General features: G+C 34.5%; 1 protein-coding gene across 1 annotated transcript; it reads left to right on the forward strand.

Annotated features, from left to right (window-relative positions):
* Positions 1-70,998: 70,998 nt before the first annotated feature.
* ERCC4 (ERCC excision repair 4, endonuclease catalytic subunit) lies at positions 70,999-104,911 on the forward strand. The gene is made up of 11 exons (XM_003761690.4): positions 70,999-71,677; positions 73,842-74,022; positions 75,831-76,026; positions 76,773-76,980; positions 84,660-84,840; positions 85,938-86,063; positions 90,100-90,210; positions 92,225-92,798; positions 95,104-95,196; positions 101,418-101,530; positions 101,921-104,911. The coding sequence occupies exons 1-11, from the start codon at positions 71,435-71,437 to the stop codon at positions 102,652-102,654; spliced, it is 2,760 nt and encodes a 919-aa protein (XP_003761738.2). The 5' UTR covers positions 70,999-71,434; the 3' UTR covers positions 102,655-104,911.
* Positions 104,912-144,179: the final 39,268 nt, after the last annotated feature.

Consider the following 144,179-nt stretch of genomic DNA (forward strand, 5'->3'; position numbering starts at 1 on the left):
TTCATCAAAAGAACTGATGAATATGGTTGCTAAGCCACCATCAGTGATATTTGAAAGAAGGTGGAGAAGAGAACAAGTACTGCAGAGCTAGAGGAAGGAAATTGTGTCCAAATGTTCCCCATAAATGAGGAAGAGATTTGAAATAGCAAGCAGTTGGCTATTGATCTTGGTTTCAGCTCTGAGCACCATTTAAGAGCCTAAAACCCCAATCCCACCAAAGAGCAGTTCCCTAAAGAACAGCCCTGTGACAAAGTATATTGTGCTATTTGTACAAAAGGAGTAATGGAACTTTTGTTTGAATAAAAGTCCTCTGAATCCTCAATACTGTAGTTAATTCAAATCAGTTTAATTCAATAAACATTTATTAAGTGCCAGACACTATGCTAAGTGCTGGAGATACAAATAAGAAAAAGAAAGACAGTTCTTGTCATTGAGGAGCTTGCAATCTAAGACAACTCACAAAAAGAAGCTGAAAAGAGAAAAGAGGGGCAAGTTCCAGAGGGTATGATGTTCTATTGAATCCATACCAATCAAAACTATTGATAGAAAGAGGAGAGAAAATATATGCGAGACATGACTTCACATTGTGGGAGAGATTTTGCAAGAAAAATCTCAGAGAGATGGTACAAGAAAGTCAAGTGAAAAACTTTTAAATGGCAAACTCTAAATCTCCTCAAGGTCACAGACATGGGAAATTCAATCTCTAATATGTTCCCTGATTCTCAGAACCTGCAACCTTAGAGGATACTATAAGTAGGATCCCCTTGAGGAAACTATCTTCTCTTTACTTGGTTGAAGTGAGATATTATCTTGCTTCCAAAAGGCTCATTCCAAAAGGCTTACCTATCCTAATCTCCACTCTAATCTGTGTAACTTCTCCAGTTTTCCTTTATTGCTTACTTTGATAAAGAGATCTATTAACTATTTAAGATATTCTTTTGTGTGACCAATGTTTGCTAGAAAGAAACAACTGGTGAGAGTAAACTTAAGTGTTACCTTCCCTGGGGAAATGGCTTTTATCCTGAGCCCCAAGACTAGCAATATTTGAGGAATGCTATATAAATGGAACTCTAATCCAACAAACCTGTAGGAGATAAGCAAATAAAGGAAATACTAGCTAGAGCTCGGAGAAATCACTCTCCCTTCAGATAGCATGGGCCAGTTATCTGATGATAACTCTCCAGACCACATACAGGCTGAGTGAATTTATATTATACAGCATAACTACATGCACTCTACAAACATATTATTAAGTAGATTATTAACTTTTAAAAGTCTAGGAAAGGAAGTAGTAATGACAAAAAAAATCTGGTTTTATTAAGAATAGGTCAAAGCACTGATTTAAGAAAAGCCTGGAAAGACTTACATGAACTGATGCTGAATTAAATGAGCAGGACCAAGAAAACATGGTACACAATAACAAGATTATGTGATGATCAGCTGTGATGGACTTGGCTCATTTCAACAATGAGGTGATTCAAGGCAATTCCAAAAGATTTGTGATAGAAAATACCAAAGTGCCAACTGCATCCAGAGAGAGAGCTACGGAGACTGAATGTAGATTGAAATACAGTTTTTTCACCTTTTTATTTGGTTCTTTCCTTCCTTTTTCTTTCTCATGTTTCCCCCCCCCCTTTTGGTATGTGTAGAGAGCCACAAATAATGGGGAACCCTAAGCAAGGCATAAGATTCTTTAGTCCGGCAAGGAACCCTGCTGACAGTGTCTGGTTTAACTCCCCATCCCATCTAGGGGCATCTTGGCCTTCCTGAGATATCAGGGGATGTGACAACCTGTGTTGTAATTAAAGCAAAGTTATACTAAAGTGGCAAGGAAACATCTGCACACAATAGCAAGTTGTTTATGTGATACTGCATGTGCAGTATCCTATAATTAGCACATGTGCAGTGTGCTATAGTTATGAAAGTGTATTAGGGTATATAAGCTAAGAAATTTTTGAATAAATAGACTCCTGTTTAACCATTTTTGTGAGTTCCACTTCTTCACTCCTCAACCATGATTAGGATTCGAGATGGTACTGGAATCCTCTAGTGAGCAGGCCCAGACAGGTATAGTTTTTCTTGTACAACATGACAAATATGAAAATATATTTAAAAGGATTGTGCATGTTTAACTTAAATTAGATTGCTTGCTGTCTTGGAGTAGAGAGGTAAAAGAGGGAGAGAGAAAATATTTGGTACAAAAAAATCTTAGAAAAATGAATGTTGAAAACTAAATTTACAAAACTATTTTTTAAAAAAAGAAAGAGAAAATAGCCCATACCAGACTAACCTCATTGCCTTTTTTGTTAAACTTGGAGTTCAGGAGAATGCTATAGATATTATTTACCTGAATTTTAACAAAAAAAAATTTAATTATTTTTTTCTATTCCTGTGGAGAAAATAGAATGATATGATATAGACAACAGATAGACTCAAATAACTAAATGAATAATTTTCATCTAGTTGAATAACTAGATGTATTCAAAGAGAATATGCTAGTGGTTCCCAGCTTTTGGGATAAGAACTTACTGTTTGATAAAAATTGCTGGGAAAATTGGAAACTAATATGGCAGAAACTAGGCATTGATCCATACTTAACGCCGTACACCAAGATAAGGTCAAAATGGGTTCATGACCTAGGCATAAAGAATGAAATTATTAATAAATTAGAGGAACATAGGATAGTTTACCTCTCAGACCTGTGGAAGGGGAAGGTTTTTATGACCAAAGCAGAACTAGAGATCATTACTGATCACAAAATAGAAAATTCGATTATACTCAAACTGAAAAGTTTTTGTACAAACAAAACTAATGCAGACAAGATTAGAAGGGAAGCAATAAACTGGGAAAATATTTTTACAGTCAAAGGTTCTGATAAAGGCCTCCATTTCCAAAATATATAGAGAATTAACTCTAATTTATAAAAATCAAGCCATTCTCCAATTGAAAATGGTCAAAGGATATGAACAGACAATTCTCAGATGAAGAAATTGAAACTATTTCTAGTCATATGAAAAGATGCTCCAAGTCATTATTAATCAGAGAAATGCAAATTAAGACAACTCTAAGATACCACTACACACCTGTCAGATTGGCTAAGATGACAGGAAAAATAATGATGATTGTTGAGGGGATGTGGAAAACTGGGACATTGATTCATTGTTGGTGGAGTTGTGAACGAATCCAACCATTTTGGAGAGTAGTTTGGAACTATGCTCAAAAAGTTATCAAACTGTGCATACCCTTTGATCCAGCAGTGTTACTACTGGGATTATATCCCAAAGAGATTATAAAGAAGGGAAAGGGACCTGTATGTGCACGAATGTTTGTGGCAGCCCTTTTGTAGTGGCTAGAAACTGGAAACTGAATGGATGTCCATCAGTTGGAGAATGGCTGAATAAATTGTGGTATATGAAAATTATGGAATATTACTGTTCTGTAAGAAATGACCAACAGGATGATTTCAGAAAGGCCTGGAGAGACTTATACAGAACTGATGCTAAGTGAAATGAGCAGGACCAGGAGATCATTATATACTTCAACAACAATACTAGATGATGACTAGTCCTGATGGATCAGGCCATCCTCAGCAACAAGATCAACCAAATCATTTCTAATGGAGCAGTAATGAACTGAACTAACTATACCCAGAAAAGAACTCTGGGAGATGACTAAAACCATTACATTGAATTCCCAGTCCCTATATTTATGCACACCTGCATCTTTGATTTCCTTCACAAGCTAATTGTACAATAATTCAGAGTCTGATTCTTTTTGTACAGCAAAATAATGTTTTGGTCATGTATACTTATTGTGTATCTAAGTTATATTTTAATATATTTAACATCTACTGGTCATCCTGCCATTTAGGGAGGGGGGGTAAGAGGTGAAAAATTGGAACAAGAGGTTTGGCAATTGTTAATGCTGTAAAGTTACCCATGTATATATCCTGTAAATTAAAGGCTATTAAATTTAAAAAAAAAAAAAAAAAAAAGAGAGAGAATATGCTAGTGGTGATAGAAGCAGAGGGAAAAGGATTCCTTCCTCCCCCAATCACTTAAATTTCCAATCTGATAGAAGAAGGAAGGAAGGAGGAAAGGAAGAAGGGAGGGAAGAAAATTCTAATTTATCTCCCAATTAGAAGTTTTCTCTTAAGGATATCTATACCTACTCTAAAGTTGAGGAACCGGGAGTGTGGCAGGGGAGGGGAAGATATTGTTTATCATGCATCTCCAAGGGGGTGCTACATTCACACAGGCAAGATGAAAGTAAAGATTAAAAGATTAAAAAAAAAAACATAGATGTAAAAGCCACAGAAAACAACAGATTTCTTATTGGATTATCTAAAGTGGGTTCTTACCTGGACTAAATATATTAGATTATTGCACATTGCCATTTAACTGACTAGTGTTGACAAGATGGAGAAATAAATGAAATCATCAATGAATTCAGACCCTTTGTATTCTACAAAATGAAAGACTAGATTCCCTCATTTAGAATTTGCACAAAAATTAGGACACTCAAGATTTGTGCACTTTTACTACTGGGCTTATATCCCAAAGAGATACTAAAGAAGGGAAAGGGACCTGTATGTGCCAGAATGTTTGTGGAGCCCTGTTTGTAGTGACTAGAAGCTGGAAAATGAATGGATGCCCATCAATTGGAGAATAGTTGGGTAAATTGTGGTATATGAATGTTATGGAATATTATTGTTCTGTAAGAAATGATCAGCAGGATGAATACAGAGAGGTTTGGAGAGACTTACATGAACTAATGCTAAGTGAAATGAGCAGAACCAGGAGACCATTATATGCTTCAACAAAGATACTGTATGACGATGTATCCTGATGGAAGTGGATTTCTTTGACAAAGAGACCTAACTTAGTTTCAAATGATCAAGAATGGACAGAAGCAGCTATACCCAAAGAAAGAACACTGGGAAATTAATGTAAACTGTTTGCATTTTTGTTTTTCTTCTTGGGTTATTTCTACCTTCTGAATCCAATTCTCCCTGTGCAACAAGAGAACTGTTTGGATCTGCACACATATATTGTATCTAGGATATACTGTGACATATTTAACATATATAGGACTGCTTGCCATTTGGGGGAGAGGGTGGAGGGAGAGAGGGGGAAAATTGGAACAGAAGTGAGTGCAAGGGATAATGTTGTAAAAAATTACCCTGGCATGGGTTCTGTCAATAAAAAGTTATTATAATCAAAAAAAAAAAAGATTTGTACACTTAATATTTGCACGGAGAGCTAGAGAGACTTCTCTAATTGGATGAAACTCTTTTTCTTTCTTTTTACAAAGCTCAGAATTTAAGAGGAAGAGAACTTCCTTAATTCAAGTCACCCTTCATTTCCAAATCTGATCCATTTCAGTCTGATCTCTCTTGAGTAGGAGTGGAGACCTTTTTTCTTTTTTAATAAAGTGGCTTTCAAAGTACTGACACACCAAGGGAAGAAAGAATTAAGAACTAAAGAAGAAAAAAAGCAATTTAATTTAGTCAAGGTTTTGTGTTTTTTCTCCAAAGAATCATAAATCATTCTATTCATTTGCTTTTTAAATTAAGGAGAGGGAACAAAATTATATTTAATAAATATAATATAATTAAATCCGTACATAAGTGGAATATTATGAACAATTAAGGTGGATAAACAGAAGGGAAAATGAAGATAAGAAGATATATAGATAGACAATGAAATAAACAAAGATAAATACAAAGTAAAACACTGAGAAAGGAAAAATATTAAAGGAGTATAGAGGCACCAGTAGTACACAGATGGACAGGAACACGGACATAGAAGATAGAGGCATAGGCCCCCTTCCCCTTTCTCTTACTTTCACCACTATCACCACTTATAATATATGCAGAAAAAAAGATAAAGAGATGCAGAAATAAACTCAAAACAGAGGGGGAAAAAAAGAACTTTATGGAGTAACCATTATTTTGTAACTATTTAGGATTTAGATACTAAAGACTTTTTTTTAAATAAAATTTATTCATATCTTTTGGTTTTATATCCTCTAAGTTTTCCCCTACATATATCCTCTTTTCTTTATCCAGTGAGCAATCCGTTGTGCAAAGAATATTTTTAAGAAACAATAAAAGAAAAAGAAGAGAAAACAGTATCAGCAAAACTAATCAACACTTCAAAAAACTCTGCAGTGTCCTACACCCGTGCATATCCCATCTCTGCAAAGATGTGAGCAAGGTGTCTTCTCATCTCTTTTTGAGGTATTCTTGGTTCCATATAAATTTGCAAAATTCATTTTCAATTATTTGTGGTTGTTGGTCTTTCAGTTCACACTGATGTAGTCATTGTTTACTTTGCTCACTTCCCTCCACTCCCAGGCATCTTGACTTTTGTCTTGCCAGTGGATTCTGACTCTGAAGGTGAGACCAACACTCATGGCTTTGCACAGCCCTACTTCACTTAAATCTGTCTCACTCACACATCAAGACATCATACTTATGACATCACTGGTCCTCTTTGAAAATAAAAGAATCACAGAATCAATTCATCTTAGCTTTTCCATGCTTCTCTGTATTGAACATAGTCAAAGTTTCTTAAAAAAAAAAAAAAAAAGACTAAAATTTGGTTTCTTTCATGTACTAATTTTGCTTAGTCATTCCCCAACTGATGGGCATCTACTTTGTTTCCAATTCTATACTACCATGAAAAATGATTGTGTAAATAATTTGATGACTATGAAGACTTGTTATCAATTACTCCCTTGGGGTATATGCTTAGTGACACTAAAGATTTTCAATGGCATATTATTTTCTTAACTACAAATATAAAGGAGTAATGAGGAATAATAAACAGGGCACCAGCCCTGAAGTCAGGAAACCTAAGTTCAAGTCTTGCCTCTGACTTTCAGCTGCAATCACTTTACTTTTCAATTTCTACATCACAAAATGAGGATAATGATATTTATGTTGTTTACTAAATGGGATTAATATATTAAATAGTATACTATTAGCATGATATAGATTATAATACTATGGAGATTTGCAACAACAAAGTATAGGAGAAAAATCTGTGGTGGTGTAGACAGACTATTGGACTTGTCAAAATATTTAACCTCTCTGGGCCTCAGTTTCCTCATCTATAAAATGAAGGAGATGGACTCAGAGATCTCCAAGGTTATTTCCAAAATTCTATGGAAATAAAATTCTATTTCCAAAATCTATGATCCTATAATCTCATGTCTACTTTCCTATTTCTACAAAAACATTATGAGAATAATCTACACATCCACTGAGGTCCAGTGTATAAAGGCATGAGAAGACAGCTTTTGCAAACGAGTAAAGGCAATAGCCACACCAGACCTAAAACTATATTATAGAGTTGTTATAATCAAAACCAATAGGTACTGACTGAGAAATAGAGTGATGAATCAGAGGAGTAAGTTAGGTACACAAGACATAATAATCAATGACTTTAGTAATCTAGTGTTTGATAAACCCAAAGATTCCAGCTTCTGGGATAAGAACTCACTATTTGACAAAAATTTGTAGGAAACTAGATATACAAGTACATAAACTAGGCATAGATCAACATCTTATACCCTCTATCAAGATAAAGTTGAAATGGGTTCATGATTTAGCATAATGGATGATAATATGACTAATTTCAGAGAGCAAGGGATAATCTGTCAGATCTGTGGAGAAAGGAGGAATTTATGACTAAAGAAAACATTATAAAATGGAAATTTTGATTACATTAAATTAAAAGGGGATTGCACAAACAATACTAATGCAGCCAAGATTAAAAGGGCAGCAGAAAAGTGATAAACAATTTTTACAGCCAGTGTTTCTGATAAAGGCCTCATTTCTAAAATATATAGAGAACTGAATTAAATTTGTAAGAATACAAGTCATTTCCCCAATTGATGAATGGTCAAAGGATATGAAAAGAGAGTTTTCAAATGAAGAAATTAAAGCCATTTATATAGTCATATGAAAAATCCTATAAATCACTATTTATTAGAGAAATACAAATTAAAATAAATCTGAAGTACTACCTCACATCTATCAGTTAGGCTAATTAAAGATAATTGTAAATGTTTGAGGAGATGTGGGGAAACTGAGATACTAATGCATTATTGGTGTAATTGTAAATTCATCCAGTCATTCTGGAGAGCAATTTGAAACTATGACCAAAGGGCTATAAAACTGAGTATGCCCTTTGATCCAGCAGTGCCACTACTAGATCTGTATCTTAAAAAGATTATAAAAGAGGGGAAAGGACCCACATATGCAAAAATGTTTTAGGACCTTTTTTATGATGGCAAGGAATTGGAAATTGAATGGATGCCCATCAATCAGGGAATGGATGAATAAGCTATGGCATATGAATGTAGAGGAATATTATTATTCTATAAAAAATGATGAGCAGGCTGGTTTCAGAAAAGCCTGGAAAGTTTTACATGAATTGATGCTGAGTGAAATGAGCAGAAACAAGGGAACATTGTACATAGTAAAAAGCAAGATTATGTAATGATCAACTATGATGGATTGAGCTCTTCTAAGCAATACAGTGATCCAACAGAATTCCAGTAGACTTAGGATGGAAAATCCCATCCACATCCAGAAAGAGAACTATGGAGACTGAATGTGGATTGAAGCATACTATTTTCACCTTTTTTTTTTTTTTTTTTTTTTTTTTTTGCTTCTTTTCCCTCCATTTTTCCTTTTTGTTCTGATTTTTCTTTCAAACACAACTAATATGGAAATGTGCTTAAAATGATTGTGCATGTATAACCTATAACAGATTGTTTATTCTCTTAGGGTAGGGGTAAGAGTGGGAGGATGAAAAAATTCAAAACTCAAAATCATACAAAAATGAATATTGAAAATTATCTTTCCATGTAACTGGGAAAAATATTATTGAGAAATAAAACAAAATAACTAAACAGTACTTAAAAATAAAAATAAAATAAACAAGTAAAGGCAGGCATTTGCAAAGTATATCCCATAGCAGGCTACATTTCCATAGATGTACAATTGGCCAGCAGGTGAGTAAAACATAGGATTCCATTCTGTTTATTATTTGTTGGCTATAAAAATAAAACTACTTGATTCCATGGAGAAAAATGCTACCTTAAAGCCTCTTCTCCACCAAGGTATCTTCTATGCATATGTCAACAAGATTCCTTGAATATGTAATTGAGATGACTTTGATGAATTTCCAATTATTAATATCAAATAGAGCATAAAACAAAAAGACATGACCACCAAAAGCAGCTCAGCGATGTTGAAAATTTCCAAATGTTCTTTTTTGAGCATGACCTCATGCTGATTGTATCAATTCCTGGAATGAGATTCAGAATCACTCTACAATATCTTCTCACTATCCACCCAAGAAAAACCAGATGGATAAAGAATGTCCCAAATATGATATAGAGTTGAGTAAATAACCCATAGAACTGGTCCATCCTTGCAAATATCTTTGGCAGACAATATAAACAGGCCAAAAAAAAAAACAAAAACCTAGATACAAGATTGAAAAGGAGAATTACCTTTAAGAAATTGTACATTGCTTCTGCCCTAATAAAACAAAGTCCATTTCTATAACATCAATATATTCATTTGATGATGTTTTATGGATGAGATTCATAGATTACCACAGACTTAAAATTGTTCTTCACCCAAAGGATAATAAAAGAGTTTTTGTCAAATATGAGAAGATCATATCATATTACCTTTAAGAAAATATACAGAAAAAGTAGCATAAGGAAATAATCAATGAGGTAAATTCCTGCGAAATAATGTAGATCAGTCAGAACAAAGATCTACCAACAGATAGTCCATGTGCTACCCTGGTTACTACACAGTAGTTACCTATATACTGTATCAACACAGTCAGTGAACATTTATTATGTCCCTGATATATAACAAGCATTATGCTACATGCCGGGGATGCAGAAAGAAAGAAAGAAAGAAAGAAAGAAAGAAAGAAAGAAAGAAAGAAAGAAAGAAAGAAAGAAAGAAAGAAAGAAAGAAAGAAAGAAAGAAAGAAAGAAAGAAAAAACAATACCTCCCCTAAAAGGATTTATTATCCATTGGAAGAACATATATTTAAAATATAAACAAACCAAATGCAAGGTAATTCGGGAGGGAAAATATTAGCATTAGAAGATGGGAAATCAGAAGAAGACTTAGATAGGAAAAAAGTATGACAAATACTGCCTCCTATCTCAACTGACTTTATTCCAGTTGTGAGTCAACATTATACTTCTCTTAAACTTTTCTAAATTATCCATCCAGATTATTTTAATAGTATTTTATTTTTTCCCCAAGATTTCAGGTTTCAGATTTTTCTCCCTCCCTCCATCCCCTCTTCTCTTCCTAAAATGGTAAGCAATTTTATATAGATTATACATGTGCAATTATGTAAAACATTTCCATATTAGTCCCAAGTGAAAAAGAAGAAACAAATCAAAAGGAAAAAACCCACCACAAAAAAAAGTGAAGAAAATATGCATCAATCTGCATTCAGAGACCATCAGTTCTTTATCTGGATGTGGACAGCATTTCACTTCATAAGTCCTTTATATTTGTCTTAGATCAGTGTGCTGCTGAGAAGAGCTGAGTCATTCATAACTGATCATCACACAATGTTGTTGATGCTGTGTACAGTGTTTTACTGGTTGTGCTCATTTCACTTTGAATCAGTTCATATAAGTCTTTCCAAGTTTTTCTGAAATCTTCCTGCTCATCATTTCTTATTAAACACTAGTATTCCATTATATTCATATGCCACAGTTTCTTCAGCCATTCCCTAGTTGATGGGCATTCCCTTAATTTCCAATATTTTGCCACCACAAAAAAAAAGAGCTACTACAAATATTTTTATACCTGTATGTCCTTTTCCTTGTTTTATGATCTCTTTTGGATATAAATCTAATAGTGGCATTGCTGGATCAAAGGCACAGCTTGGTTGTTTTAAATTGTTGAGCTATACTTTGACAAATGTTTAGAAAAGAGCCCATTCCAAACATGGGCCCATGCAAAGATACAGAAACAAGAGAGAATATATCACATGAGAGGAGCAATAAGAGGGCCAGCTGATTTGGCTAGAGGTAGTACCCCCATCACACTGGGGTTTCTAAAAGGACACAAATAAGAATCACACATGTTGAAAAGGCACAGATAGCATGTTTCTACAATACACCAAAGGTGCATCATCACAAAGCCATCAAAACATGGAAATAATATTATTAGAAGCAGCTGCCCTTTGATTATAAGTTGACTAATTCCATCCTGGAGGTCAAAAGCTCCCTGCCCTAGCTATAGAAGTCTAGATTACTATCAACTGCTTTAGTGAATTTTTTCTAATCCCCTTCTGAAAACAAGGTTGTTACATTTTCACTTTTTGGAAAAGCATAGCAGTCTTTCTATAAGAAAATACACATATAGAATGTTATGGAATATTATTGTTCTGTAAGAAATATCCAGCAGGATGAATACAGAGAGGTTTGGAGAGACTTACATGAATTGATGCTAAATGAAATGAGCAGAATTGAGAGATCATTATATACTTCAACAATAATACTATATGAGGATCAATTCTTATGGAAGTGGCTATCTTCGGCAATGAGAGGATCCAAATCAGTTTCAATTGATCAGTGATGAACAGAACTAGCTATACCCAGTGAAAGAACACTGGGAAATGGGTGGGGACCACAACATAGCATTTGCACTCTTTCTGTTGTTTGCTTGCATTTTTGTTTTTCTTCCCAGGTTATTTTTACCTTCTTTCTAAATCTGATTTTTCTTGTGCAATAAGAGAACTATACATATTATGTATACATATATTGTATTTAACATACACTTTAACATCTTTAACATGTATGAGACTGACTGCCATCTAGAGGAGGGGGTAGAAGGAAGGAGGGGGAAACGTTGGAACAGAAGTGTTTGCAGTGTTGAAAAATTACCCATTAATATGTTTTGTCAATAAAAAGCTATAATAATAAAAAGAACAATTGGATCATCAAAATAAAAAGAAAATTCACACATAGAAGTAGAAAGTTTCCATCTAATAAAACCAACTCAAACATTCATAATGCATAAAAGCAGAACTGTAGAATTTGATATAAAAACTAGAAGTGATACCTTGTTGTGAAGAAAATAGTAGTTAAGTTGATCTTTGAAGCAAAAAGAATAGTGAAAGCAATAATCATAGCAAGAGAATTAAAATAGATAATATGCCCTGAAATGGAATGATTAAATATGCTAACAGACAGGATTCTGTTTTTCCCCTCTAGTCCTGCAAGCATAATGATTTGTCCCTTATTTCTGGGAAATTGTGATTGTTTGGCAGTGTTTTATATGATTAAGAAATGGAGATTTGAAGGATAATAAATGAAGCTGCTAAAGCTTCATACTTTATTGTGAGTTATTCCTAACTTGAAGAGTCCAATCTTTAACATGTATGAGACTGACTGCCATCTAGAGGAGGGGGTAGAAGGAAGGAGGGGGAAACGTTGGAACAGAAGTGTTTGCAGTGTTGAAAAATTACCCATTAATATGTTTTGTCAATAAAAAGCTATAATAATAAAAAGAACAATTGGATCATCAAAATAAAAAGAAAATTCACACATAGAAGTAGAAAGTTTCCATCTAATAAAACCAACTCAAACATTCATAATGCATAAAAGCAGAACTGTAGAATTTGATATAAAAACTAGAAGTGATACCTTGTTGTGAAGAAAATAGTAGTTAAGTTGATCTTTGAAGCAAAAAGAATAGTGAAAGCAATAATCATAGCAAGAGAATTAAAATAGATAATATGCCCTGAAATGGAATGATTAAATATGCTAACAGACAGGATTCTGTTTTTCCCCTCTAGTCCTGCAAGCATAATGATTTGTCCCTTATTTCTGGGAAATTGTGATTGTTTGGCAGTGTTTTATATGATTAAGAAATGGAGATTTGAAGGATAATAAATGAAGCTGCTAAAGCTTCATACTTTATTGTGAGTTATTCCTAACTTGAAGAGTCCAATTGAGCTTCAAGTCAAAAGATGAAATAGAACTGTATCTAAATTTTAGTAGTATCTTGAACATAATATAATCATTAATCTGAGAGCTCTTATGGGTTATGAATTCTTCCAGAGTTTTAGAAAATATATGACTTTTCCCCAAAATAATATAGTAAAACAGCATATTTTTATTTTCATATACCTCAAGGTCTTTCTGGAAATATAAACAGACTGAGGGTCAGAATTTTATGAAGAAAAGGGCATAGTTGTGAGTCATTACTTTATAAATCACTCAGGAAAGCAACAAAATAATTTAGGTAATTCATTTCTCTGCAAGTAACAATGGTACAGTTATTTCTCATGTATGGTTTCATTAAGATGCAAAGGCACTAGAAAATGACATGCTGAAATAAAAGTTTGCTCTTCCACTTGCTACTTCAGTTCACTTACAATGTCAGCTCCTTTGGAAAAGCTTATTTCCCATTTGTAGTTAGAAAGTTCTTTTTCAAATTAGTAATTAATAAACTTCTGGTTTTGCTCTTATGAAATTAATTTATATTCAGTTTTCTTGGGGGTTCCAGAGAACTGTGAATATGATACAAAATAGAAACAATAAAAGAACTGCCTGAAAATTTTAAAAAGGGGGCTCAGATTGTCAAAAGACATATTTTCCTTTGCTTACCTATCATTATCTTTTAAAATGTTCCCACTAATCAGGAAAGGAACTTTCTTTTGTGTCCCTTGAGATTAATAGGTGCATAGAAGTAACTCAATATAACTTGTTCAAAGAATAAATGAATGAATAAATTAATGATAAATATAAAACCAAAATAGAAAGCTAACAGTGACCCAGTTAATTTAATTTTCTGTAAAAAAAAAAAAAAAAAAAAAAAAAACAAGAAAATTGCCTACTGATATATTTTATTTGGGTTACCATCGTCAAGTCACTTAAATTATTGGTGCTCTTGAGGAATTCTCTAAGATTGTCAATCTGCTTTATTAGAGGAAGTTTCTATATCTAGAGTTCCTTTTTCCAAAAGAATCACCATTCCAGACCAAAAAAAACCCCAAACTGAATAATTTTGGAATTAATGAAGCTTCATTTTATTGAAGGCAATAGAATTATGTCTTTACCAAGTAATCAATTTATTTTGAACTGTATAGATATGGACTTTTAATTATCCCTTCTTCTCTTCTTCTTTCCCTCGCCTTCTAATCTCTTCTCCTTCCTTTCTACACCTCCTTTTCCTTGCTACAGTAAGTGTGACTTTTTAGTGGCCTTGAAATAAGATTTATTGTCAATAACTCAGCAAATACCAGATGTTTGCATTCTTTATCCTTTCTCTCCTCTTGAAAGTCAAGTTTCTTAGCTAAAGAAAAATCTCATTTTTTTCAGTGTTTATTTAAAAAATTTTTTCACAATATAGCCTCTTTACCTGCATGTATATTCACTTATGTTATTCCTCTGTAGAAGATAAACATTATAGAAATGCTTAACTAAACACTCCATAACAACTAATTAGATCTAATTAATTTTGTTTATATCTTACTGAACTTAATTTATATTCAGCAGTGGCTCATCAATTCTCATCTACAATTGACTTTGTCCCTTTTTTGTAAATAGTTAATAATCAGAATATTATTTGTACAATCTAACCTCCTTTTTTTATTGAAGAACACTGGACAAAAAATCAGGACATCTGACTGATAATCACAGTTCTGCTAACTAACAAATTATGTGACTTTGGGCAAGTAACTTATTTATCTTTTCTGAACTTCAGTTTGTTCATCTGTAAAATTCAAGAAATGCACTAGATGACTTCTAAGGTTTCTTTCAGCTGAGATTTTGTGGTTAATGTCACTTGCAGATTATAACCAGCAGTATTCCAGGTCCATCTCTTCTTAAAAGTGTATGTCATAGATTTTTTAACATCTTTCCTTATTTGTAATTCTTCCTATGTAGAGAGCAGCTGAAAAGATTCAGCTTCCAAGATGTGCATATTTGTTACCAAGAGGTAACAGCCAAGCACCATCACCATGAAAAAGTGAAGAAAGAAAAAGGAGGCTGAAGGTTATTCCTTCCATACCATATTAGGAACTATAGAACAAAAAGAATGTCTCATTGTTCAAGTCAATTCTAGAGACAAACTTCCACTCAAACATTAACCACTTGCTCTGCTTTCCTTTATTACTATTTTTAAGCATATCTGTTTTTATTGCACCATCTTAAAGCAAAAATTAATGCTCAAAGTATGATTTATTACCGCACCAAATTAAAAATTCTTTTAACTATTTCAGCTAAAAGACATTTGTCCAAGTCTCTTTTAGAAGAAGACGAGAAAATATAATGTGACTGACAATTAATTTACAGTAGAATAATTCAGGCACCATTTTGTGATGCATCAAATTCCAAACAAAAGTCAGAAAATAACACTTATTTTCCTGAAGGGCAAAATTAAGACCCATGAATTCTATTGTTCTTATCCAAGCTGGAAAAGTAGGGAAAGAAAAAATAGAGAAAATTTCCTCCTCTTCCACTATCCTGATCTCTTCTTATGGGCCCACCCCTGCAAACCTGGCCTAAAACCTGAAATTTCAATATAGACTCCTTGGCTGTGATAAGTTGGAAGAAGAAGAGGAGAAAAGCAGGAGGTGAAGAGGAGTGTGTATTCACTCTCATGGAGGAAAGGACTTGGCTAAATTATTTTTATACCTAGTATAGGCAACAGACCAGTAATGCCTGTGAGAAAAAGAAGATGAGCTGTTCATTTTTGTTTGACCAATATATTAAGAGGAAAATTAAAGTTACAGCAACAACACAGACTGATTACTGTGATTACAGGAAACAGATTTTTTTTTGGTACCAAACAAATTAATAGATTCACATTCAGCCTCCTACTTTAAGAAAAGCAAATTATACATATGCCACTGCAGAAGAAGAATGATATTCTGAGTCAGGATTTTAGAAATGTGTTTAAGAGGAGAAAAAAGCCCAATGGGAATTAAAACACATAGACACACACACATATATGCACTTGTGTATCCACACATATGTACACATACATGTACACACACAGGTTAAAAACTAGAGTTAGAGTTGCAGTGGAAGCAAGATTGAGAAATTTAGGAAAACTCTAAAGTGACATTTTCTGGCACCCAGAAATGGAACAAAGTTGAAAATGGCCCCCCTCTTCATGCTCTCTGTGTTATTCCACACCTCTTTTCTCATTTCATCCTGCTTTTCAACTCATTCATAAACACCTCCTGCCAATTAACCAGGAAGAAAGTCAGGTTCAGAGCTGTGATTAACACCTGGCCCTGCTCCCTTTTGAGGCTGCCCAGCTATCCCTGTGCCAACGTGCCTAGCTTTTTTATAAGAGAAAGAGTCAAAATGATGGCACCAAACTCCTGTTCTATTTCATGGGGCTAAATGGTCTCAAAGAGACAAGAGAGCAAGGAGGAATAAAGGAACTCAAAGAGTAGCAAAAGCTATTGAAATCAAGAGTCCTTGAGAGATTATGCCATGATTAAAGTTTTTTCCCTGTGGTAGGGATGAGGGAGAACAACCAGTCATTTCTTTTCTGAAGTGATTCTGAGATGTATTACAAGGTGAAAGCAGAGAATAAATGCTTTTTTTAGCAGCTGGTAATTTGCTCCAGATTTATAGCTACTACCCATTTTCCTATTTTTCTTTGGTTGTTCTAACTTTTGCCATTTCCTTCTTCAGATCATATTATAAATGAGGAAACTGAGATAAACAAAGCTAAGGGACTTGTCCAGAGACACAGAATTAATAAGTTTTGATGCCAGATTTGAGCTCAAGAAGGGAAGTCTTCCAGACTCCAGACCGATTGCTCTAGCCACTGTGCCACCTAGTTCTGTCATTTACAGCATTTTGTAATAATAATAATAATGATAAATAGCAGCCAACATCCATGCAATGAATTAAGATTTGCCAAGCACTTCACATATGTTATCTTGTTTGATCTTCACAACAACCCTGTGAAGTAAATACTGTTATTGTCCCCATTTTACAAATAAGGAAACTGAGGCTGAAAGGTTAAGTGACTTGTTTTGGTTCACATGGTTAATAAGTATCTGAGGTAACATTCAAATTCAGATCTTTCTGATTCTAAGACTAGAATGCTTGTCACTATATCATCTAGCAAAGCCTAGTTAATTTTGATCTGTTCCATAGCCACAGCCTAGGTATTCCTATCCTTGGTCAACTCCCTGAATTTTAATGATTACAGAGAGGATCAGATAAGGCAGTGTAGATAGTTCCATATAATCCATGACTGCTACTGGAAAATAATCTCCTATTTTTCCTAACATAAAGGCTAAATGTTTAACTTAACCATTGTCATCCATTGTTCTTCCCTTTGGCACCAAATAGAACAAATCTAATTATTCTTCCACATAACAGGCTTTCAAGTGCTTGAAAAGAGCTCTTATGTTTTTCTTTTTTCCAGATGATATATCCCCAATTTCTTAAATCAGTCTTCACATGATATGAAATTAAGGTCTTTCATTATTCAAGTTGCCTAATTCTGGATACTCTCCAACTTAACAACTCCCTTCCTAAAATCTGATGCTCAGAATTGAGCACTATACACTAAACTTGGCATGGCAGGACAAAATAGAACAGGACTATTACTTTCTTATTCCAGGTCAATATGTCTCCTTTAAGAAAGCATCATATTAGCTTTTTTGGGGGGCACAACAGGGATTCAGATTAAATTATGCTTCAGTAGAAAACCTTCAGATCATTTTCAGAGACATTGCTCTAACCACACTTTCTCCATCTAATACTTAAAAAGTCTATTTCTTGAATTCAAGTGTAAGACTTTACACTTTTTATGTTTATATATCTGTTCAATTTTGTCTACTTAGATTCAAGTCCATTTTCTGACCTGGTGAAGTCTTTTGAGATGCTGATGATTATATTGTGCCTAGTTTCCAGTTTCTAGCTAGAGAGAGACCAGATAGTTATCTATTCTATCTTAGTGTTGGCAGAAAGTGGGGGGGAAGTAAACTATTTCCCAGCAAATTGACAAGGAAGATAAAAGATGGGAATAATCAAATGTTAGAGGGATTGAGAAAAGACTGGCACAGTTAGTGCACTCTGTTGGTGGAATTGTGAATTGGTCCCACCATTCTGGAAAGGAATTGGTGTTATACTAAGAAGTTGAAACCTCATTTAGTGACCTTGAATAGATAAGGTGCAGCTGCTGATCATTATATTCCTATAGCTCCATACATAATACTACCCTCTCCACATAATCATTTAGTTGAAAACATGTTAATGTTTTTAATAACATCCCATATATAATAAATATCATATTGCTTGTTTTCTCTATGGTTAAGGGAGAAGCTGGAGGTACTTAGAACTCAAAATTTTTAAAAACTGAACTTGAAAGCACAAGCTATTTCATTTTCCCATTATTTGCAGCCATTTCTTTGTTTTTCTTTGTTTTCCATAAGAAAGTGCCACCCAAAAGGCACCCACATGTACAATAATGTTTGTGGCAGCCCTTTTTGTAGTGGCTAGAAACTGGAAACTGAATGGATGCCCAGTTGGAGAATGGTTGAATAAGTTGTAGTATATGAATGTTATGAAATATGATTGTTCTGTAAGAAATGACCAGAAGGATGACTTCAGAGAGGCCTGGGGAGACTTACGTGAATTGATGCTAAGGGAAATGAGCAGAACCAGGAGATCATTATACATTATACAAGAAGACTATACAACGATTAATTCTGATGGATGTGGCTTTGAGATGATTCAAACCAGTTCCATTTGTTCAGTACTGAAGAGAGCCTTCTATACCCAGAGAGAGGACTGTGGGATCTGAGTATGGACCACAACATAGCATTCTCACTCTCTCTGTTGTTGTTTGCTTGCATTTTGTTTTCTTTCGCAGCCTTTTTTCTTCTTTCTTGATCTGATTTTTCTTGTGCAGCAAGATAACTATATAAATATGTATAATAGATTGGATTTAATATATGCATTTAACAGATTTAATATGTATTGTACTACCTGTCATCTAGGGGAGGGAGTAGGGGGAAGGAAGGGAAAATTTGGAGCAGAAGGTTTTGCAAGGGTCAATGCTGAAAAATTACCTATCCATATGTTTTATAAATAAAAAGCTTTAATAAAAAAAATACCACTCATTATATGGTGAGTTTGGGGTAAACAAATGAGTCTATTGTAAAGGATAAATGAGCATAAAATGTTAGAGTGGGAGGGTTGAAGAGTAAGCATGGTGCTTATGGAGAAACAATATTTCAAGGTTTAATTTATACTAAAATACCCAGTTGAATTTTTATGAAGTATATCACTGGAGGAAAAAGAAAGACCAATCTTTCAATTGGTATTGTATGGTATGTATAGCCATAACTGCAGAGATTAATGATTCCCTGCAGTCATAAATACTTTCCTCTCCTTTTTATGAGTCCTAAGAGGTAATATTCTGGTTATAATTGGATATGTTGCTATATTGCTTTTCATTTACAATTACAGCACTGAGCAAATTTTTAAAAATAGCATCTTGTTTCTATGTAGAGGAGGTTAGGAAAAAAATATCTGTCAATTCATCAATATTTCACCCTAGGCCTACCTTCAATATCTCTTTATTGAAAGCTAAATATTCTTCATGGTTTAAATGTGTTACTAGGATTACAGAACTTCAGTTTTTACCATGACCACTGAGTGATACTGAAACTAATTAATTTACTTCGAAGTTTTTAAATCCACATTCAAATCCAAACTCTGCTGCTTATAAATTGTGTGATCAAGGGTAAGTCAGCTAGTCTCTCTATGCCCATTTTCTCATCTACAAAATGAGAGTTGGAAGTTGGATCTTTAAGGCCACTTTCAGCTTGAAGTTCTTGTGATACAACAGAACAAAATCGATAAAGTCCTATAAATGATCGTGTCAGGGTGTCTGATCCTTGAACTATTAGGGTCCCAGCATTGTGGCACAGACAAACCTTTGAAGAGGTGCCAAAGTGAGTCAGAGAGAATCTTTTTTACCAACTCAATATATGCAGACTGGTCTTATCATCAAGACCAAACTTCCCAGCTCTTTGTTTGTTGAGTTCATATATCCCCTCAGTAAAATGTAAGTGGAAATTCATCTTAAGTCTGCATTAAGAGTCCATTCACTTCTCAGTCCGAATGTGGATAGCATTTTCCTTCATTAGTCCTTTGTATTTTGTATTTTATTTTTTCTTAATACATTTCAAGAAAATTTTTAATATTCATTTTTATAAGCTTTTGAGTTCCAAATTTTTCTCCATTCCTCCATTCCATCCCCTCTTCTGAAAATGGTGGACAATTTTATATAGGTTATATATGTGCTATCATGTAAAACCTATTTTCACATTAGTCACAGTTGTGAGAAAAGAAACAGATTAAAAGGAAAAAAACCACCCAAAAAGTGGGGGGGAGGAAAGTATGCTTTTTTCTGCATTCAGAGTCCATCAGTTCTTAATCTGGATATGCATAGAATTTTTCTTCATTAATCCTTTGTGCTTATCTTGGATCATTGTATTGCTGAGAAAAGTTCAGTTATTCATAACTGATCATCACACAACATTGCTGATAGATTATATAATGTTTTCCTGGTTCTGCTCATTTCACTTTGCATCAATTTGTAAAGTTTTTTTTTCCCCAATCTGCCTGTTCATCATTTCTTATTATACAATAATATTCCATTACATTCATATACTGCAGCTTATTCAACTATTCCCCAGCAACCCCCAACTTCCAATATTTTGACACCACAAAAAGGGATGCTAAATATTTTTACATATGTAAGTTCTTTTCCCTTTTTATAATCTCTTTGAATACAAGACTAGTAGTAGTATCCTGGATAAAAGGGTATACATAATCTGGTTTTCCTTTGGATTGTATATAGTTGGATCAGTAATTCCCCAATCAATAAATGATCAAGGATTCAGATGAATGGGGTTTAAGTAATGGTAAGTTAAGGAGCAGAATTAAAGTAAAGAGTCAGCAAGCATAAGAAAGATATATGTATGTGGGGGGGGGGGTGTATGTATATATCTATATAGATATTTATATCTATATAGATATATACATAAATATACTCTTCCTGAACTATAGCCCTCTTTGGAGTGGGAGAGATGAAAGGAAATAATTTACTCCATTGTACTTCTCCCCTCCACACCCAATGCATTCCACTTTCTCATCCTCTAATTATTTTTTAGTGTCTTTTCCTCAGATTCACCTTATACCTCATACCTTCTAGTTGTACTTGTTAAGATATTAGGAAGATAACCTATTTTTCCAGAACTAAAGCCCACCAAACAGTTTCTGTCCTGAGCTTGGCATAACAGTAATCCTTTGTGTTTATCCCCTGGGTGATTTCACCCTCTGGCCAAATTTATTGTTTTAACCAGCAACAGGTATTTTCCCTATTTCCCTGAGAAATAGGGAAAGTGATTGATCACATCTCCTTACACCTATGCTTGTATAACCAGTAAATGAACTGAACTAGATGCTGCATTCCTATTCCTGCCACACTAATTTGGGTTCTATACAATGCTGAATAATCAAATCAAAAGACCTTTGAGACTTGAGACAATCAACTTTGAGACTGTTCCCACAGGACCCAAGAAAGCCTGTATTGTTCCAAGAAATGCCAGCTGTGGAAAGTGTTTACTCAAGACCTAAAAATGACTGTTTTGGCTTCTGTCTTTTTGTGGTTTTAAGGCTCATATGCTTTACCCCAACCCCTTCTACTTGGGGAAGACTTGGATTTCTAAGTCAATTTTTCTCACTTTGAAAGTAAACTTCTGTTTGATTCAAGAGGTTTCTGTCTATAACCTGCTTTATTTAGCTCAGGTCACCTACAGGTTAGAAGTTGGTTCTAGTCCAGTTTTACTATTAATAGTACAATTTTTAAGAATTACAAATATCATTTTCCTATTGGAATTGAATCCCTTGTTTTCTTTTCCCTGTTTAGGTTTTAGGCTTCTTTTGAGTCTTGATATTGGAGATCAAATTTTTTGTTCAATTATGGTCTTCTCCTTATGAAAGCTTGAAATTCTTCTTTTTCATTGAATGAGCATTTTTTCCCTTGAAATATTATGTTTAATTTCCCTGGGTAGGTGATTCTTGGTTGTAGTCCTAGTTTCTTTGTATTCCAGAGGTTCCCTGAGCTCTATTGCAACTGCTAAATCCTATGTGTCTCCTGATTGTGACTCCTCAATGTTTCTTCTTGACCATTTCCCTGACCTGGTAGTTCTGTAATTTGGTTATAATGTTTTTTGAGTTTTTATTTCAAAATCTCTTTCCTGATAATGATTGGTGAATTCAGTGGATTCAAGTTCTATTTTGCCCTCTGGTTCCAGGATATCAAGGTAGTTTTCCTTGATGATTCCTTGTAAGATGCTGTCCAGGTCCTACTTTTGATGATGGTTTTCAGGTAGTCCAATGATTCTGACACTGTCTCTCCTGGATTTATTTTCCAAGTCATTTTTCCAATGAGGTATTTCACATTTTCTTTTATTTTTTTCATTCTTTTCAATTTGTTTGATTCTTGATGTCTCATAGAATTATTAATTTTCACTTGTCCATTTCTAACTTTTAAAAAGTTGTTTCCTCAGTTAGCTTTTCCTCATTTAGCTTTTGTACTTCCTTTTCCACTTAGCCAGTTGTACTTTTTAAGGAGATATTTTCTTCAGTGGATCTTTGTATCACCTTTTCCATGTAATCAATTCTACTTTTTAAGCAGTTTTCTTTTTCCAAACTGTTGATTTTTTTCATGGTTCTCTTTTATCACTCTCATTCCTTTTCCCAACATGATTTTTAAGTTCCTTTTTGATCTCTTCCATAAGTTCTGTCTAGACTTGAGATCACTTCCCATTTTTCTTTGGAGTTTTGCCCACAGTTGTTTTAATACTGTTCTCCTATAATGAAGAAGGGACCCCAAAACTCTAAAAATCCTTGAAGGAGAAAATTTCTTTCAAGTTTCATTCTGTTATCTAGGTGGGGTTGGTTCAGTCCTGAGCAAAAGAATTTCAACCCTATTCAATTAAAGATCTATTCTATTCAAATTCTAGATCAAGCTGAAACCCAGCTAATAGATTAGCCAACTAATAGGAACTCCACCCACTAGCCCCCTTCAGCTTGTAGCCAAAGCTCCTATTATAAAAGAGCCAATCTAAAATCCTCTCTTTGCATAGGTTCTAGACATGCCATGCTATGCCATGCTATGTCAAGGAAACCTCTGCCTGCTGGAATAATATTCTCTTCCAGTGTTATCTCTCTTTACCCTCACCTATTTCCCTAATGAGACTTTATGGTTCTCTGTCAGGATTTCTAACTTTACTTCCCAATCCCTATAATTTTTACCAATTAGGTTTTCGGGTTTGTAAATTCCTTTACAGAGAATCCCTGTGAGGCCAGAAGGGGATTCCTCAAACTCCCCATCCTTGTGCCAAATTCCAAGGGAGTGCAGGGGAGCCAAAGTTCTCCATTTGGTTCCCTGAATCCCAAACCTGCCACTAGACCTTATAATTTAACTCCATGACCACCAGAAACCCTAATCTCATTTTGGTTCCCTAAATCTAGACCTTATCATTTGGTTCCCTACTAAAGGGAACCCCAAAACCTAAATAAACCTCATCATATTTTTGGTTCCCATACCGGGAACCCCAAAAACTACTTTACCTCAACAATAGTACCTTCCTTCCTTTCTTTATACTCTCCCTCTGTACATAGAGAGAATCATACTCTTATCTATGAGTGCTCTGATTAAAAGAATTTGAATGCTGAAACCTTGCAAAATATCTTGGAGTTTATGGGCTAGATTTCTTTCCCCTTGAATCAACATGACTCTCATTGATTGGCCAACAATTGATTCCAGACCAAATTTCACTTAGTCATTGTTTGGGCTCTGTTGAATTAGAATGAGTGTAAATAGCAATTGTTTCTGTTTCTACAAGAAATCCTGAGAAATCCTTCCCCTCCCAATTTTTTTTTTTTTTTTTTTTTTGGACTAAGTAAAAGAGACCATCTGCCTCTTTTCTCACCTAGCCTTTATCACTGATTGGGCATAACCTCAATCAAACTGAGACTTATTAAAGACCTTAACTTAAAAATCCAAGGTTTCCCACTGCATTTGGGACCATTTCTAGTCCTCCAGATCTCTATCTGGCCACTGGACATAGATAGCTCTGGAGGAGAAAGTAAGCCTAGGGACTTTGCACAACCCTCTCTCACTTATTTGCATGTTGTGTCACTATCTCCCTGATATTACTTCTAGAATGAAGGACAAATAAGAAGAAGATTTAAGAAAATAATGGAGAAAGTGTTAATAAATGTAAATTAAACTTAAAAGTATGTAGTGCCTTTTTGAAGAGTCACTTACCAAATATTTGCCATCATAACCCCTGCTTTTACAGTTCCTCATAAGAAAGGAGATTGGTTATTAAGAATACTAAATTCAATAATATAAAAACTACAGAAATATTTTTGCTGTTTAGCTGTACCTTTAAATTTATATCCTTTATTGAATCTTTGGTTTATGTTTCTAAAATTATCATTTGTTTTCCTCCTTATTCTGTCCTTTTATTGCCATGACACAATTGATTTACAAATTATAGAGCTATTATAATTTTAAATTTAATTTGGAATTTTCATTTTTTTTTAATTTTATAACCATGCTTGGAAGGAGGCATATTATACATGCATTATACTGTTATGTTTTATTGGTTGTAGCTTAAATACATTCATTCATTTGGCTGCTCACTGATTGCACTATTAAATACTGCATACTTTAATGATATTTTGTGTACCACATGCAACATTTTAAAAGGTTGTAAAACATTATTATAAATAATACTTCATCTATTTTTTATGCTTACTCAATCACTTATTTATAAAATAAGGTATTAATAATCCCCTTGATATATTTCTTGAAAACAACTGTTCAGAAGGTATTGTATTAAAAAAAAAAAATTGAAACACCAGAACTCAGATTACTGAATTGACCAATCTTGACCCTTGTCAAGAGCTTATAATAAGATTGCCTCCTCTATCTCCCTATTAAAGAGTTGGTAATGATGCACTCTGGGTATGGAATGAGGCAAATGTTGTCAGATATGATTGCTGTGTTCATTTGGTTTGCCCAACTCTACGTTAGGACAGGAAAATGGCTCTATTGGAAGAGTTTTACTTGGAAACTATGGCAATCTTTTAAGTCAATAAAACTTGTTTTAAAAGATTACTTCAGTGGTATTACTACATGTAATTCTGACTGTTCATATCCTAACAAAATATCTTCAGGAAAAGTTTTTTAAACTCCAATTTTTATCTAGATGCTTTATCTATACTATGCCAAACCAAATATACAGACAATTGACATCATGTAGAAAAGAATCATCCACATGACTAAGTAAATTTTTCATTTGCTCAGAGTATAAAAGAATGAAGGTACATCAAATTTTTCTTATATAATAAAAATAAGAATTCTTTGAGTTATAAACATTATTGACTGACTCACAAAAGCTAAAAGGCCTGCCATTCCCACGTTAGCCAAAGGAACATCTACTTTGAGGGACCTTAGAGTGAAAATTTAACTAAAACATTACTTTAGAGGAGTGCCAGGGCAAAGTGGAAGTTAGAACAACCAAAGAAAAATAGGAAAATGGGCAAAACAAGGTAGTATCTATAAATCTGGAGCAAATTACCAGCTGCTAAAAATCCAATTTAGAGCAGTAAACAAACAGAATTAAGCCTATAGCTTGATGGAAATCTTAGAAGAAAGATGATACTTTTGAAAAAGCAGCTTAGCTGGTGGAGTTGTGAATGAATCCAACCATTCTGGAGAGCAATCTGGAATTATGCCCAAAAAGTTATCAAACTGTGCATACTCTTTGATCCAGCAGTGCTACTACTGGGCTTATACCCCAAAGAGATACTAAAGAAGGGAAAGGGACCTGTATGTGCCAAAATGTTTGTGGCAGCCCTGTTTGTAGTGGCTAGAAAGTGGAAAATGAATGAATGCCCATCAATTGGAGAATGGTTGAGTAAATTGTGGTATATGAATGTTATGTAATATTATTGTTCTGTAAGAAATGACCAGCAGGATGAATACAGAGAGGCTTGGAGAGACTTACATGAACTGATGCTAAGTGAAATGAGCAGAACCAGGAGATCATTATGTACCTCAACAACAATACTGTATGAGGATGTATTCTGATGGAAGTGGATTTCTTCGACAAAGAGAGCTAACTCAGTTTCAACTGACCAATTCAACTGCAGAAGCAGCTATACCCAAAGAAAGAACACTGGGAAATGAATGTAAACTGTTTGCATTTTTGTTTTTCTTCCCAGGTTATTTTTATCTTCTGAATCCAATTCTTCCTGTGCAACAAGAGAACTGTTTGGTTCTGCACACATATATTGTACCTAGGATATACTGTGACATATTTAACATGTATAGGACTGATTGCCTATACATAGGGAGGGGGTGGAGGGAGGGAGGGGAAAAGTAAGAACAGAAGTGAGTACAAAGGATAATGTTGTAAAAAAAATTACCCAAGCATGGGTTCTGTCAATAAAAAGTTATAATTATTTAAAAATAAAAAAGAAGAAAAAGAAAAAGCAGCTTAGCAGTTATAAAGTTGGATGTGACTAATCTTATTGAAAGTTGCACAAAAGTGAAAAGTAAAATTTATTACTACAATAGTCAAGATTTCATTGAAAAATCCTATATATTCTTGACTGATCTAAAAATGAACCAGGCAAGAAAGATTCAAAAGACAATTTGCCTTCTTGTCCTTCAGTGGATAAGGTAATTCTTTGTTGGTTTCCTTCAGTCTAAAGGTGATTTTTTTTTTAACCATTAGCATTCTGATCAGGCTGATCTACTTAATCTCAAATAACTTCTCTCTCTACTCCATCCCCCACTTAAGTCAGGTCTTCCTAAAGCACAGACCTAACTATGTAACCCTTCCACTCAATATACTCCAGTAGCTCCCTATTGCCTCTAGAAAATAAAATCCTCTGTCTTTTAAAGTTCTTACAACCCTTCTAATCTTTGGTTTGTTTTTTGTTTACTTTACTGAATACTTATGCTACTCCTTACTCTTCTCCCACATGACATTCCATGTCCCATGTTACTGCACCTTTCTCCTGGCTATATCCCCCATCTCTGAAAGAATGTTCTCTTTCCTTTTCGCTATCTCTTGACTTTTTACCTCACATCCCACCTTCTGCAAAAGATCTTGCCTTTTCATGTTCAATGACAATGCCAATCTTTTGAGATAATTTCCAATTTACCCATATATATCTTTTTTGGACCTAGTTGTTTACATGTCTCCCTCATTAGTATGGTGATCTTTTTCAATAGATGCAGAAAAAGTATTTGATGAAGTCCAACACTCATTCCTATTTAAAAAAAAACATTAGAGAATATAGGATTAAAATGATCAGTAGCATCTATTTAAAAACATCAGCAAGCATCATATGTAATGGGGACAAACTAGTACCGTTCCCAATAAGATCAGGGATGAAACAAGGTTGTCCACTATCACTATTACTATTCAATATTGTATTAGAAATGTTAACTTTGGCAATAAGAAAAGAAAAAGAGATTAAAGGAATTAGAGTAGACAATGAGGAAACCAAAGTATCACTCTTTGCAGATGATATGATGCTGTACTTAGAGAATCCTAGAGAATCAATTAAAAAACTACTAGAAATAATTCACAACTTTAGCAATGTTGCAGGACACAAAATAAATCCACTAACAAAGTCCAATAACAAGAGATACAAAGATAAATTCCATTTAAAATAATTGTCAATAATATAAAATATTTGGGAATCTTCCTGCCACCGCAAAATCAGGAACTATATGAACACAACTACAAAACACTTTACACACAAATAAAGTCAGATCTAATCAACTGGAAAAATATCAAGTGCTCATGGGTAGGCCAAGCAAATATAATAAAAATGAGAATGCCATCTAAAGTAATCTACTTATTCAGTGCCATACCAATCATACTCCCCAAGAAATTGTTTTACAGAGCCAGAAAAAAATTAATAACAAAATTCATCTGGAAGAACAAAAGGTCAAGAATTTCAAAGGAATCAATGAAAATGCAAATGAAGATGGCCTAGTTATACCAGACTTAAAATTAAATAAATTAAACAAATAAATAAATAAATAAAGCAGCAGTCAGTAGAAGCGTTTGGTACTGGTTAAGAAATAGAGAATTCGATCAGTGGAATAGAGTAGATTCACACTACAAAGTAGTCAACGACTACAGTAATGTAATGTTTGACAAACCAAAGATCCCAGCTTTGGAGATAAGAATTCACTATTTGACATAAATTGCTGGGGAAATTGGAAATTAGTATGTTAGGAACTAGGCATTGACCTAACACCATATACCAAGATAAAGTTGAAATGGGTTGATGATTTAGACATAAAGAGTGATATTATAAGCAAATCAGAAGAACATGGGATAGTTTACTTCTCAGATCTATGGAGAAGAAAAGAATTCGGGGCCAAAGAAGAACTGGAGTACATTACTGAATACAAAATAAATAATTTTGAATATATTAAGTTAAAAAGTCTTTGTACAAACAGAACCAATGCAGACAAGATTAGAAGGGAAGCAATAAACTAGAGGAAAAAACTTACTTTCAAAAAGGCCTCATTTCTAAAATACAGAGAGAATTGACGTAAATTTATAAGAAGTCAAGCCATTCTCCAATTGATAAATGGTCAAGGGATATGAATAGACAATTTTCAGATGAAGAAATTGAAACCATTTCTAGTCATATGAAAAGGTGCTCTAAATCACTATTGATAAGAGAAATGTAAATTGAGACAGTTCTGAGGCAGCACTACATACATACCCCTCAGATTAGCTGAAATGACAGGAAAAGATAATGACAAATGTTGAAGGGGATGTGGAAAAACTGGGACACTATTATGTCATGGGAGCCACCTGCTAGTGATTGCTGGGGGTCTAATTCTGACCAGCAGAACAGATCATTATCATCCTCTCACATGACATGACTGCACCAAAGGGGCAGTTACTTTTGATCTTTTTACAGGCTTTTTACAGGCTTTCCATTCTAGAGAGCAATTTGGAACTATGCCCAAAAGCTACCAAATTTGTGCATACTTTTTGATCCAGCAGCGTTTCTACTGGGCTTATATCCCAAAAAGATCATAAAGGAGGGAAAGGGACCCACATGTGCAAAAATGTTTGTGGCAGCCCTTTTTGTAGTGGCAAGAAACTGGAAACTGAGTGGATGCCCATCAGCTGGAGAATGGCTGAATAAGTTATGGCATATGAATATTATAGAATATTATTGTTCTGTAAGAAATGACCAGCAGGATGATTTCAGAGAGGCCTGGAGAGACTTACATGAACTAGTGCTAAGTGAAATGAGCAGAACCAGAAGATCATTATACACAGCAACAAGATTATTATGATGATCAATTCTAATAGATGTGGTTCTTTTCGGGCCAGTTCCAATGATCTTGTGATAAAGACAGTCTCAGAGACAGGACTGTGGGAACTGAGTGTGGATCACTACATAGCATTTTCACTCTTTTTGTTGTTGTTTGCTTGCGTTTTGCCTTCTTTCTCATTTATTTTCGTTTTCATCTGATTTTTCTTGTACAACATAATAATTAGACAAATAAGCATAGATATATTGGATTTAACATATATTTTAACATGTTTAACATATATTGGATTACTTGCCATCTAGGAGAGGGGGTAGGAGGAAGAGGAGGGGAAATTTGGAACACAAGGCTTTGCAAGGGTCAATGTAGAAAAATTATTCTTGCATATGTTTTAAAAATAAAAAGCTTTAATAAAAATAAATTTTTATTTTATAATAAATAAATATATAAAGATATTATATATATATATATATTTAAATAAATAAATATAATAAAAAAGAATGTGACCTTTGAAAGCAGGGTTTGATTTTTCTTTGTAACCCAAGTGTTTAGCATAATATCTAGCACACAATGTCTAGCACACAGTAAGCCCTTTAAAAATGATTGTTAATTTTTTTTTTAAAAAAGCTTATTAATTTGTTGATTATTTAGATGCTAATCATAGGACCCCAAGACTATAAAATTTCAAGTTAAGTCAAAGGATAATGGGAGAAAATACATATTGCCATGATTAACACATAGGAGAAAAAGCATAGGAATGTGTACGGCAAACAAAAGGAGGTGGGACCGCCATGAAGACTAATAGATACATTACTGAAGTAATCCCATCCACAAAATAGAAGAAGGCTTCAATACCTTGGACAGATACTCTGAGCATTTACAGAAAGACATGAATAAGAATAATATAGTTTGAGAAGTTATAAATAGATTTTGTAGAGTAAGAAATCAGAAAAGAAAGGTTTTCAGACACATGGGAAGATTTGTATGCACTGATATAGTGAAATGAAAAAAAAAGCAGGAGAATAATTCATGCAATGACAACAAAATTGTAAAAAAAAAAAAAAAGGGGGGGGGGGGGGGGGAAGGGGAGGAGGGGAGGAGAGAGGGGAGGAGGGTGGGCCAGCAGCACAGTGGATAGAGCACCAGCCCTGAAGTCAGGAGGACCTGAGTTCAAATTTGATCTCCTTCAGAGGGGAAGGGGGAGGCGGGGGTGGGGGTGAGCTGGGGCTGGGGAGGAAGCATACTTGTAACCAAGTTACAAAATTTAGGAATTCTAAAGAATAACCAAAATTCTACAGCACTATGACCCTGGGATATATGGAATCACTACCCCATACACTAAATTGTTTTAGGCAACAGCAGCAAGAACCACAGCAAGAGCCATGGGCAATATAAATCTCAATCAGCTACATCTTCTTCATATATTGCATATTTTCCTACCAACCCCAACTCTATTACCTTGTCTCATTTTCATCATGCATTCAGATGACTTCTGTTTTAAAAGAATATTTTTTGTTTTGTGTTTTAAAGGCAAGCTATAATGCAAGATTAGAAAATCAGAATGTCTGCATGATCATGACTGATTTCAGTCAAAAAATTGTGAAAAACAAATACAAAACCAACCAACTGCATATATCATGCCAATCTGCCATGAATTGTTCATGCTTTGTACCAGATTTTATATTGAGTTTATATTTATATTATATTCTACTACAGAATTGCAAATAATGTCATTCCGACATACAAAATCAGGGCTGCTATATAGATATGAAACAAGAAAACTGGCTTCAAGCCATGCATCAAAGTAAAAATGATATATAAATAATAACTACTTTTATATGGCCTCTCTGTGAACTAATACATCAATAAGGTCCTATCTAGAAAATGAACTTTGGAAAATTTCTGATTTCTTCAAGTTGAGAAGATATATTTTTTCTTTCTTTTAATAAAAATAAATTTCTTTATGGAGATTAATTTTTTTAAAAAAAGACTAAACATAATTCTAAAGAACCAGTGATGAAGAACATTACTTATCCCCTGAAAGAGAGGTGATAGACTCAAGATGCAATATAAGACCTTCAAAACTTTTTGAATACAGCCAATATTGGAATTTGTTTTTCTTGATAATGAATATTTATTGGAAGGATTTTATTTTTATTTTTCCCCATAATTGGGGTAAAGAGAAAGTGGGAAGGAGAAAAAAGTAAATGCTTGTTAATTTTTAAAACTTAAAAGGAAAAGGCTTTTTTAAAAAGGCCAAAAGGGTTATAGTTCCTATTGGTAGAAGTAACATGCATCCTGAGGTCAGGAAAAAAATAATAATATTCACTGGAGTACTAACATTAAAACTATCTTTATTTTCTATAAATTTTAGGGTGTTGGAGTTAATCAGGGGATCTGTGATAAATTGAATACTCAAGCTACTTGATGAAATTACAGGTAAAAGAGACAATGAGCTGTGTCGGTTTGATCCTTTCTGATTTTGAGTGGCTGCATTAACAAGATATTAGTGAGTAAAAAAGACAATGATATGTTAAAGTATACCCCTTTCAAACTTTTAGTGATTGATTTGTACCTTGTAAATAGTATGTGCCTTGCATCTTGTGGATGCTGTTTCTATTAACCTGGCCCAGATATCCTGAAAATGCGATTACTCAAAATTTAAAGACAAAATCTTACATTTCATTGTTGCTTGTCCTTTATATCCTGTAATTTCTAGTAGATTGGGGGATAGCTTCCTACTACACAAAAACTTCCTAAAGGTAATTATAACACTACAAAATATCTGTTTTCAATACTAAGAGTCAGCAGGGGGTTTCAAATGCTGCATGACATACCATGATAGGGTTTGAAACCCCTTGGATTGAGAAATGACTGGAAAAAATGTGGCACATGAATGGAACAGAAAACTATTGCTCTATAAGAAACAATGAATATGAGAAATAGGGTAAGAATTGTATGAACCGATGCAGACTAAAGTAAATGGAAACAAGGGGAAAATATTACCAATGTGTTAGTTTGTTTTATCTAAAACCACATAAATTAGCAGCATTTTTGCATATTACCAAAAAAAATCCAACAAGAGATAGCAAGATAAATACCATTTAAAATAAATAGAGAAAATATAAAATATTTGTGTGTCTCACTGCCAAGATAGACAGGAACCATATGAACCCAATTATAAAATACTCTTTATGCAAATAATTGGAGGAATATAAATTGCTCGGTGATAGGCCAATATAATATGATGATACTATCTAAGCTGATTTGGCATACTTTATGCCAAATACATACCAAAGGATTATTTTGTAGAGTTAGAAAAAAGAGCAAGTTATTTTTAGATGAATATGATATACAATTATTCTATAAGAAATAATGGGGGGAGGGATTTCTGAGAAATCTGGGAAGATTTGTATGAACTAACACAATGAAATGAGCAGAATCAGTAGAACAATTCATACAATAACAACACTAATGTAAAAATAATCAACTCTGAAAGTCTTAGGAATTCTATTCAACACAATAACCAACTACAATTCCAGAGGACACCTATTTCTTAATAGAGAGATAATAGACTTTAAAAAAAAGGATAAAACATTCTTGGACATAACCAATGGAGGAATTTGTATGAGGGAATTTTGTTTTTCTTTCTTTCTCAATGTAGGGGGTAGAGGACAGAGGGAAGTAAAAGGAGAGATGGATCTTCCTTTGAGAAAAAAATTTTTTTGAAAAGAGAAGAGCTATGTGACAAGTTGAATTAACTATCAAAACATTTAAAATAATCCGCTCACTCTTCTAAGGATTAGAAATTTTGGTGAAATAGAGAGGTGAAGCTTTGGCCACTCTGTCAAATGACACATTTGCAAAGCACTTAACATAGTGCTTGGATCATAGTAGATACTATGTAAATTGCTTATTACCTTACTTCCTTTTTCTTTCTGTTAAAAAATATTTTGTGCTGTGAGTTTATGATAATTTGTTAGTTTGAATTTCAAGAAGCAAATAAACTCTCAAATGCATATATTGAAGGAAAAATCTCCCAAAGTAAATGTGAAGTTAACAGCAGAGCTAGTGCATATTATGCAATTGAAGAATGCATACAATATTTTAAATGCAAAAAAAGTATTTTAATACAAATAGGAGTTATGATCTGTGATGATATGCACAAAACAGCTGGGAGAAATCAAATTACAATATAGAAAGGTGATCATGATTTGCAAGTTTATATTAATTATATGGAGTTTTGCCAGGACCACAAGTCTATGTTATCTAGCAGCTCAGCAAGAGTTCTTATAAAGGCAGACATGGATTTCTGCCAAAGAAAAGGAAGGAAGAAATATAGTTCAATATATCTAGGAAAGAGAATTCTTATCCAAAGAAGGCAAAAATTAGAATGATACCATTTCCTCTATGTCTAAAAAAGCACAAAATAAAGCAAGATAGTAATTATTTGGAGAATTCATTCCATTTAAATACATCATTAAGGCTTCATAGCTTTTCAAACTAAAAAACCTTAACTCTGGAAAAAAGACAAGGTCTTTGTGGACAAGAACCCTATTTTATCTATCTGCCATAACCTGCCTTGCGTCTAGATTGATACTTTCAATGTCGTATTGCTCAGTAAATGTTTATAATGAATAAATAATCTGAAGATTTGACAATTATCTGATTATTCATGACACACATAACCATCATTCAAGCACTGAAATAGATTTTCTAGTACAAATGATTGAATTAGGCTGCCCACCTGGATTCAATTTAATTAGAAGCAACTGAATACAATATGTAACAGGGAAATTATTTGACACCTTATGCAGCAATGACTTTTAAAAGGATAACAAGCTCTATGGAAAGAAAAAAAAAGTCATTTGTCCTAATGTTCTAAAAATATCCTAAAATTTTAAAACATTTAAAAAATGAATCTGGTAAGTTAGAGAATTTCAGGCTGTCCATTTTTTTTCCCTCCTAAATCATGTTTTGAGGTTCAGGAAATCAAAAATGCTTGATTAATTGCTCCAATAATATTCTAGGGTTAAAAAGAATTGATTCAAATTTCTCCATTCTCCATCTAATACATGATCAAAGTAATGTATCAGATGGTCAATATCAATGTTTATTTGTTTCTTAAAGCCCAAACTAACATAAAATATCATAAAATTAGAACATTATTGATATCACAAAGTAGAAGTCATTACTGTAAGAAATGCCAAAAAATTGGGTTTCTACAGTGTTGCAAGCTTTGAGATAATGTGGAATAATGAAGTAGTGGGGTAGTACCACTGACAAAGAAGTTTTCAGAATGTGAGAGGTTAAAGAAAATTAAGATTCCACCAAACAATTAAGTGATCAATAGAATCCTTGAGCAAAAGAGGACCTGGGGGAGGGGGGTAGGAAGGAATAGGGGGATTCAGACAATCAGAAAGAATCTTCTGGTTTTGAGAAAACCACCAATTTTAATAGCCAATCCAGCCCAAACTAGTTGGGGTCAATGACACTTGACCAAATCACTATTGCACCTGCTTAATAGGCTAATTGAATATTAAACAGCACACCCTGTAGGAGGAGTTTTCCACCATTTTTGAACATGAGATGTATAATGAGAGGGAGGCACATGTTTTATATATATTAACCGGAAACATATAGTGGGAGTATCAGAAAGACTGTAACCCAGTATCCAATCCACTGGCTGAAGGGAGAAGCTGCATCATACAAGCAAGTATGAAGGTTCCTCCACTTCTATGCTCAGTGCTTCCTCTTCCCAAAGAGAAGTGGGGCCCGTTTCTGGCCAGAAATGTTAAGATGATTCCTTAAGATTCTTCTTTAATAAATTTCCCTCAATATCTGATTTTCAGTGTCAAAAGTGTATTTCTAACATTACTGTAGTAATTCCCTCCAATATTTCAAATCACAAATCATTTATATTTGTCAAACATGTGATATTCTTATCTATGTCTTATAGGTTTGTCACAGTGGGGCAAAGGAGGAGAAGGGATGATTTCTGAGCAAAATAATTACTATTCACTAAAAAAATACTTCAGGAGATATTTTTATCTAAGCTGAGTTTTTCCTACAAAGAAATAATTGATTAAAGTAGTTTGAAAGATGAGTGTGTTCTAGTGAAGGTGACTTGGATAAATGAAGAAAAACATGAGAACTATGTGAGGATTGTTAAAGATAAAAAGTTTATCACAAATGAAACGAGAACATTGCAAGAGTAGTAGATGAGTGTTTGCCTACAAAACAGTTTTGAGGATAACCCCAGCTGAAAAAGAAATTGAAGTGAGATTTCAATGATACTTTCCCAATTTCTTTATTCTTCCTTTTTTGGATTTCCTTAAAGCAATAGAAACCTATACTGTGGGAGTATACATGACACCTTGTCACTGGGCAGCTTTCACAAGTCTATTTTTATACCAATCTTAAAATTATCAATGCTTGTTCATGTTCAAATGGGCCAGATTACACATGGAAAAATATTTGAAGCACAGGTAGATAAAGGAACCATAGAACTGTCAGTCATAAATGCAGTGAATATGAAAAGCTGTTCATCTCCAAAATTCATTGAGATTAGCACCCAGTAAAACATTTTGCCAGCAGAAAAGAACCAGACTAAGAAAGTTCCATGCCAAAAGGTTTTTTTCCATGTATCAGGCAGGAGGTAGAGCAAAAACTTGTTCCTTTGAGCAAGGATGTTTGGGTTTACTTAATCTTAATGCTTCTACAAAGTAACATGTTTTAGAGGTACAATGTTTATTTAGTTGTTTCCTCTTTCTCCATTGTAAACCGGTCTTAAAACCAATATAATGTTATTGGACATGAAGATCTAGCAACCTGACAATGATGTATCTATCAGCATGAGTCCAGCATATAAAAATTTTGGTTAGTGGAAAAGAATTAGGGTTTTGGATTTCCAATGGCAGTCAGTAAATGGAGCTTACTATATGTTATTGCTTAAAAAATAGCAAAAGCCATTGATCTGAAGTGCATCCAGGGATTTTTGTGGGGGACAGTCGTCTGGTGATGAGAAGAAAGAAATCTAAATATTAGGAGACTACTTTCAATTGATTTCTGGTTCTGAAACTAACTTTAGTCTCATGGTACAATCCTAAACTGAATGGACCCAGAAGGCAGTTACTGTTTTCCTATCTCCTAGCTTTGTTCCTACCTTGCATTAAATACCTGTCAACATAAGCTAAGCTACATAAATATATATACATTGATTGATTTAAACTTATCCATCACACTCTTGGAGTCTATGAACAAAAGCATTCATATTTTAAGATAGGTGCCAGGATTAAATGTATGGTCGTATAATAATACAAAGTTAAATTGGGAAAGCAGGAAGAATTCTGACTCACAATATTGATCTCATTAGCATCATATAAAGATGTAAACTGATGTAACTAGCCATGAAATCCATCTGATCAAATTGCTGTGATCTGTTCTAGTCAGTCCTCTTGAGCCCTCAAATTCAGGTAATACACAATTACTCCTTAAGAATAGAAAATATGCAATTATAACATGTAGCTTTGTCAGTGGATGAAGAAATTATAACCATAACCCATTACTTATTGAAAGACTGGCATAGAAACTGAGCTTATGATTTTTATTGTTATAAGATACTCCCAGATGAAAAATCTCCCCCTATCGATTTAAGTAAGATCTTCTCTTCAACTTACAGTCTTAGAGAACTTCTCAGTGCACAGTCTCACATATCCAGTATATCTCAGAAGAGCGATTTGAACGCAGGTCTTTTTGGTTCCAAGATCAACTCTCTAGCCACTATGACAAGGCTGCCTTCTAGTCTCTAGTACAAGAGTGCAATGTTCACTTTCTTATTGGGCATTCAGAATTAACCATATGTTTTATCATTAAGTGAAAGGCATACAAAAGGAGAGTCCAAGAGCAAAAACTTCCCAAAGGATAGAGTTTAACATTGACATCCTGTGTCAACAGGAACTATTTTAAATCAGACATTTATCACAACTTAGTCATACTGGGGAGTATGGCTTAAGCCTTTTTATTCAAGAATGCCTTCACCCTGAATATTTGGCTACATTTGGCTATACTTAGTCTGTAAGTGAAATAACACATGGGGGTAACCTCTTTTTTCCAGCTCACATGAGTAGAAATTCTTTATATGATGTATAAAGATAACATTCAGGACTTAACTTCAGTAAACAGAACACCCACAGAGTAAGTGCATGCTGCGGGCAAAGACTAGAGCAAGTTGGGCACATTTTTTATTATGCTAGACCACTAAGCAGAACTGCTAGAGATAGACACACTAATTATCAGCCTGTCCTAATAGAGAATATTGATGGCCACCTGGAATTTGAAGCATGGTATTTTAGTTTTCAAATAAGTGCTTTCTCATCTTTGTCACACGTAACATATATGCTCTCAAGAACTATAAATTAGGCACTTCCATATACAACTTTGTAGGAATTATTGTAAACAAGCTACATTTGGAGAGCTGAATACATCTTATATGATGTTGCTAGAGATTTATAGTGTCTAGTGTACAAGTAGAGATATTTGTAAACTCATAAATTCCTAGGGAGACTTCTCTTAAAACTGGCTATACTCCTATGCTTAAGAAAAGTAAAATAACTACTTGTAGTTATTTTTTTCAGTGTTCTTCAACAATCTAAATGTAAATTTGACTATCAAATTGCTATGTAATTTTTAAAAGTCCAACAATTTCAAAATAACTGAAAAACATCTACCAAGACTACCAACTACCAAGAATCACCAAACTAATTGAATTGAACCCATTTTCTTAACACCATATATGTCACTGTAGCTATTATAATAGTTTGTCTTTCTGCTATGGATAAATCTTTATATGCTACATCTTAAAATTGTTAAATGTCTCAGGAAGAATTCCTTTCTAATGTGCTGAAGTTTGGGAACCCAAAATCTACCATCATAAAATGTCATGAAATTCATTATTATATATAAACAATATTTTCATTTAAGCATTTAATTAGGAGCTGTAAAAATAAACCTCCTTGATATTGTAATTCATATGTAAGAAGGCCATCAATTGAATCAATCAATCATTCCACCCTCTATTAAAGTAACTAATAGGTTCTATAACTTGATAGTTTTATCAGATGAGAATAACTCTTTTGAAACAATCAGTGACATATTTTATTGCAATCGAAGGTATTAAAATGGGGTAGGGGGAACACCGAGGACAGGGAAAATTCTTAGTCATTTTGGAAGGGATGAAAGCTATTGGATAAAATGAGATGACAGTATACACAAAATATATTAGCACTGGTTGAAGAATCTATCTTACTTTGAAAGGGTTGGATAAAAACAAGAAATAAATTCAGAATGTGGTTTTTTAATAGCAGGAATAGAGAAGTTCCATATAAGTATCTGAGAGAAAATCATTTGCTAAGGAGAAAGATGAAGAGGGAGGAAGTGGGAGAAATCTTGTTTCCTACCCTATGTTTATCAAAGGATGACCTTGTGAACTTCAAAAGATTGGAAAATTTAGATTTTGTATTGGCATTCCAGCAATATTCCTGGAACAGCAGTGGCTACAGCAGGAGCTGAGACAAAATGGATACACTAAAGAAAGGTAGCTTCAGGACACAATAAAGAATCCCACAGAAAGATACACAGCACCCATGAGGAATTTGAGCATCATGATAGGGGAATTTGGTTTTTTTTTTCCCACAGAAGGGAAAAAAGGATTTCTGACAAGCAAGAGCTATTAGTGACACTGTGAGAAATACTGAAAAGTCTTGTTTCCATAGAGTGTTGCAAGCTTCAAGGTAGCATAGGATAGTGGGTACCACTGACCATGAGGTTTTCAAAATGTGAGAGGTTAGGAAGGTTAAGATTCCACAGAACAATTAAGTGATCTATAGAAGTCTTGAGCAAAGAAAGAATTAGAGAGCTAGGAAGACACAAGTGGATTCAGCCAATCAGAAAGAGTTTTGTGGTTTTTAAGAGAACCACAAATTTAAGATAATAGTCAATTCATCCCAGACTAATTGGGGTCAATGACCTGACTTGACAAGTCACCATTGGACCTGCTTAATAGGCTAATTGAATATTAAACAACACACCCCATATGAGGAGTTTTCACCATTTTTGAACAATGGATATATGATGAAGGAGAGGTAACATGTTTATACATATTTAGTAGTATATACATATAGTAGGCATATCAGAAAGTAGGTATATCCCCACCTGGAAGGGAATGGACCAATCCACTCTCTGAAGGAAGGAACTGAACCAAACTAAAAAGTATAAAGCTTCTCCTGCTTCTATACTCAGGGCCCTCTCTTCCAGAAGAGGAGTAGAGCCCTCTTCTGGCCAAAAGAGTTAAGACAATTCCTTAAGGTTCTTTAATAAGTTTTTCTTGTTATCTGATTTTCAGTGTCAAGAGTGTATTTCTAATAATTTTGGCACCCAATATGGGATTAACTCATAGACCTCGGATGGAGCACGGTAAAACCCCTTAGAAAGAACGCTCAGATTGATTTCAATGATCCTAAAGGTTGAACCTGTTTATTTGGAACTCATGTCTTTGAACCACAAGCCTTGAGGAAGCCTGAAGAGTCTTAATGATCAGGTAGCTCACAAGTCAATTGATATGTACGTGTATGATATAAACACCCTTTGCTAGTCAGGAAGTTTTCTAGCAGAAGGATGAATTGGGCAGTTTGGGGCTCTGCTGGCCTTACAGAAACGTCTAACAGAAATCCATGTTGAAATCTGAGTGAGCAGCTTTGGGCTGTGCCAGCTTCCTGAGTTTGCAGATGGGGCAAATGGGTTCTAGGCCTAGGGAAAGGGAAGGAATCCCCAGGAAAAGGAATTGGAAGGATGCTCCCAGAAATAGGGAAAGGAAGGAGTAAAGAAATGGAGCCCCAGAAGAGAAGAGACAACTCATACTAGAAAGAAGGAAAAGGAATTTAAAAGCAGTCTGTTTCTCTCTCTCTCTCTCTCTCTCTCTCTCTCTCTCTCTCTGTGTGTGTGTGTGTGTGTGTGTGTGTGTGTGTTTGTGTGTGTGTGTATACCTGTATTTTTGAAAGATCTGGCTATTTGAGATTTAAAAGCACTTGTTTTATACATAATTAGACATGCAAATAGCTTTAGCTAGAGATAAAGAATTATGTCTGAGAAAGTTTTTAACTGTCACATCAAAAAGAAAAAAAAGAAAAAGAATTGACATTTCTGTAGACCTAGAACTGGCCAATTTGGGTCTGTTGAAATAAAGTTATGGAACTGTTAGATGTTAGCAGATTCTGGGGATTTTGAGACTAATTTTTAGGTTGCTTGACACTGTCTCAACTAACTTGAGTTAGTCTATTATATTTTTAAGTAGGCCTAATTTACATGACTAAAAACTTTCTGAGGGCCTGAACCTTAGGCTTACAGAAGAAAAAAACAAACAAACCTGTTCTCTCTGGGATTTTCCCAGGCTTCTCTCCCTTGGAGAGGCTTGTGGAATCTGCCCTAGCTATATTGGCATCCGTGGCTGGCCTGGATTCCTCTGGGGTTTGTATTGGTACCCCAACATCTTTGACATGGCTCCCCCAGCTTTTCTGGCATAGAAAATAGGCCAGTCATTGGACCACAGACCCCCACCCAGACACTCCATCCAGAAATCCAAATTTCTACAACTCTTTCCCCCAGGGTCCTAAAGTCTGACAATTTCTAAAAGTCCTATAGACAAACTTGAGAGGACAGTATTCTGCCACCTTAAATTTGGGGCCTATGTGTGTTAAATTGGAATTCTGATTCTGAAATTGTATGAGATGACTACTATTAACTAGTACATGCAAAAAATGTGATCTTGTTTATTCTAGTATAAAATTTTAGAAATGTGTGTGCATTAATATTGAAATATTGCTATTAGAAGTTTAAATCTGTATTTGATTTTATTTTAAATAAGAAAAAATTCGGGTATTAAAACAAAGTTCTCTGGTAACTTACCTAAAGAAGAAACATGTTTTTATCTCCTAATTAGATGAAATATATTTAAGGTACCAAGTTGCTTTCTAAATTGCACATTGGGAAATTTGTAAAAATTGTATGAGTTGTGCATTATTACCATTTTGTCAGCCCTGTTTGACAAGTGATATAATATAGAGAGCCATAGATAGTGAGGAACTGTAGGCAAGGTATAAGACCCTTTAGACAGTAAGGAACCCTGTTGACCATGTCTGGTTTGGCTCCCCACCCCCTACTAAGAGCATTTGATCCTTCCTGAGAAGTCAGAGGGTGGGACAACCTGTGTTATACTTGAAGTAGAGTTGTGCTAACATGGCAAGGAAACATCTGCACACAATAGCAAGTTGTTTATGTGGCCCCACATGCACAGTATTCTATAGTTATGTAAGTGTATTACTTAAGCATAGGGTATATAAGGCTGAGGATTTTGCAAATAAACGGACTCCTGTTTGACCATCCTCCCAAGTTCCACCTCATCACTGCTCACCCATAATTAGGACTCAGGCTGGTATTGAAGTCCCCCAGTGACAAATCCAAGTTCCAAGTTCCAAGTGAAGCTCCCAAGAGCAGGGCACCCAGCAGTGTGGCTGGCACAAACAGTGCGAGTTCTGGTGAGGAATCCCTGGTACTCAGGAACAGGGTAAATTTATTTTTTTTTCCAATCTGTATTTGTTTTTGTTTTTTGTTTTTATTTATTTAATAGCCTTTTATTTACAGGTTATATGTATGGGTAACTTTACAGCATTAACAATTGCCAAACCTCCTGGAACAGGGTAAATTTAAACAGGCAATGGGAAGATTCAGCAAGAACTAATCTAATCACTTTCATTTGCCAGCCAAAATGGGGCAAACGCTAACAAAAAAAGCATCCCTCTCAAAGGAAGTATGAAAAATGCTTAGTTAGGTTAATAAAAGAGTGAGATTTGTTAGTAACTCTGAAGCAGATGACTGAGTTCTTAGATATTGTGGAATACATGTTTCCATGGCTCCCAAAGAAGGAGATGTTGGAGCCGGAGAAGTGGCAAATAGTGGGAGAACAACTAACTGAATACTACCACACTATGGATCCTGGCTCAATCCCTGAGCACACACTCCTTATTTATAGTGTAATAAAATTGGCTTTGAGAGATCCCACATATTACCAAAAGTGGGGAGGAGGGAGGCTTTTAATGTAGGATGCCAAACAAAGGAGAATGAGAAAAATAAAAAGAAGGTGCTGACAACTCTAAAGGGTGTAGCATGTTAAACAAAGACAAAGATGGCACTGGGAGGTTTGAGATATGTGGCACTTCCGCATTTCTCAATCCACCTCCTTCCTCCTGTGCCTGTGTCACTGGTGTATCCCCCACTTCCCGACCCACTACTTTTTCATCCTCCTCCCTCAACTCCACCTTCATGGGCAGGAAATGGAAGAATGGGAGGGCCAATGGCACCATCAGCACCACCATCACAGCCTTGTCCTCCTCCTATATCCCAATTTTAGGAAGTACTGGTTAAGGCAAAAAAGGAGGAACAGAATATGTTTGGATTAAGAATGGAAGCATACCCTGTAATTGAAAAACTAGACCCCAATGGGCCTCCAGGTCAAATTAGGAGAAGACACACTCCTTTTAATCTGTAAGTTATCAACGATCTGAAAAAGGCTTGTACCCATTGTAGGTCTACATCATCTTATGTTAAGATGATGTTAGAGAATTTGGCTTATGAAATCCTAACCTCTAATGGTTGGAAATCCACAGCAAAGACATGCTTAGAACCTGAGAAACACTATTGTGGCTTTCTGTGTATGCTGAACTCTGTTGAGTTCCAAGCCCAATGAAATAGGCAGCCTGGAGTTAATATACCAGTCACCTTTGACCAACTAGCAGGTATAGGTCCTTATGCAGACACTTTAGCATACATTATTTACCCTTTGGCAGCATATGAACAAATTGCTTCGGCCACTACCAAAGCATGGTGTGCCCTCCCAGGAAAACAAGATAAAGAGGAAACTTTCATAAAAATAATACAAGATCCCAATCAATCCTTTGCCAATTTTGTGGGGTATCTGCAAACAGCCATCACACAAATCATTGGAGAAAATGAAGCAACAGAAATTATGACAAAACAAATTGTTAGAGAAAATGCTAATGAGGATTGTAGAAGAATTATACTAGGACTAAAAAAGGATGCCCCTTTAGAAGAGATCATAAGGTGCTGCACCACAGTGGGCACAAATACCTATTATGCCCAGACTATGATGCAAGCCTTTTTAAGACCTGAACATGGGAAAATAGGAACCCTCTCAGGGACTTCCAAAGAGACTTGTCAGTGCTTTCAATGTGGTAAAGCAGGCATTTCAAAGTTCAATGCTGGCAAAAATAAATAAATAGATAGATAGACAGACAGACAGACAGACAGAGTGAAAAAAATAGAGTGGAAGAACAAGACCTAAAGCTCCATGTTCAAAATAATAGAGTGGCTCAGGGAAACGGGACGTGGGGCTGGGCTCCAGAGTCCTAGGTAAAAAATACTTGGAGCATGATGGCAGCTGCTCTTCCACCCAGAGAGTCTTTAAAAGTACAGTATTCCAACATGATCAGTCAGAAGAGAAGCCTGCTAATGGGGGAAGGAGATTGCAATTGGGACAAATAGAATTGCATGCCATCAGGACTACTGAGATATCCCCCAGAGAGTTGAAACCTGTGTCCCCATCCAGCCTATAGATCCCTTGCCTAGACTTGACTCCTGAGTCAAGTTCTCCTGAGAGTCTTTACAAACCAGTGTTCATCCACACACTGATGTGGGAAACTGGGGAATGTGTAGCTAATATCCCAATCACTAATGCAGGCAGACAATATGTAATCTATCACCCAGGAGAAGTAGTAGCATCAGGCCTCCTGAAACACACTCCTTATAGGCAATCTGGTGATATTTACTCAGATTTTTACTCTCAGCAACAGAATCCAGGAATATTCTGGACTGCAGATGTTACAGCTGACCGTCCTATGCTCACTATCTATGTAAATAGTGTACCACTGAAGCAGTAGGTAGAATGGGTGCAGATCACACAATCATTAGAAGCACCAGTTGGCTCAATCACTAGCCAAAGACCATGGCAAACACCCATATATCTGGCATAGGATGATCTCTATCAGCTAAACTTAGTACTACCCATTTGAGATGGAAATCTGAAGATAAAATGGGAGTGTTTATTCCTTTTATAGTTAAAAAAAAAAATCCCCATCAATCTATGGCAAAGAGACATTTACAGCAATTGGGATTACAATTGAGCACATTAGCTTCTGGGGTAGGGCTGCTGTGGAAGGCCTGCCAGCCCTTACACCTATCCCCATCCAATGGAAAGTTAATACACCATTGTGGGTGGAACAGTGACCCTTAACCAGTTAAAAAATCCAGGCCTTATTAAATATACTACAGGAGCAACTTGACCAATGCCACCTACAACCTTCTCTAAATCCTTGGGACTCCCCTGTATTTGCTACAAAAAAAGAAATCTGGGAAATGGAGGATATCGACTGATTAGAGAAAAGTGAATGAACAAATGGAAACTGGGAACTCTTCAGCCTGGGCTTCCATTTCCTACTCAATTGCCTAGAGAATGGCTTTTTTAGCTTATAGACATTAAGGATTGCTTCTACTCTATCCCTCTGGATAAGGAGGATATGAAAAGATTTGCCTTTTCAGTGTACAGTGTTAATTTAGCTGAGCCTTATAAAAGATTTGAATGGACAGTTTTGGCATGGGAATGAAAAATAGCCCCAACATGTGCCAAATATATGTGGCTACTGCTCCTGCTCCAGTAAGAAAAGCATTTCCAAAAGTTGTTATTACATTACCTGTATGATATCTTGGGGTGTGCCTCTGAGGAACAATGTTAGAAACATGTTTATAAAAAAACCATAGAAGAAACACTAAGGAACTATTGATTGTATATATCCCCTGAAAAAATTAAAAGCATGCTCCTTTTCAATATTTAGGATATGAAGTATACCCCCAAGATACTTACAGTTAAAAGCAACAACAACAACAACAAATGAAAAAAAAAAACTTTCTTTAAGAACAAAGAAGTTGAACACTTTAAATGACTTTCAGAAATTAATAGGAGATATCCAATGGATACATCCAGTGTTAGGCTTAAACTACTTATCAATTACAACTATTGTATGACATCTTAAGGAGAAACACTGCTTTGGACTCCCCCACCAGCTTACAAAGGAAGCTCAAAAGGTTGTGAGAGAGGTTGAACTGAGTTTATTTAATCTAATTGAAACCCTTGGAAATATTGGGTTTTGCCTCAAAAGAGACACCTACAGCAGTCTTTCATCAAAGAGATAGTGTGATCAAGTGGGTGACCCTCCCAGCACAACCAGACCAAAGCCTTATTCCTTAACTAGTGCTTTGTGGCTAGAATCTTGTTAAAAGTCATTAAACTAGGAATACAATCATCTGGGTCTTCCAGGATCTATTTTTTATGGAAACTCGAAGGCAGATTGCCTTCTCATCATGTTAGCCAACACTCCCCTATTTCAGGCCACCCAAGAATCTCATTCTAAATATCATCAGGTTGCACGAGCTTTATATCTACAGTTTGGGATAACAAAAGAGGAAGCTAGGACCATAGTAAAAGCTTGTACAGTTTGCCTCCCTTTCCATGCTTTTATGCTCCTTCCAGGGAAGAATTCTCATGGTTTGAGGCCTAATGAAATTTGGAAGATGTATGTGACCCATTATATTATTATAAATCTTTTGGCCATCCATCTTTAATTCATGTTGCCATGGATACCTTCCCAGGATTTACTTTTGCAGTACCAGCAGCAAAAGAGGCGGCCTAAGTGGTCACTGAGTTCCTTACATAGACCTTTGCAGTTATGGGTGTGCCACAAGTAATAAAAACAGACAATATACCTGCATATACTTCCAAACATTTCACATACTTCTGTGCACAGTATCAGATTTCACACACCACTGGCATATCTTTCAATCCTTAAGGGAAGGCAGTAGCAGAAAGAAGGAACAGAACTATCAAGAAGCTCCTCCAAAAACAACAAAGAAAGGGGGAGTCAGAGGTAACCCTAGAGAAGGATTGATTTTTTTTTTTTGTTTTTTGATGAGGACGCACTTATTTCTGCAGACAGGTTTCATAACCCACCAGAAGGGTTATGTCTAGTGTAAGTAGCTGCAGTCCCTTTAGATAATCATCAGATGATCTGAAGAGTTCTGAAGAATAGTGAAAGGAAGGGACCAGATAGGTTAACCACTCAGGGCAGAGGGTTTGCTTGTGTCTTTATAGAGGAGAAGTAATTCAATGGATGCCAACACGCCTTGTTCATCAGAGAGAGATGGAAAAAGAGAAGACCCTCAAAACAAAGGGGAGGACCCGGAAATGCCACTGAAAGAGCATGACTGTTAGCCCTATGTGTTTGGCAATTGACTAACAAATATTACCATGACTATAAAGTAATTGCTAATGAGACTGATACAGGACTTCAAAACCTGCAGGAATCATTGCATTCCCTGGCACACAAAGTAATAGATAATCGGTTTAGCTACCTCTTGGCTGCTGAAGGAGGTACATGTGTGGTTGTAAATTCCTTTTGTTGTAGATATATCAATAACTCACAGTAGATGACCACAAATGTACACTACCTACATGAGGTGGCTCAATAGATGAGAGATGCAAGACAAAAGTTATTTTTATACCTTCCTTCTGGGGATCATTGAAGTTCTTTATAGTATCTTGTTTATTCATATTGTTTGTTAAATTACTACTTGTCTGTGTGATCCACTGTTTTGTAGATTTAAGCACTAGTGTATATACCTGCTTCAATTAAAACAAAAAGAAAGGGAGAGATACAGAGGGCCACAGATAGTGGGGAACTCTAGGTGAGGTATAAAGCCCATTAGTTCAGTAAGGAACCCTGCTGACAGTGTCCAATTTGGCTCCCCATCCCCTCCCCCAAGGGTATCTTAGTCTTCCTGAGAAGTTGGGGGCATTATAACTTGTGTTATAAGGTGAAGCAGAGTTATGCTAATGTGGCAAAGAAGCATCTGCACACAATAGCAAGTTATTTATGTGGTCACATGTGCAGTATCCTGTAGTTAGCACATGAGCAGTATACTATAGTTATGTAGGTGTATTACATAAGCATAGGGTATATAAGGCTGAAGATTTTTTTGAGTAAATGGACTCCTGTTTGACCATCTTCATGAGTTCTGTCTCATCATTCCTCAACCATGATCAGGTCTTGGGCTAGTACTGAAGTCCTCCTGTGAGCAGGTCTGGACAATATAACTTTGTTTTGCTTTTTCTTTTTAACAAAGAAATAAAAGCAAGAAAATGTGATGTATAGGAATATATGTAACTGTAAAACAAATTATATCTGAAAGTTGTGTAATATATTTAAAGATTAAAAAGAAGGTATTGAGGAAATGTCCTTCCAGAGGGAGGGAGCCTGGATCCAGAATATTCAAGTTAGATTTTACTGAAATGACACCAGTGGGAAAACTCAGATATTTACTGATTATAGTGGACCCATTGATAGGATGTGTGGAAGCTTTCCCCTTACCTCTGCTGCCTTAAAAGGGGTTAGTGGAATAACATTGGAACAAATTGTACCTAAATATGAATTGGTAGAGACTAATGATTCTGATAATGGGACATACTTTATCTCTAAGGTTCTATAAGAAAAAATGGGGAAGGATTGCAAATTGAGTGACAATTCCATAAACCTGGGCATCTGCCCTCAACAGGGAAAGTGGAAAGAATGAATCAGATTCTTAAGAAATGGGTTACTAAAGTTGATGTTAGATACTAAATTACCTTACACTAAATGTTTGCTTTTTGCTTTGTTAAGGAATTAGAATTGTCCCCAGAAGTAATCTGAGACTCCCCCCAAATGAGATGCTGTTTCCTTTACTTTATTTGGGAGGAGAACAGGAAAGACCCTCTTTTGGAACAAAAGGATGTTTTTAAGGAATTATATACTAGCCATGTCCTCATCCCTTTCAGCACTTAGGAAACAAGTATTGCTGGCCCGGATGACACCTCTAGAGTTTGCAATTCCAGAAGACTAGATGCCTACTAAATTCTGGAAGAAGCAGAGTGGGAAGAACCTTATCAGATGTTATAGATGTTACAGATGATTGGGACTGCAATCCATAGAACTGAGTGTTAAAGAACTGAGAACACTAGTGTTAAAAGACCCTGTAGAGGAACCTTAAGAATGGACTGTTAAGGACAATTTATAATCTCTAAAATTGACTTTGTACCAGGTAAATTAGAGAACAGTGGTCTATATTTTTGTCCCTTTGAACATGTTTAATAATTGAACATGTTTTTCTATAGATTGGTTATTGAGCATCTTAAAGCAAAATGAATTGTGTAACATTGAACTTAAAACCATGTACTTAGATATGAAAATAAGCTGCAAACTTTCTAGGATGAATCTTTTAATGTTATTAACATAAAATTAGTCAGTACTTATTTGGGATATGTGATCCTTGAGAGTTAAATTCACCCAAAGCTTTGATTGATGAGACTTGATATTTGAGATAAAATCTCTTGGAACTGTAGCGATATTATTTGGAATTTTGAATTCAGGTATTATTATCTAATGAAATCATCAAGTCAGTAATCCATCATCTGAGAGGAATATACTACAAGTTACTCATCGGAATGTAATCTTGAACAGGTGGAGGTTAGAATCTGGACAAGAGTTGGGAGGACAACCTTGGCCTCCACTTAATAAGCAATCCTTCTGACTCAGTCCTTTGAATAAGAACCCACCTGATTATTCCTGAGTGAATAAGAACCTGGCTGATTTATTCCTGAGTGGCTATAAAGTGGAATTGTTACTGCATAATTAGTTGTCAAGTGTAAAACAGAACTAACGAAGCTTTCTCCTATCAGGTAAGTACTCTTAGGCTGAGGTCTAAAGATCCTGTTTTGATGCTATTATAATCATGTCCCTGATTTTTCCTCTTATGCCAAGTTCCTATAATCAGGGCAAAAAAAAATGCTTATGATCAAATTATTATGAGAATCTCTGAAAACAGTTGCACAAAATCTCTGAAGCTTGGGATAATGCACTCTCCACCCTGGAAACAGAGCCATAATTTTAATAAAGAGTTAAAAGCTTGAGTAATAGGTTGGGGAAATGAGCAAACAACAGAAACGGTTTCTGATCATTGAAAGTTATTATGATGGCAAGAAAGATTTAAAAAAAAACACATCTGGAAGATGATAACAAAGTAAAAGCTCCTTACATCCAAAGCCTCCAAGAAAAATAAGAATTGGGCTCAGGCTATAGAAGACTTCAAAATGGATTCTGAAAATCAAGTAAGAGAAATAGAGGAAAAACTAGGGAAAGAATTGAGAGTGGTGCAAGAGGAAATGCAAAAAGATAATGAAGAGAAGAATGCCTTAAAAAGCAAAATTGGCCAATTGGGAAAGGAGGTTCAAAAGCTCATTGAGGAAAATAATTCCTTAAAAATGAAAACTGAGTAAATGGAAGCTTAAAACTGTATGAGAAACCAAGATACAATAATGCAAAACCAAAAAACAGAAAAGTTGTTTTTCACTGGAAAAACAACTGACCTGGAAAATAGATCCAGGAGAGATAATTTTAAAATTATTGGACTACCTAAAAGTCATGCTCAAAAAAAAAAAAAGAAAAGAAAAGAGCCTGGATATCATCGTCTAAGAAATTATCATGGAAAAATGTCCTGATATTCTAGAACCAGAAGGTAAAACAGAAATTGAAAGAATCCACCAATCACCTCCTGAAAGAGAAGCCAAAAAAAAATGAAAACTCCCACAAATATTATAGCCAAATTCCAGAACTCCCAGGTCAAGACGCAAGTTCTCACACTAGATAAATGGTAAGGATAAACAATTTATCTTCAGGGAGCTATGTTCTATAGTTGAATAAGAAAGAATGAAAAACTAAATAGCATCCTAATAACCAACCTACATAGGAAGATGATACTTGTAACTCATTAGAACTTTTTCATTATTATGGAAGTATGGAATTATGGAAGTTCCATAATTTTTTTTTATCTCAGTACAGGACACAGGTGTGAGTAGAATATAAAGGGATAGTATCTTTTTTTTTTTTTTTTTAATGATGAAATTAAGGGGTAAGAGAGGAATATAATAGGAGAAAGGAAAAGGGAGAAATGGAATGGTGCAAATTAACTATTAAAAAAGAGGTAAAGAAAAGCTTTTATAGTGCAAGGGAAGAGGGGAAGAAGAGGCTGAAAGAGTGAACTTTACTCTCATCAGAATCAGCTCAAAGAGGAAATAACATACATACTCAATAGGGATGTAGAAATCTATCTTACCTTGCAAGAAAATAGGAGTGGGATATGGGAAGGGGAAAGGAGGATAAAAAAAAGGACATATTGGGGGAGGGAATGATCACTACTAAACACTTTTGAGGAGATACAGGGTAAAAGGAGAGAGAGAATTGAATAAATGGGGGGAAGTAATTGTAAAAAGAATTTTGAAGCAAGTTTCTCTGATAAGGCCTCATTTCTCAAACATAGGTGGAACTGAGTTAAATTTATAAAAATAAAGTAAAATAAAAGCCATGCCTCAATTGATAAATGATCAAAAGATATGATCTGTGCCCAAAGAGCTATAAATTCATGCATATTCTTTGACCTAACAATAGCACTACTTGGCATGAATATCAAAAGAGATTCAGGAAAAAAAGGAAAATAAACTATATGTACAAAAAAATATTCGTAGCAACTCTTCTCAGGGCAAAAAAAAAAAAAAAAATTGGAAATTGCAGGGATAGAGGATAAATTGAGGAATGGCTCAATAAACTGTGCTGTGTGGTTATGATGGAATATTATTGTTCTATGGGAAGTGGTGAGCAAGATGCTTTAAGGATAAAAAAAAACCTGAAAAATCCTCCATGAACTCAAGCAAAGTACAATAGCAATGTTCTGGAATGATCCACTGTAAACTACTCTGAAGGACTTATGATGAAAAATCTTATCCATGCCCAGAAAAGGAACTGATTATGTCTAAATACAGAATGAAATATTATCTCTTTCTCTCTCTCTTTTTGTAACTTAATTTTTCTTGAGGGTTTTTATTTTCATTAGGGAGGGAAACCTATGGGTTTTTTTTTTTCCCACAACTTGACTTTCATAGATATGATTTGCATAACTTCACAAGTGTTTTCTTAAGTGAGTGGGGATAAGGGAGAGAATCTAGAACTCAAAAATTTAAAAAAAACATATAAAAAATTTGTTTTGGATGTAACTGGGGGAAAAATATTAAATAAATAAATAAACTTTAAAAACAAACAAAAAAATAATAAAAGAAATAAATAAAATACCCCATCTTTTCAGTGAGATTCAGCTTAAAGCAAGCCAATTGCACTCTGAGAATCCTTCCTAACATGGATAGAAAATGGAAAAATGAGACAGTCTTTATTATATATATAAAATGGGTAATAAAAGAAATAATTACTGTATTAGCCATCTTTGCACACTAAAATTTAGGCTTATCATCTATTCAGAGTTTAGTTTCTGAAATTATTAGAAAAGGGACTTTCCTTTTTAATTTTGATCCTGGGATTTTATTGGTATAGGAAACTTCCTTTAAGGGAATTCCCTCTACTGAAAATCAATATTTGCTTTACAACCTAGTTTATAGTCTTGCTTAAGGCATTTAGAAATTAAGTGATTTACCTAGAGTCATCACCTCTTACTAGATGACTGAGATAACTTCCTCATTGATCAGTTGGTCATTCTCTCCAATCCATCCTCCAGACAACTCCCCACATAATTTTTCTAAAGTTCAGGTTTCATCAGGTCACTCTCTATTCAATAAACTCTAGTGACTCATCCATGCCTTTGGGATCAAAGATAAGTTTCTCTGTTTAGCTTTTAAAATGTTTGGACCCATCCTACCATTTCAACCTTATTATATACATTATTTCCTTTCATAAACTATATAGTAAAATCAAATTGATCTTACTCAGTTCATTTTCCTTCTCCACATATTTTCACTAACTGGTTGTCTCCCAAGCCTGAAATGTATTCCCATCACATTTTTGCCTCTTAAAATTTTGTGATCTTCCAAACTTGGCTCAACCTACATTTTCTATAGAAAGCCTTTTGTGATTCCCAGCTGCTACTACATAGCATTTCCTTTCATGTAGTGTATAACCCTGTCACTCTGACCTTTCTAATATTATTTGTTGCACAGAACAATATTTCTCATCTTCATACCTTTCCACTAGTTGTGCCTCATTCTTTGTTTCAAGTTTCCACTCAGGAAATACCTCAAGAAATATACTATCCCTTTTATCTTCATTCTCCCCAATTGCTAATACCCTCCTGTGGAAGAAGCGATATCCTAACTATTCTCCCCCATGCAATTTAGATTTATTTTTCCTTAAAAGATTTTGAGACTGTCTTCTATTCGATGTTGGTGGGCTCAAGAAACTAAAAGCTTAGATTGTTCATATCCCCAGTACAAAGCAGGCACAGGTGTCCAAAGGGGTCTCTGATGCTTATTTGGCAGTTCACAGGGTGTACCTCCAACAAGGAGCTTTGCTCAGCTGAATTAACTTGAGGTGTCTTCAGTAGCTACCTTTGTTGAATATCATCCTGCAATGGGCTATGTAGAGGCCCATTCTGTTTATTGGTCCATCCCAGTAAACCTCCCCCACCAAAAATTACCTTGTATCTGTACTGAAACTGAAATGGATTTTCAGTTGGGAGCTGAAGAGACGTGAGGAAGGGAGAAAGAGAAGGAGGACAGGAAAAGAGAGATAGGGAGAGAGAAAGGTAAGTGGGGAGAAGGACAAGGGGGTGGCTGAAGAGATGAGACAGAGGAGGCTAGAAACAGAGACAAAAACAGAAAGAATTCTGGAATTCCTGGCCACTTAGAAGGCACTTATATTGTTGATTGGTCTTTTATATATATATATATGATTTTATCAGTATAGATAACTCTTTAATATGGAAACTTTCTCTGACAAAGCAGATCAGTAATTAATTTAAAGACTTAAAGATTTGCCTGAAAGTACTGAAAGGTTATGATTTTCCCATAATCACCCAACTCAAAACCTTTTATCTGCCATGAAAAATAATTTTTCCTCTCTCTTTCTGTCTCTCACTCTTCTTCCTTATTTCCTATCCTTGATTTTTCTTCTTTTGACTTTATTTCCTTTCAATCAGCTTTAAGGTAAGTCAATAGGAAGCCTTCTTCCAAATCTTTACAGAAAGTAAAGACTGTCAGCATTAAAAGACTTCCCAGAATGATCAAAGAATACCAATAATTACCTTTAGAAATTTGTAGAGAGACCAGTTGAACAATGTAGTTCTAACCTTTAATCAGTGATCTTTCTCTTATCCCATAATTATTTGTCATATAAATAAATAGTGATTCCCTGGGCTCCAACTGGTCATCATTTCTTCTGAGATAAAGTGCTTTCCAGAGGGATATTCAGCTTTCACTAATAATGATATGAGATAATTAAGATGCTATTAACCAGTCACTTTGAGTTCCTTTAAATTCTTTGCCTAATGAAATTAGATGTTAATGTGAAGATTATGGAAAGGTAATTTATTTTCTTCATCCAAATAAATAAGCAAGTTCTCACACTAGATAAATGGTAAGGATAAACAATTTATCTTCAGGGAGCTATGTTCTGTAGTTGAATAAGAAAGAATGAAAAACTAAATAGCATCCTAGATCTGTCTATAGCAAGTTAGAGATTTGTATTTATACATCTAAAATGAATAGTTTCCTCCCTCCAAGAAAGGAGGAGAGGCTGGATCTGTAATATCATTTGTATGAGAAACATTAACATGAAAACTCCCTTTACTATAATAATTCTCTCCATTGATGCAGATCAGTCATTTGTAGTCTTAAAGAGTGGCCTGAGGCACTACAGAATTAATTGACTTGCCTCTGGTCATAGTATCAATGTGAGGTAGAATTTAAACTCATTTCCTCCTGACAATAAGGCCAATTCTCTTTCCACTATGCTATTTCTCCACCAAAACTGATAATGCACATAAACGATTGTTTATGAGATAGGGATTTATGAATCATGGAATTTCATTAGTATAGAGAATTCCTACATTAGCAAACTCTCTCCCCCATGCATATTATCACCTTCTCTGAAATGTACAGTCTTAAAAATTTACCAAGGGTATTCAGAAGTTAAGTAATTTGCAGGTAGTCATACAGGCATAGTCACAGGTAGCAGAGGGAAACTCTGAACTCAGGTCTTTATTTACTGAGCCATGCATTCATTGTATTATACTTAGATGCGTACAACTCCAGGGAACTTTATTTTCTCTATGTAGTGACATGAAACTTATATTGCTTTGTAAAAAAGGGAGAAAGTTATTTACATGTGATGTTTATGTCTTTTTTTACATACATTTATATCTAACAGCTATGTTGAAAATGTATTTGCATAATCTTTAATTCTTTTCTTTGAATTTATCAACATCTCCATAAAGCAAATTGTCTTAAGAAATTTCCATTTATTTCACTGCATTTTCTTTATTTTCTTTGGACTCTTTTTTATTGTTCTAAAGAAAGAAAAGAAAAAGGAGGTCTTTCCACGTGTATTTTCTTTGCCCTTAATAATGTGCTATCACCTTAATTTAGTAGAAGGAAAACAATATGTGACAGATAAAAAGATAAAGAAAGGAAATGTTTCCTTAGAACAATGACAACTTAGTATGAAATATGAACCTGAAAGACTGTGTTTTACAATAACAAAATTACCCAACTACTATTCTTTGGTGACTCTTAAGTTTCCAGATTTTTCTGCTCGTCATCTGGATCGGCAATTTTCACAAGGAAATCAGTTTAGTCTACAGCTCTCACAGCTGCTTGCCTTCATTTAAGAAGCTCCTTGGGGAAATAATTAAAAAGGGGGTGGAGAACTTCTTGTACAAAGCTGTCAATAACTGCATTATATATAATAACAAAAAAAAAAACTAGAAGCAATCTAAATTCCCAACAGCTGGAGAATGGCTAAACAGGCTGTGGTGCATCCATGAAACAGAGATCGTAGCCCCGTGAAAATGACAAATATGCAGAAATATGGAAAGATCTACATGAGAAAATACAACATAAAAAATGAACATCTAAAACTACTCATTTATGCCCTTGACCTCAAAATTACATGGGGTCATCAGGAAATTCCTTCCTTCAGTTGAAATCACAAACCAGCCATACCTTTATATCCTGTTGATTCTTGTCCAGACCTTTTCAAAATTCTTCCACAGCATCTGTGAGTCTTAACTATAACTATGTAAATATAGATACTTCAATATCATAAGGGGCTATGATTTTTTTGGATGTGGGCATTCCTTCTATCTATGTAGCTCTTGAACCTTCTTTGATTCAGTAGATGATTCTCAAAAGGTGTGGTGGCTAAAAAATTCATTTCCCTAAAGTCAATTTGGTAATAAGCCTCTGTGATCTGAAATGTGTATATATGTGCATGAATTGTTATTTGTCAAATACAGAATATTTTTTAAATGTTTTACATCTTTAAGCCACCAGATCATCTTTTTTTCTTCTTTTCTACTAACTGTGACTCTATCCCAAATTGTTCTCCTTAGTCTTCTGTTCACCTCTTTTCTATAATATCTCATCCATTCCCATGACATCATTTACCATCTCTTAGTTACAGCTCATCTTTCAAACTGCCTGCCTAATATCACCACTAGGATGATCCATTGCAATAAAAAGAGACAGACTACAGGTAGGCCAATCACTAACAAAAGGTTAATGACAACTTATATAAGACAGGTACATAGTTGGCACTTAATAAATATTTGTTGATTGACTGATTACATAACTCCTTTTGGGGACTCTAATTCATAACTTAGTAGGTCCTAGAAAAATTGTCTGAGTGAAATAGAAGTTGTGACCTGTCCAGTAACACAGGTAGTATCAGTGTAAGCAACAAGACTTAAAACTAGATCTTCCTGAGAACAAGTCCAAATATTCACTGCCTGTGCCTTAACTGCCTTTACTAATTGTATCGACTCCTAACCTTCTCCTCCTCCTAATTTCTTTGTCTCTGTTAATGGCACCATTTTCCCAATCAACAAGATTTACAATTTTGGAGTTATCTTTGGTTCTTTCTTTTCCCTCACCCTAATATCCAAACAATTGCTCAAGAGAGTGATTCTATTTTCTGATATATCTACATCTGATATTCTATCCTCTAATATATCTCATATTAATCTCTCTTTCCTTCAACTTCTACATCCATCATTCTTCAAAAACTGATTAAACAACTTCCAAAATTTTCTAACAATATATAATACGTCCACCATTTCCTTAGAGTAGCTTCTTCCTTCCACCCACAGCTTGGGGAAGCTTTACCTAAAAGAAGATAAGCCCTTCTCCAAACCCTTATTGACTGATATGATGGGGCCCCGCTTCTTGTCCTAATGAGCACCCCCTTATTCCTCACCCCCAATCTCAAGCCAACATGGGCCTAGGACAAAACTATAACCCGTATTTGTTTGTTCCTGATTTCCCTGACAGCCTCCTGGTCATCAAAGGGAACAAAAAACATGGAATCTAAGTCCTTGGACTTGGGAATTTCTGAAGCCCATACAGTATTACACTGTACTATGTTTCCATATGGCGAAGGGTGCTGGGAAGTAGCAGGATAGGTTGGTACAGACTAGAGAAGCAAAGAAGTTCTCACCGTATGTTTTCATTTTTTTCGCGTTAAGTGTTCAGCGACTTGAAATGCCTTATTTCTTTCCAGCATCAGAAACAAAAGTACTGCATCCATTCTACACAAGAATTCCTACCTCTAGTCTTTCTCTCATCATTCACATATTGTCAAAGTAATCCTTTTAATAATAGAAGAAAGCGGTTCTCTTAATGGGAAAGATCTAATTGTGCTACTCTTCTCAAAAACTTTTAGGATCTTCCCATAGCCTACTGAAAAAAGTACAAACTCTTTATTCTGACATTCCATACCCATAATATCTTATTTTCTCCTCTTTTAAAATCCATCAAAAGACTAAAAAAGTTGTGGTATATGATTATGATGGTATTCTATTGTGCTATAAGAAATGATAAGTAGGATGATTTCAGAAAAGCCTAAGAAGACTTACATGAAATGATGCAAAATGAAGTAAGCAGAACCAGGAGAACACTGTCAGAATACTGTATTGTGATCAACTGGGTATGATTTAACTATCTGATCCAAGATAATTCAGGACTTTTGATGAAAAATGCTATTCACCTTCAGAGAAAAAAAAAAAAAAAAGCTGATGGAATCTAAATGTGGATCAAAGCATAAGTTTTAAATTTTTTTCCTTGGGTTGTTTTGTTTTGGGGTGGGGGGTTTTTTGGAGGGGGAGTTGCTGGGTTTTTTGAAATATACTTAATATGGATTGTGTTTTTTCATGACTTTGCACATATAATATATATCAAATTGTTTGACTTCTTAAGGGGGTAAGAGGAAGGAGAAAGAAAGGCAGAGAGAGACAGAGAACAATTCTGAAAACAAAAAAAAAAAATTAAGAATGTTAAAAAAATAACTTTACGTGTAATTGAAAAAAATAAAATAATTTAAATAATAAATACATTTCTACTCATCCTTTGAAGCCCACAACTAATGCCACTGTCTCCATGACATCTTCCCTACTCCCAACCAATCTTGCCCTTGCCCATACATCTCCCTACATGAAACAGGTGAAGAGAAATAACCCCTCCACATCTCAGTTTAGGTTTTACTTCCATGAAATCTTCACTGACCTCCTTAGCTAAAAGTGATCTTTCTCAAACCTCTAATGCCTCTCCTATGAATACATCATATTGTAACATATTGTATTTTTAAATTGTTGTACTGGAGAAGAACTTTGAGAATCCCTTAGACAGCAAAGAGATCAAATCCAGTTGATACTTTAAAAAATTAATTCAGGTTATTTACTAGAAGGTCAAATACTGAAGCTTAAGCCACATAGTGAGGAGAATGGGCTGATATTAGGAAAAATTGAAGGAAAAAGAGATGGCAGAAGATGAAGTGGATAGAGAACAACTTGGAAATGACAAACATGAGCCTGGTCAAACTTTGAAAGATAGTGGAATATAAAAGAGCCAGGAAAGTCATGGTCCATGAGGTCATCAAGAGTTAGACACAATTGAACAACTACATATAATCTGATCCAATTGCCTCAGAAAAAGATTAGAGATCTTAGGAGAACTAAGGAAAGAGTGAGGGGACTTACCATACACTCTAAGACTTAGTAGATAGGCAAATGTTTTTATGAGCAAGTAACATACCACATGAATACTGGGAATGGGATAAGAAGGAAGTAAATATTACTAATTTACTATATATCCTATATAAGGTTGAAAATAGAAATTCATTTGAACACTGAAAAAAAAAGAGCACAAAAGACTTTAGTTCCAGGCATAAAAAAGAAGATTCATTCTGACTCTACAGTGTTTTCATACTGGAACAAAGAAAGGTTGGGTAAGGCAGGAACATAAAAGTGATCACTCCATAAGGACCAGTAACTAGAAAGTTTATCCCCTGGGGAAGATGTTAAGAACCATCATCCAGTGAGTCTCTGAACAGCAAACGAAGAAAATTGTAGAAGGTAGAGCTAAACCAGTATAGGGAGCTGATCCATAGGAAATAGAATTATAAATAACAGCAAACAAGTCCTGTGGGGAGTTAAAAGGAGATAACAGAAGTAGAAAGCAGACAGCAATGGGGAACTGCAAACTTCAACTTTTTCCTTGATAATGTTCTACCTAGGGATGTTTTATAAATTAAAGACACTTAAACAGGCCTCTGGTAGGAAGTGTTAAGGGCAGAGTGTCACATGATTCTATTTTTGCTTGGAATCACATACTTGATGTGTCCTTTGAATTGTCTGTTTTAAGAATGTTTTAATCCTTGTAAACCTCAGTGTTTTTAAGAAGAGCAGATGACAACCCATGTAGAAGAGCATAAATTCTGTCACTCAAATTCATCATGTCATTTTTAAAGCTGCAGGGAAATTGTTTAATTGGGAAATGTTTAGCAAAATAAATAGAAATACAACAATTTTTTTTAAAAAGAAGATTTTATCATTTCCCAGTTCCAACTGGGTATGAGGCAATAAGCCAAATAAGTAAAAAGTTCCCAGAGTATACATATGAATGAAGAGAATTGTAAAAGCTGTGTCACAAGATTCTAAAAATTGTTCTAAAAATTGAGTGAAAATCAGCTGTGCACCAGGCCCAAGTTTCTTTCTCCAGAAATTATGTGATTTACAAAGAAGGGGCGCATATAGCTCTTTTCTTTGTGAGACTTTATTCTCACTTTGGCATTAAAATTCCCATAAGAGGTAATTTAGTAATTTTAAAGATGTGGTTGGTTTAGAAGTTTTTCTTCATTTATGACTTAGAATGTGAGGTCATTTGTCCTGACTAATTAGGGCAAAGATCCAGTCTATATATAGGGAGTGTTACCCAGACCTGCATATAATCATTCTTTGCTTACTATACCTTGCTTCTCCTTATATGATTGCTTGTTGAGAGGGAGATGTCCTTTCTTGCAAGATTGTAATGAAATTCCTTTCTGCTTTTACCTTGAGAATCTTCTTGATTTATTTGAGCTGGTGGTCTTTATCCCACACACATAGGTCTTACATACAAGGAGAGAGTCTCTGATAGAAAGGTTACATGGTGTATATATTTTACTCTCCCTACTGAATTATAAACTACTTGAGAATAAAGAATATCCAGTCTCATTTTTATATCCCCTGCACCTAAGATGGTGCATTGTCTATATGGTAAAAACAAATAAAATTAGAATTAACCATACTGCTAAATTAGACAAGATAACACATATAAAGTTGTATTTAATCTTACAAAAAAGAGCTACTCAAATCCTCCTCCCTATTGGCAGTACTGTGCTCAGTTTATTTTCCCTAGGTACAAAACTGAAAAGAACACAGCTAGAATGAGAAAAAGTCCTGTAAAGCTTGTCTAACTAAAGTCTTATTTCTCCCATGGGAAGACCCATTGCTTTCTGCAAATCAATAACAAAAGGTTAATTGCAACACATACAAGAATCATTACCAGTTTTCAAGAAAGACTTTTGTCATGATGCAAATGAGTAGGTAATTGACTTTCATTTTCAGTTTCTTTCTTGTATCTTTTTTCTTTCCTAGTACTGATTAATAGCTTGTCAAAAAGTAGAAATTTTAAAAAATCATCATCAAACTCACATTTTTCCAAGAGAAAGTTTGGTTTTAAAGATGAAAATTTTCTTTATAGCTATGATTGATAATTATTTAGCCAGATAAGTATACTCTCAATTAACTCAATTAATTAATTATATATTACTATGCAGGTGATTTCATTTTCAAAAGATTTATGTGAGTTTTCCACTATCTGGGCAATTTTTTAAATGCAATTAATTCTACTATTTTTAATTGTATATGTAAAAATTATATATATGTATGTGTATGTGTGTGTGTATGTATGAATATATATATATATATATATATCACCAAACAATGGATCCTAGAATTGCATAAAAGCATAATATTTTCATATCCTCTGTTCCTAAAGTAATTTTTTTTCACCATTCTTCTAATTTCATTGTTATAGGAACTTTTGGCAGGAACTTCCTCTACCAAAATGCAGGTCAATATATTCTTGGCAATTTAGAATAAAATCCAAACCTATAATTTATATTTGAGGCAAGTATCAGAACTACCTGAGTTCAAATCTAGTGTCAGACACTTACTAATTGCATGACCCTGTGAAAATCATATAATTTCTGTCTGACTCAGTTTCCCCAAATCTTAAGTGGGGATAATAGTAGCACCTACTTCCCAGGGTTGTTATGAGGATCAACTGATATAATTTTTCAAAGTGCTTTGGAAACTTTTAGAGTGCTATACAAAGATTAAATATTATTATAGTTTCATAGTTGTCTGGCATAGAGAAGTTAAATGACTTACCCATAATGACACATCTAGCAGCTTTAATAGGAAGGACCTTCTTGACTCCAAGTCTGGTTCTCAATCCATTATACCATGTTTCCTATACTTGAAAACTATTTTTCAAAAATTTAAAATAATTGACTATTATCTTCTCTTTTTTTCATCAGAATGCCAGTAATTGCATTTTTAAGGGAAAAAATGAACAAGAAAATATTTATGTTAATGATTGAAAGACAGTGAAATATGGAAATGTACAACTGAATTCTGTGTCCTCCAGTTGGGCTGACTTAAACAATTAGGAGGGGAAAGGTGTTATAAAGAAATTTAAATCTTTAAAAATCATTCTGACTTCACCAGATAGGAGGATAAGATAGGAACAAAGAAAGTAGAGCAAAGGAAGTTTAGGCTAGCTAAACAAGAGTCTAGATGCCCAACAATCCATGCAATTCTATGTGTAAAACTCAGAGAAACCAGAAAGTTCACATGCCTTCAAAAAAAAAAAATAATCTGACCTAGGAGCAAAGAGTAAATCTGAAGCCTGAAAAAAAAAAAATCTTTGTTGTCTAATAAAGGAGAAAGATGAAATAAACAACAATAACTTAGAAGTAGAAATGGAAATCAAGATGAACTGGCTTTCTTCCAACTTCATATGATTTGTGTGTGTTTCTGTCTATGTGTCTATGTTGTGTATGTAGGAAAGTTGAAGGTATAAAAGAGAAAAGAATGGAAGCTAAGCAGCTTTGGAGATGGAGAAGTTATTGCATACTCTTTTTTCTAGGATGATTTAAGCTAATCGCAATGTAATCCAGCAAGTATTGTTAAACATTCACTCTTGTATGCTTGATGATAGGCATACAAAGACACATTTTTAAAAATATACACAAACTCAAGAGGTTTAGATTCTCCTGGAGGGAACACAACATGTAAACAGATAATTTTAGAGATAATAATTTTAGGAGTGTGAAAACACTGATCATGAAGCAGATCAAAATAAGTAATTATTAATCATTTTACTCCAGGAATGGAAAATAATTTGGGCAGAAGTATAGAGATGGAGAACCAGGTTCAAGATATAGCCAAGTTCAGTTTTGCTAATTCACAAAGAGGAACAAGGTACAAAAAGCAGAAAAAGGTAGGGTGGATTCCCTTTAACTCAGAATTCATATAACTGAGTCATAGCAACACTTTTTGTGAAAACAAAATTCTGGAAACAATGAAGGTGCCGATCGATTAAGAAATGTCTGAAAAAAATTGAGGTTTGTGAATAATAGGATATTTTTGTATCATAAAAACAAGTGAATATGAGTAGTTCAGATAAATAGGAAGAGGTGTATATAAATAAATGGATGCAGAGTGAAATAATGCAAAGCCATGGAAAAACACACATACACAATCTATAACAACATAAAAGTAAAAACATCAAAAGCAAACGAAATACTGTATAATGGCAATGATCAATCTTGGTCCCCAGAGAAAATATGAGAAAATGTTCTTCTTGTTAGAGAGCTAGAGAACTTTGGGAGCAGAATACAAAACAATGCAATATAATTATAATATCACAAGTGGCCATTATGTCTTTGCTTCTTCAGCTTCTGTTTTGTTACAAAGAAAGATTCATTATAAGGCAGGAAGAAAGATGGCAATGGAGAATATCCAAAAATGGCTTGTGATCTAAAAACAAAAAGTATCAATAAAGCATAGAATAAAAAAAAAGAAAAGAAACATAAAGTTAAAGCTAGATTGTGAAGATTTCACTGCTAAACCAAAGAATTTGTATTTATTCCTATAAGCATTAGAGAGTCAACATGATTCTTAAACAGGGAAATAGACTAGTCAACGGAGTTTTAATAGGACTATTTTCACAGTTGTATGAAAGGATGGATTGGAAAGTAGAGACTTAAAGGAGGTAATCCAATTAGGAAAGCATTATAATTATAGAAGTGACAGATTATGAAAACCTGATCTAAGTAGATATAGTACTTTAGGGGAGAATCAAGAATGATTCCAAGATTGTGATCCTGGGTAAGCAAAAAGATAACAAAACCTTAACAGAAATAAGAAAATTTAGAGGAGTAGGTTGTTTGGAAAAAATAATATTTCATCTTGACACATTGAATTTGAGAGGAAGAGAATAAGCATTTACTAAGCATTTAAAATGTGCTAGGTACATTGCTAAACACTTTTAAAATATTCTCTCATTTGATCTTCACAACATTCTTCTTAGGTGTTTTTTTATGATGCTTATTTAAAATACATATAACTGGAGATATCCAAAAAGTAGTTGGTAATGACAGCCTAAACAAATAGACACTGAAGTCATCTGCATAGAGATATAACTGAGGCCCATGAGGGCTTATGAGTTAGTCAAGAAAAAGGATATGTATAGAAAGAAACGAAAAAGTCTTATATGATAGGGCCTTCAATAATATCTATTGGGATGGGACATAGATTATGATATAGCTGGAAAAGAAATGGTCTGAGAGGTTGGAAGAGAACCAAGAGAGTAGAAAACAACTTCACCAAAACACTGAGAGAAGAAAGTATCCAGGAGATGGTCAGTTATAAAACATTACAGAACTATAAAGATTATCTAGATAACCCATACCTCATATCCCATTCACCAAAGCACCAAGAAACTGTGGTACAACTCTCAACTATATAGGAAGGGATATTAAAAAAAAAAATCAGTTTTCTTATGGCTCCATTTACAAACCTTCTCACTTTTCAATGGATTCAATAGTCATTTCTATGAAGACAGTTTCTACATCTATATACCTAGCCCCTATCTCTCTCTTAACTACAATGCTTCACAAACAACTTAGACATCCTTGTTCCAAATTCCTCTTTTTACTGTCCAGAATGCTATGATCCTCTCAGTCATATCAGTAACCTTGATGCCATCCTCAACTCCTCTCTCATAATGATTCCATCATCCAGTCCACTGCCAAATTTTGTCATTTCTACCTTCTCTTTTTTTACATTTCCTTTTCTCCTAAAACACCTATTACCCTTGCCAGAATCACCTTATGCCTGGATTATTGTAACTCACTTCTGATTGGTCTCCCTGCTTCAAGATTCTCTTCACTCCAGTCCATCTTTTATCCAACTGTTAAACTGATATCCTTAAACTTACTAAGTCTAGCAATGACACCTTCTCCTCTCTCCCCAACACCCCTTAGTGAGGAATGGGAATACCCATTTTCTCCTTACTGCCTCCAAGATCAAATAGAAAAATCCTTTTTTGGCATTTAAAACCTTTTGTCACCTGGTCCTTTCCATGGGGGAAAAATAGGAACCACAATTGTTTGGTGCAGCTTGGTGAACTAACAGTATAGAAATTCCCCCAAGGCCATAGTGGCCAAATATAAGAATGTTCTCAACTTCATACAAGGACAGGGTAAAGAGAAAGGTTTCAATCACTGCTAAAACAACTGCTTGTGATCCTTGGATAAATAACCCTAAGATTTTGTCTTAAAGGACTTCTTTTACAATTGTAGAAGGCATTTGGTCTCTTTCCCTTGTCTCCTGACCTTGAACAGGAAATGTTTTCTTACTCTGGTAATAAATCCTGCCAGCTGTGTTCTAAATACTCCTCTTTTTATCTCTTGGCTGATCCTTTCTTTCTCTGCCTCTTTCTCCTGGGAAAAGCTTTACTTAATCTATCCTCAGTTGCTTCAGAATGCTGATGATTGACTGTATACAAGACTGAAAGGTTATAAAAACTAAATCTATGCCCCCAAGAATTTCAATTTGCTATTAGCAAGAGAAGATTCCTTAGCAGTCAAATAAATCTTTTTAATTTCAGTCTGAACTCCTTATCTTTGAATACAGTCTCTGGTCCCTCACTGATAGGTATGCCTCTTCTAAGAAAAAGATCAAGAGAATTCCCCACTATCTTTCCATTCTTCTTACATTTTAACATACTCTAGAAACCAAAAGCACTAGCCTTTTTTGTTTCACATCACATTACCTCTTCCCACCGTTCTATGCTTGTTCATTGACTGTTCCCCAGGTCTACAAAACTTAAATTTTACTGTCTATGAACACAAACACTTATGCCTTCCAATTTACTTTGCATAAATATATATAATATATATATATATTAAATTAAATTAAAATTAAATATATATTAAAATATATATAATACACAGACACATGCACATACACACATGTGTATACACACATACATAATGTTTGTATATGTCCATATATGTGTGCATAGAGTATGGAGTGTTCAGGGAGGACTAACACATCTGGTGTGAAGGCTTGGCTAAACCAGGTTGAGAGTAACCAATGAGCCAGTGAAGTAGAAAGGTTTCTACCCATTCCCAGCAAAATGGGAATATGAGAACAATTTGTTCTAACAGTCATGAAGGCAGCTGAAGGCAGGTGCTATAGAGTGCTTAGAGTTTGGTCAGACACCGAAGATACAAATATTATCCACTGCATTACAGGGCCAGTTGTCCTGATCTTTGGTCTTGCCATTGGATTTCAATGATTCTGGAAAAGGGAGGTTGACAATGGACAACTCTGCCTCACTCCCTCACTTAAATCCAATTCATACCAAGTCAAAACATCACCTAAGATGTCACTGGTCTTCTTTAAAAAAGAAGAATGAACAACAATAATATATGTGTAAGTGTATTGTGTGTACATATACATATATATAACATATATGTATATGTGTACATATATGTAGTATAGTTGTTTTCCTCAATTACAACAAGGATTGTGTTTTTATCTTTATTAGTATCCCCAGTGCCTAGCACAATGCTTAGCCCATACAGAGTAAAATGTTTATTGATTGACTGAATCTCTAGAACAAATATACATTCCCTAGTCAACACTTCCATATATGTATTATATCCACAAATATAAACTTCTTGGCAATATGACTGTCTCTCTTTTGTATTTAATTCCCCCTTTCCTAGGAGATTGAAAACATTTTAGAAAAGATAATCCAACCATAGATCTGCTTCCTTGAAGATGTCTTTTTTTTTAATACCATTTTATTTTTCCAAATACATGCAAAAATAGTTTTCAACATTCACCTTTGAAAAATTTTGTGTTCCAAATTTTTCTCCCTTTCTCCCTTCCCCAAGACAGCAAGCAATCTGATATAGGTTTAACAAGTGCAAGTCTTCTAACATACTTCCATGTTTCATGCTGTGCATGAAATATCAAATCAAAAGGGGAAAAAAGCATGAGAAAGAAAAACAAGCAAGCCAGCAAACAACAAACAAGAACCAAAAGAAGTGGCACTTTCCATCACATCAAGGCACTTGCCTTGAATCACCTCATCCTTGAAAAGAACCAAGTTCATCACAGTGGATCATCATATAATGTTGTACTGCATACAATGTTCTGTTTCTGCTCACTTCACTTAACATCAGGTTAAGTCTTTCCAGGCTTTTCTGAAATTAGCTTGCTCATCATTTCTTATAGAACAATAATATTCCATTATATTAATCTATCATAACTTATACAGCCACTCTCCAACTAATGGGCATCCTCTCAGTTTCCAATTCCTTGTCACTACAAAAAGAGCTGCTACAAACATTTTTTGCACATGGGGGTCCTTTTTCCCTTATGATTTCTTTGAAATACAGACCCAGTAGAGAAACTGCTAGATCAAATTATGTGTACGGTTTTATTGCCCTTTGGCCTTAGTACCTAATTGCTTTCCAGAATAATTGGATTACTTCGCAACTCCATTAACAATGCATTAGTGTCCCAGTATTTTCACATGCCTTCCAACATTTATCATTCTCTTTTCCTGTCATCTTAGGCAGTTTGAGAGCTCTAAAATGGTATCTAACAGTTATCTTAATTTGCATTTTTCTAATCCATAGTGATTTCAAGCATTTTTTCATGACTAGAAATGGCTTTAATTTCTTCTGCTGAAAATTGTCTATTTATAGCCTTTGACCATCTTCAGGTTGTTGACATGAAGTGACTGTCTCTAGCTTTGTTAACCTAAAGAATATATATCTCTTTTCTCACCTGTGCCCTAAACTCTTTTAAAGAGGCAAACTTTTGAAATACTAGATGAAGTCTAGCTCCCATGCAAAACTCCAAGGTAGAACTAGAAAAGAAATTCTCTTTCCCCCACTCTGGAATGATCTGGTCTGGATCTCCTGAGATATAGCCAGTCATTGCTGCACACATTTCCCCCTGATGACCAAATTGCCTTTCTAATTCAGTGAAGGAAACTGTCCACTTGTTTAAACTTAATAAAGATTTCAAGCATATTTTTTACATTTAAAATGATGGGTAGCCAGAAGGGCAGTAGCAGAGAAAGTCTGAAGCCTAAGCCTGATAGGATTGTAATACTCTCTGAGGCCAGCAAACAAGGACACAGATGAGATTATCTGAGCCTTAGTGGGTCTCTTGTTCTTAGATAGGCATTTTATTCAAGGGAACTCTTGAGGTGGACAGCTTTTAAAATTCCACTTTTACTGTATTCAATCAGAAAGCCAAGCTATGATGTCAATCCCTTTAAGTGATATTTCCCCTGTAAAAAATCTGCTCCTACTGTAGATCCTTGCTAACTCTTTTATAGATGCTAATTTCCTTTTAGAGTGGTAGGTTAGCCCACCACTCAATGATGTAATTCTCTTCCTTTGCTAACACCTTTTTGGTGTTAGTCTGCTAAACTTCTTTAGGAATTTCACCCTATATAATTCAGAGTCTGATTCTTTTTGTACAGCAAAATAATGTTTTGGTCATGTATACTTATTGTGTATCTAAGTTATATTTTAATATATTTAACATCTACTGGTCATCCTGCTTTAGGGGAGGGGGTGGGGGGGTAAGAGGTGAAAAATTGGAACAAGAGGTTTGGCAATTGTTAATGCTGTAAAGTTACCCATGTATATATCCTGTAAATAAAAGGCCATTAAATAAAAAAAATAAATAAATTAAAAAAAAAAAAAAAAAAAGGAATTTCACCCTATGGTGGTTACTTCTAGAGTACATAGCTTTCCCCTTCTTAATTGATAAAACCTTTTTCCTTACTAAAAACCCTTATGTATTTAGCCCTCTATTAACAGCATTATACATCTCTGCCCCTTGATTGGGAAGATGTCTAAGCCTATAAATTCTTTTGAGATGACTCACAGCACCAGCCCCTAACCCTAATATCTTTTGGGAGTATCACCACATACCCCATAATTTCCATTGTTGAACCCCATCATTTTGGTGGCTTGGTACTAGAAGAGTCTGCACTCCATACTCTACAAAACCATTTGGTTAGTATATTTAAACTTCATTAACTTATCTGCCTTTTGCTTTCCATAACTGTATCATAAACCTGGTGAAGAGGAATACATTGATTAATGTTGGAATCTTTACAAAATGTTAAGACATTGGAGTTGATAGAGACAATAATTATCTAATTTACCATGGTTTAATATGATTGATTTGATCTTAGAAGGAGATATTTTGGGCCAGAGCTTGAAACAAGGTACTAAGTACAACTGATAGAAAAGATGCTTGTGTTCACACCTTTAAAGAGCTCATAAGTATCTAAGTACTCAATGGAGTTCACACGTTTGGGAGATTTCAGGGCTTAGTATGGCTTAGTATGAGATATCCAAATTCACACCTCCCTTAGGACCAGAGAGCACTCTGGGAGATAACCCAGAATCCCTCTCTCTCCAGAATGAGGAGTTAACCTTTGGAAGATCATATATATACAGGAAGCTCTTAGAGCTCGAGAGAGTTCTTGGGAACATTGACTGGGGTTGGAGAGGAGCACTCTGGGAGGAAGCCCACAAGCCCTATCTTCAAGGCAAGAGAGATTCATTGCATTTTCCAACTTGGTGCTGGCTGGAGGCTGAAGAAAGCAGAGGCAGAAGCCAAGGACAAAGCTGCAAGAGCTCTTGGAGCCAGGCAGAGAGATAGGCCTGAGCTAACCGGGCTATATTGAAGGACAATAAAAGTTCAGATCTTTTATCACCTGGCTGTTTTGGAAAAAGAAACACCAACAGATTAAAGACCAAATTATCCCACACAAAATCCCTCCCCCCATTTTCTCCTCCTTTAGTCTATCTTAGATAAGATGAGCCTGATCTTCACCAACCTACAGACTCCCTTTAATATCCTCTCTTGCTTTCTCCAGCATATTGCCACCATAATCATTTTCTCTCTTCCTCTGCACCTCAATGGCTATATGTCTCTCTGCCTCTGGTTATATGTGTCTGTCTGTCTGTCTCTCTTAAATCTTTGATCTCTCTATCTACTGGTTCCTTTCCAAATAAACATACCCAAGGTCTCCCCCCTCCAAAAATCATTAGACCCTACTTCAAAGCTCCAGTTAAATATTAAATTCTTTTCACAACCAACAGGACGAATACAGAGAATTGGTGAGACTTACATGAACTGATGCTGAGCGAAATGAGCAGAACCAGGAAATCATTATATACCTCAACAGCGATACTGTATGAGGATGTATTCTGATGGAAGTGGATTTCTTCAAACAAAGACAAGATCCAACTGAGTTTCAATTGATCAAGGATGGACAGAAGCAGCTACACCCAAAGAAAGAACACTAGGAAATGAATGTAAACTGCTTGCATTTTTGTTCTTCCCAGGTTATTTATACCTTCTAAATCCAATTCTCCTTGAACAACAAGAAAACTGTTCGGTTCTGCACACATATATTATATCCAAGATCCACTGCAATCTATTTAACATGTATAGGACTGCTTGCCATCTTTGGGGAGAGGGCGGAGGGAGGGAGGGGAAAAATCAGAACAGAAGTGAGTGCAAGGGATGATGTTGTAAAAAACTATCCTGGCATGGGTTCTGTCAATAAAAAGTTATTAAAAAAAAAAAAAACAAATATATAAAAAAAAAAAAATCCACTCACTTGAAAGAAATAAAAATTACTCTTGACAAAAAAAAAAAAGTTCTTTTCACAAACTCCAAAGAAAGTATCCATTGCCTTTACTTCCTTACTTTACTTTTTAACTCTTTGCAAATATATACATATATACACACACACACATATCCATTTACGTATTTTAGGGTCACTGTAGGCTCTTGAAGTTGGGAAGCCCTTGGTTTAAATCTTGTATGTGACTCACCTCAAAAAGTTACCTATATGGGCAGCTGGGGGGCACAGTAGACAGAGAACCAGTCCTGAAGTCAAGAGGACCTGAGTTTAAATCTGACCTCAGACACTTAACACTTCCTAGCTGTGTGATCCTGGGCAAGTCTTTAACCCCAATTACCTCAGCAAAAAAAAAAAAAAAAAAAAAAAAAAAAAAACACGCCTATGATAGTAAATATCAGATAACTTATTTCAAACTTCCAATGCAGGCTGGGTGAAGAAAAAAAAAAAGTATTGCAGATTTGGAACTTAAATTTTCTAAAACGCTTGAACTCAAATACGACCAAAGATGTCCCTCTTGTGGCAAAAAAACACGAGTTAGCACACGCTTGTTTTGCTTTTTATTTTTCAGTCACACAAACGAATGCAGCATGGATGGGAGGAGGGGAAGGTGGAGGGTGAGAGACTTAGGACTACATCCTGATAAACTACATGTTTATTTAAAATGGAAATAGAAGAAGAAAGAAAATTGATACTGACGCATCACCCAAGCGGATAAACAAGAGAGAATCACTAATTCTAGCGCCGTTGCATCTAACAAGTTTCACAAAATTGATTTGTCAATTCCTGATGACCGGAGCACGGGTAATTTGCTCCAATTTTTAAAAAATAAATTGACAATCTTGGTAGCTCTCTCTCCTCACACGGAGTGCGCCGGATTTCCAAACTGAGTAAAAGCCAGGAGGGCCTTGGGAGGAACCGGAAAGGGCCTGGGCCGTTCTTAGCCGCCATGAGGCTCAGAGGGGAAGGAGGCCCGAGCAACGGCGGCGATGGCGGCTCCGCCCGTTTCCCCGGGATCTCAGAGCCCGCGCGCAGGCGCTCCTCCGCCTTTTCCGCAGCCGTCGCGTCGGCTTTAGCTCGGTTTCGGCTACCTCCGCCTCCGACATTTCGGCCCGGGGATGCTGCACTCGCCCTTGGACCCGGAAGAGCTACCCGGAAGTTCCGGTACCGGCTCCTCGGGGGCGGCCATGGCGCCGCTTCTGGAGTACGAGCGGCAGCTGGTGCTGGAGCTGCTGGAAACCGATGGGCTGGTGGTGTGTGCCCGCGGGCTCGGGGCCGACAGGCTCCTCTATCATTTTGTCCGGCTGCACTGCCACCCGGGCTGCCTGGTGCTGGTGCTCAACACCCAGCCGGCTGAGGAGGTGCGGCCGGGGCCCCTGGTCCGCGAGCCCGAGGGCCGCTAGTCCGCGAGCCCGAGGGCCGCTAGTCCGCGAGCCCGAGGGCCGCTAGTCCGCGAGCCCGAGGGCCGCTAGTCCGCGAGCCCGAGGGCCGCTAGTCCGCGAGCCCGAGGGCCGAGGGCAGCCCGCGAGAGGGGGAAGGAGGCTTGGAAAAGGAGGAGGCTGGGGAAGGCGGCCTGCGGCAAGAGAGGCCGGGGGAGGAGAGACCCCTGGGAACGTGGAGAGGCGTGAGGATGTGTGGGGGCGGATAGCGGGAGTAGGTGGGGCGTGAGGGAGGTAACGAAGCTTTTGTGCGTGTGAGGGGGGTGTAACGGGGCGTGGGGAAATAAGGGCAGTAGGGAGACTTGCAGGTTTGAGGAAGATTAGGGGACTCGGGGATCTGAGAGACGAATGGAGATGCAAGAACTATATGCACACGATACGAAAATATGTATAATTGGTGCTCCCAGAGGGAAAGCACTGAATAAAAAGGGGATTGGGGAGACACTAGGAAAGGGGGCTTGTCGAAGAGAAGCCAGGAAGACTACCGGGAGGAGGAGAGCTCTAAGCATGAGGGACAACCTGTGCAAAGGCGGGAAAATGGACTGGCCCTTGATATCAATGACAGGGAGGCCAGTTTTGCTGAACTGTGGAATATGTGAAGGGAAATCAGGTAGAAGAAAGCCCGGGGTGGGGTCAAGTTGTAAAGGTATTTAAATGCTAAATTTAAATTTGGCAGGTTTTCCTATTTGATGTTGGAGGTAAGAAGGAGCTACCAGAGTTTATTGAGTAGTAGGGACATAGTCAGACCTGCGCTAAGAGAAAGTCACTTTGCTAGGTCAGTGGGAGATGGACTGAAAGGAGGGGATCACTGAAGCAGGGAACTGAGAAGTGGAAGCATGAAGTGATAAAGGCCTGCACCTAGGTGTACCTAGAAGTAGAGAGAAAATGAAATGAGAGATGTTTTATAGAAACCACGGAATTTGGCAACACTCAATGGACTCAAATGGAGCCTAGGATGATATCAAAGGGTGTGAGCCTGGGACGCTGGACTAATGGTGCTATGTTGCACCATGGTAGTGAAGTTTGGGAGAAGGGAAGTAAGATGGCCAGTAGAAAATTGGTAATGTGGAATTGCAACTCTAGAGACAGACTAGGACTGATAGGATCTGGAGATCAGTGCATAATGCAAATGTGGAGTTACAACTCTAGAGACAAACTAGGACTTATAGGATCTGGAGATCAGTGCATAATGCAAATGTGGAATTGCAACTCTAGAGACAGACTAGGACTTATAGGATCTGGAGATCAGTGCATAATGCAAATGTGGAGTTGCAACTCTAGAGACAGACTAGGACTGATAGGATCTGGAGATCAGTGCATAATGCAAATGTGGAATTGCAACTCTAGAGACAGACTAGGACTGAGGATCTGGAGATCAGTGCATAATGCAAATGTGGAATTGCAACTCTAGAGACAGACTAGGACTGATAGGATCTGGAGATCAGTGCATAATACATAAATAAAAATAAATATATAATACATAAGCATAAAAGACTATCTAGTGTTAAAAGGTTTTCAAAGAGGCAGAAAAGGGTGAGTACTGAGAAAGGGCCATTAGGTTTGACAATTAAGAAATCACTGGTAACTTTAAAGAAAGTTTAAATTGAATGATAAGGTTGGAAGCTAGAGTACAACAGGCTTAGAAGAGAAAAAAGCACATAGTGTAAATGACTTCCTTAAATTTAGACAATAAAAGGAAAGATAGAGGATAATTAGGTTAGATGACACTTTTTTTTAAGCATGTAGGAGAAAGGGACATATTTGTACACAGCATAAAAGCAGCTAGTATATGGGAAGAGATGGAGGATTAGTGAGAGAATGGGAATGATAGAGGGGGAAAAAGTGCTGGAGAAGCCCCAATGGAATAAAATCAATGATTCTTGTAGAGGAGTTTGTCTTATCAAGGAAACATTCTGATCATGAAGGACTTTAAATGCCAAACCAGGAATCTGTATTTAATTTTAGAGGCCATTTATACAGTCAAATTTAATCATTTATCCCTACAAAAGTAACCTTATAATTTTACTATCTGTAACCATTTACAAAATGTTCAAATTAAAGGCTTATGAAATCTGACTTGCTTTAGGAATATTTTATCAATCAGCTGAAGTTAGAGGATGTTGAACACCTTCCTCGGCGGGTGACAAATGAAATTGCAAGTGGAAGTAGATATGAGGTTTATACCCAAGGAGGTGTCCTTTTTGTAACAAGTCGAATTCTTGTGGTAGATTTCTTGACTGACAGAATTCCTTCAGATTTGATTACTGGTAAGAATGCATTTTAAGTGGTTCCCCCCCCCCCCCCCCCCCCCGCCCCTATATCTTTTATATATATCAAAAAGACTTATTTGGCTATTTATGTTTACTTTTGTTTGCTAACCAGATTTTTGGCATTTAAAAATTCTCAAATTCACTTGTCAAATGAGATTTCTGCCTACGGTCTTAAGAAAAAATGTTTTTTCCTGCTTAATAAGTTTGAAATTAAGATAATTAGATGGTTTAAATTGGTTTTGAGAATAATGAATGTCTTAAAAGACTAAAACATATATTTAAAAGTTTATTTTTCACTAAATCATCCAAATCTTTAGTAGATTAAGAAGTGGGAGGTGAAAGGAAGCTATGTTTTATACATTATAACCCCTTGAACATAGTAGTCTGTTTTCTAAAAGCCTTTGTGGGTGCTAAATTTGAACAAACATTTTATTTCTCTCTATAAAAATTTTTTTTTGTTAAAATCTGTCATCATTTACTGCTGTTTCAAAAGGCTTTTTTTCTTTCTGATTTTGGGTTCAAAAATGAAAGGATGATTTTGTTTATATTGCCACTAGATGTCAGTATTCTAAGTCACTTTCATTGACAGAATCTAATTTGAACTAATTAGAAAAAACCAACCTGAAATAATGAAATCCCACCAAAACTCTCATAACTAATTTTTTTTAATGATACCTTACAATCCTTAAGAAACCTGTTTAATGAATAACTAAGAATAATTTGTTGTTAACATAACAACTTTGCATATATATTGGAGATGCCAGGAAGACCTGGCTACAAGTCTTGTCTCTGATATACTAGTATCTGGGTAACTAGGTAGGCAAGTCACTTGATCTCAAAGTGCCTCTAGGCAATTCCATAGGGTTATGAATTACTAAGCAATCAGCCTGAATTGACCAGGGAGTTCCTGTCAATTCCAAAAAGGGAATTCCCTATAACTCGAATTTATCCAATGACAAAGAGTTTATATGTCCCTATCCAAATTTGTGAAATCTGAATTAATTCAGTTTTGTTAAACTTGCAAAAATAAGAAAATCAGGGACATTCTAAAAATATTAGTGTATTACATATAAAAATATTGTTCTTCACAAGAAATGGTAGTATTTATTATAATTTCTATATAATCTAGATTTAGAAATGGTTTAAGGGTAGTTAAGAGAGTATTGGTCTGGGATTCCTAAAGCCTAAATTTTAGTCTTGGCACGTCATTTGATTTGAACAAGTCTTAGGTCAAATCAAAAAGGTCTTAGTTCAAATTTAAGCAAGTCATTTATCCCCTCTGAGCTTCAATTTCCTCAGTTATAAAATGGAGATAATACCTTCTCTGTCTAGTTCATGGAGTTGTTGGGAAAATCAAGTGAGATAAAATGTTTGAAACAGTAAAGCATTATATAAATATAAGGTGGTAATTTTAAATTGTCAAAGATATGGAGTGGTTTACTATTTCTTTATTCTGTTCATTTTATGGATGAGAAAACTGAGGCAAACAAGGTTAAGTGATTTGCTACCATTCTCCATCTACTGTACAATGTAGCTGTCACAAAATACACATTATCAAAAAAATTCAAATGTTAAAACAATGTAATTAACTACAGAATGTCTAAATAATTTATTTGTAATAAAGATGGCATCAGTAAAGACTATATTATATTTACTCCTAACATGACATATAATAAAAGAATTGTGGACCATTTATTTTTCTTATTTCCTAATTATGAAATACATTTAAAGGGGGAATAGAAATGAGCATTCTAACCTCAATTGTTTATGTTGCTCTATAAAAATCTTTATTTTTTTTTTCTTAGGCATTTTGGTCTATAAAGCTCACAGAATCATTGACTCTTGTCAGGAAGCCTTCATATTGCGTCTCTTTCGTCAAAAAAATAAAAATGGTTTCATTAAAGCTTTCTCAGATAATGCAATTGCCTTTGATACTGGCTTTTGTCATGTGGAAAGAGTTATGAGAAATCTTTTTGTAAGAAAATTGTACCTGTGGCCAAGGTAAATTGCCATGTTATATGGCATATTTTTGTGATTACTATTGTCTGTTATAATCAGTTGTATAATAATTATTTTACATGGTATTACTGTTAATTAAATGTACTAGAACATAGAGATTTGAATCTGTGATCTGTACAGTTATAATACTTTGATAATACAGAGAGGATTTAGATGTCAGATCCCTTCTATTTTCCATTAAAATTATATTACAGGTCACTTGAGAGCCTCTTTTAATTTTCTTTAAAGTTTTGCATGGGACTTTCAGATATTTGGGGGCTGAGATAGAGGAAGGCTTTAAGCAAAGAAATTAAAAGACTTCTCTCCAGGTGAAAAGATAGTTCAACAAGGCTTAGCAGGCAAGAAACATTTTCAGATTTTTACATATTATGTATTTGAGGGGCAAGGAAAGATTTCAATTTCAAGCACTTTCACAACTAATACTAATGGGTATTTTAATTGTTTAGTGTGCTATTTATAGAAAATTCCTATAACTTTTCTCTTTCTTTTGTAATATCACATTTTACCTGCATTCATAAATGTTTTATACATTAGTGAGTCAACTAGTATTTATTAAGTGCCTCCCTTGTGCCAGGCACTGTGCTGAGTCTTGAAATAGATTTCTTTTTTTCTTTAACTCTTAGTTTTTAAAAAAGAGCATTGCTGAGTATTAAAACTGGAATTCACGATCTAACTGTTATATCTATTAAAATGCTAGTTTATACTTTTAAAAATATTACTCTCCTTAGGTTTCATGTAGCAGTTAACTCGTTTTTAGAGCAACACAAGCCTGAAGTAGTTGAAATACATGTTGCCATGACTCCTGCCATGCTTGCTATCCAGACAGCTATTCTGGACATTTTGAATGCATGTCTGAAGGAATTAAAGTGCTACAATCCATCTCTTGAAGTAGAAGATTTATCTTTAGAAAATGCTATTGGAAAACCTTTTGACAAGGTATTTTATTTTTACTAACTAACAGAATTTTTTATATTGTCATTTTAAGGAATGCAAGATATTTTAATGCTTGAATTGTTCTTTTCAGGAATGTGTTGTTATCATTCCAAAATTAATTTAGAAGCTATTTAAAATGTAACTCTTTTGATTTATTTGTAAACAAAAACAAAAAAATAAAGTAATAACATACTAAAATCTATGTATAAGAATGCTAGTGTAGCAGTTTGGATTTTGGCAAGAATACTAATGGTTTATATGTCCCAGTTTAATTGAATCAAGAAATGATAGTGTTTTGTTATTTTACAATGTGGTATTTACTTTTTTTAAAAAATGGCATAGTTTAAATATCTGAAAGAAAGGCAGAGGAGAATATTACATTAGGGCAACTTTATAATATATTATGTCCATCCTTCTTGCCTTAAGAATAAACAGAATTAATGAATTTTAGTGGGAAAAAAAGTAAGAGGCTCTCTTTTAAAATGACATTATGACTTGGTGAAAATGTAATATTTAGCTGCAGGAATATTTCTTTCCTAGTGATTGTGAAGATAAGTGGATATGTTAAATATCTTTCAGGTGTCATTTATAGTTCATTTTAGTCATAGGTTAATTTTAACTAAAACATAAGTTTTAGAATATTAAGCTATATAGTGATTTATTATTTCCTGGTTAATATATTTTTCTTTTATGTTGATAGGGAAAATTATTTAATTCTTTCATTTGAAAAATCTACTTAGCATGGAAATAAATGTTTTGGTTATGCAACTTCAACTCAGTTTTCCTCTTAAGAGTATTTCATAGAAAGTCACTTAACTGGAATGTTTATATTAAGTATATTCTGTTTCCTTGTGCTTATTTATTATTTCATGCATGCTAATAAAAAGTATGTATTCTTTTCATTCAATTTGTGCATAATATGGAAAAACACAATTGATATGTCTCTCTGTTGTGGGTTGAGTTGCTTTTTATCATCCCTCAGACTTGGAAAAGCTGAAGTGCTGTTTTAGGGAGCCTTTTTGTAACCAAGTCTATATATGGCCATAACTTGTCTATTGGAGTTCTTCAAAAGAGGCGTATAACTAAAATGTTATTCCTGTCCAGTGTTCATTTGTTTAAAAGCTAAAATAATGCCATGTAATGACAGCAGTGGTAATTTTTTTTTTTTTTTTGGTAAAAGTTATGTTAAAACATTTTTTAGCAACATTAAAAGAATTTGTTTTTATAGTATAGGTTCTTTTTATTAATATAGACTAAACTAAACCTTTGCATCCTTTAAAATAAGTATTTAGGAATAGGACATAGATAATCATTTTTATAAAGTGACTTTCTATAAAATACTTAAAGAGAATCCCAGGAGGATAGCAGAGTAAGGATTACTTAAGAATGCATATACCCCCCTCTATAACAAATAACTTTGTTTTCTTTTTAATTCATAAAAGGCTAAGGCATTAGAAATTAATAACACTGAAACCTAATAATAGATGTGGTAGACAAGAATAGGTATTTATCTGAGAAGGGAAAGTGAAGAGTTGAATAAACATAAAAGATGTAATAAAAGTAAACCAAAGAAACTTTGGAAGGGAGAGGAGAAAAGGGGAATTGGGAGAAGAAAGCAAGGATCTATTAATTACTTATTATGTGCCAAACACTATAAGCACAAGGATTACAAAGAAAGCCAAAAAACAGTCCGTTCTCAGTAAGTTCACATTTTAGTGGGAGGAACAACAACAAAAAAAGATATGTGATAATCTCTAAGATTATCTTCTCTCTAAAGGTGTGCGTATGTGTATACGTGTGTATCTATCTATGTATGTATGTGTGTATATATGTAAGTAGGTATGTAAATCTCTAAAATTATCTCTTCCCTAAGGAAGGGGGGGATAGGAAAAGATTTCTTGAAGAAGGTGAGATTTTTAGCTGAGAAACAGGAAAACACTGGATTCAAATTAGTATAAGTGAAACAAAAACAAAACAAAAGACTAAATGCTAGCATAAAAGAGGAGGTAAATTTGTAATTTTTGTGCGTTTATATAAGTTGGTAGTTTTTGGACTTGTGATTTCAAGGGTTTAGTGAACTATTGGTATGGAATTTTCTTTTCCAATGAAAATCTGCACTATAGCTAATCTTAAAAGAGTTGTCAGGGGGCACCAAGAAGATAAATAATTTATTCAGAGTCAAACAGTCGGAGTGGATCAGGCAGAATTTGAATCCGTCTTCCTGACTCTGAGGCTAACTGTCTACTAAGCCATGCTGTGTGTGTGTGTGTGTGTGTACATAGTATAACATTTAACAATGTGAATGGATTAAATTTCCCAAGAAATATAAAAAAGAATAGAAGAGATAAGGGGAAAAAAACTTTCATAGAAGTATTTAAATCATATAGTGAAAAAACAAGGGGATAGAACAAAATCTACTTCATTTTAATTGACTTTTTAAAATGTAGAATTTGTCATAACCTCAAATTAGGAAATAATAATAAAATTTTAATCGAGACTACATTATGTTTAAATGCCACATAGTTTAAAAATAATTTCATAAAATGTATGTGAAATAAATAACATATCAGATTCATGAAAGAAAAATTAAGAGAATTGCAAGAAGATTCTGTATTATAATACAATATTACTTGGAGAATCTTTAATGTCCCTCCTTCAGAGCTGGATAAATCCAATAAACAGAATATTAAATAAGAAAGAAAACGCAGATCTGATCAAATCAATATTATCCTTGGATTTAATATTTATTATTAATTGTTATTAATATTATTTAATAGAACTATATTATAGTTGAATAAAGTAGATTTGATTAACCTTTAGTAACTTTTGAATGGAAATATTAAAGAAAACACATGCCTTAGCATGTATCTTCGCATAAATTGATTATCTCCTAGAGCATAAATTAATCCTGTTTTCAAAGGCAACTACAGTAAAACGCATTCTTTACAAACAAAAGTACAATAAATGAGTAAATTTTTAAAAAGGAAGTATAAATAGCACATACAGACTGAAGGGGAGTGTAAGTAATGACATCCTGAATGATTAGGTTAAATAACCAATTATAGAAACAATAAATAATAATAATAAAATAATAGTAATGAAACAGTATACCAAAACTTTTAAGACAAAACTGTGACAGGCCTCTGAGGAAAATTCACATCTTTGAAAGTCCATATTAATATAATAGAAAAAGAAAAGATCAGTGAATTGAGCATGCAACTTTTGAAGACTAGAGAATGAATAACCTTAAAAACAAATATAAAAAAGGAATCTTGAAAAATTGAGGGGAAATGAATAAAACAAAAAACAATTAGGTTTGGTTTTGGTTTTTGCTTTTTGCTTTTTAATTATTTACTTTTAGTATTCTTTTAAAAATTTGTCTTACAAATACTCTTGCAATATTAGGATTCTTTTTCTTGACAACTTCTTGAAATATGATTTCTAAGCTCTTTCTTTGATAATGACTTTCAGGTAAACCAATAATTCTTAAATTATCTCTTCTCTATTTTCTAGGTCAGTTGTTTTTCTGATGAGATATTTTATATTTCCTTTTTTTTTTTTTTTTAAACTTTGCTTTACTGCTTCTTGATGTGTCATGGAGTCAGCTTCCATTTACCCAACTCTAATTTTTAAGCAGTTATTTTCTTTAGTGAGATTTTGTGCTTCTTTTCCCATTTCACCAATTCTGCTCTTTAAAGAATTTTTTTGTGAATTTTTGTATCTCTTTTTCCACATGGCCAATTCACTTTTTTAAGGGGCTGTGCTTCTTTTACCATTAGGTGAATTCTAGTTGTTTAACGTATTATTTTCTTCAGTGTTCTTTTTGTACCTCTCATATTAAGCTGTTAACTGTCTTTTCAGAATTTTCTTGTGTTACTCTCCTTTATTTTTCCAGTTTTTCCTCTTCTGCTTTTATCTGTTTCTTTAATGCTTCCAGGAGCTTGGACTTGGGTACAATTAACATTTTCTTTGAGGCTTTGTTTGTAATAGATCAGTGGAATAAATTACAAAAGTAAAGAAAAAAGCAATTGGAAACAACAGTTTCAACATTTAATAAACCTACGAACAAAAATTACAAAAATAAATTTGGGGGTCCAGTCTTTTATTTGACAAAAACTATTGGGAAAACTGGAAAGTGGTTTGTCATTAGTTAGGTTTAGGCTAATATTTTATATCATATATAGTATAATGAAAATTAACATGTCTTTAATATAAAAGGCCATAGTTTTAAAAATTAGAAAAAAATGAGACCTAGTATCTTTCAGTCAGTCAGCACACATTTCTTAAGTTCTTGGAATAGAAATGCAAGCAAAAAGATAGTCCCTATTCTCCAGGAGTTTGCATTTTAAAGAGGGAAGATAACACAAAAAGAAACCTAAGTGGACGGGGATGAGAACCTGGAGAGATTCTTGGCTTTGGCTTACACCTTTCCTAAATAGAGTTTCTAGGAAGAGCTGTCTAATCAGAGAAAAAGGTCACGACAACTTGATAGTACTTCCAAAGTTCTAGTGAGTTTCTAGGATGAGGAAGTTTCTGGGACATGGTAGAGAAGTCCAAAGCCTTTTTGAGCAAAAAGCTTTAAAATGCATATTTGCAAAATACAAATAATTCTATAAAACAAAATCCAGTTTTTCTAATATAGAAATATAAATTAAGAGAATTATAAGATTTAACTTCATTCCATTCAAATTAACAAAATGAAAAAAGATGGAAACATTCAGGATAGAAGAAACTGGGGAAATGGGCACACTGCACTGTTGATTGCACTGTGAAATTGTACAATAATTCTGGCTTTCACTTTAGAATTTTGGAAGATATATACTTCAAGGAGATTAAAAAAGAAACAATGGTCTACCCTATGCCAAAAATTTAAAGCGTCACATTTGTGCTGACAAAAGAACTGGAAACAAATTGGTTGTACTTCATCTGGGGAATGGCTGAAAAAAACCTGTGGTAATTAAATACTATTATGTATTAAAAATGAGAAATAATGAGAAATTCAGAGAAGGTACAGAATGACTATAACAATGTAAATAAAAAGATCACTGGAAATGAATTTCGTTGTAGTTGAAAAACAAATGATGGTCCTAAAGGAAAAATAAATAAACGTTTTCTGTCCTCAAGGCAGAGAGGTAGGATATTGCCAGGACAAATTATTGTATATATGTTGTCAAACACAATGTACTATATGTTTTGTGAAAGTGTTTTTCTTTGTTAAAAGAGAGCATTCAGTCTGGTGGTAGAATAGGAGATATCTAAAAAGCCTTAGCCTTTTCCTGTACATGCACCCTTTATCCCATCTTCTGTCTTTTTCAGCAAATTGCCTTGACAATCTTTTCCACTCTAATTTTCTTTCCCTCTTTCTTATTATATATCGCTCCTTTCCCTACTGCTTATAAATACTTCCATGTCTCCCCCATCCTTAAAAACTCTCACTTGGCCCAACCATCCCTAAATTCCTTGAGAAAGCCATTCTGGACCCTCTCATTTAATTAAATGCCTGTACAAAAAATGTCAAATCTAATTAATAACTTTTCTCAATCCCCAATCTTTTTGGTCTTCTCTTTATTAGTTCAGTTGGTGATCAGCTTTTGTGGTTTTGGCTATCATATTATCAATTATCTATGCATATGACATATATATAGGGAGAGCTGTATATCCAGTCATAGTCTCTTTCTTGAATTCTAGTCCTACATCACTCATTGCTTTTTGCACATCTCTCACTAGTTATCTATTGATACTTTGAATTCAGGGTCCAAGGTAAAACTCATTACCTTTCTCCCTAAAGCTCTCTCCTCCGTTTTCCTACTGTCTTCCTATCTCCATTCCTAGAATGATTTTCTTCCTCACCTCCACCTTTTTGTTTCCTTGTAAGCTTGTAAGACTCAGTTCAAATTTCATCTGTAAGGGGCCATTCCCAGGCCTTTGTTAAAGCCTTCTCTGATTGTTGTGTTCCATCTATTCCAAAATATCTTATGTACACCTAGTTATTTAATATTTTTCTCCCTTCTCACCAAATAAAATTTAAGTTCCTTGAAACAAGGCTATTTTTGCCCTTTTTAAAAAATCTTCAGCACTTAACACTGTCCCTGGAACATAGTAAATGCTTGTTGATTGACCAACAAAAGACTTCAATAAAATATTTTTGAAAGAAAAAAATGATCTTGAAAAGAGATTTGTTAGACTAAAGTTTTTTGGTTTTTTTTCTGCTTAAGTTTTATTACTGTCTCTTTTTTTGGTGTCTTAAGTCAATTTTTTCTCAGTATAACTTCTTAAACCTTCCCATTTAGCAAAGAAAAAAATTAAGTAAAACCAACACAGTAGCTAGTTCTGACATTATATGTATCAATCTACATCCCTGGTCCCTCATTTCCTCACTCAAAGAGAAGAAGTATGTTTCATCATCTTTTCTCTGGAACCAAGATTGATCATAGCATTTCATCTTAGTTTACGTATCTCTTAGCAGTTAAAAAATTTACATTGAATCATTATATCCTTCTGGTTCTGCTTTCTTTACTGTATCATTTCATGCTTATCTTACTACGTTTCTTCTTTTTTTAACAGCAAAAAATTATATTACCTTCATATGTCAGTTCAGATATTCCACAGACAATCCCTACCTTCAAAGAATTTACATAATCCAATGGGAGTGAGAACACATTTGAAAGAAAAATGAAAAACTGGGTTGGAGAAGGAGGGGAGGAAAAGAAAAAATTCTTGCTTAAGGCATGATGAAGAGTTTCAAAGAAGACCCAAAGCCAATACTGGTGGGAAATAAGGGAAGATGATACCCTCTCTAGATAAAGATACTAGAGAGCTCAAGGCCCTGCTAAAGAGAGATGAGGCCCAGCAGGATTCAAGCTTGCAGCATTTCCCAGGGATCAGTTTCTTGTAGAAGAAGAATTTGATAGAGATTCCAAAGAAATCCAAAAGTAATGTAGCTAGTAGAAAATGGAGAAAAAGAATGCTGAGTTTCCTGTTTAGATCCACACCTATAAAATCAGGAAGTTATATTCTCTCTCCTCTAGGATTACTTCCAGCTCTGATCTTATCTTCCCAAAGGAAATCATTTTGAAAGAAAGTAGCTCTTTAGAGTTTATAGAAATTTACTTTTTCAAATTGCCTGTTTTTAAGTTAACCCTTTCCAGCACAAATTACCTGTCTGACATTTTAAAATCTTATTTTATATAAAAATTATATAAAATGATACATATTTTACATAAATTTAATATACAAATAAAAATTTAACTAAAAGTACACTAAATACCACAATCACCATTATGCTTAAATGAATCTACCTTTTGACCTTAGTAGTCTTCTGTTTTTCATTGATTAGTCAGGTTCCAGATCTTCAGTAGGATGGGCAAGTCAGGAAGGTCCATGCTATGGTTATCGCTGTATAAGCCATCACAATTGTATGTCTTGACTAATTTTTCTGTTTATTATATTCTAATCTAAATAATGATTTTTAGATTATTTAATGCATATAGAATCACTGATTTTGACTATGAGGTAAATCACCAGGGTCAGTTATGCTATGTATTACTTTTGAAACTAAAAAAAGATGTTTTCATAAAAGCATATGAACTAAAATGTATTTGTGCTCCCTGAGCAATAGTGTTTTCTAAAATCTATGTTGAATATGCTTTAGTAACGATGCAGATTTTCATTTTTATTTTTAGACAATTCGTCACTATTTAGATCCTTTGTGGCACCAGCTTGGAGCAAAGACTAAGTCTTTGGTACAAGATTTGAAAATACTACGAACTTTGTTACAGTATCTCTCTCAGTATGATTGTGTCACATTTCTTAATCTTCTGGAGTCTTTAAGGGCAACTGAGAAAGCTTTTGGCCAGAATTCAGGTGGGAAATGAAAATTATGAATATTATTTTTTAAGTTCATATGAGAATGGAACACAAAGGTTGAGCTTTGCCTACTCCAGGAGTAGAGAGGGAAGTGGGGGAATGCTATACTGAACCCACATTCTGTCCTAAGACTTCAAATTAAATTCACAGCATAAGGATGTAGGTTTTGTTGATGGCTAATGTTTCCTCCTACTTAACTTCTGTTCTGTGCAATACTAAATATTCACATCAGAATCTAACATTTTATTCCCAGAAAAGACTGAGTATAGTACAAGCAGTCCCCAACTTACAAAATGGTTTTGTTCCAAAAATTCTTTTTTTATGTAAGTAGTCTTTTTGTTTTTTAGCACAGTGAATTTTTGAATAGGAATAATATTTGTAAATGGTAGTTGAGTTCTCATACAAGTGCCTAACAGTCTATTATTTAATTGATAAGGTAGCTAGTTAATTATATTGTAGAAGCTAATAATACTTCTGTGGCAATATTTATATATTGCTTTGTAGTTTACATATATATATATATATGTATGTGTGTAAAATATATATTTAAAATGTGTCTATTTGTACATAATACATGTCGTTATACCACACACACACTAATCCCATTTTTTCCTGAGCATCATTTAATAGCATTATTTTTTTGATGGGAAAACATTACAAATTTAAACCTAGAATACCAGGAGTAAAGCTCTCCTTTCTCTGGCTTCTGCTATGGCACCTCCACTAACTACTAGGCAAGAACTAAAAGAAGGAAGAGGCAGAGGCTGTAGTATCACATTCAGTGAAGTAGTTCATGAGCTTATTTTAGTGGTACTTTGGTACAGAGGAAGAGAGGCTCTTGCACTCAGATTCTGAGTATAGCAAGAAGCAGAACCAGCAAAATTTCTAGCAGCCTGGAGCAGAAAGAGCTAATCGAGTGTTGTAGACTGATGGAAGTGGTGATTTTAGTATCAAAGAGAGTGAAATGGCGTGTGTGTGTGTGTGTTCTAAATCAGAGAACTAATTTATATATCATAAAACTAAAGATTATGATAGGCAAATCAACAAAGATTTTGGAATTATCTTCTAAGTTTAAGTCTTTCTTCTTCTTTTAGGATGGCTGTTTCTTGACTCTAGTACTTCAATGTTTGTAAATGCTCGAGCAAGAGTTTATCACATTCCAGATATCAGAATGAACAAAAAGTGCAAAATGACTGAAAAAACAGACCAAGAAGGCCAAGGTATCTGTTGAAATAAGAATTGAACTTTATTTACATTTGTTGTTTGCTGAAAACAACTTAAATCAATAATATGTAATTTTTCCTCAAAAATCTTAAGATGCATTTCATCCATGTTGACAATAGTGCTTTTAAATTTGTAAAACACTACATATATGTGTGTGAAATTTCATTTGATCATCACAACAACTCTATGAGATAGATGCTATTATAATCCTCACTTTCTAGACTACCATGAAAAAGGTCAAGGGACTTTCCCAGGGTCACACAACTAGAAAGTGTCTGAGGCAAGATTCTAACTCAAATCCTGACTCCCAAGCCAGCACCTTATCCATTGACTACCTCATTGCCTGTTTTATTACTTCAGGTTTTTCAAAGTACTTCCCTCACAAAGACCTGTGAACTAGGGAACATCATGCTTCTGTGCTTAATCTGAACAACTTATTTTTTATCCAGGGTCTCATTGTTTTTAACACTTGTCATGGCTGCCATATGTGAAGCTTATATATCAGGGTATTTAAAATTATTCTTAGCTTCTTAAGAGTCTTAGGGGAAGTGAAGAGATATTTTATTTCCACAACTTATTTTCAGATATGGTAGATTAGTCACCAGTTTGCCAGGGTATGAATTCACAGAGCCATAGTGTTCCTTTAGTACTTATAAAAAGAAGGGGGAAAGAAAAGTATTACATAATAATACATTGACAGTTTTAGTAATTTTGTTAGTTAATTTTGCTCAACTGTTTTTCTTTGTTGCAAGGAAGAGTTCAGCAGAAGGGGACATATCAGGAAATGATTATAAAAAGCAAAATTATCAACAAAAGTCTAAAAATACAAGGAAAGATTACAAGATCACAAATTTAAAACTTAAAAGGAAAGCCATTCAGTCCAACTTTCTCATTTTATCAGTAAGGAAACTGAGGCTGAGAGGGGTTGAATGATTTGCTCAGGATCACGCAACTAGTAGTCTTTTAAGGCAGAATTTGATCCCACATGTTTCTGACTCCAAGCCTAGCACTATGCTACCTAGTTACCTCACTTTGTCACCTAGATGTTATTAGTTGCATTCAGTAATCATTCTATGCAAAGCATAATACTAGCCACATTTATTATATAAAACATAGGCCCTCTCTTGATGGAACTTAGAATCTACTATGAAAATAGAATACATATACAAAAAATTATAAAAATAATGCTGTGTGTGCATGTGCTTGGGTGCGCACAGAGCAAACTCAACACTCTTTGAGGTCCAAAGCATCTATTCCTTTATCCTGTCTTATTCTTCAATATTATAAAAATGATATAATTAAGGATTTTGTATTTTCTAGATATCTAGAACTATGTATCTTGAAAGTAAATGTGATGCCTTATACCATAACAACTTCTAACTCCTGATTATTAAGTACAAATTATGTACAATGTGCTAATTAAATCTTTATCATTTTGATTTATAAAGCCTCTATAAGTATTTATCCAAAATATATTTTATTAGACATTTCAAAGTGCATTTCCCTGTAATAATTTAAACACAAGTCCAAAACAAGATCCAGTATCTCCTCCTTACCCCCGCTTTCCAAACTTCTCCCTTTCTGAATTTTCCCATTACCCCCAAGGATACTATCATCTTCTCAGTCAACCAGACTCAAAGCCTAGATGTCATCCTTGATAACTCATTCTCTCTCACACCCAGTATCTAATTTATTGCCAACATTTGTCAATTGTACCTTTGTCTTGAGTACATCGTCCTCTCTCTTTGATACTGCTATCATCCTGATGCAAACTCTTATCCCCTTATACTTGCACTATTGCAGTAGCCCCCCTCATGTCTTTCTCTGCTTTTCTCTATATTGAATTACTTGCTGTCTGAGGGGGGGAGGGGAAGAGAGGGAAAAAAATTTGAAACATAAAGGTTTTTCAAGGATGAATGTTGAAAACTATCTTTGCATGTATTTTGAAAATAAAAAGCTATTTTAAAATTTTGAAAAGATTATTTTAAAAAATGTTCATTGGTAAATTTGGAGAGAGCAGTTTCAACTGAGATAAGTTGGAAGCCAGACTGAGTGAAAGAGAAAATAGAAGCATTGATTGTAGGCATTATTTTTCTCACAGTTTGGCTGAGCATGGGAAGAGACATATTATGATAAGCTTGAAAAGGTGTAAGATCTGGTGAAATTTTGTTTGTTTGTTTGGTTGTTTGTTTTTGTGTATGTGTGTGTGTGTTTAAAGGATCAGGAAAATTTGGACATATTAGGAGATAATAAGGAAGGACCAATAGATAGAAAAATGTTAAAAATTAGAGGTGGATTGAAGGAACATTTTTCTGGAGAAAACAAAAGGATATGAAATCAAAAACAAAGTATAAAAGGAGAAAAACCTATGAAAAGAGAAAAAGCACCTCATCAACTTGGGATAAAGGAGTTAAAAGTGTAAGATGATAATGAGGAGTTTTGAAATATAGAGGAAAGAAATCAAATGGTGTCAGTTTTTTCAATGCAAGGTCCTTATCTGAAAAAATGGGAGAAGATGGAAGCTCAGTTGAAAGTAGATAACATAAATTAATAGTGTATTCAGTCTCCATGGTTGTGTGATTTCCCTCCATTTGATTTAGCAGCACTTGAATTGGAGCAAAGGAGGCAAACAGTGAAAGTAATTTAAGGTTAGGATTTGCTAAGAGATGGATAGCAGTAGGGATTTAAATGCTGATGAACTGCTGAAAGTTGCTTTGTTCAACTCTAAGGTTGAGATTAGGAAGGAATGAAAGTGATGACATAGCAGGGAGAATGGCCTGAAGAATTCTGAGGGGTAGAAGAACTATAAATCATAATAGGGATGGAGAATGGGTTTGGAATGGTAAGGGGATAGAATGATAGATTAGATAAAGGAATGTTACAGGTTTTAATTAAACTAATAAAACATTTGTGAGCAATGGTGAGATACAGATAGTTGAAACGAAATTGAGATGGTCATAATATTTAAAATGATTGAAGAATTGAGAAACTAAGTGAGACTGAGGGATTATCATTTTAGATGTTAAAATAACTAAAGGCAGAAGTTGGGAAGAAGAAAAAGACAATATGCTGGGTTCTAAACTCCTTGGAAAGGAGAGGATGTGATCTGGAGGCCAGTATACACTAGCCACCATGATTCAAATAGTGCAGAAAATGTTGATACTGTAAACTTCAAAGAAAATAAGGTTACTAAATGATAACAACAAATGAATACCTGGAAGTGGCATTCAAAGACTAGCAATATTCATGAAGGGTCTGAGCAAGGATGCAATGTCTCCTGGGTGAAGCCAGGTCTTAGTGAAGGCAAGTAGATAGATGGAACCTGAGAGAAAGAGCTCCAGGATGAAGAGAATTTTATTCGCTTTAGAAAATGGACATTTGAGAGGACATACAAGAAGGGATAAGGAAAGTTTAAATGGAATATGAGTGGCATATAGTAGAGAAAGAAGTTAAAGAGGATAGGAGATGGCTGCGTGGGGCAGAATACTGGGGGGAGGGTTTCAAGTAGAGATAGTTTTTCTTCTAGGTGATTGGTGATTGATTAATTCAGGGTTAGGGAGAAAAATTGATGGTGGGAGTTTGTTAGTTAAATAGCTTATGGACCAAGTTGCTTGCAATTTCAAAAAGGTGGTGGTTACCAAGCAAGGGCCAGATTCCAAGGTTTTGTCCTCTACAATCTGATCCCACTCTGTCTTTCTAATTTTAATGAACATTAGTGTGAGCAGATTGGTTAACACTTTAATTTACATCTTTCTAATGCACTTACCAAGAAATATTATGTATCAATTATCTGAGTTTGTCTTTTGACACACTAAACCTTAAGGTCCATGAAAGCTAGGGCCATGTTTGATCTATACTGTCTTCTCCAGTGCCTGGCACAGTGCTCTGAACATAGTAAATGCTTAATTATCTATTTAATAGACAATTTAATAATAATAATAATGGTAACAGCAATTTAATAACAATGATATTGAGTATCTTAAGAATGGAAGTTTCTATATGAAATGAAATTTATAATTTATTATTTTGCAGAATTGAAAAGAGAACTGGTACTAGAAAGCAATCCTAAATGGGAAGCCCTAACTGAAGTATTAAAAGAAATTGAAATAGAAAATAACAATAGTGAAGCTCTTGGTGGTCCAGGTAAGAGTGAGCTAAACAGTACATTAAATAACAGTAAATTAAGCAGTTAAGTGTTCCATTTTGAGAAACTGCTTAGAAGTGACTCCCAATTATTATTCTGAAAAATAAGTTAATAAATTCCAAATGTAAAAATGAAGAGCCTGCTTAGTATCAATTTGTTTGCTGCTTTCATAGCTTAATTATCTGTTTCCACCTGATATTTTGCCTGAAAGAAGGGCTTTTATTTTTATAAGATTCAGGACTTTTAAACTTGCTTTAAAAAGATCTAACCCATTTTTCAGAAGAAAAATCAAGAAAGAATCAAACTTTATTCAAATGGCTGCTATCTTTAGGTTCTTGATTTAAGCTTCTGTTTGATTAATAGGACTTGCTTCAGAGACTGTTAGTTGCACATTTAGAAGTAGAGGATTTTTTTTTTTACCCAGATTTGATCAGAATAAAAAATCTGGGATTATTCTTCTATCTCTCCAAACTCCTGGCTAGTAATCCCAACCAAAAGCAACCAAAGAAACTTAAAAACAAATTCAAGGAACTGGCTAGGAAGGTAGTCATAGTCTTTTGTAAGTTCATATTTACCAAGTTCCTCTCTCAAATAATTCACATTATTGGATTTAAAAGAGAATTCTTGGCAAAAGAAATAAAGTAGGAATGTGATACATGTACGTGTAATATATGAGTATGATGATGTAGTTTCTTACAAGATCCTTTTGTCTTTAAGTGTATTTAGTCTAGTGTGTTAACAGTTTCTCAATTCTGAAATATTTTTGGTATGGTTTTTTTAAAGAAAATAATAAAACCACAACTTTTTTTTCCTTCTTTGTACCTCTTTAAATTTGTAATTTCTGTAGATCAAAATAGACAATCTTAAATTCCTAAAGTCTCTGAACAATGAGATATTGCTTCAAATATTAATTGTTATGATTTAAAACCCAGCATACTAAAGAAAGACAATTTTCCCTAGAAGGCCTTTTTGGTTTTCTTCCCAGATCCCATTTCCCAACTTCATATCCTAGTTTATTACACAGAACAGGCATAGAAAAAGATTAATTTTGTCAGGTTTGCCTTAGCTTAACTAGCAGCAAATCTTATCCGTGAACAGTTTCTATCCTAATATTTGTTTGTTTTCTTAAATGTGTTTGGATTATGTGAGACAGTAACAGTGGATCATCAGTTTATTCAAGTGAATAAAGTGCCAGACTGAGAATCAAATACCCACTTCTTCCATAAATTAGCCACTAAATCTTTGACTAAATCTGTTGGTGTGACTGTGTCATTTAATGGTCATGTCCCACTGGGCTTTCCATCTACCCAACAACTGTATTATCCAGACTCTTGGGCCTTGACATTTGTGCTACCACCAAGAACCAATGGACTTTTACATCTTTTTTGAAGGCAAGCTGTCTTTTAATGCATTGTTTTATAGTTAGAATGTGAACTCTTTGAGAGCCATGACTGTTTTAGGTTTCTCTTGGTATGCCCAAGCATTGTTTGGCATATAGTAAGCATTTTCATTCATTCATTTTTTTCTCCAGAAAATAAAAATATGTGTGTCATTTTAATATAAAAATTTAGAAGAAATGTTTAAGTTCATAGGTTTTTTTAAAAAAGTACAAATTATAATTATCATTTTATCCAATATTATTTTATAGCAGTGAAATAATTAAGCTTTTAAATGTGGTTTAATATATATTTTTCCTTTTGTTGTTCACTGATTAAAATACTCTTATCTATTATAGGAAGCAAGAGTTTTTCTTTTAAAAATTACTAATAAAGAAAAATATTTTTATATCTTATTTGTAATTAGTATTTTTTCATAAAACACTAAAAATAGCCAACTTAGACAAAAGATTTCAGTCAAAAAGATCTAATAAAAAAATTTAAGATGGAAGAATTTGACAAACTGTTGAAAACAATTAAATTTTTAAAATTATGCATCTTCAAGAGGCATGATATAAACGTTCTTATTTTGAAAGTAAGGTATGAACATATTTTTAAAATTTTTTCTTGGCTTCAGGAAAAGTACTTATTTGTGCAAGTGATGATCGAACATGTGCACAGCTTAGAGAATATCTCACTATCGGAGCTAAGACTTTCTTATTGAAGCTATATACGAAAACCTTTGGAAAGGATAAAGCTGGAGAAGTAAAGATGAAATTCAGTAAAGAAGATAATTCTAAAGGAAACCTGAAATCTAGCAAAGAATCCAAAGTTTCAAAAGCCAAGATCAGGACTTCCAAAAAACAAAGACCTACAAAGAAGCAAGAATTGACTTTAACTCAGATGGTAACAAAGATTGAGGATGAAGCTGAGGAAGTTGATTATAAAGAAATAAACAACAGCCAAGAAAACTGCCTGAAGGAAACTGGACCTGAAGTGTTTGGTGTGAAATTATCATCTGATGCAGCATATGGCATCCTGAAAGAACCCCTCACTGTCATCCATCCACTTCTGGGTTGTGGTGACCCCTATGCCCTAACCAGAGTATTACATGAAGTGGAGCCAAGATATGTTGTCTTATATGATGCAGAACTAACATTTGTTCGTCAACTTGAAATTTATAGGGCAAGTAGGCCTGGAAAGCCTATGAGGCAAGTATGAGTATAATTCTAAATTATTGTTTTTTTAATTAGTTTTACTCTTCTTTGGTATTAACCTAAAATCATTACTAGTTCTTTTTCCTTCTTTAAATTATTGTTATACATTATAAATATTACTGTATTTAAAAGTAATTTAAAAATTTGTTAAACTGCATAATCATGAATTTATAAAGTTTTTATAAGAAGGATTTTAAAATGCTATACTGGGCTGAATAATACCCACAGATAGGAAAAGCTAAACTCTAGTACAGTTCGCTCAAAAGTAAAAATGAGTAAACAGACACTTAGTGATAGAAATAGCTTGCCTAGGGTTATACATTCTAAATAGCAGAACCTGAAATTAAAAAACAGGTTTTCTGACTCCAGTTCCAATGCCCTTTCTAGGCCTCATCCTAGAAAATTACTTTTCATTTATTCTATTCTCCTACTATCATATTGTATCTGTGTTGATTTAATATTTAAGATGTAGAATCATATAAGTAAGTCCAGTACTGTTACAAAAAATTATACAACTTAGATTCAGCCTCAAATTTGATGATAATTTCAGTATTCTTAAATGTCCCTATTTTATTTTATTTTATTTTATTTTTTGGCAAGGCATTTGAGGTTAAGTGATTTGTCCAAGGTCACATAGCTAGTACATGTTAAGTGAGCTTCAGGACTGATCCTCTATTTCCTGCACCATCTAGTTGCTCCCCAAATGTGTCTGTTTTCTAAAAAGACTTGAGTCAAGGAAGAAGGAAAACATCAAATTTGTCTTCTAATTCTTAATTGTCATGTGGGAGATTATACTTATTCTGTCATTGCAGACAGCAGAATTTGGACCAGTGAGTCAAAGCTATAGGGAAAGAGATTTTTCTTTAATATTAAAAACTCCCTATTAAATTGATCTGTCAGAAATGGAGTAAATTGCTCATGGTGTGTTTTTCCCATAACTGGAGACATGTCCAAGCAGAGGCTAGAGAAGTCAGTTGTGAGAGGCATTTTAGAAGGGGCTTGTGTATTTGGTAAGGACTTGTACTAGATTGCCTCTGAGGTATTTTCAATTCCTCAAATTCTATGAGCCCATAAGTATAGTATCTTAGATGTCCAACTTTGACAAAAATAAACAGCAAAATGATTATCTTGAACTCAGTCTGAACCAATAGATAGAGCCAAGGGAAAACTTTCTTGCAGCCTTTCAAATAAACACATGCTGGCATATTAGACTAGTAGAAATGAATCAAAAGTAATACAGGATTAGAAGTTTGGATAGAGAATGAGATGAACAAAAGTAATCAGGGAATGATTAAATGTTTCATTCTTAGTTCTCATTGTGCTTAGTGATAGTATATATATTCCGAAGATTTCTGTTGCAGTTAGTAACATTCTAGAAAAAAAGCTTTATAAGGAAAGAGAAAAGTTGGAGAGATTTTTTTTTTTAGATAGGAATAAAAGAGGAAAACATTAAGAGGGTGAGAAAAAGTAGGGCAAAGAGGATGTAGTTGATTCCATCTCCCAGCAATCTCAGCTATGAACAAAATAGAAAAGAGGTAGATTGTTTATAACCATATGTTACAAGGGAAGATTTGGGATGGAGGAGGGGAGAGGCATTGAAAAGTGACTGATATAAAAAAGAAAAGAATATCATAGTATCACATTTCAAAAGAAGCAACATAAATAGCAGACTTTTCTACCACCGCAAAAAGAAGATATATGTATGATTAATTTTGAGAAAATCGATCAAGTAAGTCTATGTGTGTTATGTCAATGTGTTTATATAAAATGTGTGATGTCTCTGTTTTATTAAGACATTTATCAATGCAAAAGACCTGAGACATCATTGGAGAGAAAAGATAAAGATCGTATAGATTTCACTTATTGTTTATTTTCCACTGAATTGATCTTTTATACATTGGTTTCTATAACTAAACAATCTAATGTTTAAAACAGTTTTTTGCAGGATTGCAAAAGTGAAAAAAGAATATAATCTCTGGGTTGTTTAGGAGTAATTTTGGACTCCTTTATATTTATGAGGAAATGATCATTCATTTTCTCTAGTTGTATTTCACTGTTTACCCAAACTTGATTCCTTCTTTTGACAAAGGAAAAAAAAAGTTGGGTAATAAATCCTTTAATAGGTAGAGTTTGGCAGCTTAATTTTACTAAGAGTGTGATTAATGGAATCTTTTGTGCTTAGTCAAATATTTATCATTTGAGTTCTTTGAGTTGCTAAATTCAAGAGTTATACTATTCCCTTTTGGGATTTAGGACAGTGTTTTTCTGGCCTAATAAAATCTTCTGTCTTGACTTGCAGGGTCTATTTTCTTATCTATGGAGGTTCAACTGAAGAACAGCGCTATCTTACTGCTTTACGGAAAGAGAAAGAGGCTTTTGAGAAACTCATTAGGTAATACATAGAGCATTAGTGTGTAGTTAGCAAAAGAAGTACCTTAAGTGGTCTAGGGTAGATGCCATAAGGAAAATCTATAATGCATATATAAGAAGTATGAAGAAATTACTGTTTAAATTGTTAGGTTTTGCTGTTTTGTTTTTTGTTTTCCTAGATAATGAAAAAAGTGAGAGGGAAAGAAAGTTAGTAAGGAAAGGCTCTATTAAGAGTATAAATCTGAACTTTTTTTTTCTTAGTGATAGCTGACACACCTGTTTTTTTCTTTCTCCCCTCCCAAATTTTTCCCAGAATTCAGAAGGTAAATAGCCTGAACTGAAAAAGGCAAGTCTGAGAATATTGGGCTTGAATGAAGTAGTTTAAAGTTTCCAACTTTTCAAAACACCCCTGACTTGCCAACTTAAGGACTGAAAACCTGCAGCAACATAGAGTTGCCAGATGCAGAAAAATAGATAATTTTTGGTGGTACATCTTACCTACCACCAAGAACCTAGGCAGAAGTGAAAAGTAAACAGCTCTCTCTAACCTCCACCCTTGCCTCACCAATGTCCACTACATGTATCATCCTCTCCTTCTTCCAAAGCCAAGCTCTTCCTAAAATTCATTTTTGTTTTATATCCATATATTTCCACAATGTATTCCCTTCGTAATTACAAAGTACTCTAGCCTCATCTGCCACTTAGCATCCTCATGTAACATAAACTGTAACAGTTATTCAGACTTACTTTCACTGATAAATCAGATCCAGGGCATGGCCACATCTTCCTTCAGAAGTGGGTATAAATGAGGGATTGAGAAGTTGTTTGTTTGGTACTGTAGATCACAAGCCCCATCAATGTGCTTTCCACCGTGATCATGATTGATATCCATTAGTCATCCAGACTTAAATAGCTTTTAGAAAAGCATATTTACTAAGGGTGTACAGTAAGAATAGTTGATATAAAACATCCCTCCCCCCCCAAAAAAAAAGTCTTTTTTTCTTTGCCACAAATGCTTACAGAGTTCAGGGGAAAATAGGCTCGATTTAAAAACTATATGAAGCAAAGGAATAATCACAGTTTTTTGAAATCCCATTGAGGGGAATCTTTAATATGCTCCCCTTGGGAAGACTGTGAACCCATATCCAGTCTGTCTTTGGCCACTAAGGTAACCACTGCCCTTGGAAATGCTGCTTAGATGCCAATAAAAATGTGATAACTCCTTTGGGCTCCCAAAGTTCAAAAGGTCTTTATATAGCCAAGGCAGAAAGGAGCTAAAGTCAAGGTACTCTACTTTTCAACCTCCTTTCCCTTGCCTACTCAACTCCTGGTTCTCTCTCTTCTTTGCCACCAAATCTTTACTCAGCTCTTGATGTCTCCTGGGCTTGAACTGCCTTATTATTTTATAGATGATACCTGGGATTCTCCCCAATCAATTTGGATACTCTTCCTATGCAGTTGGCTTCCAGTTCATTTAGTGGCTTATCAGAGACATTTAAATTGACTAAGACTTTTTCAGACTTAATTGGAATGCCTTTGATCACCTAATCAAGATGCTATCCTACCCAATTAAGGTACAAGGATGCCATCATTTTATAGTAATTTTATACTATAGTATATAGTAGTTTATATGTATTTATATATATGTATGTGTATATATATATATATATATATATATATATATATATATATATATATACATACACATACATACTATATGGTATAGTATATACTAAACTATACTATATATACTATAGTATATACATGTATACTATGTATATAGGTGGGAAATAAATTATACATATATATATGTGTATAATTTATCTCCCACCTATATACATAGTATACATGTATACATATATATAATAGATATAATTTGTATACTGTGTGTGTCTGTGTGTGTGTGTGTACTACTTCATTTCACCTCTACCTTCCTTCATTCCCTCACCCCTTTATCTACCTTGGAAGCTTACACTACCTTTCCCTTCCCACCATTGTTATTACTCTCCTTGTCATATTATCTTGATTCTATTTGTTTTTGCCTACATTTGTCTTCCCAGGAAAATATAAATTCTTTGAGTGCAGGGATCCTTTTGTTTTTTTTCTTTGCATACATAGCACCTAGAATAATGCCTTATACTTAGTAGGTGGTTGAGAAATGTTTATTGAATTGAAATTCTTATTCTCCATACAAAGACCAAACTAATATTTTATGTTCTAAAAAATGCTCAAATTTAATACTTGTGCCCAAAAAAATTAACCATTCCCTTTCCAGTCCCGCAAAACCCCAGTTTAGTAGGTAGTAAAAATATATTGAATTATTTATTACTTTGAAGCATATTGAAGTCATTCAGTAGCATTGTATTACTATTACTTTATAACTAGATAGTATCTACTTCACCACATTTCCTTACATTCACAAATGACTTTGTATCCATAGGGATTAGTGATAGAATATGGATAACAAATATTTTAATCTAATAATGGCAGATCTAAGAACATAAAGAATCTTCTATCTGTACCTTAGTTTATATATATATAAAACTAAATAGTTACCTGACATGATAAATGATAAATCTGAATCTCTTGTTTAGCTAATTTTTTTAATTTTAGTAAATAAATCCAAGTATGCAATTATCTCTATTGTTGATTTTAGAATGTTGAGAAGTATTCTTTAAAAGACAAAATTTGTTTTAGGAATTTTATGTGGGAATTAGTTATATTACATTTCTATTAGAGACAGACTTAAAATATGATTTCTACCACAACATGAATGCAAATACTATTTAAAATATTTTAATATATAATAATATAAAAACAGTTGAGCTAGCAGTAGAAGACCTGTTTGTAGTCATTGAGTCACTTAAAAAGAAAGGGAAAATTCTAATTTTCTAAAATTCTAATTATATTAATAGAATTCTACCTATGAGAAAATAGTAGTAAACAGTAGTCTCAATTTACATTATTGATGAAAATAGTATTATTCATATTTTACTAATTAGGAAAAGTGAGACACTGTTATCATAAATATTCCATGATACAAGGTAAATTAGTGGTAGAGCTTGGTTCAAAAGCCATGTTTTTTCAGAATCCTAAATTATTCTATATTATTGCTTCTCTAGACTTTCAAGCGTCATTGAAGATTTTTAAAGTAAATATAATAAAACCTCACTAATGATGAATGAAAATCAAATCTGAATTTTAGAATACTTTTAAGTTAATGAAATTTTATGAGTTTGTGCAATCAGCTATACTAATTTAACAGTGTTGAAAGTAGAGGTCCCTTATTTAAAAAAAAAAAAAAAATATATATATATATATATATATATAGTTGTAATTTGAGTTAAATTAAGTTAATGATTAATTTAGAAGACAAGCTTCAAAAAATACTTTAAGTTGTTGGAAAGAATTGTTATTTTTTATATGCTTTACTGTACTTAATAGAACAATTTTCATTTTTTTGAAGGTCTATATTTTGCATTTTAAAGTACTGTTATATTTATTTTTATAGGCTAGTTTTGCAACTCAGTATTTGTTTTAACTTAGTAAAACTAGTTAAAACAAATGTAAAATCATTTGGAGGCAAATTTTCAGTGTAACAAGTTTTAATCGTGGATAGTAGTATCAAAAAATTATTAAGTACATATGGTTGCTATATTGTATTAAGAAGACAGCAATCCTCAAAACAATATTCAATATTTTACAGTAATTCACATTTCTTTTAATTAAGCAAGAATATATATTTTTTATGTTTGACTATTTTAGTTAAAAATATTAACTTTTTGAAAAAAAAAGATTACATGTAATCCATTTCTTCTAGGTTGGCATTCAAAGATTAAATTTTTAACTGTATAGCAAATTCAACCTTTACTTTGCCCTTTCCTTTTGTGGAAAAAAGAAACTCCTTGGATTTTTTTGATTCTCAGTTTGATGTGAATTAGCACAAAAGAAGACTTTTTAAAACAGCAGTACCAGTCTGTGTCCAAGAGTACATAATAAAACATATGTAGCAAAGAGGCAAGGAGCTCCTAGTTCAGAATATTGTCCCTATTTGCATGTACATTGTTAAACAGTTACCATGTCAGTTGTTTTTGCTTTAATTGCTTTTTCTTGTTGCAGAGGGTTTCATCTGGAAGGGGGAGTATTTCTACCTTAGAAAGCATTACAAAAACAGCTTTTTTTTTTTTAATAGTCTTATAGAACTTAGACCTACAGCTAAAACACTCTCTAAAATCCAAATAATCCATACTTTGGCATTTCTGAACTGTAGGACAACTAAGTGAGGTAATTAAGCAAGACAGGTGGTTTAACCTTATTAATATTAAGGGGAAAATTAAGAGTTGTGGAAGTTATATGGTTAATGCTTATTAATTAGTATTGACTGGCAAGGAGCTTTCTACTTTCCAGAATGTTGCATCTCATTGGCAGTAGAAGCTCCAAGTTCATTCAAATCAATTGATAAAGCATTTATTAAGAACTTAATATGTACTAGTCACTATATCCCTAATACAGGTTCTCCCCTGGTGATACAAAGACTAAAATAAAATGACCTCTGCTTACACTCTCCTGAAGAAAAGTACTGTGTACAAAGTAATATAGAGTCATTTCAGAGAAGTGGAGGTAGGCATCAACAAAAAGCCTTTTAGAAGGGCTTTAAATTTCAAGCGCTCTAAAAGGGGTTAGAGATTCTAAAAAGCAGAGAGGAGGAGGAAGAATTTTCCTGGAAGATAAATTACAAAGACATAGAGGCTGTATATGAAGGCTCATGTATGGTGAAAAGCAAATTTACAAATTTGGCTGGAACTTGAGTACATAACAGAGAAAGTAATATGTATCCAAGCTAGAAAGATGGACTAGCTCAAGATTTCTTAAACATTTTCTACTCATGCCCTCTTTTTGCCCAAGAAAGTTTTATATAACCCTGATTATATAGGCATATGAAATAGGTATACAAATCAAACATTTACTAATAATAAGTCATAATTTCACGATCCCCACATCCAATTATGAGACCACACATGGAGTTGTGAACCACAGGTTTAAAAACTTTGAAATAGAGCCACATTGTGAATGGCTAAAACAGAGTTTGTATTTATACTAAATATTACATTATCACTTCAGCGCATATTAACAACTTTCCATCTGTATAACACATTGCAGATTACAAAGTGCTTCCACTTACATTATTTCATCTGATCATCACCATAGTTCGGTAAAGTTAATAGTATCCTTATTTTCAAATGAGGAAAGTGATGGTTAAATATTAAGTAACTTGTTCAGTGACCCCCCCCCGCTAATAAGTGATAGAGCCAAGACTCAAATATAAGCTTTCTTATTCTGAGTACTGTATAATTTCTGATAAACACATTAATGGCCTATATAGAGAATGTAGAATCATTTTCTTTAACATCTTATAGCAAACTCCTGTTTCTTAGTTGTTTATCTTAAATTATGTTGTAGTTATTAAGTATTATAGACCTCCTGATAGAATCAGTTCCATGAAAGTAGGCACTTTTTAAAAAATCTTATATACTATTAGCACAATGTCATGCATTTAGGGGGTACTCAGTAAAGGCCTGTTGAAATTTTGAATTGAGAAAATACAAGCTGTAGTGGCCTAAAGGGTTAAACATATGTTTATATTTTACCCTTGAAATTGTTTTTAAGTATAATAATTCTCTATAATTGTTCTCATGGTTTGTCTTTCTCCCTAAAAATGTAATGCATTTTTAAAATTCCAGTTAAGATATCTAGCTTCTTAAAGTTTTATTGTTTCTCATTTTGCAAAAAATCATTTTCAAAAAAAAATTGATTTAAGTCTAATGTGTTTAATTTAAAAAAAAAACCTATTGATTTTTATCCATTTCTTTAGTAAGTACCATAACAATTGCATATGTGTAAATGTTTCTAAATGCTTAGAAATATTTTACTTTCATAAACATTCCCCTTGTAGTGTTGTGTGTGTCTTTGCACTATGCAAATTAATGAAATTTTGAATTGTCAAATCCTTAAAAGAGCCAGTAGTGTGAAAAATATACTCTTTTCTATTGGAAGATCAGAAAGTAATATGCAGTTTTTTCTATTTCTTTTTAGCTATCATTTGTTGTGTGTTTTTCGCTTTAATACATCATTTCACCAAACATCAAATTATTTGGATTATTTTATATTTGGAAAATATGTGAAAAAAAATTTAAGTTTACATTGTTCAATTAAATTTTTTGCCCTAATTTCTTAATATTTCAGAGAAAAAGCAAGCATGGTTATCCCTGAAGAAAGAGAAGGGAGAGATGAAACAAACTTAGACCTGGTAAGAGAAGCTACATCAACATATGCTTCTACTGACACTCGCAAAGCAGGTGAGTGCTTCCCATCTCCAGATTATTGTTTTATGCCTTCAGACAAGCTTTTTTTGTATGCATTTGTCATTTATAAGTCCTTCATTTATAAGTTGGTAATTATGTATATGTGCTCTCTTTTGACAATCAAGCCCCATTATGTCTGGCAGCAAAATTAAATTAGGTTTACTGATGAAAGTTAGGAAACATCATAGTGCCATGTATCTAATTTAGGAATCTATAATGTATTTTTCTAAAATGCTAGAAGCTTATTAATAGATTTGGTAAGAACTCCTTCTAGACATTAATCATACTTGAATAAAAGAAACATTTGTCTCAGCTTTTAATCTTTATTTGAGCATATATCTTTCTTTAATGACATCATTCTAAATGCCTGTATTCATTTCATAGGTGGTCAGGAAAAGACTAATTTGCAACAAAGTATAATTGTGGACATGAGAGAATTTCGAAGTGAACTTCCATCTCTGCTTCATCGTCGAGGCATTGACATTGAACCAATTACATTAGAAGTAGGAGATTACATCCTAACTCCAGAAATATGTGTCGAGAGAAAAAGCATCAGTGATTTGATTGGTTCTTTAAATAACGGTCGCCTCTATAGTCAGTGCATCTCCATGTCTCGATATTATAAGCGACCAGTACTTCTGATTGAGTTTGATCCCAGTAAACCTTTCTCTCTTACTTCTCGAGGTTCTCTACATCAGGAAATTTCCAGTAATGATATTAGTTCCAAACTCACTCTTCTTACTCTTCATTTCCCAAAACTTCGGATCCTTTGGTGTCCTTCCCCCCATGCAACTGCTGAGTTGTTTGAGGAGTTGAAACAGAACAGGCCACAACCTGATGCAACAACAGCCATGGCCATCACAGCAGATACTGAAACCCTTCCTGATTCAGAAAAATACAATCCTGGACCACAAGACTTCTTATTAAAAATGCCAGGTGTCAATGCCAAAAACTGTTGTTCCTTAATGAATCATGTAAAGAGCATTGCAGAATTAACAACTTTGTCACAAGATAAACTCTCTAGTATTCTTGGAAATGCTGCAAATGCTAAGCAGCTTTATGATTTCATTCATGCATCCTATACAGAAGTTATTGCTCAGGGAAAAGTTAAAAAGTAAAATTTTAGAGGTAGTTTATTTTGATCACATGACCACACTCTTTGTTGTCTTTTATCATAATAGCAGTTACAATCTCATTTCTTTAACTCAATCTTTTGTTATTTCCCATTATACTCAGTGGAACAGAAATCTTAAGAATTCCAAAGCTGGAAATCATCTAGTCCAAGCCCTCAATTTACAGAATAAAGATGCTCAGAGAGGAAAGTTACATACCCAGAGTCAATTAACTAGTTAGTAGCCAGAGCTAGAAGTAGAGATCAAATCTCCTGATTTAAGGCCAGTATTCTTTGAATCACACCATCTTAAGATCCTTCTGATGAATCATGAGAGCTTTTTTAAAGCTACCAACTTTGCTCCTCTTCCCCTTTTGGTATACTAGCACTGTTAAAAATGCAGTGTGCTGTGGTGTCCATTTAAATTTTTTAACTATTTATGGATGAAGGAATTTTTTATGAATTAAAATTTGTGCTTCTTTAACTTTGAAGAAATACATATAGTACAGTTTTCTTCTACTAGCTATACAAAATATACCAATTTATTACAAAAGAGTTCCAAAGGGAAGGAAAACACCTTTCGCTATTCCTATCCAATTTCCTATTCTCAGTGTAAAAGTATTGGAAGATTTATCTCAGCTGATTGAAGAGTACAACAGGTAGGAAAATTATTAGCCTGATGAATTTCTAATTAGAATATATGTAATGTGATATAGTTTGACTAATAACTTTTTTATAACGTAAAGTAAATTGCCTTGTGTATTTGTATTGTGTAAAGTAGAAGTTAGCAGTATTAATGAATTGTTAGAATTTTGCTTCTTTGAAGATCCCTAAACTCCTAGATTACCAGAGCCCCAAATTCTAGTCTTTAAAAGCTTTCCTTTCTCACATCCTCTTACGTATACGTTAAGATTACAATTTCCATAGTACCCCTATAATACTTTTTGAGCTTATTTATAATCTGTTCACTTCCACATTTTATGCAATTCTGGAACTACACATTCTGGTATGAGATCTGGATTACATGCAACTGAGTGGCTAACTAAATTGATGAGGTTTTATTTTTTTTATAGTTGAGTTTTATCCAAAGAAATACTACACAAGAATCAGCAAATAGGAAAATAATCATTGTTCTAGGCTTAATATATTTTTTAAAATCAAACTTTTATAGAAAAAAGAGTCCAGCTCATGCCTCTTTTGTGAATAATCTGATTTAGCATTCTGCTGAATACATAAAAGACTTAAATTCCATTCCTTAAATTGTCTATAATAGAAACAGTTTTATAATAATCTGGTTGTTGGCAGTGAATTTTCTGTTCATAGTTGATAGGGACTGTCTTTGACTTCTACAAAATTAAAAGCCAGTCCATGTGATAATGTTTGCATTCTTATCTGTGAAAGTTTTTTTTTTTTTCCACACAACTTGGAATTTTAAAAAAAACAGTGTGCACAACTGAATAAATGTATTTATAAATGTCATTTGTAGGTTACTTCAGGGGTACTTTTGATTTATTGAAATGTGAATGTGCTATAAAGACTGTATAAAAGTGTGCTTCTAAATTGAATTCAATTATTATCATTAATTACATTGTCATGTAATAAAATTGAGAGATGATTTGGAGGGGTAGGATAAGGATCATGTAAGAAGATCATTTTAAAATAGACAAAGTTCTAGGCTTTTTTTCTTCAAAACCAAAAACTTGTTATAAATTTTCCAGATAAAAATGTTAATGTGGAGTATTGGAGTTTTCTTAAGTTATCATTTTACATTCACTTTTATATTTACTTTATTTTTGGAAGAGAGCACAAAATGATCAAATATTCACTGAAATAGAACAAATTCTTTTAAAAGATGCCAGGCTTCAAATTATTCCTTGTTTATTATATCTAATATAGCTTCATAGAGTTTATGAATACTCTTGTCTCTTAGCACTCTAATACTATTATTCAATGTTGTAATAATAGTTATTTAAGAATTAATCAGTTTCCCTCATGGATATTTGAGATATAAAAATTTTATCATTATCAATAAATTTTACAATGATAGTCATTACTGACTCATTACCAACAGGTTAGCTAATGCTTTCTTCTGTTAAATAAAAGAGTATGTGAATATGTATTCACATGTAAATATACTTTATCATGGTTTTCTTGAATTATATTTGAAATCTTGATCATAGAATCATAGAAATGTATTATGGCCCAGAACTCTGAACTTGAAACAAAGGATTCTTACAAGATACTAAGTCAGTGGAATTGATAGAGACAATGGTTATCTAATTTAGCATGGTTCAGTATGATTGATTTAATCCTACAAGGAGATGTTATGAGCCAGAACTTGAAACTAGGTACTAAGTGGAATTGAGGAGACAATGGTTAAATCTAGTTTAGCATTAATTTAATCCTACAACAAATAATGGTTTCCTAGTGATATAATGATTGATTTGTACTCAGTGTAGAGCATATAAGCTAGAAGCCTCAACCAGACAGATTCAGAGACAAGCAGACAGAAGTCTGGAGCACAAACCCTTGGACTCCCATCTCACACTGCCTTGGTGGAAGGTTCTCCTCCTTTGCTTCTCCACTCAAATCAAGACTCCGGAAGGCCTCTAGAAAACTAGCCAAGCCCCAAGTGAAGGAGATAGGACTTTGAAAGAGATAATAAAGGATTTGGACTTTAATACCTGTCTTCACTTGTGATTACTGAACTGAAAAGAAGGCTGCTCCCAGAGACCCCAAGAAAACCTCAACAGAGAACAATACAATTTAGAGAGAATATTACAGAAATGTATATGATTTTAGGCTTAAATAATATGACTAATTATGTTTAGCTTTTGTTTATTTGAATACTTATGAGTTTATAATTCATTTTTTCCAGGACTTTTTTTCTTTAAAAAACTAAGCAAGTATTTTTGAATTTAAAAATTTTCCCTCTATTTCTAAACTCCCAACTCTGGAATAAATAAAAATCAAACAAGAAATATTTCCCATTTGTTTGCATAGTTATCTTTTTTCTTACTATAAAAGAAAATATCTAAGTTCTGCTTTAGGAATGGATTTAAGTGCTTCCTTAATCCTGAGGATTAGAAGATATTTAAATACAAACTATATACTGTTTGTTAGTCCAGTTCTAGGGAAAGATAGAAGATTAAATCATGGTGTGTAAACATAGCTTAATAGCTGAGTATAGAATCATAAGCATGAAAATAAAATATTCCACAATAATTTAGGAAAGCTATAGATTAGGGATCAGGTGTGGAAGGAGCTTTTTTTTTTTTAATGTGGTTTTGATTCAAAAACTTTAGGAAAATTGTTTTACGTGTATGTAATCTTTTTAACATGAAGAAAGTTCTTTAAATGTGACATTTTAGAGAAGAAGGAGCCTTTTCATAAATTTAAGTACCTTGACTGAAATTTAGCTGGACTTTTGTGATAAGTATCACAAGAAGTTGATTTCTTTGGTTGTATTTAGTTTATATTTACTGCCTTATGCTAAACTTCAGGTATCTTATGTATAATCATCAGAATAGACTACAGATGAAGAAAGCCTATAATATGTTCTTGTATTTTAATTTAAACAGAAATGATGGGAGGAGTAGCAGAGTGTAATTGATTTATGTCTATTCTAAGCAAAAAAATTTGTACTTTGGAATAAAATTTATAGTTTTTATTTTCTTTTGTTACCATTGTGACATAAAGCAAAATATAGACCAGGATTTTTTAAAATCTCAAGATAGAAGACCTTATGAGGTATATAAATACCTCATTTTAGACTTTAAAAAACACTAAGCATAAAAAATTTCGGGTAGGGGATGGGGGTAAGACTGCAAGGCACAAATGAATTGTTAAAAAACTAAAATGTGTTGGGATTTTTTTTTTTTACTATTTTACTTTTACATTTTGGCTTATGAATAAAGCACCATTTGGACCATGCTTTATATTTTTTCATATGAAGTTTAGAATGCAAGAATTATCTATTTTATATTGCCATTTGTTAGAATCTGTACAGCATTATTAGTTTTTGTTTACTTTTCTGAAGATTAACATTAAATGTTTAACTTTACTTTTTGCTTTAAAATATACAATAATGTATTTTTTTAGTGAAGTAGAAAACAAATTTGTTTCTGTGTTCAGAAAATAATAGTAGAATATTTTATTAGGAATGAATGGAAGAAAGAAAAATGCTTATGATGTGCCAAATGCTGGGGAATACAAATATAAAAGCAAAGTTAGGTCCTGCCCTTTAGGAAGCTTATATAAATAAAATCCTTTCAAAGATTTATATAAACTGGTTCAGAATGAAGCAAGTTGAACCAGAAAAAACAATGACTACAACAAGGTAAAAGTGAAAGAAGGATAGCAAAGGCAAATAGTGCACAATTATACTGATCAAGCTGAATGTTGAAAATTGCACCTCACTCCCACTGGGGGTAGGGGAGTGGGTTGGCACTGAGTATGAGTGTGGAATATTTATTACATGGTCATGTTTTGTTTAATTTTTACTAAGCTACTTTTTCTCCCTTTTTTATACTTATTATAAGTGATAACTCACCATGAAGGGGAATAATACATTAAAAATAAATGTCATTTGACACAGACATGGTACTGATACCTAAACCAGGTAGGCTGAAAACAGAGAAAGAAAATTATAGACCAATCTCCCTAATGAATATTGATGCTAAAATCTTAAATAAGATATTAGCAAAAAGACTACAGAAAATCTTCTCCAAGATAATACACTATGATCATGTAGGATTTATACCAGGAATGCAGGGCTGGTTCAATATTAGGAAAACTATCAATATAATTGGCCATGTTAATAACCAAATTAACAAAAACCATATGATCATCTCAATAGATGCAGAAAAAGCATTTGATAAAATCCAACATCCATTCCTATTAAAAACACTTGAGAGTATAGGAATAAATGGACTTTTCCTTAAAATAATCAGCAGCATCTATTTAAAACCATCAGTAAGCATCATATGTAATGGAGACAAACTGCAACCATTCCCAATAAGATCTGGAGTGAAACAAGGTTGCCCACTATCACCGTTACTATTTAATATTGTATTAGAAATGCTAGCTATAGCAATAAGAGCTGAGAAAGAGATTAAAGGAATAAGAATAGGCAATGAGGAAGCCAAATTATCACTCTTCGCCGATGACATGATGGTATACTTAGAGAACCCCAGAGATTCTGCTAAAAAGTTATTAGAAATAATGCACAACTTTAGCAAAGTTGCTGGTTATAAAATAAACCCCCATAAGTCATTAGCATTCTTATATATCACTAACAAAATCCAACAGTCAGAGTTACAAAGAGAAATTCCATTTAAAGTAACTACTGATAATATAAAATATTTAGGAATCTATCTGCCAAGGGAAAATCAGAAACTTTATGAGCAAAATTACAGACCACTTTTCACACAAATTAAGTCTGATCTAACCAATTGGAAAAATATTAAATGCTCTTGGATAGGGCGAGCAAATATAATAAAGATGACAATATTACCTAAACTAATCTATTTATTTAGCGCTATACCAATCAGACTCCCAAAAAACTATTTTAATGACCTAGAAAAAATAACAACAAAGTTCATATGGAAAAACAAAAGGTCAAGAATTTCAAGGGAATTAATGAAAAAAAAATCAAATGATGGTGGCTTAGCTGTACCAGATCTAAAATTATATTATAGAGCAGCAGTTACCAAAACTATTTGGTATTGGCTAAGGAATAGATTAGTTGATCAGTGGAATAGATTAGGTTCAAGGGATAAAACAGTCAACAAATATAGCAACCTAGTCTTTGACAAACCCAAAGATCCCAGCTTTTGGGATAAGAACTTACTGTTTGATAAAAATTGCTGGGAAAATTGGAAACTAATATGGCAGAAACTAGGCATTGATCCATACTTAACGCCGTACACCAAGATAAGGTCAAAATGGGTTCATGACCTAGGCATAAAGAATGAAATCATTAATAAATTAGAGGAACATAGGATAGTTTACCTCTCAGACCTGTGGAAGGGGAAGGTCTTTTTTTTTTTTTTTTTTTTTTTTTTTTAATAGCCTTTAATTTACAGGATATATACATGGGTAACTTTACAGCATTAACAATTGCCAAACCTCTTGTTCCAATTTTTCACCTCTTACCCCCCCCCCACGTGCTCCCCTAAATGGCAGGATGACCAGTAGATGTTAAATATATTAAAATATAACTTAGATACACAATAAGTATACATGACCACAACATTATTTTGCTGTACAAAAAGAATCAGACTCTGAATTATTGTACAATTAGCTTGTAGAAGGAAATCAAAGATGCAGGTGTGCATAAATATAGGGACTGAATTCAATGTAATGGTTTTTAGTCATCTCCCAGAGTTCTTTTTCTGGGTATAGCTAGTTCAGTTCATTACTGCTCCATTAGAAATGATCTGGTTGATCTCGTTGCTGAGGATGGCCTGATCTATCAGGACTAGTCATCATCTAGTATTGTTTTGAAGTATATAATGATCTCCTGGATCCTGCTCATTTCCTCAGCATCAGTTAGTATAAGTCTCTCCAGGCCTTTCTGAAATCATCCTGTTGGTCATTTCTTACAGAACAGTAATATTCCATAATTTTCATATACCACAATTTATTCAGCTATTCTCCAACTGATGGACATCCATTCAGTTTCCAGTTTCTAGCCACTACAAAAGGGCTGCCAACATTCGTGCACATACAGGTCCCTTTCCCTTCTTTATAATCTCTTTGGGATATAATCCCAGTAGTAACACTGCTGGATCAAAGGGTATGCACAGTTTGATAACTTTTTGAGCATAGTTCCAAACTACTCTCAAAATGGTTGGATTCGTTCACAACTCCACCAACAATGAATCAATGTCCCAGTTTTCCCACATCCCCTCAACAATCATCATTATTTTTCCTGTCATCTTAGCCAATCTGACAGGTGTGTATGTATCTTAGAGTTGTCTTAATTTGCATTTCTCTGATTAATAATGACTTGGAGCATCTTTTCATATGACTAGAAATAGTTTCAATTTCTTCATCTGAGAATTGTCTGTTCATATCCTTTGACCATTTTCAATTGGAGAATGGCTTGATTTTTTATAAATTAGAGTTAATTCTCTATATATTTTGGAAATGAGGCCTTTATCAGAACCTTTGACTGTAAAAATATTTTCCCAGTTTATTGCTTCCCTGGTATATAAAGAGTCTTTATGACCAAAGCAGAACTAGAGATCATTACTGATCACAAAATAGAAAATTTCGATTATACCAAACTGAAAAGTTTTTGTACAAACAAAACTAATGCAGACAAGATTAGAAGGGAAGCAATAAACTGGGAAAATATTTTTACAGTCAAAGGTTCTGATAAAGGCCTCATTTCCAAAATATATAGAGAATTAACTCTAATTTATAAAAAATCAAGCCATTCTCCAATTGAAAAATGGTCAAAGGATATGAACAGACAATTCTCAGATGAAGAAATTGAAACTATTTCTAGTCATATGAAAAGATGCTCCAAGTCATTATTAATCAGAGAAATGCAAATTAAGACAACTCTAAGATACCACTACACACCTGTCAGATTGGCTAAGATGACAGGAAAAAATAATGATGATTGTTGGAGGGGATGCGGGAAAACTGGGACATTGATGCATTGTTGGTGGAGTTGTGAACGAATCCAACCATTTTGGAGAGTAGTTTGGAACTATGCTCAAAAAGTTATCAAACTGTGCATACCCTTTGATCCAGCAGTGTTACTACTGGGATTATATCCCAAAGAGATTATAAAGAAGGGAAAGGGACCTGTATGTGCACGAATGTTTGTGGCAGCCCTTTTTGTAGTGGCTAGAAACTGGAAACTGAATGGATGTCCATCAGTTGGAGAATGGCTGAATAAATTGTGGTATATGAAAATTATGGAATATTACTGTTCTGTAAGAAATGACCAACAGGATGATTTCAGAAAGGCCTGGAGAGACTTACACGAACTGATGCTGAGTGAAATGAGCAGGACCAGGAGATCATTATATACTTCAACAACAATACTAGATGATGACCAGTTCTGATGGATCAGGCCATCCTCAGCAACGAGATCAACCAAATCATTTCTAATGGAGCAGTAATGAACTGAACTAGCTATACCCAGAAAAAGAACTCTGGGAGATGACTAAAAACCATTACATTGAATTCCCAATCCCTATATTTATGCACACCTGCATTTTTGATTTCCTTCACAAGCTAATTGTACAATAATTCAGAGTCTGATTCTTTTTGTACAGCAAAATAATGTTTTGGTCATGTATACTTATTGTGTATCTAAGTTATATTTTAATATATTTAACATCTACTGGTCATCCTGCCATCTAGGGGAGGGGGTGGGGGGGGGGTAAGAGGTGAAAAATTGGAACAAGAGGTTTGGCAATTGTTAATGCTGTAAAGTTACCCATGTATATATCCTGTAAATAAAAGGCTATTAAATTTTAAAAAAAAAATGTCATTTGAAAACAAGAATGATCAATAAAAATAAAATGTTAAATATATAAAAATAAATGAGTTCTCTCTTAGCAAGCAGTAGTGAAATAGCCCCAAAATAAATAGAATAAATTCTCTTATTTGTATTTTCATTTGCACTCAGAGAAAGAGGAGGGTGGTGATGGTTGTTAAACTTCAGGAAATCCAGATGTCTGAATGTTTTTGTATTTCCATATACAGCAACACTGCCAACTTAGACTGGCATTTTTGATGTTTCACGTTGGCTAAAACTTCTAAAATTAGAAGTTGTGAATGTGAAAGATGACTGTTAACATTTTTTTAAAGACACTGAAGAACAGTAAGCTGATGCTAAAACTCTTGTCCTGTTGTTTAAGTGGCGCTTTATTTCTCCTTTCTATTTACTAAAATACAGTAGAGCTCCTTATAACCTTTAATCAGTATTCCTTATCAGCATACCTACCATCCATGAACTGTCAGCAAATTGGAGCTTATTCTAAGGGGTAAATTCATGGATGAGTGAATAGACATTTCAGATATTCCACAGTATCCATTTCTGCTTGATAAAAACTTAAATTTAGTAGCACAGATCTCAATGGAGCAAAAGAGAAAATATAAGAGGCCAAACAGAATCCATGTCATTACAAATAAAACTCCAGGGGGTTAGTTTAAAAAAAAAGTAACACACTTGAAATATTTTAATGGTGATATGTGCTAAATAAATACACATGTATGCAGATGTACATATAAGTGTCTTTTTTATATATTTACCCATGCATGTCTGTCCCAAGGAGTTCAATGATAGATCATGTGAGGGTATTCATAGCAATATTCTTGTGGTCTCAAAGAACAGGAAACAAAACATCTCATTAATGGGAATGGCTAAACAAATTGAAATATAAATATAATGGATTCTTTCTCTCTTCCTTTTCCCCCAAAAAATGAATATGAAGAATGCAGAGAAAAATGGATTTATATGAAATGATATATGAAATTAGTAGAACCAAAGAAACAATCTACATAATGACTATAACAATATAAATGAAAAGAATAATAACAAAAAAGTACTATGAACTATATAATACTATGTCATAACATACATATTGTATACTAACCAAACTTTGCCAAAATAAAAAAATGAGAAATTGCACATCCCTCTGGGAAAGGAAATTGTGGGAAAACTTGGAGGGAGGGTGGCTACGTGATTGCTATGTGTGTTAAATGTTACATATAGTGTCAGACCTGGTTCATGTGTTACAAGTTCGGCTGTACTATTTTTTCCTCCTCTTTTCTGTATCTTAGGAGATGACTCACTAAGTGGGGGTGGGGATGGGATATGTATAAGTATATATATTTAGAAAGGAAGGTATAAAAAAACCAAGGCTGATTTTAAAAGCTTTTTAAAATAATAAAGTATCATATGATTGTCTCTTTCTTGCAATTATGAATTCTAGAACCTAAAACAAATTTAAAAATTATTGAATAACAGGAGAATAATGATTGATGGACAGAGATCACATGTGATGAAGGAAGAAATAGCAGCACTGACTAACTTGAACTAGCATATTAGGTCCCCAAACAGTAACCATTATTACAGATAATTCTTTATTCTTCTCAAAGATGACCAATGACGTCATGAGGGTGATAACTGGGTTATGAGATAAGGGAAAATGAGTTTAAGTTTCCTCCAAGGTTGCAAACCTAAAGGATTGTAAGAATATTGATATCCTCAACAGAAAGGGAAGATTGGTAGGGTTGGGTTAATTCATTTTATTTGGCACATAAATTGAATACCCTTATAATCATCCAGATTAACATGTTATTGGTGATGCGGGACTAGAATTTAGAAGAGGCTAAGGCTTAACCTATAGATCTGGGAATTGTCTGCACAGATGATATTTGAGCCCATTAGGGCCAGTGAGGTCACCAAGAGTAAATGTAAAGAAGAGGACAAGCCATGCGGGGCACAGAGGGGAACAATATGAATGATATACCAAAAAACAACAAGAAGCCATCAAACAATGAGGAGAATTAAGAGAGAAAACATTTTTTTTTTAAATTAAACACTAGAGGTGAGAGAGAAGAGCATGATTTATTGAAAAGAAGTCAAAAAAGATGAGGATTGAAAAGAGGCAATGAGGGCATTTACTCTAGCAATTAAGCAATCATTGGTAACCTTGGAAAGTTCAGTTGAATGATGAACACATTCTGATACATTATAGAATTAGAGAGCTGGAATAGTCTTTCAAAGTCTTCTGTTTTGGTTACAGAGTATTGGCAGCCCCATTGTGAGGTCTGCTTAAGTGTAAATTGACCATAGGGATTGGCCTAGCCCCCTCTCCTTGGAATTCGGTTCTGGATTTGACTGTTTTACAGGCTTCTCTGCATTCGATTTATGAAGCAAAAAAAAAAAAAAATGTGCTCAGTAATGTTGTCTTGGAAACTGAAAGTAAATGTTCGGCCCTTTTAAACAACCAATGCTAAACCTTCATAGAGATTTTTCTTTCTTATTCTGGGTTGTACTGAACTTACAGTAATTGGGGCAGCAGAGTTGCTATGGTGATTTATTATTGTCAAAACAGAACACTTTGCCACAATGTGTCAAAGCATCAGATAAATCTATTTTATGTAGATTTGAACATGACATTAATAATTGTTGAAAACCCTCCATACTTCCATTAGCAAATGAGTGCACAAATTTTAAATTGAGACTGAAAGGGGCATTAGCATAAAGGGCTGTTTTAATTTTTAGAGTTAAACCTTTGCTGTGCATATAAATAACAAGAGTTGGCTCACAGGATTAGTATTTAAACTAGAGAAGTATTGCAGCTGGGAATGAGTTGATTATTGGAACAATTATATGGCTAATTGCTCCAGTATGGGCATATCCTAAGAATTATGACTCATGCCTCACTCTGTAACTGTTAGGTCTTGTGAAATGGGCATAAAAAGCAACTTGTTCCTTCCATCCCTCTTGTAAATCTTTTTGAGGGGTTCCACAGTCCACCATGTGTATAACTGGGGGCAGGGCACCCAGTATAAAGAGCTCAGTATCCTTACCAATAGGGGTCCCTATTGAGTCACATAAATTGCCTGCTTAAACTAGAGTCACTGAACAATGAGGGTAACTACACATTGATTGGGAGTACATCTGCCTCTGATAATTGCCTAGCCGTGCATGATAAAAGAAAAAGAAATACTGTGTGATTTCCAGCATGACTCACTACAAACAAACTAGGGCGACTTCAATACCTCTTATCAGAGCATGTCTATATGCTCTTGGTCTGACAATGAGTCAGTATCAAAGTCACAAGTCTTGTTTTGGTTTATGAACTTTTTTGTTTTTCTCAAAGCAGAGGTGGATTTCTTTAGGCATAATTTTGCTTAGTTTGGAATGCCTTGAATAAAGTTTGATTTCCAAATAAATGCTGACTATGATCTCATGGTGAACATAAAGTGAGGATATAAAACAAGTATCTTTCTTCTCCCAAGAAACCCTCCCAAATTGAATAGAAATTGATCCTTACCCATCATTAAGGCAGCTCTATTATCAAACCCAACAAATCCTTTTCTTGTTTTCCTGTTCATGTCAATTTATTCAGTATATTTATGTTTATGTGTAAAGCCAAGGAAAATTGGGTTATAAGAATACTGTTGTGGTTACATTATTTGTAAGGGCCTCAATTTCATTTTCTCTCTTGCTGTCCCCAAATCCCTAAGAATTTGTAAATTAAGGGGAAAGGGATTAAGGATAGGAAACTAGGAGATATGGAATAGATACTGCTACTACCCTGCTTCCTAAATGAGTAAAGTAGAAGCAGTAATTGCATGTAAAAGATGGATCAGGGGAAGTAGAGAAGGGAAAGAAGGAAAAATGGTGTAGATGTGAAAAGTAAGAACATTCGTTGTTTATCAAGCTATTATCAAAATATGCATGCAAATGTTATTGCATTTTTAATTGTCTTCAAGTCAAGTGAAGTCAACTGCATTTATTATCAGAGTCCTGTACTAAGTGCTATGGGGAGATACAGAAAACATGAAAAAGTGATCCATTGTGCTGAAGGAGTTGGAAAAGATTGATTACATTCATGTAATCTGTATGTAATACATACAGTAATGACTTAATATTTGCTAAGTATAATGCATTGTTAGAAGAGTTGTGAAATCCAACCATTATGGAGAGCAATTTGAATCTATGCCCAAAAGGCTATAAAACTGCTTACCCTTTGACCTAGCAGTGTCTCTAGTGGGTCTGTATCCCAAAGAGATCATAAGAGGAGAAAGGACCCACATGTGCAAAAATGTTTATAGCCACCCTTTTTGTAGAAGCAAGAAACCAAAGATTGAGTGGATGCCCCTCAGTTGGAGAATGGCTGAATGAGTTCTGGTATATTAATGTAATGGAATGTTTCTGTTCTATAAGAAATGATGAACAGACTGATTTCAGAAAAGCCTAGCAAGATTTACATGAACTGATGCTGAGTGAAGGGAGCAGAACCAGAGAATATTGTACACAGTAGCAGTAAGACTATGTGATGATCAGCTGTGATGGACTTGGATCTTTTCATCAATTGAGATGATTTATCCAAATTCCAATAGATGTAATGAAAAATGCCATTCATATTCAAAGAAAGAACTATGAAGACTGAATATGAATGAAAGAATAGTATTTTCACTTTGTTGCTATTGTTCTCTCGCGTGTTTTTTTTTCTTTCTTGTGTTTTTTTTTCCCATTTGATCTGATTTTTTTTTTTGCACAACATGACAAATACAGAAATATGTTTAAAAGAATTGTATGTGTTTAAGCTATATCATATTACTTGTTCTCCTGAGGAGGGGGTAGAGAGAAGAGGAAGAAAAATCTGGAACATAAGGTTTGGCAAACGTGAATGTTGAAAATTATCTTTTCATTTATTTTGAAAAATAAATTACCACTAAAAAAATTTACAAAGTACCATGACAACAAGTAAATGCTTCAGTACTTTAAAAGATATATGCTTTCATGAATGCACAGGCTATATATGTAGAAACAAATTACAGTCCCTTCATTTCTTAGTAGACATGATTTGTTATGACCAAAAATCTTGCAAGTGGTGATTAGTCTTTGAAAACTTAGGTTAATCCTTAGACAACTGATAAAAATGTTTTGCACAGTTTTATAGTCCTTTGGGCATAGTTCCAAATTGCTCTCCAGAATGGTTGGATCATTCCACAAGTCCACCAACAATGCACTGTACTTTGTAAATGTTAAGCCTTTAAATGTGAATGTAATCATTCTCTTCCAACTCCCTTTTTCCTTTTTTAAAAGTTTTATTGAGTTTTTTTTTTAATAGTATTTTTTCCAAGTACCTGTAAAGATAGTTTTCAACATTCATTTTTATATGACTTTGTTCCAAATTTTTCTCCTTTCCTCAACTCCTCCCTTTCCAAGATAGCAAACAATCTGATACGAGTTATACATGTATGATCATTTTAAACATTTCTATATTTGTTATGGAAATGTTTTAAATGATCATATTTATTATGTTGTGCAAGAAAAATCAGACCAAAAGGAGAAAAAAATAAAAACAAGAAAAAGCAAGCCAAAAAAAAAAAGTGAAAATAGTATTTATTGATCCACATTTAGTCTTCATAGTTTTCTCTCTGAATGTAGATGGCATTTTCCATCCCAAATCTAGGGGAACTGTCTTGAATTACCATATTTTTAAGAAGAGGCTAAGTCCATCATAGCTTATCACATGATCCTGCTGCAACTGTAGCATTCTCTTGGTTCTGTTCACTTCAGTCAGCATCAATTCATGTAAGTCCAGACTTTTCTGAAATCAATCTGCCCATCATTTCTATAGAACAATAATATTCTATTACATTCATATACCATGACTTATTCAGCCACTCTCCAGTTGATGGGCTCAATCTCCAGTTCCTTGCCACTACAAAAAAGGGCTGCTACAAACATTTTTGCACATGTGGGTTCTTTTCCCTCTTTTATGATCCATTTGGGATATAAATCCAGTAGATATACTGCTGGATAAAAGAGTGTACAGTTTTATAGCCCTTTGAGTGTAGCTAAAATTGCTCTCCAGAATGACTGAATCAGTTCACAACTCCACCAACAATGTATTAGTGTCCCAGTTTTCCCATGTCCCCTCCAACATTTATCATTCTCTTTTCCTATCATCTTAGCCAATCTGAGAGGTATAAAGTGGTACTTCAGAGTTGTCTTAATTTGAATTACTCTAATCAATAGTATTTTAGAGTGTTTTTTTTTTCATATGTCTATAAATGGCTTTAATTTCTTCATCTGAACATTGATTGTTCATATCCTTTAACCATTTAACAATTGAGGCATGACTTGTATCCTTATAAATTTGATTCAGTTTTCTATATATTTTTAAAATAAGGCCTTTATCAGAAATATTGGCTGTAAAAATTGTTTCCCAGTTTTCTGCTTCCCTTCTAATCTTGGCTGCATTGGTTTTGTTTGTGCAAAAACATTTTAATTTAATGTAATCAAAATTTTGCATTCAATAATGTTCTCTAGTTCTTCCTTGGACATAAATTCCTCCCTTCTCCACAGTTCTAACAGGTAGACTATCCTTTGTGCTACTAATTTGCTTATGGTATCACCCTTTATGTCTAAATCATGAACCCATTTTGACCTTATCTTGGTATAGGATGTGAAATCTTGGTCAGTGCCTAATTTCTGCCATGCTATTTTCTAGTTTTCCCAACATTTTTTTTTCAAATAGTGAGTTTTTAATCCCAGAAGCTGTAGATTGGGTATATCAAACACTACATCGATTTTGTCTTGTGTATCTAACTTATTCCACTGATCTTCTCCTCTATTTCTTAGCCAGTACCAAATGGTTTGATGACCACTGTTTTATAATATAGTTTTAGGTCAAATATAGCTAGGCTACTTTCCTTTGCATTTTTTTTTTTATTAATTCCCTTGATAGTCTTAACTTTGTATTCTTCCAGATGAATTTTGTTATTATTTTTTTCTACTTCTATAAAGTAATTTTTTGGCAGTTTGATTGGCACTGAATAAGTAGATTAATTTAGGTAGAATTGTCATTTTTATTATATTGGCTCAGCCTACTCATGACTAATTTATAGTTTTCCAGTTGTTTCGATCTAACTTTATTTGTGTGAAAAGTGTTTTATAACTGTGTTCGTTTACAATTCCACCAGCCAGTTGCTGGCTTTGTCTTAGCAATAGGCTCCCAGATATTTTATGTTGTCTACAGTTATTTTAAAAGGGATTTCTCTTTCTACCTCTTGCTGTTGAACTTTTTTGGTAACATATAGAAATACTGATGCTTTATTTGGATTTATATTATATCCTGCAACTTTGCTAACATTGTTAGTTGTTTCTAGTAGTTTTTTACTTGATTATCTAGGATTCTCTCTATATATACACCATTATATTATCTGCAAAGAATGATAGTTTTGTTTTATTGAAGTGTTTTTAAAAATATCTTTGCCACTTCCTAATGCTTCTATACCATATTTGCCTTTACCTCAGTCCCAGTAGAATCCTTTCTTTCCATAAATAAATTCAGGGTGTTCCAAATGTCTTAGGACAATTTTGAGTTATTAAAATTTAAATCTGTTCATTAATACAGTTTTAAGCTACTTAAATTTAAAATTACATTAATTATATTTTAGGACATTCTATAGAGTAAAGCAAATCAAAATAACACATTGATCATAACTAAAAATATATTATTTAATATCTTTTATCTATCACTTCTCCATTATGAGGTGAACCATCTTTCACCATCAAATCCTTTAAAGTCATGTTCATCCAGAGTTTTGAAGTCTTTCAGTGTTGTTTTTCTTCATTCTGGTTCTTCTTACTTTATTAGTTCATACAAGTGTTCTCAAATTTCTCTGAATTCTTCATATTCCACAAGCAAAGGTGATAGGATTGTCTTTAGAATCAAAAAGCCTTGGGTTCAATTGTTCTCTAACCTCTCAATGTCCCAAATAATTCTAAAACAAAAAGCTCCAGAACAACTGCTGATCTATATTGATGGAGAGATTCCTCATCAGGAACAACCTAAATAGATTAAATTAGAAGTGATTCCTTAACAGCTGCCTGTTCATATTCATTTATCAGTTAGGGAATGGTTCTTTTTCTTATTAATTTGGGTCTGTTTCTTATATAAGTTGGAAATTAGACTGTCATCAAAGATAATTGCTGCAAAGTTTTTTTTTACCCTAGTTTCCTTTTTAACTCATAGCTATATTGAATTTGTTTTTGCAAAAGCTTTAATGTTAGGTAATCAAAATTACCCATTTTATTTTCTTTTATCCTCTCTATCCCTTGTTTGGTCATGAACATTTCCATCTCTCCCATAATTCTGATAGGTGTTTTTTTTTTCCTATATTTCTCTAATTTATTTAATGATGTAACCTTTTATATCTAGGTCTTATGATAAAAGGTATGAAGGGTTTGGTTTAAACCTAATTTTCTACATCTTGAAGTTCTCAGAAGTTTATCAAATAGTGAATTTTTATCCCAGTAATTGACACTTTATGATTGTTGAATCATAGATTCCCAGGTTCATTTGTTCCTATGTATTGATCAACTGAATTATCTCTCTATGTTTTAACCAAAATCAGTGTTTCATGGTATTGTTTGAGATTGGTATTGCTAAGTCCCCTTCATCCCCAATTTTTCCTCCACATAAATTTTGTTATTATTTTTTCCTGCTCTATAAAGTAATCCTTTACTTTGATTTTTATTATATCATCTCAGTTTATGAATAATTAATTTTTTCCAATTATTTTTATGGAAATGCATGTTTTATTTCATTTTTAAAAACTGTATATCTATATGTTTATATGAATACAAATATATAGATAAAAAATTACCACTTACATATTAGAATAATTTTTAAAAGTTTTGAGTTCCAAATTCTATTCCTTCCTCTCTCCTCCCTAATATGGTAAGCAGACATAGGTATACATGTGTAATCATGTAAAACATTTCTGTAGTAGCCATTTTGTACAAGAAGACTAGAACAAAAGAAAAATGAAAGAAAATGAAAAATGGCATGTTTGAGTCTATATGCAAACAATATCAGTTCTTTCTCTCAAGATGGAGTATGCTGGGGCAGCGAGGTGGCCTACTGGATAGAGCACCAGGGCTGAAGTCAGAAGGACCAGAGTTCAAATCTGGCTTCAGACACTTAACACTTCCTAGCTGTGTGACCCTAAGCAAGTCACTTAACCCCATTGCCTGAGGGGGAAAAAAAAAGATGGAGTATGCTTCATCATTAGTCTTTTGATTGTGTTGCTGAAAATAACTAAGTCATTCACAGTTCTTCAAACATTTTCCTGGTTCTGTTCATTTCACTTTGCATCAGTTCATATAAATCTTCTCAGATTTTTCTGAATCATCTTGCTTGTCATTTCTTATAGCACAATAATATTCTTTGATTTTCAATTCTTAGCTACCATAAAAAGAGCTGCAACAAATATTTTTGTAAAAATAGGTCCTTTTTTCACTTTTTAGCAAAAATCTTTGGGATATAGACTTAGTAGTAGTTTTGCTGGATCAGAGGGTATATGCACAGTTTAAAATCCATTAGAGTAAAATTCCAAATTACTTTCCAGAATGATGGGATCAGTTTACAATTCTACCAATAGTGCATTAGTGTCCCAGTTTTTTCACATCTCCATCATTTTTCTTTTTTGTCATATTAACCAATCTGATGCATATGAGATGTTACTTCAGAGTTGTTTTAATTAGAGAAATCTCTAATCAGTGGTGATTTAGAACATTTTTAATGTGACTATAGATAGCTTTGGTTTTTTGTCTGAAAACTGACATTTCTCCAATTTTCCAATTTAATGTAATTCTAATTTAATATAAATATAATTTCCAATTATATTTCTGTAATTATTGTCTGTCTTTATTTCCAAAACCAATTTTCTAGCCATTTTGGAAAGGTCCCATTTATTACTTCCCTTCAGTTTTCCTTCAGTCCTATGCCAGATAGGCATATGTTCTCACCAGTGCTTGCTGGCCACTATATCCTTTTGCACATGAAAACAGCTTGGAAACTTCACTATGATCCACCCTTTAGGGTCACTAGTGTCAGAACATTCTATGTCATTCTGTCTCTAGCATTATCTCTTTATCTATTCCATTGTAACCTGTTGTCTCTGGATAGCTGTACAAATCATAATCTGACTTTCTGTGTGTCTGTAGAAGTTGCTAATCTCAATTATCGTGGTCTATAAAGGGGAAGACTCTTTGGCAACAGAACAAATGTTTTCTCTTGAAGTCCAGAGTCTTAAGGTATCATTTGCAAAATAGTGCAAATTTTTTTAAAAATATATATTAGAATATTAGAATTTTGGGTTAACAATCCATATTACTTTTTTTATTTGAAAAGAAGTTGAAAATCAGAACAAACTTTAATATGTATAATAATTGATTTATAGTACACTTGTTTGTATAAAATACTCACTACCTGGAAATAACCAAACTTTCAAAGCATTCTAGTATGCTTTACAGAATTCTGGGGGGAATTTAAGCATAGGTAACAGAAGTGGTAAATGTAGACTCACTGTGGCAAATTGCCAAATAGGGACTTATTTCATATTTAATGCTTTATAGAAATAAAAGCATGAAATAAGCTTCCAAACTTGACAATGAGGCTTAGACATTTTTAAAGCAATAAAATTGTTGTCCTCGTTTATTTTTCAAGATCTTTAGGCTATGAATTCATTTCATTTGGCAGGAAAATAGCAAGATTTTTAAATGGGAGGTTTCTCTGCTAGGGATAATGTTATGCAGGTAGGTTTTTTGTTGTTGTTTTGTTTTACTTCTTGAAAGAATTTTGAAAGCATCTTTGTGAAACAGCTTCTTGTTAGACATGAAGCCATTAGTGTGGCTTTTCAAATAGAATTTCTGGTTTTTAGTTATAGTTCCAACTTCCTATCAATCCTATAACATTACTTAAATAGAAATAATCTCTCTTTTTTCTTTTTTCTTTTTTTATATTATTTTATATGTGTGCTTTAATAATTTTGATGAGTAACTGGTACTAAATCTATTCCTGTTCCCCTAGTTTGCTTCCATATTCTGATACCAAGGGAGCAAAGTTAGTTAACATAGTAATAATAATAAAAGCTAATATTTATATAGTGTTTACTGTGTGCCAGGCACTGTGCTAAATGCAATTATTCTCTCATTTGATTTTACAACAATCTTGGGAGGTAGGGGCAATTATTATCCTTATTTTACAGATAAATGAAGTGAAGTTCACAACTGACCCAAGGTCACACAGCTAGGAAGTGTCTGAAGTCAAATTTGAACTCAGGTCTTCCTAATTCCAGATCCTCTGATATACTCACTGTGCCACCTAAGTGGGACACTAGGGTTAATTGAATCAGTCTGAATGGAGAGTTCTAATATCCATGTAAGTAGACTTCCTGAATATTCTTGATATAACAGATGTGCTATAGAAAAAAAAACATACATATATATATATATATATATATATATATTTACAAGTCAGGAAATCAGGAGAACCTAGCTCTTCAACTAAAACTTCAACTAAGGCTTCAACTTAGCCTTAGACAAGTCACTTAATGTCTCTGGTCTCGATTTCCTTTTTTGAAATGAAGAGATTGGACCAAAAGATTTCTAAAGGATTTTCCATCACTAAAATGATTCTGTATTCTCTTTTCATTTTTTCCCCAATAGTAATTTACTTTTCCAAATACATGTAAAGATAGTTTTCATCATTCATTTTTGTAAGATTTGGTGTTCTAAATATTTTCTCCCAATCTCCTTCACCTTTCCCCTCTCCAACACAGCCAGCAATCTGATGTAGATTATATGAGTACATGGATTCTCTTATTTTACCAATACTGTCTCACTTAGGTCTAGTTGTCCAGGTTAGTCATGGTTGTTTCTCCCTCATTCATGGACTTTTTTTTTAGTAAGGTAATTGGGGTTAAGTGACTTGCTCAGAATCATGCAGCTAGGAAATATTAAGTGTCTGAGGTCAAATTTGAACTCGGATCCTCTGACTCTAGCTAGGGCCAGTGTTCTAACCACCTCACCCTCTAGGTACCCCTATTGATGAACTTTTTGAAACTTTATCAAGCAGTCATGTAAGGAAGTAGGAGTTCCAATGAAGAAAGGCAATTAAAGGCTGTGCTTTTAAAAATGTCTTTCAAATAATATGGTTTGGGGGGCCCCAACTTGAACTAGAATGATGAGTAAAGGCTTTTTCAAGGTTATAGCATTTGTGTGTGTGGCCTTTGAAGATTGGAATGTGCTGTTATGTAAATTTTAGGGGATGAAATAGTAAGGAGAAGAAGGGAATCATAAACTTGAGTCTTTAACAGATCAGGTTTTCTAAAAGCCCAAAATATCAAATATAAATTCCCATTACAGAAAATATATAAAAGAGTTTGGGGTAAGTAGACTATTTCCAAAATAAGTGATTGGCAACATGAAAACAATGCTGGCAGCTATAAGTAAAATTAATGTCCTATACAACAAATGTTTATTTAATCTAATAATCACTTCATTTTCATGGAATTTGATTTTGTACTGTTTGGAATTTAGATACTATTGCTAGGAAGAAGAGGTCTGAGCTTGAGTTAAATGGCCCAACCATCACGATTCCTTCATGCTTACTACTTAATAATTCAAACTGCCTAGTCCTATAAAAAGAATCCCCAAGCCACACTTCCTCCCCAAAAGTCACATTTACACAAGGAAAAAACCTAGGAGCCAAGGCAAAAAATTGATGGAGGGAGAGGCATTAGCGCAATTAAGATTGCAGGAAATTAGGCATGTATTTGTTGCTTCTCTCTACAGACAGAGTATTTCTAGTATTTTCCCTTATTAAATTGACAAGTCAGTCAGTAAGCATTTCTTACTGGGGATTTGAAGAAAGGGGAAAAAAATTAAAGCTTTATCTCTGTTTATTTTTAGATCATTATGTGTGGATTGTAAAGAATATTTCTAACAATATGTTTGCTGTAGCCCATTTCAGTGACAATAAAATAATTTGAATAGAATATCCTGTAGAATATTCAATTCAGTGAATATTTATTAAGCAGTTGGAAGAGTTGTATAAACACAGACAATAATGGTGCAGCTGTGGATTAGCCCAGTCATTCTGGAAAGTAATTTGGAGTTACACAATGACAATTACTAAAATGTCCATTACCTAGAGAGAGATTCCACTGCTTGTGGAATTCATTGCAAGGGAATCAATGATAAAAGCAAAGGTATATACATCATTTTGTAGCAGTACTCTTTGTGGCATCAAATAACTAGAAACATTTGAAACATGGTTAAATAAGTTTGTGGAACAAGAATTTTTTGGGAGGGTGGGAGGAGGCAATCCAGGCTAAGTGACCAGCCTGGGGTCACACAGCCAGCAAATATCTAAAGCCACATTTGAACTCAGGTTCTCCTGACTCCAGGGCTGCACTCTACTTACTATGCTACTCCCTGCCCCCTGTTGCAGGAATTTAGTGGATGTTACAAAAAGGACGAATAGCAAGAACATTGAAAAGCATGAGAAAAAAAATAATATGTGTAGATAGTAACTATAATGATGTACATAGAAACAATAGCAACAATAACAAAACCAGATTGCTTTGAAACTATCATGATCAAGCTTAGTCCCAAAGTAGAGATATGAGAAGTATCCTTTTCTTTTAGGGAGTTCAGAGGAGGATCTATGAGGGTAGAACACTATTTTTGTTTTTCAGTCATGTCTGGCTTTATGGGATCCCATGGACTTTGTCCTGAAGGTTTTCTTGCCAAACACACTGGAGTGGCTTTTGTTTTCGTTTTCCAGTGTGTCCCCATTTTACCAAAGAGGAACTGAGGCAAATAAGGGTTAAGTGACTTGCCTAGAGTCACACAGTCAATAAGTGTCCGAGGCCAGATTTGAGCTCAAATCTTCCTGATTCCAGGCCCACTGCTCCATCTATAGCATCACCTAACTGCCTCATGATGAGATATTTTTCTGTCTTAGTTTTGTTTGGATGCTTTTCCCTCACTTTTTAAAATTATTTGCTGTAAAAGATGCCTTTCTGACAGGGGAAGGAAGAGGGATACATTGGGATATGTAGACAATATAAACCTCACCTCCCCAAAAAATAAAATCAGTTGACTTTCTTTTTAAAGAAAGTATAGGGAAAGTATGGTTCTGGCCCAGACTTGTGCTAAAATGATAGAGAAGTTCTTGATGGCTTATTTATTTACCTTTTGGTAAATTTTACTTTTTGGTAAATTGGTAATTTACCTTTCAGTGATTGGTGAGTTCAGAGATGTAGCAGTTACTAGCACAGTGCCATATACTTTATAGCTGATTGATGGATCGAAATGTTCAGTTACCATGAGCAGAAGGTCTCCAGATGGATGCCTAATGATCCCCAGTGGGGAATTCATGCATGAGAACTTAGATTCAAGATGTTCTGAATTAACCTTACCCACTCTCAACAGTCTTACACGCTACACAAATTTTATCATTTCATGATCTTGACAATTATTAAAATGCCCATTGCCAGAGATTCTACTGCTTGTAGAAGTCATGGCAAGGAAGTCAATGATAAAAGCAAAGGAATATACATCCATTTGTAGCAACACTGTTTATGATATCAACTAACAAGAAACAAAGTAGATGACCATCATTTGGGACATGACTAAATAAATTTGTGACATAGGAATTTTTTTTTTTGGTAGAAGGAGGCAATCAAGACAATCAATCATCTCTTGGCCTCAGTTTCCCCATCTGTAAAGTGAGTAGTTTGGACTAGAATCTAGTTCATCTAGGCATTTGGTGGTTTCTGAGATCTCTTTCAGGTCTGATGTTGTATGATTATAGTTTCTTGAACTTAGTTTACATAGAGCTTTGGAAAGAAAATTATTTTATGTATGTTTCCAATCCCCCAATTAAAATTTTCACTTCACAAGAAAAAAGAAGACACAAAAGAGAGTAAGAAAAATTACCAAAGGGATAGAAATGGATACCCTAAGGGAAAATAAGCTTACATTTTTATTTAGGAACATTTGAATGAGTGGGAGGTGTACCCCACTATTAAATCTAATCCTGTCTTAAGATTTCCTCTCCTTAACTGCTTCATGTCCCAGTTAGAAATATCTAAGAGAGGGATGGAAAAATGTATGGCTTTTTTGTATACTCTTTTTAATAAAAATAAACTGGGATAATTCTATTAACATAATTATATGAGCTTAAGTGTAGCAAAGTAGTTCTGATTTTTCTGAGAATTTATGTAACAATTGATTAGGTGTTTGCTTTCCTTTCTGCACTGGTTCTAATGCTGTTACATAAAGTCATCCAAACTGCAGGGTGGTTTAAAATAGATCTCAGCAAAAGTGAGAGTCTTGTTGTGAATGAACATTTTCACACATCCCAGAATCTAAACCTGACATTGAAGATGACAGACAGTCACTTAAAAGGATAAATGGAATCTACTGCAGATAACTTGCTGAAATCAAGCATCAGATTCTTAATTCACAATAGACACAAAAAAAGTAATCACTCAACTGTTTGTCCATAAATTTTTTAAAATGTTAAGTAATATATATTTTAAAATATGTTATATATTAATATATACATTCATGTTCATACATGTAGATAAATATAGCTTGATAAATTCACATATATAATTCACACTGCTTATTTCAAAGCCCAGATAGATATTCTTTTTTTTTCTTTTTTTTTATTTATTTAATACCCTTTAATTTACAGGTTATATGTATGGGTAACTTTACAGCATTGACAATTGCCAAACCTCTTGTTCCAATTTTTCCTCTCTTACCCCAACCCCCTCCCCCAAATGGCAGGATGACCACTAGATGTTAAATATATTAAAATATAAATTAGACACAATATACAAAATACACACACAATACAAAAATACACAGTAAGTATACATGACCAAACCGTTATTTTGCTGTACAAATAGAATCAGACTCTGAAATATTGTACAATTAGCTTGTGAAGGAAATCAAAAATGCAGGTGGACAAAAATATAGGGATTGGGAATTCAATGTAATGGTTTTTAGTCATCTCCCAGAGTTCTTTCGCTGGGCATAGCTGGTTCAGTTCATTACTGTTCCATTGGAAATGATTTGGTTGATCTCACTGCTGAGGATGGCCAGATCCATCAGAACTGGTCATCATCTAGTATTGTTGTTGAAGTATATAATGATCTCTTGGCCCTGCTTGTTTCACTCAGCATCAGTTCGTGTAAGTCTCTCCAGGCCTTTCTGAAATCATCATGTTGGTCATTTCTTACAGAACAATAATATTCCATACTATTCATATACCACAATTTATTCAGCCATACTCCAATTGATGGGCATCCACTCAGTTTCCAGTTTCTGGCCACTACAAACAGGGTTGCCACAAACATTCGTGCACATACAGATCCCTTTCCCTTCTTTATGATCTCTTTGGGATATAAGCCCAGTAGTAACACTTCTGGATCAAAGGGTATGCACAGTTTGATAACTTTTTGAGCATAGTTCCAAACTACTCTCCAAAATGGTTGGATTCGTTCACAACTCCACCAACAATGCATCAATGTCCCAGTTTTCCCGCATCCCCTCCAACAATCATCATTATTTTTTCCCTGTCATTCTAGCCAATCTGACAGGTGTGTAGTGGTATCTCAGAGTTGTCTTAATTTGCATTTCTCTAATTAATAATGACTTGGAGCATTTTTTCATATGGTTAGAAATAGTTTCAATTTCTTCATCTGAGAATTGTCTGTTCATATCCTTTGACCATTTATCAATTGGAGAATGGCTTGATTTTTTATAAATTAGAGTCAATTCTCTATATATTTTGGAAATGAGGCCTTTATCAGAACCTTTGACTGTAAAAATGTTTTCCCAGTTTATTGCTTCCCTTCTAATCTTGTCTGCATTAGTTTTGTTTGTACAAAAACTTTTCAGTTTGATATAGTCAAAATTTCCTATTTTGTGATCAGTAATGATCTCTAGTTCTTCTTTGGTCATAAATTCCTTCCCCTTCCACAGGTCTGAGAGGTATAAACTCAGATAGATATTCCTTAGTCGAATTTAGATTCCCTGCCTCTAATGAGGGAATAATTAGTCTGCCTCTATTAAAATAGTCTCATACAAATGAACTAAGATATCTTTTTTCTAAATCAAATGCAATGAAATGGAAGCTCCCTGAAGACTGGAACTCTTAGAGATTGGGTTTTGATCTGTGTATCTTCAGGGCATCCAGAGCTGCTGAAAAGGAAACTTCTACTCCCTAGTTATATTGTTCAGTACAACTCTTCATGAACCCATTTGGAATTTCTTGGAAAAGATACTGGAATGGTTTGCCATTTCCTTCTCCAACTCATTTTACAGATGAGGAAACTGAAGCAAACAGAGTGAAGTGATTCACCCAGAATCACATAGTTTAAATTTGAATTCAAGAAGATGACTCTAACTCCACATCCAGCACTCTATTCATTGAGCCATCCAGTTCCACCCCAATACCTTCCCCCCATAGGAGAGTTACTAAATGTCTGTGAGTTTATTTCTTTATATGTAAAGTAGATATAAAAATCTCTTACTACCTATTTAACAATGTTGTTATCAGATAGTGTTTTGGGGACTACTCTTCCTTGCTTCCCCAAACAAAATTTGTTAGGATCCCTTAAGGATGACTACCCCAGGTTCAAATTACTCTTTGGATTTTCTTAAAATTATACCTCCTAGTTACAGATTTTTTTTATCCTTTCAGTAGACAATCAGAGACATAATTACTTTAGAATAAAACCATTTATTTGAATAGCATAGTAAGAAATTTCTATTGGGGAATTTTTTTTTTAATTTAAGGTATCTGGACCACGTACCTGTACCAGGTCCAGCAAATACACATACCATAGGACAGATCATTGTGTCTTACCAATCTTTACTTACAATAAAAAAGGAGTATGCAAAACTTAAAATGTCCTATAAATGTGAGCTCTTCATAAATTATATTATTATATGTTATCTGCATTTTGGTTAAATAGGCTGTTATGGAAAATCATGGAAATCTTAACTTCAGTAGCTAAATGAATCTGTGTTTTCCAAGTTTACCTCCTTGCCTTAGAGACTTCTTCATCTCCCTACATGCAGAGTACTCTCATTGGAGAGTTAATCTCCAATAATACCTGTTAATCTAATTGTTGAGTTCTTAACTCAAACTATGCTCACTTTCATTCTTCTTCTGGCTTGCCCCAGAGTGTTTCCCTTTCTCAACCCTTCTCCTGCCAGGAATCCTTTAATTTTTTTCTTTTTTTAATTAAAGCTTTTTATTTACAAAATATATGCATGGGTAATTTTTCATTATTGATCCTTGCACAACCTGTCAAGAATTCTTTATCTATTATTTTCCTCCACTTGAATATATGCTCCTAAAGCACTGGAGATATCTTTCTTTTATTTATTCTTTGTATCCCTATTGTTTAGTGCAGTGGATGGAATTAAATATAGTGATCATTTAATAAATGCTTTATCTATCCTTCTCATAAATGTGGGTAATCCAAAGCACAAATCCCAAACTATCCCATGCTTCAATCCTACGTAACTTTTGACCATGTCTTCTTGTAAATCCTACATAGTTTGTCCTCCCAAGATTCCAAAGGCCTTCTTCTAAGTTTCTTGCTCTTACCTCAATACCAATGTACCAGATAGATTACCTCCTATCTGTAATCTGTTGATCAACAGCTCCTTTTCTGACTGTGTCTCCAGTTTTAAGATGTTTTTTGCTCCCAGTTTTGCTATAGTGATATAGGTGATATAGGTGATATGCTATAGTCTACTCATGTCTATCACATGATTTTTTTTCCTCCTCTGGGCTACCTGCAATTTTGATTTCTTAAAAATTGTTGTACTGTATTATAAATATTGTTCCTATAGGAAAATTCTCTCTGAATTCCCAACTAAGAAACTTATAAATGGATCTTGAAAGACAACCTATTCAAAACTTAGGAATTGCATCTACTGTTTTCAGGTTTATGAAGAGTTTATCTGATAAACATTATTAAATCAAGTCAGCAAACATTTATTAAACATCTATTATGTGTCAGGCACTAAGCACTAGGATACACTAGGATACAAAGAAAGGCAAAAAAAAAAAAAATTCATGTTCTCAAGGATTTCACCATCTAATGGTGGAGACAACTATGTACAAAATATGTAAAGGATATATTGGATAGTCTTGTGATGGAGAGAGCCATCTACAGTCAGAGAGAAGACTGTGGGCATTGAGTGTGGATCACAACATAGCATTTTCACTCTTTTTGTTGTTGTTTGCTTGCATTTTGTTTTCTTTCTCACTTTTTTTTCCTTTTTGATCTGATTTTTCTTGTGCAGCATGACAATTGTGGAAATATGTATAGAAGAATTATGCACGTTTAACATATATTGGATTACTTGCTATGTAGGGGAAGGGGTGGAGGGAAGGGAGAGGAAAAATTTGGAACACAAGGTTTTACGAGGATGAATGTTGAAAACTATGCATGTGTTTTGAAAATAAAAAAGCTTTAATAATAAAAAAGGATACATTGGAGATCATTTCAAAGGGAAGACATTAGAATTAAGGGGAAATTTCCATGAAGCAGAGAGAAGAGAGAATTCTAGATATGAACTTAGGAAATGGAGTTGATCAAGCAAGAAGGCCTATATTAATAGACAACAAGTATGTAGAAAGGAATAAAGTATTAGAAGACTGTAAAATTGTGAAGGAGCCAGGTCATGTCATAAAAGGCTCTAAAAGCCAAACAGAGGATTTTATGTTGCATCCTGGAAGTAATAGCAAGCCACAAGAGTTTGTTGAATTGGGAGGGTAAGAGGGCAGAGAGATGACATGTCACACCTGCACTTTAGTGCACTTTAGGAAGATTTGAATAACTGAATGGACAGTGGGCTGGAGTGAGAAGTTTCTTGAGGCAGCGAGACCAACCAAAAGGCTTTTGCAGTAATCCAAATGTGGGAGATGGAGCCAACATGGTGAAATGAAGGCCAGAACTAGCTGACTTCTCCCCCAGTCTGCAACAAATTTCTTTAAATAATGATTCTAAATAAATTTTAGAATGCCAGAATACACAAAAAAGTCAGAGTAGAACATTTTCCAAACAAAGACAACTTAGAAGGTCATAAGGAAATGTTTGTGGCAACAGGGTGGGAGTCCAACACGCAGTCCCAGTGCAAGCCACATCAGCATGGCCCTGGCCCCAATGCCACTAAAGCAGGAATGGGTCTAGAGTCTTCTGAATCAGAGGCAGTACTGCCGCTTCCAGATCTCTCAGTCCAGAGACACCAAAAGTGACTTGGAGGGTCAGCAGAAAAGGTCTGTGAAACAAGGGTGGGAGTCCAACCACAGTCCCAGCTGCCTGCAAGCCCTGACTCCATTCTGGCCCCAACACTAACAAAGCAAGCTGAATCAGCAGCAGCACTGGCCGTTTCTAGAACTCTTAGCCCAAAGACACTAAAAATGACTTAGAAGGTGAGCAGGAAAGGTTTGTCAGTAGGATGAGAGGGTCTTGGGAAACCAGCATACCAGGAGACAACAGTGGCACTGGCAACTTCCAGAGGTCTCAGCTCACAGGAAGCTCTTTACTAGCACTGAAGAATAAAAAGGAAATAATTAAGAGAGAAGGCACTGGAATTAGGAGGGGTCCAGAAAGACTTCCTGTGGGAAGTGGGATTTTAGTTATAATTTAAAGGGATCCAAAGAGCTCAGTAGTCAGAGTTGAAGAGGGAGAGAATTCTAGGCATGGGGGACAGAGAGAGAAAATATTTGTATCTGAGAGATAGAAAGTCAGTGTCACTAGTTAGAAAAATACATGTAATGTAAAAAGACCAGAAAGATAAGAAGGGGCTAGTTTATAAAGGGCTTTGGATGCCAAACAGAGCAAGGTTACAGTGTCTACTACATGGCATATAATGCACTAGGAGCTGGGGATACAATATAAAAGTTAAGTTTTTTTCCTCAAGGAATTTATGTTCTAAAATATGGGAATACAATATCATTTTTTGAGGAAAGTGGCACCAAAAAAAAGAGTTTTGGTATAGGTGGGGATTTTAAATGAAACGATTAGGGACAGCTAGGTGGTGCAGTGAATAGAGCACTAGCCCTGAAGTCAGGAGGACCTGAGTTCAAATCTAGTCTCAGACATTTAACACTTCCTGGCTGTGTGACCCTGGGCAAGTCACTTAACCCCAATTGCCTCAGCAAAAAACAAACAAATAAATAAAAACATAAGACAAATGTCCTGTAACAATGGCATTATTGATTTGATTGGTGTTCCCAGAATGATCAGCCAACTAGCATTTATTAAGTGCCTAATATGTGCCAGACACTATGCTAAGTCCCTGGAGATACAAAAACAAAAAAAAGCAAAAAACAATCTATGCACTTAGAGAGTTCACAGTCTAATGGGGAAGATAACCAGTAAACAACTATGCATATATTATATGTGTGTGTGTGTGTGGGTGTATACAGATTAAATTTGAGTATAGCTTCAGAATGAAGGAAGGAAGATTATCATTCTTCTTACAGAAAGTGGGGCTTAAGCTGAGACTTGTAGAAAGCCAGAAAAGGTAGGAGGCAGAGATAAGGAAGGAGAGAGTTCCAGGCATGGAAAAGCAAGAAGTGAAACAAGAGAAGTGGGCTCATAGGCAGGTAAAATATCTATGATTGGTAGGCTTGCTATCTTGGCAGATTGCTCACTGGATATGGAACATGATCTGAGACCAGCTAAATATATCAGTTGGAGGTGAGTTCATTCATTGGTCTGAACTGCTCATTTCCAGGTCAGAGTCTCAAAATTAGGTGGATTAAACTTCCATTAGGGGCTAACATAATGTCTGAAGGAAGGTCAGTCTGGCAGATTGGTGTTCCTGGTGGTATAAAGTGAGTGGAGAGAAGACAATAATAGGAAGATTGGCAAGATGCTGGGAAAATCTTGATGGTCTGGTGAATGATTAAATGGGTTGAGAAGCATAATTTGAGATGATCTTTTCCTTTTCAACTTTCAACTATAAGATGCTATTTCTTCTATCTCTTCTCACCTCCTCTTAGAATACAGTACTGTTGTTGGCAGGATATCCCATTCTTCTACTCCTGTAGTCATGCTTTCTATTCCTAGTCCTTCCCAAAGAATGAAATCATCACAGTTAACTGTCAGTCTGTTCATAGGATCATAGATTTAGAGCTAGAAGGGACTTTAGAAGCCAATGAGTACAAATGTCTCATTTTATGGAGGAGGAAACAGACATAGAGAAATCAAATGACTTGCCCAGAGCCATACAACCAGTAGGTGTTTGGAGTGAGATGACACCTTTATCAGGTTTTCCTCTCACTCCACAACCAGCACCCCATCGGTTATACCAACCTGCCTCTCTTTTAATTAACACTAGAGCTACATCAGATTTGGTCATTTGTAACAAGAAAGCTTAACTCCAGGATACATACCATTCTGTTTAGTCAGCCAAAAAAAAAAAAAAAAAAAAAAAAAAAAAAGGAAGAAATTCTTGTTCTAAGTAGTCAAAGTACTTCTCTGGGTGCTGTGACCCTTCTGTCAGCCAGTTAACACTATTAACTCAGCAACAGCTATTTAGATTCTCTGCATCAGTACTATGAAAGGTAAGTACAAAGGGAGACAGAAGTGTGCTCCATCCTCAGGGAGTTTATGGTCTAGTATCTAGTAGACTAGGTAGGAATCATACCTTGAAGGAATACCAAGGGAGCTCAGAAGGATGATAATGAAGAATGTCACATCCTCAAACAGCACTTTCTTTATTAATATGATTCAGAATCCAAAAGAGGGAATGGAAGAAATAAATCCAAACATCTTCAAACCCTGACTGAACCACTAACTTTTTTTCTTCTTTCTAAACCTCTTTTTTCTGCTCCGTTTCCCATATCTGATTCACACACACACATACACACAACTTGGAAAAGAAAAAAACACAATTTCACCTTACGTATTACCAGCAGGGTAACCTGAGCCCATCCATTTAGAGAATCTGTCCTGTGAAAAGGACCTCTCAGAGACACTGAGCTGAGTCCATCCAAACTCTATTTATAGACACTGTTTGTTTAATTTGAGACCTACACTAAGAATAAATAATGAACTCATACTGATGACAGGGGTGGGAGTGAACAACTCTGAGCCCTCCTGCAAATCCTCACATAAACCCTTTTCCCTTTGCTTCTGTTATTTATTTTCAATTTTACTAGTGTAGGTGGTTTTTTAATTCGAGAATGTTTGGGGTTTGGGTTTCAAGAGGATTGGGAGTTTAATATTTTGTTTTGGGAGTAAAGAACAGATCTAGTGACCACCGTGCTACCGTCCAAAGGAAACACAAAGGACAGAGGTTCTGATTCTTGGTTGGTACAACAGAAGCCTGGAGCTTCAGATGCAGAAAGACTTCCTTAGGATTTAGCCATCCTTCAGGAAGGAGGGTGTGACTCATGGAAAAAAATCCCTTTCTTCTTAATATCCTCCTGACTTGTTAACAGAGAAAACAACCAAATTATTTCGCAAGGTACTGTACCCCTCCTCTGGTTTATTTTCAGGGAATTTGGTGAGACATGAGAGTCATGGTAAGATTACCAACCTGGGCCTCAGTTTGCTGGTTTGTAAAATGAAAGTGTTGACTGCCTTTCACATCCTTTTCAACTCTTATCTGTAATTATGTGAGAGGCAGTGTAATACAATGGATAGAGCCCTAGAGTTGGAGTCAGGAAATATCTGGATTCAAATCCCTACCTCAGACACATAGTAGCTAATAGACCCATATGTAAGTCATGTCACTTAACCTTTCTGTGCCTCAGTTTTCTCACCTGTAAAATAAGAGACTAGAAATCAAGAGTCACTAAGATTCCTTCCGGCTCTAAATCTGTGATTATACAGTATAAAAACCTCAGCTGTCTGGGAAAGAAACACCTAACACCATATATAGTGTGACATTCCCTTAATAGTAACAATTTTCTAAGGTTTTTAAACTTTCATCCTACTGGCCTGTCAAGTTAGGTAAAATTCAGACCACTGAAAAATAGGCTAGATCTGTAATGAAAATTGTTTGATTGGTTGCACAGTCAAAACCTAAGTGACTTCATTGATGATGATGATGATGATGATAACTGACATAATATAGCACTTAAGTTTTAAAAAATTCCTTAGACAACTAGCCTTTTTAAACAGAAGTTTCTAGTCTTCAGAGCCAGATATGCCCACCTTCCACCTCTGAGCAAGCTTAGATAGGACAGCATTGAATTAGACACCTGCAAGTGAGGTGACTCCAGTCATTCTGCCAGTCTTCCAGTTATTATACCAAACACTGTGGGAGGCAGTAAAGGTCAAGAATTCCCCAGCTTTTAAGGGAATGACCTACTATTCTTTGGATGGAAACATAATATATTTTTGTTAGATTTTCCATAGGATATGTACTTTGAAGTTCTTCCAGATAGATTTCATTCATTTATCCATAGTCCTTTACCCTTGTCCTTATGTGATAATCTATTTGCAAAATGACTAGGCACAGGTGGTGGTCCCCGAAGAAGTTTTTGTTTGCTTTTGTTTCTGGGAAGCTGCTTCACATAAGGATGTAACCTATGGCCTCATTAGCCTGACCAACTGAGTAAGCTGAACTAGGATGCCTGAAATAATGATGCTCTCAGGAAGTGTTTGTTTGAAAGTAAATCCTGTGATTGGTATGTTGTTACAGTTTGCATCTGAACTATTTACAGAAACAAGAAGAGAGTTTCTTGTTGGAATTTTCTAATGACAGGCTGTAGCATTGAGATTGGTATGAATTTCCACCATATGGCCCACTGAGACTTCCTCAATCCTAATCAATAAACTGAAGTGCAGCCATCTCATCACTCAATCAGTCAATAAACAAGCATTTAATAAACATTTCCTAGCTACCAGGCCTGTGGTAACCATTATAGAACAAAGACAAAAATGAAACAGTCCCTGCCCTCAAGGAAATTATGATCTATTGGGGAGACAACATATATACATAGAAGTAAATACAAAAATAAGTGCATACAAAATAATTTTGGAGCATAGTATCTAGCATTTGAAATAAAGAAAGACCTCATGTAGGAAATGTTAAGCTTTGGAATAAACTAAGAACCCTTGTCATGAAAAGTCTCTTTAAAACAATTATGAGGGATATCTTAGGACATCATACCCTCAAAAAAGTTCCAAGAGTATTCTATCCTCTGATAATTTAAATAGAGCTCCATTTTTCAAGGTATAAGGGTCTTCAGTCTTTACCAACAGAACAAGACTGATCCTATTCTAGCCTTTGCCACTCACTAACTCAAAGGCATTTATTTGGTCATTGTACTATCAGAAACATTTTCTTCATTTGTAAAATGTGGATAATTTTATTTGTATTATCTACCCCATAAGATTAAGGAAAATGCTTAAATGTTGATGAATAAGCTTTTATTTAGCACTTACCATGGGCCAGATATTGTCCAAGCACTGGGGATATCAGAACAAAAAATGAAAAAGTCTCTCTACTTTTTCCTGTCTTATATTTTATATTTCTCCATGTTTATATTTATATGCATATGTGTATTTATTTATTTATCTCCAGAGGTGTTTTCTAATTATTTGAATCAATCCCAATGCATTTTATTATCTGATTTCACTAGGTAAAAGCATTTTATTTCTTCCCAATTCAATCAACTAGCTTGGTCACTCACATTATTAATATTAATAATAATTATATATATATGTATGTATGTATGTAAGCTACTCTTACAACCCCAATCCGATCAAATAATTAAATCAGTAAAAAAATTTTTAAGAGCCTATTATGTATTATACTGTGCTAGTTATTGGGGACATAAAGACAAAAATCAAACAGTATAGACTGTTAAAATCTAACCTGAAGCAGAAAGGAAAACAACATTCATGTGTATCAGCAGTATACAAACACATTCCCAGTCAATCCAAGGTAACTTTGGAGGGTAAGGCACTAGCAAATGGAAGAAAAGGAAAGACCTCTTGCTAAGGTGGAGCTTGAGCTCAGTATTAAAGATCATCAATTCCAACAACTTTTTCAGGGCATATTAGGTGCAAAACACTCTATTAGGCATTGGAAATACAAGGATAATTCAAGGAACAGTTCTTCTCAAGCAGCTTGGATTTTACTAGGGGAATACTCCATGAGCTAAGTAGTCCAAATATTTTGCCCATTTAATGTGAGGAGATTAAGGTTCAGATAAGTGACTTGCTCAGGGTAACATAGTTCATAAATATCAGCATTGTGACTTGAATCCATGCTTTCTAGGTCCAAGACCAGGGTTCTTTCTACTAATGCAACACTTTGCCTCACAACTAAGAGACAGCTGAAAAGTGATGGCAATTGTCTACCATCACTGAGCTCATTTCTGTCCATTTGTCCTGGCTAGTGAGGAGAAAGAACAATGAATAAATTGGCTGTATTCCACAGAGAACCCTTGCAGTGTAGCGGGTACTTGGCAGTTCTGAAGATTTCCCTCTATATTCCCCTGAGACTACAAAAAGCAATGAGACTTGAGACTCTTTGAGGCCAAAATAAAATGTCTCAGCTCTCAACTCTTGATTTCACTGTTTCTATGGCTTCTGTCACCATAGTGCTGTGACGTGTAAGAATGATAACAGGGAAACAAAGGAACCAGAGAGAAGGAGGAGGGTTGGTCTCCAGGCTGCCTTGCCATATTCAACAAGAGCAGAGAGGGAGGGGAGGATCCAATCTTGACATTTCAGGATGGAGATAACAGGGTAAAAATAAACTCCCAAGTGGCTGTAGCAGCACCCGCTTCACAACTCTTATCTCCATCTCTGTTCCAGGGGCTGAAAGGTTCCTTTCAGGTCATAGCTTGTACTTCCTCCCTTTCAGGCCCCACAGGCAGGCAAGGGAGTGGATACATCTGGTCCCTGCCTGTCTACACCTCTTCCAGCCCAGGAGAGCATTGTGATCCTTAGCTCTGGCCTCAGCTGGTTGCTGCAAAAAAGCCCCCTTTCTGAGATCTAGGATGAAGGGGGACTTTGCTCTGAGGTACATGTTTTTAAAGGTACCAGACTATTTTGCTTTATGCTGTAGTTTCAACTTCCTGAAAATATTTGCATAAATCAAATCCAATTGTTCTTGGGATCTCCAAAAGCGTGAAAATTTGCTAAGAACGTTGAGATATGTCACTAATGAAAGGCAGAGGATTGTCATGACGACTTTTCAAAATGTATACCAGCCGCCAGGATTCTGAGGTCGTGCTTTGACTATAACTAGTTTTTAAAAAACTCACACACAAATATGCTATATGTACAATGGTTATAATAATAACAACTCACATATGCACTGCTTTAGGGTGGGAGTTCTTAACCTTTTTGTATTATGAATACCTTTGGCAATTTGTTGAAACCTCTGGATGGCTTTTTTCTTTTAAGTGAATAAAATAAAATACATAGGATTAGGAAAGAAACCAATTACATTGAAATGAAGATGTAATTTTTTTCCCACCCAAGTTTACAAACCTCCTGAAATCTATCCAGAATCAGGTCTATGAAGTTAAAACTCCTTGCTTTAGTGTAGAGAAATAATGTAAGTAGATCATCTATAGTAAGTGGTTAAACATTTATTGAATTAGATATATTACTGTCACTTTTTTTTTTTAGCAAAGAAGGAAAATCAAGTACACAATGGTTAAGGGCTAAAGCCATAGACCTAGAGTTGAAAGGTAGGTGAGTAAACATTCAAGGCAGGACCAAAGTCACACAGGTGGTAAGTAACAGAGATAGGAGTTCAAACACAGGTCTAACCGATTTCCAATCCAGTGCTCATTCTGCTATACCACAACTATATCTTAGTGAAAACCTGAAACTTTTTCCTGTGAAACTTTTCATCTGATATTGTCATCAAGAAGACCTCTCTCCATCCCTGGCTCATTAAGTTGTCTCACAAAGAAGGCAGAAAATTGATGGCAATGGGATGACTTGCTCATCAACACGCCCAATTTGGGCTGAATGTGTCAATGGGAGGAAACACTTATTTTAAGAGTTGGAAATAACAACTTTCTTCCCAGAGAAGGTTCAGTCAAATGACAGAAAATCCTGAACTATATGCATTTATAGGCTCAAAAAGATTGACATACATTGGTGATAGACAACCAAAGAAAGTTTTAGGTATTTTTCATGATGAGCCTAAGGGAGCCTTTCTGGAGAATGTAACAAAGGTGACTCTGTTATTGCAGCTGAGCTAGTCCTTTGTTCAGCTACTATTTGAAATCCAGAACCCTCTCTGCTTATTTAGATACAAGTTTGGGAGAGAGACCATGCTAGGGCACAGAAGTGTAATGGAGTGCCATGTTAGGGAAACAACAAATAGCCAATTTGACTATGACAAAAAGCACCAAAAAAGAATAATGGGCAATAAATCTGAAAAGATCTGTAAGAATGTAAGCATCTTGTGAGAAGGGACTATTTCTCTTTTATCTGTATTTTAATGCTTAGCACAATGCCTGGTATGTAACAGGGACTTAAATTCTTGTTGATTGGTTGGAAAAGAACATCTCATCTAACGTTCTTTTTTTTCTGATAAGGAAACTGAGGCCCAAGGATAGTAAAAAACTTGCACAAATGTCAGAGTGGCTTTGAACCCATCTCTGCTGACCCCAGAACTGTGGCACCACAAATGCAGCCAGACTATGGAGGCTTTTTTATTCCAGACCAAGTGTGTACTTTCTCTTAGAGGCAATACAAGGCCAAGAAGATTCTTGGGGAAGGAAATAACCATGGTCAGACTCATGTCTTAGAAAGGTTATTTGGATGGCTGAAAGAAAGATGATTGGAAGAGAGCAAGATTAAAAGTTGAGACTCTAATTAGGAGGATGTTGTAATAACCCCAGGTGAGAGGAGATAAAAGTCAGAATTAGACTACCATGAGTAGACAGAAGGGAATGGATGTAAGAGATACTCATGACAAGACTTGGCAACTGATTAGATGTGGGGTTGGAGCAAGGGTAGAACTCTGAAGCTGCAAACCTGAATGACTGGAAGAATAGTGATACCCTCTACAGAAATAGGAAAATCTGAAAGTTTAAAAGATTTGGAAGGAAGGGGACAGGCAGGAGATTTTAATTATCATAGATGCTCATAGGACACCCTGTTGGATATCTTCAACAAGTAACTGGTAAGCTGTGGAACTGACACTTAGGAGAGAGGTTGTTATTGTGTATGTTCTGGAGAGTGAGAGAGAGCAAGAGAGAGCAAGAGACAGAGACAGAGACAGAGAGAGAAAGAGAAAGAGAGACAGAGAGACAGAAAGATGGATGTGTGTGTGTGTGTATATATATAGATATATGTAAATACATATGTGTGTGTGTGTGAATGTCATATAGACATAGATGTGGATATAAAAGAGAAAGAGGGCTATACTTAGATATAGACAAGAGCTAGGAATCCTTGGCACAGAGATTATAATTGAATCAATGAGAGTTTGGCTGTTAAAAGAAAAAAGAATAGGACCATAAGATTATAAATTTGGAACTGGAAGGAACCTTAAAAGCCACATAGTGCTTATTTTATAGAGTCTGAAGCCCAAAAAAGTTAAATGCCTTGTCCAAAGTCTGGTAGTATGCAGCAAATGATAAATTTTAACCTACATCTAGGCTACTGATGCCTTGAAAGATGCCTAAAATGAAAGTGATTTAAAAATGGAGAAACCTGAATATGGTTGTAGGCAACAGAAAGGAGTCAATAAGAGAAAATTGAAGATGAAAGGAGATTATTTAGAGAAGTGATCTCGAAGGTCTCTTTATAGTTCTAAAATTTGTATTTCTTCACACACACACACACACATCCAAGACTTTGCACCAAGGATGCAGACAATCAGTGTTGTGAAGTGCCTGAGAAGTGATAATTGGGAATGAAAGCATGAGAATATGTGGGGTTTTAATGTAATAGCATTCTCAGATGAAACATATAAAGCATATATGACGGACCTGAACAACCATCCTATGGACCAGGCACAAAATTCCCCTGGAACTATATATACAATGCTGAAAGATTTAAACTTAGGGATGACAAAGCAATACTCTGATTATTCCCTTGGTCCCCCATATGTTTTCTCCATGGCCCATGATAGGACACTTTGTCAAAAAGGACTGACCACCAAGTCAGGAAGAAAAGCCTATTCAGGAGACCTTAAAAGAAATGACTCCACTATGCTATTCTTTCTTATCTACATGCTTAGCATGTAGGGACTCAGAGGATACTATGTTCCCACCTGACAATTTTGGTGGCTACTCACACAGAGTGTCAGGTTCATGTGCTACCTAGTTATACCTAAGCCTGGAGCTTGATCCCTTGGCTGTCTCCTGTTTTGTGTTTCTTTTAAGCAATTCTTAAATGGATGTTTCCAGGCTTGAAGGAAAGCATGTAAGTCTAAGTGGTTGGGGCACTTGGGTCCTCAATCAGAGCTAACTGACTGCAGGAAACATTTCAAGAAGATGACCACCAACTGACTGGAGACTGAGAGCAAGCCATGGCCTGGCTTTTGAGAAAACATGTACTTTAAGAGGGTGGTGACAATGCAGAGCAGAGGGAAGGTGAACTGGATGGTCAACAGTCCTATAAAATGTTTCATATTTCATGTTTCTTTTTAAATAACCTATTCAGAGAGTGCAATAGGAATTAGAGCTGTTGAATATTTTTAGGTTGTCAGTACAAATGTATGAGCTTTTTTAAATTTTAAACATTTTCTTTGTGTGAAGAAATAACTGTCCTATACCTGACCTAACTTATACGTTGACGACCTTTCTGCCAAAGGTAAGACCTACACAAGTCAAACCTGTTAGTTTTCAGAGATTTTCCTCGGCACTCTGGAATGAGAGTATAAGGAGTTTGAGACCAAGGAAAGGAGCTTCTTTTGAAACCAGACCCTTCTGAGACTGATCCTTGTCCCTGTGTGAACCCAAATCAGAGTCCTTGGAAAGAAGCATCTCTTACCACCCCTCCCTCTTCTCTTGAGCACTCCTGAGCTTTGGTCACATATACAAAAGTCAGTCTCTGTTTTTCATCACAGCATTATCTTCTTTGCTGTGAGGAGGTACATAGCACACTGAACATTTCAGTTGGCTGTGCTACAGGAGAGTTGGGAGACTCTTCACATGTGAAGTTTTCCTTCAGTGAGAGCAGCTGGTTTTGTTATTTGTGAGTTCAAGGTCTGACATGTTTTGAGGTTAGTGCATACGTGCAAGAGGCAAACTTTGTTTATTTTATGATTACTAAAGTACATGTGTTAGGTAAGAAAAACACGTACTAAGCAAAATACCTCTTAAATGTTCTTTTGTCTACAATAACCAAATCAAAAATTTTTGAAAAATTGCTGTAATACATCTCTTGGAATCTACTCATGTTCAATGGTGGTACATTGGAGTTGACTTAGATTAGATGATTACTTAAGATTCCTTTCAGTTCAGAATTCCATGAAAGATGCATCTTATGACATAAGTTCTTTTAAGAGTCCTGGTAATGGAGAGATATTATGATAGGTTGAAAAGAACACAACCAGATTTTAGCATAATGGAATACTGAAGCTGACATCATGAAGACATGGATTCAAATACTGTCTCAGATTTTTATGTCTATGAGATAAATCTCAGGAGGTCCAGGAACATGAGAAAGAAGAACTAATACATCTCTACTTTGATGAATCTCTAACTGAAATTTAGCTTTTATTTTAGTTATTTAAAAGCAATATCCTAAGAAGAGGTCTATAGGATTAATCAGACTGCCAAAGAGAGACAATGACAATTATAAAAAAAAAAATTTAACCCCTGGTCTTGAGGTCTGTGACTTGGGAATTAGACAAAAAGTTACCCAGGCTACTTAATGATAAAATTCATAACCTTGAGTTTCCTTTTTACCATGTTATAACCAATTGAACTAACTGCCTACAAAATACCTAAACTCTGGCCTATCAGGTTAAAAAAGGCTGATCCTCAACCAACTGAGTCCTCAGGGCTCTCCACTCAACATAGGAAGGAAGTAATCTTATATAGCCTGTTACTTGCCAAAGATGTGGTACTATAGACAACACTTGGTTCCAATTGGGGGGAAGGGGGAGGAATTTAGGTGTTGGAGGAGGCTGGGGTGTGTGCACATATAGTAGTGTGCACATGCATTTGACACATGTTATATGGCACAAAAAAATTAGGTGCATTGTGAGGACTCCAAAGTTTTAAAAGTACTATTAAGGACCTTCTCTCTTTTTTACAACTCTCCCTCCAAAAAAATGAAGGTGAAAAAGTGATTAAAACAACAAAGGCAATGTGTAACTTTGGTATAATTATGATAATTTTGTATATATTTCTAGTGGGAAAGAGTCTGGGAATAATTCTTAAGAGACTGAATGGAATTTCATCTTTTGATCTTAATCCCGAGCCAGAGAAAATCAAATTAAGAAAGAAAAGCAATGTGTAACTCTTGGTGGGAAGAACATTGTAGGGTGGAGCTAATGGAGGAGACTTGGGGTAAAGATAGAATAAAATGAAAGGGTCTCAAGATACCTTTTCCTTTCTGGTATTTGGCTATCCAAAGTCCTGGGAAAGAGAATGGGGGAAGGGATGGATGAGTAAATAGATGGGAAAAGGAAAAGAACAGATCAGGGGATTAGATTGTATGCTTAGAGAAGAAAGGAGACTTAATCAGTGACTAGACTTTATTCTTTGGAGAAAGGAAATGGCACAAATTCTTCTCCATGCTAATGCCTTCCTTCTTAGATTGTCTTCATTTTATCCTGTATATAGCTTGTTTGTACATAGTTGTTTGTATGTTGTCTCTCATTAGACTATTAACTCCTTGAGAGCAGCAACTGTCATTGAAACCCCAAATGCTTAGTATAATGCCTGCCACATAATAGGCACTTAAATATTTATTGACTAATTGATCATCAGAAGACTGGACTATAACCATTGAAGAAAGCAG

This window comes from Sarcophilus harrisii, chromosome 1 (assembly GCF_902635505.1).
Source record: "Sarcophilus harrisii chromosome 1, mSarHar1.11, whole genome shotgun sequence".
In the NCBI taxonomy this organism is placed as follows: domain Eukaryota; kingdom Metazoa; phylum Chordata; class Mammalia; order Dasyuromorphia; family Dasyuridae; genus Sarcophilus; species Sarcophilus harrisii.

What these genes read in the sequence shown, in the direction of transcription:
- ERCC4 (XM_003761690.4), top strand. Translation starts at nt 71,435, where the DNA reads ATGCTGCACTCGCCCTTGGACCCGGAAGAGCTACCCGGAAGTTCCGGT. An exon ending in AAATTGTACCTGTGGCCAAG is followed by an intron (nt 76,027 to 76,772) that starts GTAAATTGCCAT and finishes TACTCTCCTTAG; the next exon opens with GTTTCATGTAGCAGTTAACT. An exon ending in AACAGACCAAGAAGGCCAAG is followed by an intron (nt 86,064 to 90,099) that starts GTATCTGTTGAA and finishes ATTATTTTGCAG; the next exon opens with AATTGAAAAGAGAACTGGTA.